We start from the raw sequence: 131,180 nt of genomic DNA on the forward strand, positions 1-131,180 counted from the left end.
ACCTCAGGCAGACCCCTTCCCTTCCCAGGCCATGGTGTCCTCGTCCCCAAAGTTGTCCTCCGTCCCTGAGGCCGGTCCTAAATGTGGTGGTGGATTTTCTGCTGCCGTTTGACCGGAATAGCTCACAGCTGCACGTCTATATTGGCAGCTTCCACCAAGCCGGTTATTTATACCCCTTCCCAAATGGGAGTATAAGGAAATGTGTTAGCAATTTTGACTTTATTTCATAAAACACAGGATGAGGCCAAATGGGAGTCGATTTTCGACTGAGCATGGGTTACAGATCTAGAAAATCTAGTTCACTTTCAGTTGCAAATTTCATTTAGAAAAAAATTCTTGTTTTGTAAAAAGAAGCTGCATGTTGACAAATTCCTTTCCCTTGCCCTCCAGAGGAATTTCTGTGCTTAAGTCACTGTACCACCTGTCGAGGTGGGGAGGGGGCTCACGTCCCACCCGCCCAGACACCCGGCCCCAGAGCCCACCCCAGCAGGCGGAACCCCGGCCCAGGTCCACGGCACAGGCCACACCAGCTGGCTGCCTGCCCGGCTGCAGACGCCCACCTTAGCCCCAGCCAGCTGCCCCAGAGCTACGCTGGCCTGGCGCACGTCGGGACAGCGGAATGTGGTGGTCTTGGGGGCCCCCCGCAGTTGAAAAAGCTACCTCCGTCCTTGACCTGGCCACCAAGCAGCTTCGGGGAATGCTCCCTTGCCCCACCCAGCATATCCTTCTGTTATGGGTTTAATTGTGTCCCCCTAAAATATGTGTTGGGACCCTAGCCCCTAAACAGGTGGATAAGGGAGCCTTGATAGCACAATTGTTAAGTACTCAGCTGCTAACCGAAGGGTCAGAGGTTTTAGCCCACCAGCCGCTCTGCAGAGAAAAGACCTGTCGATTTGCTCTTGTAAAGAGTACAGCCCAGGAAACCTGCTGTCACATGGGGTCGTTGGAGTCGGGATCCACTCCAGGGCACCTGCCAGCAACAACACATGTGTGTGACCCCATTTGAGAATAGGGGTCTCCTTGTTATGTTAATGAGGTCACATCAGTGTGGATTTCGTCTTCAGCCGATCACTTTCACGATATACAAAGAGCAGATTAGGGCGGAGAAGCAAGCAGAGATGGGGGAAGACAGGTGCCACGCCAAACCGCGAGAAGATCACCAAGGAACGAGCTGAAAAGAGGCAAGGACCTTCCCCTAGAGCTGACAGAGACAGCCTCTTCCTAGAGCCGGGGCCCTGAATTCAGACTTCCAGCCTCTTAAACTGCGAGAAGATAAATTTCTGATTGTCAAAGTCACCCACTCGCGGTATTTCTGTCACAGCGGCGCTGGATAACTAAGACACCCCCCAGTGCCAAGTGCCCAGGCTCTGCATTTGAGTCACATTTGGCATCATTTAGAGGTTCCAGGAGACACGTGCACACAGGTATCACTCCCCTCCTGCCGCCCCACTCACCAGACACTCCTCCTATCCTGCCAGGCCCCTCAGCTGGTCACTTGAAGCCTGGCCCTAATCCCCTTCCAGATGGGACCCTGCCACACCCGCCCACCCCTGGCCAGCCCAGGACTCCTGTGCCTGCACTGACCCAGCCCTGCCCTTCACTGGGACAAACGACCTCCTGTCCTCACTACCCTGTGGTCACTCCTCTAGCGTCACCTCCTCAAGCCCTCCATTGGCGTCCTGTGCCCAACAACACCCTGGTCACTCTGCAGCCCCTTCCCCAGCATGTCCCTTCATGGAATTGCCCCCGCGTGTGTCATCTGTACCTCACTGTCCATCCATCCCACTGGAAAGCCAGCTCCACCAGAGCAGAGGTGTCCACGCTGGTACCTGCTTCATACAGAGCCCACAAGGAGAACCACGCAGGGCCGGCACAGCACCAGGGAGGACTCCAAATCCAGGAGGACTTCCTGGAGATGGTGACTCCCAAAGGGACCTGAAAGTATGAACAGATGATCACAGAACCTCCCAGGACTCAGGTTCCCCTAGTAACAAGGGTCCTTACTCAGAGGCCTGCCAGGGTCAAGGCCTGGGGCACACTGGCAGGACCACCCTCCCCACTGTGCAGATGAAAACCTGAGGGGAGGGGAAGGGGCACAAAGGGACTTGCCCAGAGCCATGGAGGCCCCCAGGTACAGATGGGCTCTGCCCCCCACCCTTGCACCATGCAGGCTCTGCCAGGAGACCCCACCTGCAGCTCCAGCCTCTCTGCCCTCAGCCGCATAACAGGCGTGAGCGTGTGCATGTGTGTGCGTGTAAGTGTGTGTGTGCCCACATGTATGTGTCTGGGCATCTGTGTACATGGGTGTGTGGATGTGCACATGTGTACATATGTGTGCATTGTGTGTGTACATTTGTGCACATGGGTGTGTGGGTATGGACATATGTGAACACGTGTGTTCATTGCGTGTGCCAACAAGTATGCGTCTGAGTGACCATTTGTGCACATGGATGTGTGAGTGTGTATGCATGTGCATGTACATGTGTGCCAATGTGCATGTGTCTGAGCATACACTTGTGCACGAGTGTGCAAGTGTGAGCATGTGTGTGCATTGTGTGTGCCCACATGCATGTATCCGAGTGTACATTTGTGCACAGGGGTGTGCATGTGGTGCCCGAAGGTGAGCTCTCTGCCAACGGACAGGAGAGATAAGAGGGACTTGGAATGTAACAGAAAAAACGCTGAGGAGTATAACTGACTGCACACTTGTGTGTCCGGCGCAGGTCGATGCTGACAGCCTATCTCCAGGTGTCCTAACCACTTCCTGATGAGCGGTGGTGGACTTGCAGAGTACTCCCGGACCCCCCCTCGACTGACCAGCCCCATGGCCTCCCCGGTCCTAGGGGAGCAACGAAGGGGACATGGAGGACTGACACACGGGCCTTGCTACTGACGAAGCCTCAGGCGCTGCCCTGCAGCCCCTCTCCCACCCCTCACTCGTTGAGGCAGTCTCTTTCCCCGGGTGGGCTGAACTAGATGGTCGGGCTTTGCCCCCACCCACCAGGATGCAAAGAAAATCCTCGCAGCAGTGGAAACATTTCTTGTGGGCGTCTGGGCCCCCCCTTACTGCACCAGCCGGTCAGTTCCCGTAACTGGTGACAGGGCTGACCTCCTCCAGCCTGCCTGCCCCTGGGAGCCCTGGAGGCTGAAGTTGAATACTGAAGGTGGTCAGGTGATCACGTTAGGCCAGCCCTGCTGCTAGGTGGCTGGGACCCCAGGCCCTCCTGCCTGTTCCAGGGTGACCCGCCCCCAGGGCAGAGTGTGTGGGTGACATGATACAGGCACCTGCCCAGGCCTTGTGAGCACCTCTCCCCAGGCCTCACCACCCCAGGGTGGTCCCCATCATCACCCCTTCACCTGAGAGGAAGGACCACACAAGGCACCATGGCAGAGTCCACCCCCAGACCCGGACCACCAAGCCCTTGGCTGGCCCCCCCCCGTTCACTCCAGGGAGGACCCCCATGCTGGATTAAGACCAAGGTTCCCCAATGGCCACGGCACACACCTGAGCAAGCTAAGCCTCATCTGAGCCCCACTCCAGTCTGCAAAACAGGAGTCCAGGGGGTGCCTGGACTCCTAATTTTTACTACCTTGGCCCCTCAAGTACCCCTGGGGTGATGGCAGAGGTGAGTGTGTTTCAGCCAAGGGCCACACATGGCACTTTTTCTCGGTCTGGAGCCTTTTTAGGTCTCTCCCACCCAGCAAGGAGGACTTGTTTGTGATCCACCCTCCTCTCGTACAGAATGTGGTGGGTCCTGGGGTCTTCCTCTCCTTCTCGTTCCTCAAGATGTCTGCTGCCAGTTCACCCACAAGCCTAGCTGTGGCTAGAAAACTGCATGACTCAGCAGTCCTGACTGATAATCACACACACACACACACAAATCCCATCCACAAAAGTGGCGCAGAGAACGGATGCCGTGATGGACCCACATTAACAGTGGGAACAAACGAGACACCCGCTGAGGTTCATGAATGAGCTCTGGGCCTCCCCGCAGACCCTGCTTGGCCCAGCAGTTGATTGCCCACTTGGAGTTGGGGCCACCCCTTGGGTCACCACCCCAGAGCATCCTTGGCCAAGAGAGTCTGCTACGGGGACGGTCAACAGTTGGGAGGCACCACATCCTCAGCAAGTAATTCATTTATCTTTTTTTCCCATATAAGTTGATTTTGTGGAATGCATAAAATTACAGAGCAGGTCAGATCCCAGGATGAAGTGGGGGAGTTCGTGGAGGAGATGCCAGCTCCCCACACCACGGCTGCCATCTGTCTCAGTAAGGTCTGGTGGACGTGGTTGGGGCCCAGGGAGGACAGCCGGGACCTTGGGCAGAGCACGGGCAGGAGAGCCAGGCCCCAGCAGCCCCCACCTGTGCCAGATCCCTGAGTGATGACACCGTCATGCTGAGCAGTGGGGGTGGGAGCCTCAGCCGGGAGCCTGTCAGCCGCCTGCCAGCACTGGAGATCCAGGGACCCTGGGGCTCCCCTCCAGTGGCCTATTTGGCCTGGGCTGGGTCAGGCTTTTGTCTTGGGCCTGGGCTGGAAGGCTGGCAATCCTGTGGGGGGCGAGAGGAGAAAGAGAGAGAGAGAGAGAAAGCATAGAGTCCATCCATAAGCGTAGCCTCATCGTCAGACTAATGAGAAGTCGTCAATACACACACGGGCAAGTTAGAAATGCAAGGCTTCTCCCAACATCTGCCCTCCTGTCTTCAAAATTGTAGCTAGTAAAAATTGTAGCTAGTAATCAGCAGAAAATTTTGACTTCAAAAAACAAGAGTAATGAGACAGCTAATGGTTTCCAAACTAATTACAAATACGGCCATAATTGAAAAGACAACCCCATAAAAATGATAACTTGGCTCCCAAGCTCTGGAAAGAAGGAGCAACCAGTGAGGCGGCTGTGGACGTTGGCCCACCCCTCCGTCTCTGGGCCGGGCAGCTAAGCCCCCTTCCCATTCTTACCTGTCCTGCCCCAGCCAGCCCACTCGGGTGGTTGGATAAGGGGAGGTTTTGTTACACTTATCATTTTTTAAGCTGTTTCTTTAACAGCTTTGTTGTTGTTAGGTGCCGTCGAGTCGGTTCCGAATCGTAGCAACCCTATGCACAACAGAACGAAACACTGCCCGGTCCTGCGCCATCCTTACAATCATTGTTATGCTTGAGTCCATTGTTGCAGCCACTGTGTCAGCCCACCTCACTGAGGGTCTTCCCCTTTTTCGCTGACCCTGTACTCTGCCAAGCATGATGTCCTTCTCCAGGCACTGATCCCTCCTGACAACGTGTCCAAAGTATGTAAGACACAGTCTCGCCATCCTTGCTTCTAAGGAACATTCTGGTTGTACTTCTCCCAAGACAGTCCATGGTATATTCAATATTCTTCACCAACACCACAGTTCAAAGGCGTCAGCTCTTCTTCGGTCTTCCTTATTCATTGTCCAGCTTTCACATGCATATGATGTGATTAAAAACAACATGGCTTGGGTCAGGCGCATCTTAGTCTTTGAGGTGACATCTTTGCTCTTCAGCACTTTAAGGAGATCTAATTGGGTAATGATGTTGAGCACCCTTTCATGGGCTTACTGGAAACATCTTCTTTGGAGAAATTATACATCAAACATTACCACTTTGCACTAAATATTCTTTGATATTAATGAAACGTTTAAAATCTATTCATTAAAAAATGTTAGGATGGTTTTACAGGTAAGTTTCATCAACCCACTGAGCAACTGATATTGTCCACCTCAGGTAAACTATTCCAAGGAATAAAACTAAAAAGTGTTAATATCATCTGGATACACAACTCACATAGAAAGCCCTACGCCAATCACAATTATGAACGTAAGTACAAACCCCCCAAGTAAAACATAGCAAACCAAATCCAGCAACAAAGTTTGGAAATCAAACATTATAACAAACTAAAGTATATCAAAAATATGCCTTTGAAAAAGAAAAAAAGGTTAATGACTGGCAATAGAGCTGTAATGATAGCTGATTTGTGAAAACTAGTTTCATATAATTTTGTGATGAAGAGGTCCCACTATGCTAACACTAATTTGAAATCGGATTGTTGTATTTGGAAGGAAATATACTAACATGGTCATCTCTGGGTGGTGGACTGGTAGGTAATTTTTTTCTTGCACTTTTCAAAATTTTCCTTTCATGAATATGTATTTCATATATAGCATTTGTTGTTAATTCCTTTGAGTCATTATGTAGCATTAGGAAAGCAGTATTGTCCAGTCATCTAGTGCTGCCATAACAGAAATACCACAAGTTGATGGCTTTAACAAAGAGAAATTTATTCTCTCGCAGTCTAGTAGGTTACAAGTCCAAATTCAGGGTGTCAGCTCCAGGGGAAGGCTTTCTCTCTCTGTCGGCTCCGGAGGAAGGTCCTTGTCCTCAATCTTCCCCTGGTCGAGGACCTTCTCAGGCGCAGGGACCGCATGTCTAAAGGACACACCCTGCTCCTGGTGCTGCTTTCTTGGTGGTATGAGGTCCCCAATTCTCTGCTTGCTTCCCTTTCCTTTTATCTCTTGAGAAATAAAAGCTGGTGCAGGCCACACCCCAGAGAAACTCCCTTTACATTGGATCAGGGATGAGACCTGGGTAAGGGTGGTGTTACAATCCCACCCTAATCCTCTTTAACATAAAATTACAATCACAAAATGGAGGACAACCACAGAATACTGGGAAACATGGCTTAACCAAGTTGATACACACATTTTGGGGGGGACATAATTCAAGCCATGACAAGTATTAATGAAAATTAAATATACATATGCCTTTGAATGCCCACTCATGATTTTTAAAAATACCAAAGTAAGACTAAAAGGGAATCTCCATTATGTGATAAAGAGGACCCAACAAAACTCCGCAGCTAACATCTTAATTAGCACTGGTGCTAATTAGCATAATTATCGTCACTAGCAGAGCTCCTTTTAAAGCCAGGCACAAGATAAGGAGGTACAGTTCTAGTCAGCTTTGTATTGAAAATCCTAGAAGGACAATGAGACGTGGAAAAAAATACACAATATGAGGATTGAAAAAGAAGAGTCACAGCTGTCGTTGTTTTCAGGTAAGATAATACCTAAAAGAGTCTCGACTGATAAACTCTCAGAGTGAGAAAGAGGTCAGCATACAAAAATCAATGGACTTCCTGTAGAGGAACAACCGTTACAAAAACGCAGTTTTTAAATACACCATTTTCAACAGCAAAAACAGATACAAATCTGGAAATAAGTTTAGCAAACAAGTCATGAGATATTTATGAAGAAAACGCTAAAACCTAATTGAATGACATAAAAGAAAACGTTAAGTAAACGGGACGATAAAATCACAAATGAGAGTTTTCAGTATCACAGAGATAATCAGTTCCCAAACTAATCTGAATTATAATGAAATTCCCAACAATATCAAAATGGGTTTTATTCTTTAAACTTTAGGACGAAAAAGCTAAAGAGAAAGAAAAAGGAGGAGGAAGAGGGGGAGAGAAGAGCGGAGTCCTCAAGGAGGTAAGCTCAAGCCTGGGCACTGCCGCACTGTTATCGTTGTTGTTGTTAGGTGCCACAGAGTCAGTTATGACACATAGCGACCCTGTGTACCACCGAATGAAACACTACCCAGCCCTGCACCATTCTCACAATTGTTGCTATGCTGGAGCCCATCGTTGCAGCCGCTGTGTCAGTCCATCTTGTTGAGGGTCTTCCTCTTTTTTGCTGGCCCTCTACCAATCGTGATGTCCCTCTCCAGGGACTGATCCCTCCTGATAGCATGTCCAAAATACATGAGATAAAGTCTCACCATGTTAGGAACAGCTAAGACTGGAGAGCACATAAATTTACTCCAGTAGATGAGTAGATAAATAAGCCCTGGCTCGTTCTTCTTATGCATCAGTTAAATGAATATACTAGAGACACATTTATTAACATGTTGTTGTTGTTAGGCGCCATCGAGTCTGTTCCAACTCATAGTGACTTTATGCACAACAGAATGAAACACTGCCCAGTCCTGCGCCATCCTTACAATCGTTGTTATGCTTGAGCTCATTGTCGCAGCCACTGTGTCAGTCAACCTTGTTGAGGGTCTTCTTCTTTTCCACTGACCCTGTACTCTGCCAAGCATGATGTCCTTCTCCAGGGACTCATCCCTCCTGACAACATGTCCGAAGTATGTAAGACGCAGTCTCATCATCCTTGCTTCTAAGGAACATTCTGGCCATACTTCTTCGAAAACAGGTTTGTTTGTTCTTTTGGCAGTCCACGGTATATTCAATATTCTTCGCCAACACCACAATTCAAAGGCGTCAACTCTTCTTCAGTCTTCCTTATTCATTGTCTAGCTTTCACGTGCATATGATGTGATTGAAAATACCATGGCTTGGGTCAGGTACACCTTAGTCTTCAGGGTGACATCTTTGCTCTTCAACACTTTGAAGAGGTCCTTTGCAGCAGATTTGCCCGATGCAATGCGTCTTTTGATTTCTTGATTGCTGCTTCCATGGCTGTTGATTGTGGATACAAGTAAAATGAAATCGTTGACAACTTCAATCTTTTCTCCATTTATCATGATGTTGATTATTGGTCCAGTTGTGAGGATTTTTGTTTTCTTTATGTTGAGGTGTAACCCATACTGAAGGCTGTGGTCTTTGATCCTCATTAGTAAGTACTTCAAGTCCTCTTCACTTTCAGCAAGCAAAGTTGTGTCATCTGCATAATGCAGGTTGTTAATGAGTCTTTCTCCAATCCTGATAGATGGTTCTTCTTCATATAGTCCAGTTTCTCAGATTATTTGCTCAGCATACAGATTGAATAAGTATGGTGAAAGGATACAACCCTGATGCACACCTTTCCTGATTTTAAACCATGCAGTATGCCTTCGTTCTGTTCGAATGACTGCCTCTTGATCCACGTACAGATTCCTCATGAGCACAATTAAGTGTTCCGAAATTCCCATTCTCCGCAATGTTATCTTTCCAGTAAATCTAAAATGATCTCAAATTAACCATTCAAAAATATAAACAAATGAATAAATTAAAAATTTTAATGACTTAAAAGTAAATTGCTTGGCTCTTTCTCCTCCCTTCCCTTTGTAAACAGTTCACTCTAAGACCGTTAGGTGGGACAGAGCAAGGAGTTGAGGCCTCAGAAGGGAGCAGAAGAGTCCACACGTGGTGAGGCCTGGCCAGAGGTGTCAGGGCCCGAGTGAGGGAGAAAAGTGCCCCCACAGATAGCAGGTTGGCAGGTGGGGTCACAGCTAAGGCAAGATGAGAAAGCGTCCATGATGGCAGCAATGAGAGATGGCAGCACATGGGGATTGATCCAATAAGTAAGTGGTTAAGGATAATGGCTGCCAGGTTTCTCCCAGTTGGAGAAAGGAGTTGTAATACAGAAAAGGCAAGATGAAAATGAACTCTGTGGTGTTGGTGAAGAATTTAAGTATACTGTGGACTGCCAGAAGAACAAAACAAATCAGTCTTAGAAGAAATACAACTGGAATGAATACTCCTTAGAAGCAAGGATGGTAAGACTTCATCTCACTTACTTTGGACACATCAGGAAAGACCAATCTCTAGAAAAGGACATCATGGCTGGTAAAGTGGAGGGTCGGCGAAGGCAAGGGAGACCTTCTGTAAGACGGATAGATACAGCAGGCATAATGGACTCAAACATACCAAAGATCATGCTGATGGCACATGGCTGGTCAGCGCCTTGCTCTTTTGTGCACGAGGGCTTGAAGACAGCTGCACCTTAGCCACATGGCTGAGTCCGAGCTCCACTTCTGGCTGTGGCCGTGGGCCAAGAGGAGGTGGGAGGATGCCAGGCGCTCAGGAGACACTTGATGAAAACCGTCCTGGGTAAGCTTCATGACCACTGTTGCTTATTTTCAAGGAGTTGCTGAGGTTGGAGAATAAATGTGGGAAAATCCTAGCAGCAGTGACTCCACGTCTACCTGCCGGGGTGAGGGGTCTGCCACATTCATTACCTGTCAGCTTGAAACGTTTCAGAATAAGAAACGGGAGAAAGGAGCAGCTGTTCCTTCACTGTGATGGTGGGGGGTGCGTTGGTGGGGAGTGCTTCCTGGTGCACTGAGGGGTTGTCTGTGGCTCCCAGGGCAGAAGATAGGCTGTACTCCATAAACTTCAGGTCCCCAAGATTCGCTAGTTCCCCCAGAATCTACAGGATCAAAGTCACCATGTCCCCCGCAGTGGGAAGCACGCTCACAGTGTGTGCTAAACTTGGGCTGCCCACATCCCTTGGCATCAAGTGTTAAGCCCCACAGGCCCTTGTGACTGGGCCTACAGACAAGTGGACAAGGAGCTGTCCTCATTTGTGGAGCCCACAGGGCTGGGAGGTGGTTGAGCCACGACATGACCCCAGCAGGGCACCAGAGCCCCCTCTTACCCCAGCCCTGGTGCCAATCCCAGGATCACGGTCAAAGGGGAGGATCCGTGAAACAACAGCCCAAAAGAAGGGATGTGAGGGGAGCCTTCACCTGCGGTAACAGCCTCAACTCCACGTGCCCCCCATGTAAGACCTGGCAGATCTTTGGCACCACTGCTGGCATCTCACCAGCCCTGCAGGCATGTGGGAGGGGGTGCCCAGGTGAGGGACCTAGCCCTGCCTTAGCGTAGCCTCTAGGCCCTGGGACGCCTGGGGGACCCTGTTGGGCTGGACTCTCTACAGAGCCGGACCCATCCTGCAGACCCCAGGCCACCTTCACTATTCTCCAGAGACAGCCCCCAGCAGAAGGGGTTTGCCTGCACCATAACCCGGCCTTCCTCATCCTGCAGCCGCGGATCCCCGAACTCCTGGCGGGGCCCAGCAGGCTCGGCCCCACCCCGCCCAGGGGTGCCCTGCTGCATTGGCCCAGCGGGGTGGGGGCTGGGGGGAATCTGTGGGCCCGCAGCTCCCTCATCTGCCTTCCCCGATTTAAAATCACACGCCTTTACATTTGGAGGTGAGGCCCTCGCGGAGCGGATGAAGCAGGAGAGGGCCCCCCCATCGCCCGCACCCCCAGCCTGAGCAGTAGCCTTCCTCCCCCCTTCGAGCTCCCCAAGCTGTTAATTAATGATGGGCTCCATGTCAGAATCTAAGGGCACGTCCTGATCCTGCCTAAAATCGTTCTTTAAACTTTCCCTACTGAATATTTCACGTTTTTTTTACGAAACTTTTACACAAAAATAAATCTCGGTCGGTGGTCAGCACAGCTGCTGGGTCTGCGGAAGCGGCACGGCGCGCTGCTGCCACCTGGTGGCCAATCGGGGCACGACGCCAGGCTGTTGAGGATGTGGGAACGAGGGCACAAAGCGAAACAGGGGTACGAGGTGGGGGGAATGGGGGTACGAAGGGGGAGGGACGGGGGGATGGGGGGACAAGGGACCAGCGAGTGTGGGGGAGGGAGGCAGGGGTACCAGGTGGGACGGAGGAGGGGAACGGATATGAGGCGGCGAGGGAAGAGGGCGACAGGGACACAAGGGACGAGGGGGACGGATATGAGAGGGGAACGATGGGCACGGGACAGGGTGTGACTCCCTCACCAGCACCCTGAGGCTGCAGAGGACTCCCTCCACCCGCCATCCCCACAAAGCTCTCCCCTCAGGCTGGGGTGGGGGCAGCACCCACGGGAACAGGACTGCCTCCCCCAGCACCGGGGGAGGAGGAGCCCTGTGCCCCCCGCAGAGCTGGGGGGAGTCCAGGCCTGGGCTGCTGGGAGGGTCCTTGAGCTACCAAAGGAAGGGCCACCAAACTCAGAGCAACAACACACACAGACACTCACACATCATGTACACACAGACACACATACACGCACACCTACCCACATACATACACACATGTACACAGACACACAGACACACACGTACACACAAACACACACACACGTACACACACACTTGCACACCCACACAGACACACATCATGTACACACACAGAAACACATGCACACACACACGTACACACACACACATATGTACACAGACACACATACACGCAGACCCACCCACATACATACACACATGTACACAGACATACACACCCACACAGAAACACACATCATGTACACACAGACACTCAGACTCAAACACTTGCACATATACACACATGTACACTCAGACACACACGTCATGTACACATGCACACCCACACACACCTACTGGGGCCTGAGCCCTGTTGCCCCCAGAAGCCCTCCCTGACTGGGGTTCCACAGTGCTGTCTCTTGGGCCCATTCCCCTCCTCCCGGCCCGAGGGGCAGGTGCCAGTAGAGCCGAGGCTGGGATGATCACCCCACACCACAAGGACCTAGCTGGGCACCCACTTGCTCAGACCCCAGCAAGGGAGGAAGACGGGGCTGCAGGCCCTCAGGCCAGGTGAGGCTCCAGGTGCAGACCGACACCCACCATGAGGAATCAGGCCCACAAAAGTCACCCCAATTTTCTTCTTTCGTTTATTTTCAGAACTGCGCCTTTACATAAAATCAAGAAGCTGAATGTCTTTTAAGATGTATTTTCTTACTTCTATTAATGAAAATCACTGACTATGACTGCGGTGAAGGAAATTCCCTGGGCGGAGCAGGGTCTGCCCTGAGAAAGTCACATGGAGGCGCAGGGCTCCAGCCTCATTTGGAAAAGACCAGGGTTTCTGGGCCCGCATTCACTGTCTGAGTCCAGCATGGGGTCTGCACAGAGTAGGTAGTTAATTCATGCCGGATGCAGAGTGCGGGGGCAAGGGCGGACTTGGAGGACCCAGGAGAGATGACCACAGTGCGGGGCCATGCGGCTTCAGAAGGGACTGTCCCTCAACACGGCCTGGGCCACCAGCTCAGAGATGGGTATGCAGAGGCCCCTGACTGCCCCCACCATGCTGGTCATTCGGTTGCCCATTTAATAAATGTGGATGGGGCTGAGCACCTGTGGGTGAGGCCATGCCCCTCTCGGCCGGTTCCAACAAGCCTGGCCCAATTCCCAGGGACTCAGTTTCCTTTGCGTGAGCCAGCTGGCCAGAGCAGTAGACGTCCACCCCGACTTCCCACAAGTACAAGACCTGACATGCTGTACCTGGGTCACCCCAGCTCTTGGGAGCTGGGAGCTGTGGCATGTGCCCAGCCCCAAGCAGCCCTGGCCAGGAGACTGTCCTCGGTGCCACCTGAACTGAGCTGGGAGGCAGGCCTGCTGACTGCGGCCAGATGGCCAACAGCCAGGAAGCAGTTCCCCTTCTCTCGTCCATCGTTCAATCGCTTGTCTGCCACTGGTGAGTTTCTGCCCCTGTTTAGAAACAGCAGGACAGAAATGGAAGTTACAGCCAAGCCCTCTCCCAGTGTCCCCCGCACCACACTTAGGTGTCCTACAGCCGAGTATACCCACCCTCCACCCACCCCACAGCCTCCTCATCACGTCCAGCAAGGCTCAATGCCGGTGCCTGCAGAACCTGCCATAGCCCCTCACCAGCAGCCACGTGTTGTTGTTGTCAGTTGACGTAAGTTGGCTCTTACGCACGGTGACCCCGTGTGCCACAGAAAAAAGGTTGCCTAGCCATCTTCACGGTCGTTGATTTGCTCGAGTTCGTTGTTGCAGCCACTATGTATTTGAGTGTCTTCCAACCTAGGGGGCTCATCTTCCAGCACTTTATCTATCAAATGGCTTGAATCGTGTCCAGAAAAAATACCTGACAACTTGGCTAGGTCACGATTCCCTTGTACGACTGTGTGGTTGTCTACCATTTTACCTTCTGGTGTGATTTCCCCGTGTGTTGTCAATCCTGTCACTAGGATGTAATGAGATGGATTAGTGACAGTTATATTGATGAGGTCTACAAGATTAGGTAGTGTTTTAAGCCAATCTCTTTTGAGATAGAAAAGAGAGAAGCGAGCAGAAAGACATGGGAACCTCATACCACCAAGAAAGCAGTGCCGGGAACGGCGCGTATCATTTGGACCTGAGGTTCCTGTGCTGAGATGCTCCCAGACCAAGGGAAGACTGATGCATCACAAGTACCTTCCTTCAGAGCCGACAGAGAGAGAACGCCTTCCCTTGGAGCTGGCGCCCTGAATTCAGACTTCTAGCCTACTGGACTGTGAGAGAATAAACTTCTCTTTGTTAGAGCCATCCACTTGCAGTATTTCTGTTATAGCAGTGCTAGATGACTAAGACAATATCAGACAATATTCTTTTTTGTTGTTGTTGTGCTTTAGATGAAGGTTTACAGAACAAACTAGCTTCTCATTAAACAGTTATTACACATACTGTTTTATGACATTGGTTAACAACCCCACGACATGTCAACACTCTCCTTCTCGACCTTGGGTTCAGTATTACCAGCTTTGCTGTCCCCTCCTGCCTTCTAGTCCTTGCCCCTGGGCTGGTGTGCCCTTTTAGTCTAATCTTTGGATGAAGAGTGAACCTCAGGAGTGACTTCATTACTGACCTAAAAGGGTGTCCAGGGGCCATACTCTCCGGGTTTCTCCAGTCTCTGGAGTAAGTCTGGTCTTTTTTTTGAGTTAGAATTTCAATCTACATTTTTCTCCAGCTCCGTCCAGGATCCTCTATTGTGATCCCTGTCAGAGCAGCCAGACAGTATTCTGTTGTGATCCATAAGGTTCTCACTGGCTGATTTTTGGGTGTAGATTGCCAGGCCTTTCTTCCTAATCTATCTGAGTCTGGAAGCTCCACTGAAACCTATCCACCACGGGTGACGCTGCTGGTGTGTGAAAGACGGGTGGCGGGGCCTGGCGTTAGCTCCCAGCATCACAGCGACACGCGAGCCACCACAGCGGGACAAACTGAAAGACAGGTGGCGGGGCCTGGCGTTAGCTCCCAGCATCACAACGACACGCGAGCCACCACAGCGGGACAAACTGAAAGACGGGTGGCGGGGCCTGGCGTTAGCTCCCAGCATCACAGCAACACGCGAGCCTCCACAGTGGGACAAACTGAAAGACGGGTGGCGGGGCCTGGTGTTAGCTCCCAGCATCACAGCAACACGCGAGCCACCACAGTGGGACAAACTGAAAGACGGGTGGCGGGGCCTGGTGTTAGCACCATTCAAGGGGACCCCCATCAGCCAAAGATTTGTAAAGTTGTGAGGAGCCCTCAGCCCCCAAAGACGGAGGGCCTCCAGGGGCAAGGGCCATGCCTTCCGTGGAAAGAGGGAGGAGCCCCTGACCTGGCCTGCAGATTCCCCCACCCCACCTCCCACAGACCCCACCATAGGACTCAGAGGACCCCCTGATGGCCCATGCCCTGAACAGGATTTGAGGAGCTTCCGCGCCCAGCAAGCCCCACTGAACAGTGAACACACAGAACCTCAACTTTGCAATTCTGGGTCCTTCCGAGTGCTTTTACAGAGCCCACCACCAGCACCCTGCGATCGGCAGGGGATAATGCAGAAAATACAGTGTATTTGAAGATTTCAATTTAAATTTTCAGTCAAGGAAAATTGAAACAGTTATTTATTTACCTGTGACTGCAGCCGGATTATTGAGAAATTTAGATAACGATTCGCGTACACAATTGTAAGTGCCCCGCTAATTGTGTTTTGATATATAAATGAGTCAGACACATTGGGAGAAAATCCCTCTTGGGCATTAACTTAGGGACAAGTGGGTTGCAAGTAACAGGTGGAGAAGCCGCAGGTGGGGCCCGCACTGCCTGTGAGGCTGCCTCCCAGGTGGGAGCGCACCTCTCGGGGCTGCACTTAACAGTGGATCGGGTGACAGATGTTGACCTGGAGAGGAGCAATGTCTCAGCCTGTCACCTGAGATTCAGTTTCTAAATATTACTGGGCTTTTTGATGCTGGATCCATTGTCGGGGTGGACTAACCAGTAAGCAAGGTCTGCACCAGCTTACAGCAAGCAAAAACCAAAAACCAAACCCATTGCCATGGAGCCAATTCCAGGTCATAGTGACCCTGTAGGACAGAGGGTTTCCCCACAGGGTTTCCAAAGAGCAGCTGGTGGATTCGAACTGCTGACTTTTTGCTTAGCAGGCGAATTCTTAACCACTGCGCCACCATAGTTCCAAACAAGGAAAACATGGGCTTAATTGTGTTTACTTACTTATCTATAGTGAACAATTTTACATGGGTTTCACCAGTCAATGATGTAAAACAAGCTAAAGTGTGCACTACAAATTAGAAAGTAAGCACAAGTAAGCCTGTTGTTGTTGTTAGGTGCCGTCAAGTTGGTTCCGACTCACAGCGACCCCATGCACAACGAAACACTGCCCAGTTCTGCGCCATCATCACAATCATTGTTATGCTTGAGCTCGCTGTCATAGCCACTGTGTCAATCCACCTCATTGAGGGTCTTCTTCTTTTCTGCTTACCCTGTACTTTGCCAAGCATGATGTTCTTCTCCAGGGAGTGATCCCTCCTGACAACATGTCCAAAGTATGTAAGACGCAGTCTCGCCATCCTTGCTTCTAAGGAGCATTCTGGTTGCACTTCCCTCAAGACAGATTTGTCCGTTCCTTTGGCAGTCCACGGTATATTCAATATTCTTCACCAACATTACAATTCAAAGGCGTCAATTCTTCTATGGTTTTCCTTATTCCAGCTTTCACATGCATATGATGCGATTGAAAATACCATGGCTTGGATTGGGCACACCTTAGTCTTCAAGGTGATGTCTTTGCTTTTCAATACTTTAAAGAGGTTCTTTGCAGCAGATTTACCCAATGCAGTGTGTCATTTGATTTCTTGACTGCTTCTTCCATGGCTGTTGATTGTGGAATCAAATCCTTGACAACTTCAATCTTTTCTCCATTTTTCATGGTGTTGCTTATTGGTCCAGTTGTGAGGAAATTGATCAAACATGCAATCAGGATGCATTGATAATTACTGGTGATTGGAATATGGACGTTGGAAACAAAGACGGATCGATAGTTGGAAAATATGGCAAGTAAGCCTATGCATACCTTACTTCTTGCATAATCTGTCCTTGGCATTGGAGGTTCTTCATCTTCACCTGTGAAGAAAACCCTGTTGTCTTCCTGCCTGGGTCTCAGGCAGATGGTGGTCAGGCAGCACTTTGCTCCAAGGGACTTTAAGGGGAAAGACATCAACATCCAGCCATCCACAGTTCCTTCAGCAGACTCTTGCCTGCAGCAGGGATGCCCAGCAGGGATGCTGGTCCACTGGTCAGTCACTGCAGAAGCCCAGCCATGGAGTTCATGTCATGTCAGGCGAAGGAGAGGGGAGGAATCAAGAGAGGCTGAAGGGAAGGAGAGCTCAGGGAGGATCCAAGACAGAGCCTGGGAGGAGCTCCTGAGGGTGGCCAGGCCCCCACTATTCCCAAAGATGGGCAGGTTCAGCTGGGAGGAAGCACACCAAGGACCTGGCTGCTCCGAGCTGTGTCCTACACTTCCCGGGGCCCCCAATTTCAGTCACTGACATGGCTTCTGGAGCCACTTGTTGAGCTGGGCTCAAAACTGCCCCAGAGCCTGGCCACCTACCTCCAGGGGCCTCTCAGGCATCTCCACTTAAGGGCTAAATGCAGCCCAAATCCAGCCCATCCAAAACCAGACACTTCACCTCCCAATCAGCAAAGAAGCTTCTGCCTCTCCACCGTGGATTACAGGCCTGGCACAGAGCAGCCATTCAACAAATGCTGGATAGATGGATAATGGATGGATAGATGGGAGGGTGGGTGGATGGATGGACGGGTGGATGGGTGAGTGGGTGGATGAATGGGTTGGTGGATGGATGGATGGGTGGTTGGGTGGATGGATGGATGGAGGGAGGGAGGGAGGGAGGGAGGGATGGATGGATGGAGGGAGGGATGGATGATGATGATGGATGGATGGATGGATGGATGGATGGATGGATGGATGGATGGATGGATGGATGGATGGATGGATGGATGGATGGATGGATGGATGGATGGATGGATGGATGGATGGATGGATGGATGGATGGATGGATGGATGGATGGATGGATGGATGGATGGATGGATGGATGGATGGATGGATGGATGGATGGATGGATGGATGGATGGATGGATGGATGGATGGATGGATGGATGGATGGATGGATGGATGGGTGGGTGGGTGGGTGGGTGGATAGATGGGTGGATGGGTGGCTGGGTGGGAGGAAAGATGGATGGATGGGCGGATGGATGGATGGATGGGAGGATGGATAGATGGGAGGATGGATAGATGGACAGACAGATGGACAGATTAGATGGATGGATGAGAAGATGGATGGATGATGGACAGATGGGGGAGATAAGTTCCCATCCATTCCTGCCACAATCAATCCACCTCAACCCTCCCAGGCCTCCATGCTCCAGCAAAGATATGCTTCTTGCTGTCTCCCTCTCCACACCCCACTGTGTGCATCCCTACACATCCAGTCCCTCAACAGTCCTGTGATTTAGGGCCTCTTCCAGTGGGAGACCTGGACTGAAGCCTGCATTCCAGACCCCGCAGGCTTCTGTCCTCCATGGGATTCCCGAAGCTTCTGCTGAGTAGTTCTCAAGACCCACATACTTCAGCAACCTCCATCTGGACCGCTCACCCCACCCATCAATGCGTGAGCCCTGCCCCTCACTCAGACTTGGCCCCTCCCTCTGAGAACCCTTGGGTGGAAGCCTGTCCTTGCGATTTACCTCCTTCCACTTGTTGTTTCAGCCCACAGCCCCTTGCCAGGCCCAGGGACTACCCAGCCCTCAAAGAACTCACAGCCTAGAGGAGCAACAGAACACAGCAGATGCTCCCCAGCATGTGGACCACACAGGGAGCTATGGAACACAAAGCAAAGCCCTTACTCAAGAGTGGGAGAGAGGAGGACTCAGGAAGACTGCTTGGAGGAGGCGCCATAACTGAGTCTTCAAAAATGAATGGGCTCCTTTCTGGAGCCAAGGAAGCTGGATAAACCCCCAAAACTATTGCTCCAAGATAATCTTTAAACCTGAAACCAAAAATATCCCCTGAAGTTTTCTTAAAGTAAATAATAGTCTAGCTTAACTAGTAAAAAATGTCTGCCTTGAGCATTATGCTCTTTTAAGAACTACAGACAGTCCCTGCATTACTAACGTCGGACTTACAGACAACTCATACTTAAGAGTGGACTGCCATAAACCCTATTATATTAAAAATTTGAGTTAAATACATACAGTGGTTCTTAATAACTAACTCACAAACTACTTTGTGATGCTCATGAAGACATTGTGTGGTTTGGAAGAGTATCTTAAGTGTTTTATATGCATAAACCAAAAAACCAAACCCATTGCTGTCAAGTGGATTCTGATTCATAGCGTCCCCATAAGACAGAGTAGAACTGCCCCATAGAGTTTCCAAGGGGTGCCTGGTGGATTCGAACTGCTGACCTTTTGGTTAGCAGCTGTAGCTCTTAACCACTACACTACCAGGGTTTCCTCTATATGCATAGAAAGGTAAAATATATACTATATACTAAGACACACATTTGACTAAGCTGATGCTAAATAAGAACAGTATGTACCTGTTCTGACTTACCTACAAATTCAACTTAAAGACAGAAACAGATCTCGTTCATACCTCGGGTACCCGCTGTATCTATATGGGATCAAAATGACAACAGCTACTTAAAAGATTAGATAAGGACCTTAGGAGTCAGTGAGTTTATGTTAAAGGGGGAGGAACAACTCAGGAAAGGAGGGGCTGCACAACTCAAAGAACGTAATCGACGTCCCTGAATTGTACGTGTGGAAATTGTTGGGGTGTGTTTTGCTGTGTATATTCTCAACAACAACAAAATAAATTAAAAAACGAACAAACTCTTGCCAGGCAGCAGGGGTGGACAGGGAGAGGAGGCAGGAAAAGCAGAAAGTTTCAAGGGGCAGGGAGAGGGCGATCTAGGGGGAAGGGAAGGGAGGTTCAGGCCAGGGTGCATGGGAGCCTGGGCTGTGGTGCTCAGACCCTCGGGAAGTACAGAGAGACCCTAGGGTGGCCCCACAGCCCCACCTCTGGTGCCATGCCCTGTGTAGCCCCCTTTCCTTGAGTGTCAGCAGGACCCATGATTGCTTCAACCAGAAGAAAACTGCAAAAGTGATGTTTTGTATATGAAGTACCTATGATTATGTCGTATGAGACTAGCACCCACCCTCCTGGGGTCCCTCTCTCCTTTGTAACTGTGTTGGGAACTCCATGTGACTAGGCACTGAGGGCTGCTGTCATGGATTAAATTTTGTCCCCCAAAAATATGAGTATCGATTTAGCTGGGCCATGATTCCCAGTATTGTGATTGTCCACCATTTTGTCATCTAATGTGAATTTCCTGTGTGTTGTAAATCCTATTTTTATGATGTTGATGAGGTGGGCTTAGCAACACTTATGTTAATGAGGCAGGACTCAATCTACAAGATTGGATTGTGTCTTGAGCCAATCTCTTTTGAGAAATAAAAGAGAGAAGTAAGAGAGACATGGGGATCTCATACCACCAAGAAACAAAAGCCAGGAGAATAGCACATCTTTTGGACCCAAGGTGCCTGCGCCAAGAAGCTCCTAGTCCAGGGGAGGATTGATGACAAGGACCTTACTCCAGAGCTGAGAGAGAGAAAGCCTTCCCCTGGAGCTGACGCCCTGAATTTGGACCTCTAGCCTACTAGACTGCTAGAGACTAAATTTCTCTTAGTTAAAGCCACCCACGTGTGGTATTTCTGTTACAGCAGCACTAGATGACTAAGACAGCTGCCAACAGCCAACTAAAAACTGAAGCCTTCATCCCACAACAGCAAGGAAGGGAGCTCCACCAACAACCCAAAGAAGCAGGAAATCAGACTCTGCCCCAGTTGAGCCCCCAGACGAGACCACAGCCCGCCTGACATCCTGACCACAGCCTGTGTGAGCCTTGAGCAGAGGACCCAGGTGGCTGACCCCTGACCATGGGAACCTCAAGGTGATAACCGGTGCTGTGTGGGCTGCCACATGGCTGGTGATTTTGTCACCCAGCAGGAGACAACTCACACAGCAGGTCTCAGGAGCCAGGGAGTTAACACGCCAAGCTCTTGGGGGCTTTCGGCTGAGTCTGAAGGACAGCATGGTGGTGAAGGCCAGGGCAGATGCCTGGGGGCGGGCCACCACACTCAGCACCCCCAGCCCCAAGCCTGGAGCCTGAGAAAGGGACCCCACGTTCCTGTCTGAGAGACCCCCTCATGGGAAGAAGGGAGGGATGGAAGTGGGCTGGGTAGTCTATGAGCAGAGCGATGGTGGGACAGGGGTCCTTTGAGGCCACTGACCACCCCCCTCAGCCCCGCCAGCCACCCAAAGTCTCCAGCTTCCAGCCCCCAGAGGAACTTTCTGTGGACAGTGAGTGTAAATGTGACATAAGACGCCATCAATAACGTGATTTAATTAGGAGATAATGACAATGAAATGGAGACTTCTGCTGTCTCAGGGTAATGGGTTCTGATGGTCTAAAGGGGCCCTGTAATAACTCTCCGCTCAGATATTAATGCTTCATAATGCCCATTGTTTTGGGAGAATTACCATATTTTTCAAATGTCTTCAAACTTTTATTTTCCGTCCATGGTCTCTGAGTTTCCCCTGGCCCATTGCTGATTAATTCCAGCTAAATCTGCCTTTTCTCATCAGAAGAAAGGATGATGCATTTTATTTTCAATTAACTCACAGGACTCGATCAAGAGCAAGCCCAGCTGAACCCCATCAGTCACAATCCAATTTCTCAAACTGCCAGGAGCAGGGAAGGGGGCTCTGAGTGGTCAGACCCTGACTGCAAGGTGGGCCAGAGGGAGGCAGGTGGGCACAGCTCCTCTCCTTGGGGGCTGCTGTGTGCAGGGGAGTTGGACAAAAGCCCCCATGCCCACTTCTAAGCCCAGATGACTGGTGCCTCAGATGTCTTGTGCCTCCTTCTCTCCACCCCCCAGCGCCCCTTCTCCCAGCTTAAGATGCAGGCTCTGCCCTCCCCACCCCACTCCCAGCAACTATATGGTGTCCACAGGTGCAGGGGCCTGGTCTGCGGGGGTCTCAGCCCCCCAGCAAGACCGGGAGTGGTCATAAGGGCCTGTTATGGGTTGAACTATGTCTCCCCACAAAGGTGTGTTCAAGTCCTAAGCACGGTACCTGTGAACGTGACCTGGCTAGCAAATTGGGTCGTTGAGATATTATTATCAGTTCACATAAGGTCACACTGGATGAGTTGAGTCCTAATCCCATCTGAGTGGCGTCCTACAAAAGAGAAGAGGCACAGAGAGACAACACACAGCCATCTGACTATGAAGGGAATACAGCCACAAGCCAAGGAGTGCCTGGAGCCACCAGAAGCTGGGAGAGACAAGGATCCCCCTAGAGGCTCTGAGGGAGAGTCGCCCCGTCAACACACATTCGGGGCTCCCAGCCTCCAGAACTGTGAGGGAGCACGTTTCTGTCCTGATGAGTTGCCCAGGTTGGAGTACTGTGTTAAACGGCATTCTCAGGGGACACATCCAAGGGCCAGGGGGTCTCTTGGCTCTCTACCCCATGTCCCAGGAAGGTATGGGCAGCCTACCTGCTGGAGTGTTGATACACCGGCCTGCTCTGTGATTCTCAGAGTGGGACTTGCCCGTTGGCCCCAATGGCTTCATGGACCCTTCGTGGTTTCAATGTGGTCACTGAGGGAAAGGTGGCCAGTCAGCCACTGAGAGAAAACCAGCCCGACTGGGGTCTTCAGTCCCCTAAACCCGGCTCTCCACCCAAACACCCGCAGCGGGCTTGGTGGGGTGATGGAGTTTGGAGTAAAGGGGGTCGTAGGCCCATCCAAGGCCCAGAGAAGCACCCAGGAGGGCAGCACAGAGGAGTTGTTTTCTGGCCCCTGCCCCTCACCACAAGGAGCGTCTCCTACGGGACGCCTCCTGGGTTTGATGGTTCCTCTTTGGAACAAACCTGGGTACAATCTGGAGGCTGTCACAAGGGAAATGCCGGTGTTCATGTGAGGATGGCCGGACTTTGCCCGCGGGAGAACAGATAAATGGACAGGCGGTGGGCGGCGCAGGTGGCAGCGCCTCCAGCACTGGCCCCAGGGGTCCTGCTCAGGGGAGGCCTCGCGGGATGGATGTGGGCGTCCCTACCTGTCCGCCAGGTTGCGGAGAAAAGTGAAGACACGCCTGGAGCCCCATGCCCGGCTCGCCTCCCCTGCGGCTCTGTGAGTGAGCACCTCCTGGGGCCCGGCGCCCCAGTCCGAAGGCCCACCGCCCCCAGTATCGGTCGGTGGGCGAGCTGTGGAAGAAGCTCTGGGCAGGTCTGATCAGTTATCAGAAACGTCCTCTGGCTCTGGGGCCCTCAGTGGGGAAGAGCGTCTCTCCGTTCCTCTCCTCGGATAACAAGCTCCAGAGAGACCAGCCACACAGTCCCACACACATGAGTAACCCACACAAGGAAGAGGGACTCGGGCCAGTGGCAGAGCCGCGACGAGGAGCCTGACCTGGAAAGGTGCAGCACATCTGTGTCCCCGCCCACAGCTCCGACTCCTCCCATCTGTGTCCCTGCCCACAGTTCTGACTCCTCCCACCTGAGCCTCCGCACACAGCTCTGATGTTAACCTCACAAAGTTCCTGCGCACCTCAGACGTTAGTGGAGGTGGTCCAAGGGACGATTCTGAGCACCCCTTCCGTTCCCTCCTCCTGGCCTCTCCCCTGACCTACTGCAGAGTTTCCCTCCCCCTCCTCCAGCACCCTCAACTCCTTCCTGGGCACCCCAGGCCCTCCTCCCTCCCTTGAGCTCTGACACCTCTTCCATCCACAAGTCTCCCTTGAAGGCAGGTCTGGCCTCTTTTGAGTCCAGCCTAGGTGTTCAGCCCCTCCTGGACTGCCCTCTCCAGATGTCCACGGGCTCCTCAGGCCCCACTTGTTCCATCCTGTGCTTTCCCCAGGCACCTCCATTTGCCCCACCTCAGGGAATGGCACACCACCCAGGACACCCTGGCAGGGCATCCACAGGGCCAAGGGCTGTGCCCACCTGCGACTTGCCACTCTTCTGAACCGTGCTACTACACCCTGAACCCTGGAGCCACTTGCCCAATGGCTCCTGATAGCTTCCAGGGCCTCCAGGTGTTTTGGGCTGTAGGTATGCACACCTGGACTTGAGGGCTGGCCACAGGGCATGTGGGGGGCCATGGTGGTACCTGGGACATTGGGGCTGGGGAATCCCCATGTGTGTACCAGTTCCAGAGCTGAGAGGCAGAGTGGGGGGAGCCGCAGCCCCCCTGGCACCAAGCCAGGGGGTCTGCCAGCATCTCAATGCCAACCCCTGGCTGAGCTCCTGCCTCAAAGACCCAGCTCCACACCTCCCCTCTCTGGGTCCCCACCCACCACACCTCCCCTCTCTGGGTCCCCCCCACCACCACACCTCCCCTCTCTGGGTCCCCCCCACCACCACGCCTCCCCTCTCTGGGTCCCCCCCCCCACCACACCTCCCCTCTCTGGGTCCCCACCACCACCACAGCTCTGGGCTCCCGGAGGCCTGGTGAATATTCATCAGAGTGAATGCAGGGAGCAGCCCAAACTGCCCAGCAGCCAGCAGAGCTTCATGAGACTCCAGGAGAGAGGAGCATCTGCTGGGTGTAAATTAGAACAAATCTGCGATTTCTCTGAGGACGCTCATCTGAAATAGGCAGCAGAAAGTATATCATACACTGTGATTTATGTGCAAAAGCTCGTCCTCATGTTTAATGTTGCTGTTAGGTGCCGTCGAGTCGATTCTGACTCATAGCGACCCTACCTACAACAGAACAAAACACTGCCCTATCATTCACCATAGCGACCCTACCTACAACAGAACAAAACACTGCCCTATCATCCACCATCCTCACAATCATTGTTATGCTTGAGCCCGTTGTTGCAGCCACTGTGTCAATCCATCTTGTTGAGGGTTTTCTTCTTTTTCCCTGACCCTCTACTTTACCAAGCATAATGTCCTTCTCCAGGGACTGATCTCTCCTGATAACATGTCCAAAGTATGTGAGATAAAGTCTCACCGTCCTCGATGCTAAGGAGCGTTCTGGCTGTACCTTTCCAAGACAGACTTGTTCGTCCTTCTGGCAGTCTATGGTATATTCAGTGTTCTTCACCAACACCATAGTTCAAAGGCGTCAATTCTTCTTCAGTTTTCCTCATTCATTGTCCGGCTTCCACATACATATGTTGTTGTTGTTAGGTGTGGTCGAGTCAGTTCCAACTCATAGTGACCATGTGCACAACAGAACGAAACACTGCCCGGTCCTGCGCCATCCTTACAATTGTTGTCATGCTTGAACCCATTGTTGCAGCCCTGTGGCAATCCATCTTGTTGAGGATTTTCCTCTTTTTAGCTGACCTTCTACTTTACAAGCATGATATCCTTCTCCAGGGACTGGTCCCTCCTGATAACTTATCCAAAGTATGTGAGATATAGTCTCACCATCCTTGCACCTAAGGGGCATGCATAGGAGGTGAATGAAAATATCATGGCTTGGCTCAGGCACACCTTAGTCCTCAAAGTGATATATCTTTGCTTTTTAACACATTAAAGAGGTCTTTTGCAGATTTGCCCAATGCACTACGTCATTTGATTTCTTGACCACTGCTTTACTTGGATTGTGGATCCAAGTAAAATGAAATCCTTGACAACATCGATCTTTTTTCCATTTATTGTAATGTTGCTTATTCGTCCAGTTGTGAGGATCTGGGTTTTCTTTATGTTGGAGCAATCCATACAGAAGGCTATAGTCTTAGACCTTCATCAGTAAGTGCTTCAAGTCTTCTTCGCTTTCAGTAAGCAAGATTGTGTCATCTGCATATTGCAGGTTATTCCTTCAATCCTGATGCCATGTTCTTCTTCATATAGTCCAGCTTCTCTGATTATTTGCTCAGCATACAGATTGAACAAATATGGTGAAACGATACAACCTTGACACACAATTTTCCTGACTTTAAACTATGCAGTATCCCCCTGTTCTGTTCAAACAACTCTTTCTTGGTCTATGTACAGGTTCCTCATGAGCACAATTAAGTGTTCTAGAATTCCCATTCTTCACAATGTTATACATAATTTGTTATGATCCACAAAGTAAACATTTTTCTGGTATTCTCTGCTTTCAGCCACGATTCATATGACATCAGCAGTGATATCCCTTGTTCCACATCCTCTTCTGAATCCGGTTTGAATTTCTGGCTGTTCCCTGTCGATGAACTGCTACAACCCTTTCTGAATGATCTTCAGCAAAATTTTACTTGCATGTGATATAAATGATATTGTTCAATAATTTCTACATTTCTTTGGAATGGGCACAAATATGGATCTCTTCCAGTCGGTTGGCCAGGTAGCTATCTTCCAAATTTCTTAGCATAGACGATAGAGTGCTTCCAGCATTCCATTTGCTTGTTGTTGTTGTTGTTAGGTGCCGTCAAGTTGGTTCTGACTCATACCGACCCTACGTACAACAGAACGAAACACTGCCCAGTCCTGCGCCATGCTCACAATCGTTGTTATGCTTGAGCCTGTTGTCGCAGCCACTGAGTCAATCCATCTCTTTGAGGGTCTTCCTCTTTTCTGCTGACTGTGTACTTTACCAAGCATGATGTCCTTCTCCAGGGACTGATCCCTCCTGACAACATGTCCAAAGTATATAAGAGGCAGCCTCGCCATCTGCCTTAGTCATTTAGTGCTGCTGTAATAGAAATATCACAAGCGGATGGATTTAACAAAGAGAAGTTTATTCTCTCACAGTCCAGTAGGCTAAAAGTCCAAATTCAGGGCGCTGGCTCCAGGGGAAGGCTTTCTCTCAGCTCTGGAGGAAGGTCCTTGTCATTAATCTTCCCTTGACCTGGGAACATCTCAGTGCAGGAACCTCAGGTCCAAAGGACACGCCCTGCTCCCGGCACTGCTTTCTTGGTGGTATGAGGTTCCCAACTCTCTGCTTGCTTCCCTTCCTTTTTATCTCTTCAGAGATAAAAGGTGGTGCAGGCCACACTCCATTGGATCAGGGAGGGGACCTGTGTAACGGTGGTGTTACAATCCCACCCTAATCCTCTCAACATAAAATTACAATCACAAAATGGAGGACAACCACAGAATACTGGGAATCATGGCCTAACCAAGTTAATACACACATTTTGGGGGGGACATAATTCAACCCATGACACCATTTTTGCTTCTAAAAAGCACTCTGGTTGTACTTCTTCCAAGACAGGTTTGTTTCTTCTTTTGGCATTCTATGGTATATTCAATATTCTTCTCCAACACCACAATTCAAAGGCGTCAATTTTTCTTCGGTCTTCCTTATTCATTGTCCAGCTTTCACATGCATATGATGCTATTGAAAATACCATGGCTTGGGTCAGGTGCACCTTAGTCTTCAAGGTGACATCCTTGCTCTTCAACGCTTTATAGAGGTCCTTTGCAGTAGGTTTTCCCAATGCAATGCATCTTTTGATTTCTTGACTGCTGTGTCCATGGGCATTGATTGTGGATCCAAGTAAAATGAAACTCTTGATAACTTCAATCTTTTCTTCGTTTATCATGATGTTGCTTATTGGTCCGGTAGTGAGGGTTTTTGTTTTCTTTATGTTGAGGTGTAACCCATACTGAAGGCTGTGGTATTTGATCTTCATCAGTAAGTGCTTTAAGTCCTCTTCACTTTCAGCAAGTAAAGTTGTGTCATCTGCATATCTCAGGTTGTTAATGAGTCTTTCTCCAATCCTGATGCCTTGTTCTTCTTCATCTCAATTGGTATTCATGTTTAATGCAGAATCATTAATATACCTCATGGGAGGCAAGCCCAGGTTTCTTCCCCAGGTGCCCAGGCTACCACCACAGGGAAGGTTGACCACAGTCCTGGGTGCTGATGGCCACACAGCAGCAGCATTTGCACTGGGGACTGGGCAGGTGGGAGTGGGCAGGGTGGGGGCAAGGGAGGCTCTGCAATCAGACTAGCCTGAGGGTCTCTTCTCAGCTGCAGCTGGGAAGGTAGACAACTGAATTTGCCAGCCCTGCTTCCAGAGCCCCTCACTCGGCTCCTTCCACACACATTCGTCAGAGTGGGAGCCCTCAAGGCCTCAGAGACACAAATATTAATATGCACATAAACACATAGGTATTCCACGACTATCATTTATCATCAAAAACCAAAGCAGTTGCTCTCAAGTCAGCCCCAACTCAGGGTGACCCCATGTGTGTAAGAGTAGAACTGCACTCCATAGGGTTTTCAATGGCTGATTTTTGGAAGTAGGCCTTTCTTCTGAGGTGCCTTTGAATGTACTCAAACAGCCAACCTTTCAGTTAGCAGCAGAGTGGGTTAACCGTTCGAATCACCTGGGGGACTCATTCGCCAAAACAATGACTTAAAATCATGAAATCCCATCCTTGGTTCGACACAGAACCCAACCACTGGTTTTACTGGCTTTTCCTGCTGCACAGGCACTTCCAGCCCATCCTGACCCTGGGGGCTGAGTTTGGGGTGCCACTGGTTTTTTTGGCTTTTCCTGCTGCACAGGCACCTCCAGCCCATCCTGACCCTGGGGGCTGAGTTTGGGGTGTGCCGTCAGCATCGACACCCAGACATGGTCTCAGGTGTCAGCCTTTTGACTGACTCCACACAGACCCAGGGACAGGTCATGAAGGAGGGAAGGAGGAGGAAGGGGTAGAGGGGGAGAGGGAGGTAAGAAAGGAGGAAGGGTGAGAAAGAGGGAGGAGGGAGAACAGGAGCATGGGACAGGAGGACAGGACATAGCTTCCACCACGCAGACCAATCCCTTACCCCTAGGGGCTGTGATTTGTCTCTCTGTCCACACCTAGACCAGCATGAAGGCACGTAAGCCTTTGTCTTCTCTAGACCAGGCTAGCTCCCCCTCCATAGGGGGTCCCAATAGATGAGACGGTGCCACCAAGACGTTTGCTGTCCCCACCAAAGGCCCCCCTGTGGCCTGGCCTAGCTGCCTCTGGACAAAGCTGGAACCAGGACCCTCCCGCGTCCCACCATCAAGCCTCAGAGCCAGGTCAACCAAGCTCCATTCACCCTTGCTCAGCTCCCACACAAACTCCATCTTCCTCTCTCCACAAACACGCTTGAGACAAGGAAGCTGGGCTCAAAGGGGTCCTGGGGCTCAGTGCTGACCATCAGACCAACCCTGGTTCAGAGGACACTCCGTCAGGCCGGCATTTCAGGAAATTCCACTTAAAGTGTCTTCTTGTCCACTTTCTACATGGCTGTGCCACCTTGTCCCAAAGTGGTGTTGCTCTAGCTGAGGATGAAACGCAGGCCTCACCTTATACCCCCACCCCACAATGGAGCAGGGGTCCCTTCAGAGACCTGGTTCCTGGGAGTCCACAGACTCCTCCCAGGAACCCAGCCTCCCAGAATTGCTGAGTCTGTCCAGATCCTCAGGCCTGCAGGAAGCCACTCGCTCCCACGACAGGGTGTGTACCTCCCCACCCCACCCCCAAGCTGCCTGGAGGAAGAGACCTGGCTGGGTACTGGGGGGAGGGGCTAGGAACACCACAGTTGGCTATGGACTCCTTAACACACACACACACACACACACACCATCACACTGAAATGTGTGAAGGGACTGCAGTATGAGCTTCTCGTTTTAGGCAAAATGTGGTTCCCGCAAAACCAGAGGCAATCTGTCCGCACCCGAGTTCCTGGGGTGTCGCTTTCAGGAACGTGTCCCCATCCTGTGTGGTCCAGTCTCCAGCAGTCTGCTGACCACCATCCCGTCCCCTCCCTTCCCACTCCCTGTAACTAACAAGCCGAAACCTAAAGTCAAATCAGGATGAAACCCGCCCTCCCCAACCCCCAACTTCCTTAAATAATTAGGCCTGTTGTTGTTGTTGTTAGGTGCCATTGAGTCGGTTCTGACGCATAGCAACCCTATGCACAACAGAACAAAACACTGCCAGGTCCTGAGCCATCCTTACAATCATTGTTATGCTTCAGCTCACTGTTGCAGCCACTGTGTCAATCCACCTCATTGAGGGTCTTCCTCTTTTCCGCTGACCCTGTACTCTGCCAAGTATGATGTCCTTCTCCAGGGACTGATTCCTCCTGACAACATGTCCAAAGTATGTAAGATGCAGTGTCACCATCCTTGCTTCTAAGGAGCATTCTGGTTGTACTTCTTCCAAAGACAGATTTGTTCTTTCTTTTGGCAGTCCATGGTATATTCAATATTCTTCGCCAACACCACGATTCAAAGGTGTCAATTTTTCTTTGGTCTTCCTTATTCATTGTGCAATTTTCACATGCATATGATGCGATTGAAGATACCATGGCTTGGTTCAGGCGCACCTTAGTCTTCAGGGTGACTTCTTTGCTCTTCGACACTTTGAAGAGGTCTTTTGCAGCAGATTTACCCAATGCGATGCGTCTTTTGATTTCTTGACTGCTGCTTTCATGGCTGTTGATTGTGGATTCAAGTAAAATGAAATCCTTGACAACTTCAATCTTTTCTCCGTTTATCACGATGTTGCTCATTGGTCCAGTTGTGAGGATTTTTGTTTTCGCTATGATGAGGTGCAATCCATACTGAGGGCCGTGGTCTTTGATCTTCATTAGTAAGTGCTTCAAGTCCTTCTCACTTTCAGCAAGCAAGGTTGTGTCATCTGCATAACGCAGGTTGTTTGTGAGTCTTCCTCCAATGCTGATGCCACGTTCTTCTTCATATAGTCCAGCTTCTTGGATTATTTCCTCAGCAAAGAGATTGAATAGGTATGGTGAAAGAATACAACCCTGACACACACCTTTCCTGACTTTAACCCAATCAATATCCCCTTGTTCTGTCTGAACAACTGCCTCTTGACCTATGTAAAGGTTCCTCATGAGCACAATTAAGTGCTCTGGGATTCCCATTTTTCTCAATGTTATCGATAATTTGTTATGATCCACACAGTCGAATGCCTTTGCATAGTCAATAAAACACAGGTAAACATCCTTCTGGTATTCTCTGCTTTCAGCCAGGATCCATCTGACATCAGCAATGATATCCCTGGTTCCATGTCCTCTTCTGAAATCGGCCTGAATTTCTGGCAGCTCCCTGTCGATATATTGCTACAGCCATTTTTGAATGATCTTCAGCAAAATTTTGCTTGCATGTGATATTAATGATATTGTTCCATAATTTTTACATTCAGTTGGATCACCTTTCTTGGGAATAGGCATAAATATGGATCTCTTCCAGTCAGTTGGCCAGGAAGCTGTCTTCCATATTTCTTGGCATAGATGAGTGAGCACCTCCAGCGCTACATCTGTTTGTTGAAACATCTCAATTGATATTCTATCAATTCCTGGAGCCTTGTTTTTTGCCAATGCCTTCAGAGCAGCTTGGACTTCTTCCTTCAGTACCATCGCTTCCTGATCATATGCTACCTCTTGAAATGGTTGAACATCGACTCGTTCTTTTTTGTATAATGACTCTGTGCATTCCCTCCATCTTCTTCTGATGCTTCCTGCATCATTTAATCTTTTCCCCATAGAATCCTTCACTATTCCAACTCGAGGCTTGAATTTTTTCTTCAGTTCTTTCAGCTTGAGAAATGCCGAGTGTGTTCTTCCCTTTTGGTTTTCCATCTCCAGCTCTTTGCACGTGTCATTATAATACTTTATTTTGTCTTCTTGAGCCGCCCTTTGAAATCTTTTGTTCTGTTCTTTTACTTCATCAATTCTTCCTTTTGTTTTAGCTGCTCTAAGTTTGAGAGCAAGTTTCAGTGTCTCCTCTGACGTTCATCTTGGTCTTTTCTTTCTTTCCTGTCTTTTCAGTGACCTCTTGCTTTCTTCATAGATGATGTCCTTCCACAACTTGTCTGGTATTCGGTCACTTGTGTTCAGTGCGTCAAATCTATTCTTCAGATGGTCTCTAAATTCAGGTGGGATATACTCAAGGTCATATTTAGGCCTACTCAAGCTTTACCGAAACCCGAGTTTAACTGAAGGGAGCACAACCTGGACCATGGAGTCGGCCATCCACAGGCCCGCGGCGTGTCTGAGGTTTGACCAGTGCCCCATTTCTGACGACCTATGGCAGAAACTATGGCGTCTGCCCCTCTCCAGTCTCCCTCACCAGCGAGAATGATGGGGAAACACAAGGGTAGTAGGCTGCCTGGCTCAGACCCCACCACCGTGGGAGTAGCCAGGACAGCCGGCTTCCTTTGTGGACTCAACATAATTACCCCCCTCAACTCGGAAGGTAAAGCAGAGAAAGGAGATCGGTGCCTTGTAGATCCCATTTGGCATGACGGAGCTCTCACACACCTGACGCTGACTGCTGGCCAGTTGCCAGGCCCTCCCACATATGGCCCCTTCTGGAATGGGGTGGCAGAGTGCAGGGAGCCCAACACCCACTTAGAGGCCGCCCTCCCCGCCCTTCCATCCCTGCCCCCATCCAACCAGGCCTCATCCTGCCTCTTCCTGCCTCTGCCACTCCCATCCTACCCAGTCCCTGCCCAGCCCCAAATCACGCAGCCGGCCCCCCTCGCATTCTCATTCCCCACCCCTTTTCCTCCCGATCCCTGATCCTGTGGAGATGTAAGCCCTTTCCCACCTTGTGCACAGGGTCTGCGTGGTCTGGAGGGCTCACCTGTCCTGAGAGGAGGTGGGCAGGACTTGAGGGCTGTGGTCTCAGGGGTGATCGACAGGCCAGGCTTGGTCTCCTGGCAGGCGGTGATTAACTGGGGGGCCCGGGGCAGAGACTGGGAGACTGTAGTCCAGGCCTTGTGGGGATGGAGGAGGGGGCAGCACCCCCACGGGGGCTCAGGCGTGGAGACGAATGAGCTGGGGACAGGTGGTGGAGGGTGGGGGTCACGGCCGGGGCCCCTGGAGGACACCTCAGAGGATGCTTGGGTTGGTGGACACGGAAAGACCCTCAGCCGTCCAGGGGGCCTGGAGGGCTAAGCCGAGGCACGACTGGAGACCTGAGGGAGGGGCCTCAGGTAGGTGGGCCAGGACCTTGGCTCCAGCCAAGGAGTAGGGACTGCAGAGGGGTGGAAACCCGGATTGGATCCTAGCCTCCACACTGGAAGCAGCCTGAGGCTCGGAGACTCCTCCCAAAGACTTTGAGGCCTGCAAGGGTCCTTAAGAAATGGGAGAGGAGGGCAGATTTGGGTGGGAACTCTCCCTGGGGCTGACAGACGTGCCCTGCTCCTGGCCTGCCTGACCCATCAACTACCCTGTTCCCTCCTGCGTCTAGGGTCCAGGAGTCCTCTGCTCGACCCACTCTGTCACTCACGCTCCCAGTTCGGCAGTAGCCCTGCTCTGAGTCCCCTATTTTCTGTCTTTGCAGCCCCAGGACCCTTCCCAGCTGGCAGAGAATTTACCAGACCAAAGGAATGGGCACTGCAGAGGCAGAGCCAAGGCCAGGGGACTGGGCATACTGGGGCAGCTTCCCACAAGACACAGGGCCCGGCAAAGCTGATACCAACACTTCGCAGACAAGTCCATCACGCAGAACCAAGGAGGCCCTCCAGCCTCTGTCCCCCTCCTCACTGCAGCCCTCCTTGACCCACCTGACTGGCTCCAACCCTTGGGGTTAACAGGAGCTGAACCCAGGCGAGTCAAGGAGAATAGAAGCTGGAGGAAGGCCAGGCTGGGCTCCGACTCCTGATGACTTGAGGTGGGACGAGGAGGTCCTGGGCATAGTCGCCCTGGACCACTGAGGGCCAAAGAGGAGGGTGTGGGTCAGCTGTAGCAGGAGGGATTTGAGACTCAGTCTGCGGGCAAGGGCCTCTCCCCCCGTGCTGATGAGGCTGCCACTGTAGCTGCCGCTGCACCTCAAACCCTGCGAGACAGTGAAAACACCATTCCTGGTCCATCCCACCAACTGGACCAGCAGGCTTGACCCCAGACCCAGAGCCCAGCCAGGCCACCTGCAGACCCTCCAGTTGCCTGCACTCCCGCACCACCCACCCCTCCAGCAGACCAGGCCAAGCTCAGACCAAGTGGTATGCGAGAGTTAGGGGGTGGAGCACCTCCAGAGACCAGTCTCTGGCAGGCTACAGGTGGAGGGAGCTCTGGCCTCCTGGATGTACACCTCAGAGACCACGAGGGAGTGTCCTCTGTGTGTGTTGGCCCCTGACCACCGATCCTGGGCCTGCCCATGGGCTTAAACCTGCCCTATTTCAGTCTGAAGACTTGGGAAGCCAGGTGCCCAGGACAGGACTGAACAAATGGGAAATGAATGAGTGAGATGCCTGAGAAGACAGATCTGTCTCACGTCCATCCACTCGTCATCTTAGGTGCCTCTCTGGGCCATTCTTGCGGTTATATTTATAACATGCGCACACATACACACACATGCACACCATATGCACTCACCCTCATTTGCACAAGCACACGTGCACACTGGCATGTCCACATACAGGCACACTCACAGAGACACACATGTACACACACGTGCTCAGGTGTGGGGCACATGCCCATACAGGCACTTGTGCGAACACTTGCAGGCATCTGTGGGCATGCAATGCATACTCACAGGCACATGTGCACACTCACATGCATTCACCCATATATATGTGCACACTCACTGGCACGCACATGCACACGCTCCCACATGCACTCACGCATGCAAGCACATGTAAGGACACTCACTAGCACACATGCTTACACACTCCCACATGCACTTGTACATGCATGTACACTCACATGCACACTTACAGGTACACATGTGGACACCCACATGCACTCAGATGTGTGCACAAACATGCACACTCATAGGGGCACGTGCACACACTCCCACATCCACTCACACATGTATGCACACTCGTGGGTATACTGTGCTCACATATTCATGCACATATATGCACACTCAGGCACATGTATGCACACACTCCCACATGTACTCACACATATCACACACGTGCACATTTATATGCACACATGTGCATACTCCCACATATACTTACACATGTATGCACACTCACAGGCACATGGGTGCACAAATTTGTGCACACATATACATACTCAGGCACACATGCACACACTCCCACATACACTCACGTGCACACATCTGCATGCTCATACATACATGCACACACATGTGCACACTCGCCAGCACACATGCGCATGCTCCCACATATACTCTCTGTCATGGATTGAATTGTGTCCCCCAAAAAATATATATCAACTTGGTTAGGGCGTGATTCCCAGTACTGTGTGGTTGTCCTCCATTTTGTGATTGTAATTTTATGTTGAGAGGATTAGGGTAGGATTGGAACACCACCCTTACTCAGGTCACCTCCCTGATTCAAGGTAAAGAGAGCTTCCCTGAGGTGTGGACTACACCACCTTTTCTCTCTCAAGAGATAAAAGGAAAGGGAAGCAAGCAGAGAGTTGGGGACCTCATACCACCAAGAAAGCAGCACCAGGAGCAGAGCGCGTCCTTTGGACCTGGGGTCCCTGTGCCTGAGAAGCTCCTCGACCAGGGGAAGGTTGAGGACAAGGACCTTCTTCCAGAGCCGACAAAGACAGAAAGCCTCCCCCAGAGCTGATGTCTTGAATTGGGACTTTTAGCCTACTTTATTGTAAAGAAATAAATTTATCTTTGTTAAAGCCATCAACTTGTGGTATTTCTGTTATGGCAGCACTAGATGACTAAGACATTCACACATGTGAGCACACATACCCTTACTCACAGGTACACGTGTGCACACTTCCACATGTACTCACATGTACACTCACAAGCATATGGGTATGCACATTTGTGCACACATATACGCACTCAGGCACACATGCACACACTCCCACATGCACATCCACACAGTCACACATACATGCACACACATGTGCACACTCACCAGCACACATGCACACACTCCCACATATACTCACATGTGAGCACACATATGCACACTCGCAGGCACATGTGCACACCCCACATGTACTCACACATGCACACACTCCCACATTATTGCACATGCATGCACGCTCACAGACACACATGTGCACACATGCACACACATCTTAGAGCCCAAGTGGCTTGGGCTCCTACATAGCCCTAGGCTTGACCCCTCTTCATGATTAAGCTCCACGTGTTTGTCCACACGGCTGGTCAACACCAGCAAGCTGAAGCAATCTCTGAGCTCAGGGCTTCCTGTTCAGGTTAGTGAGATCGCTCTGCCTCCGTGTCCATCTCCTCTTCTTTCTGGAAGCCATAGCCCTCAGCCCTGGGCCCAGCACAACCCCTTTGAGGTGCTGGAGTGTGGTCCACACAGTCCAGGGCCTGCAGCAGTGTTGGGGCACACATTCTCAGGAATGTACAGTTAGGTAGACAGTAAATAGCGGTGGGTCTCACAGAGCCAGAAGGCAGACTAGGGGCCTCTCCTCCTCTCAGCCCCTCGTCCTCTTGGCCCTGGGCCTAGCCAGGAGCCTCTGGTCTTTTTGCAAGCTCTCCCCCAAGTCAGCAGAGTACATCCAAGGTCAGCCCTGGCCACCTTGACAAAACCCAGCTTGTGCCTGGGTGCTAGAGCCACAGATGGCGTCTTGGAGCCCTGATGAATTTTTAATTTTCAATATCTTGGCATCTATCACTTTTTAAGATCAGATAAAATAACCCCTCCAGAATACCAAAACATTTATTTTTAAATACCAGTCTCATGGGTGAGGTGGCGGGGACTACAATAACCTGACTTGTGCCCACTCTCACGCCCACTCGCAGCCTCGTAACTCAGCAGTAATCGTGTTATGACCGCAGCGCCAACTGAGCTTGTTTTATGGAAACGATATGCTTTTAAAGTGAGCTGCTGGGTTACAAATAGCTCAGGCAGGAGCCCAGTCAGGGGCAGCACAAGGCAACAGAGCCCTGGAGCCTCCATGGAGAAGTGCCCTCTGGATTGGAGTGGGGGCTCCCTGCAGGGTGGTGCCAGCACCCCTCCACCTGGCATATGCGTGGCCATGTGGGCATTGCCCTCTTCTTCAGAATGTGTCTGCCAGCTGTGGGTGTCCGGTCCTCAGAGAACCTCAGCCCACAGGCATGGCAGCTTGACATGGGACCCCAGGCTGCAACCCTGCTCCCCAGCCTCATTGCCGGGGGTGGAGAGAATCCTCCTGCGGCCTCGTGGGTCCTTGGAACACACCCTCCACGTGGCCAGGGGCCTCCCTGCTGCCTCCTTCCTCTGGGCTTGATCCTTATCAGGCCTGCCGGGACCCCCAAGAGTCTGTGTTTCTGTGCATATTCCACTTGGGGTCTCTTGCGACCCGTCCATTCATCCACTGAGCGCCCGACTGAGCTCCCCAACAGGTCGCCCCTGTGGGCAGGTCCCCTGGGGCTTCAGTGGTGAACAAACACAGCTGCTGCCCCCAGGAGCTCCTCTCCCTGGAAGAGGATGGTGAGACAGGTGTCAACAGGAGACGGGTGCCGGGCCACCGTGAGTGCTAGGAGAGGGAGCAAAGCAGCTCAGGGCAACGGCAGCTGCTTTAGATCGCAGGGCCACTCTGGGTGGCGACCTTATGGCATGAATGTGGAGGGACAAGCACTGGACACAGGCACCTCTGGATGGTCCACAACCTCCACACCCCGTAGACACTCCTATGGTGCTGCTCTCCAGCACTGGTTCCTTCTGGGGGTCAGCTCGTGACCCTGGGGCAGCTGAGGAGGGAGCCAGCCCACCGACACTCACGGGTACTGAGCAGGGCCTGCTTTGTGGGTGCATCTGCCTGGTTGGTTCACAGAGGAGTCCCGAGAGGAGCAGCTGACGCCCTGGTGCTCCAGCTAATATCGACTGCTAGAACTCAGGAGGCTTCCTGGGGGATGCGGGTCCAGCACTGCTCATCTCTCTCTCTGCTCTGCATCTCTCTCTGTCTCTCCCTCTGACATGAGTGCAGGTCCCCTGGATTCGTCTCTGGAAGGATCTTCCAGTGTGTTGACCGCGAAGCTGCAGCCCCAGGTGTTCAAACACCCAGCTGCTGGGAAGGTATTTTGCTGCCATGGCTGGGGCACTCAACGGCTGGCTTTAGTAAGGGAGATCACCTGGGTGGGCCTGACACCATCAGTTGAAAGACTGTGGAGCAGAGTGAGGCCTTTCTAAAGAAGAATTTCCGCCCGAGCTTCAGTCATGCCGAGAGCGTCCTACTGCCCTTCCCAAAGCCTGCCCTCTGGATTCTGGATGTGCCCAGCAGCCCATGGTTGCGTGAGCTTACCCTAGAGATAAAGCTTGCCCCATGACCCAGCTTTACCCTCTGCTGCTACTTAACCCTCCTCCCCTATCTTACACTGAGCCCCTACCTTAATTTCTCACCCTACCTAACCCTCCGCCCCACCTTACCCTCCACCCCTACCTTACTCTCAGCCCCGACCTCACCCTGTGCCCCTACCTTACCCAGTTCCCCTACCTTACCCTGTGCCCCTACCTTACCTTGTGCCCTGAATTTACACTCCGCCCCAACTTACCCTCCGCCCTGACCTTACCCACCACCCTGACTTTACCCTGTGTTCCTACCTTACCCACTGTCTGTCCCTACCTTATGCTCCGCCCCTGCCTTACCCTCTACCCATACCTTACCGAGCCCCTACCTTAACCTCTGCCCTGACTTTACCCTAGGCCCTACCTTACCCTCTGCCCCAACCTTACCCTCTACCCCTACCTTATCCTCCACCCCTACCTTACCCTAAACCCCTACTTTACCCTCCATTCCTACCTTACCCTGAACCCCTACCTTACCCTCTAACCCGACCTTACCCTCCACCCCTATCATACCCTGAGTCCCTACTTTACCCTCCGCCCCTACCTTACTCTTTGCCCCTACTTAGCCTCCCACCCCTACCTTACCCTCCACCCCCACATTACCCTCCCCCCCAAGCTTACCCTCACCCTGACCTTACCCTGTACCCCTACCTTACCTTCCATCCCTACCTTACTTTCCGCCCCTACCTTACCCTCCACCCCTGCCTTACCTAAAGCCCCTACTTTACCCTCCTCCCTGACCTTACCTTCCGCCCTGACCTTACCCTATGCCCCTACCTTACCCTGTGCCCCTACCTTACCCTCCGCCCCTACATTACCCTCCACCCCATCTTACCCTAAGCCCCAACCTTACCTTCTGCCCTGATTTTATGCTCTGCCCCTACCTTACCCTCCACCCCTACCTTACCCTCCACCCCATCTCACCCTCTTCCCAGAGCTTATGCTCTGCCCCTACCTTACCCTCTGCCCTGACCTTACCCTGTGCCCCTACCTTACCCTCTGCCCCTACATTACCCTCCACCCCTATCTTACCCTGAGCCCCAACCTTATCTTCTGCTCTGATTTTATGCTCTGCCCCTACCTTACCTTCCACCCCGACCTTACTCTCCACCCCTACCTTACCCTCCATCCCTACCTCACCCTCTTCCCAGAGCTTACACTCTGCCCCTACCTTACCCTCTGCCTTGATCTTACCCTGTGCCCCTACCTTACCCTCCGCCCCTACCTTCCTCTGAGCCCCTACCTTAACCTCTGCCCCTACATTATCCTCCACCCTGACCTTACCCTCCGCCCCTACCTTACCCTCTGCCCCCAACTTACCTCCCCCACTACCTTACCTGGAGCCCCTATCTTACCCTCCACCCCCACCTTACCCTCTGCCCAGACCTTGCCCTGTGCCCCAAACTTACCCTCCACCCCTCCCTTACCCTCTGCCCATCCCTTACTCTCTGCCCCTACCTTACCCTGAGCCCCTACCTTACCCTCTAACCTGACCTTACCCTCCACTCCTACCTTACCCTGAGTCCCTACTTTACCCTCCGCCCCTACCTTACCCTCCCACCCTACCTTACCTTCCGCTTCACCTTACCCTCTGCCCCAGCTTACCCTGAGCCCCTGCCTTACCCTGTGCCACCTGCCAGCACTGTTTCTCTTCTCTCTAAAATTTCCCACCCTGTGTTTGAGTCTGCCTTTGGTCCTTGGGTCAGCATAGCCATTCCCCTGCCTGCGGTCCACACCTCCTACAGTAGCACCCAAACATCTCAGTGCCATTGTGGCGAGGCACAGGGGTCACAGGGCCTGAAGGACATGTCGAGGCTGAGGATTCACGGCTCCAGCTGAGCAAGGTGCAACATTCACCCCAGGATCTACTTTCAGGAGCAGGGGCTCCTCCACCCCACTCTGCAAGAGTGAAGGCCAAGGAGGCTGTCTCCAGAGCTTCTGCAGGACGCAGGAAGCAAAGGAAGGGAAGCAGAGGCACCACCGGCTGGGGGTCAGGGGTAGACTGTTCTGCTCAGGTCTCAGCTGCACTGCACTGCGTGTCCTGGCTGATGGAGGGGTGGGAGGAGGCCTGGGATTCGCCGTGCCCCCTCTCCCCAGAGGTCTGTGGTGTGCAGGGGATGGACAGCCAAGTCAACTCATCACGAAGGCGGACACTGGGAGGTGGGTGGGGATTAAGAAAGGTTCTGGTTTCTGGGGCAAGAGAGAAAGGCGCACCTTCTGCTCCCTCCTCACCCCAGAAAAGCAGGGACACAGCACATCCCTGATCCCCAGTGCCCACCTGCTCTGTGCTCACTGCGCGGAGAGTGCAGTTGTGGGTGAGGGCGGAACCCCAAAAGGGCACGTCCTGAGGGAAGGAGAAGGTGCCCTGGCAAGGCTACAGCTGTGGGAGGGGGAGAGGGTACCCTGAGAGGGAGCACCCAGGAGGACATTGCCAGTCCCAGGCTTTACCCGATGCCTTTGCTGCACAGAACCCTGTGCCCGCCCCCAGAATTCGGGAGGTGCAGTACCACAAGATCAGAGCCAGGCCTGGGGGCGGGGTGTGGAGCGCAGCCCAAGGGGCCACGGCCAGGGCTGCAGGGGCACTCCTCTACAGCCATCTACGCAGGCTTTCAGAATAAAAGCCTCCCCATTTATCTGCCTGTGAGGCCAGAGCCAATTCTGCTCCTTCACGCTGCGGGAACCGTGCCCAGTGTGGAGGGGCTCAGGGGGTGGGACCGCAGGGACTCAGATGGGCAGATTCCTGCGTCAGCAGGGCCGTGCTGCCCTCTGGTGATTGTGAGCCACTCTCCGACTGAGGGAGACTAACCCTGCATCTGCGGGGCCAGGGGAGCCATGGCTCTGTGAACGTGGGGGGCTGGGGCTCCCCAAGGCCAAGGACTCTGGCCTCTTCCCTGCACTCCTGGCCACCTGCCCTCAAGCACTATTTTAAATGCAGCTTTAAAGGAATAAAGGCGAAAAGCCAGCTCCCAGCAGGAGCTTAGTTCACCTGACAGAATGAATGTAAGAATGTACATCCTACCCAGCCTCAGAGCACAAAGCTGGACATCTTTCCGGAGGATGAGCTGCCCAAGCCCAGGCTTCTGGCTCCAGCTTCCGTGGGTGCTCTATTGGCCTCCTCCTGGACTCTGTGGGGTCTGACTACCCCTCACCCCGTGCTCTGAAGCTGCCCCCTCAACCTAAGCCACCCTGGTGGTCCTCCAGGTCCACACCCCTAGTCCCCAAAAACAATCCCAGGAGTACCAGGATGCCTGGAAACACCACACACACACATACACACATGACCCAGAGCTGCAGCCTGGACCCCAGGTGCTCAGGAGGCCCCAAGCAACAGGTGTCCCCACCTTAAACAAACTGCACATGATAGGAATCCAGACTGTTCATAAATGCCTCAAATAATCAGAAAAGTGCGCCAAGTTTATGAAGAGGCAGTGCCCAGCATGGATGAGACCCAGGAATCCAGGAGCATGGGCCCAACTCTCTAGCCATGTGGGAAATGTGTTGAAGGAAAATAAGAAAACAAGGAGGCAGAGCCAACATGGTGCCCTAGACAGATGCATCATGCCATCCTTCTGCAGCAAAGACCTGAAAAACTAAGTAAAACAGATACAAACATCAATCCTGGAACGCTAACCAGTCAGTCCCTGGAGAAGGAATCATGCTTGGTAGAGAGTCAGCGAAAAAGAGGAAGACCTTCAACGAGATGGATTAACACAGTGGCTGCAACAATGGGCTCAAGCGTAACGATTCTGGGGATGGTACAGGACCGGGCAGTGTTTCATTCTGTTGTACACAGGGTCGCTATGAGTCAGAACCAACTCGACAGAACCTAACACAACAATAAGCATCAAATGAAGGGATAAAGAAATAGATCAAACACCAAATGGAAGAAGAAACTAAAGGAAAACAGAAAGCAAGGAGAGATATGGAGTGGAGGTCCCCTGCCAACTAACATGGCACAGTGTTGCCATCTTCAAGCACAGCCGTCAATGATCCTGGACTGAGAGTATGGGAAGGCAACTTCACAGAGCTCCCAACAAAAGACAGAGCACCCAGTAGCCAGGAATGCACGCTTTCCCACCCCTCACCCTTCTGCCCCATACGCCACTTCCACCCCTCCCAGCGGGCCGCACTGAGGCACCTTGGCTGGAGAGCTACCAGCCTGCCAACAGCTCCGGCCTGCCCCACCTCCAGCTGCTGCTCTGGCCACGGCATGCTTTTCTGTTTTTCTCTCTCCCACCTAGCCCCACACACCACCTCTACCCCTTCCCACTGGGCCACGCCATGCTGCCTTGGCTAGAGAGACACAGGCCCACCACAAGCAAGGGTCTGCCCCGTCCCTATTTGACGGCTCCTTTCTTTTTCCTTTTTCTACTTCCTCTTTCTCCCTCCCACCTAGCCCTGTAAGACACTTCTACCCCTCCCCACCAATCCTCACCACGCCCTTATGAATAGAGAGGTCCCAGTGCTGCCACCCTGGGTCCCACCCACACCCACCCACACCACCTGCCCCACCCACCAGCACGATTTTCCATTTTTCATTTTATTTCTATCTTTCCCTCCCGCCTAGCTCCATAAGCCACATCCTCCCTTCCTACTGGGCCATGCTGAACCACTGCAGCTAGAGAGCCACCAGCCTGCCACTTTCTACCTCCCACCTAGACTGATACACCACATCCCCTCTCTTCGTTCAGGTCCCCAGGTCCTCCCTGGCCCCACCCACTGGCTACCCCCTCCTTTTTTTTCTTTCTCTTTTCTTTGTTCCCCCCACATAGACCCATACCCAACACCTCCTTCCCTCTGGCCCTCTCTGTGCTGCCATGGCTAGACCATCACTGGCTCGGGCCCAGCCACCGCACCAGGCCCACACTACCCCTCCCCTCTCATCACTCAACCAGCTGCAGAAAGGAGGGAAGAGAGACCATACCACTCCTCATCTGACACCCCTGCCTATCTGGCAAGGGGCTGTGAATGCTCCCACACCACTGGACCGACATCTGGAGGAAGACAGCACCCACCCAGTCCGTCCTCAGTCACCTCACCAAACCAGTGTACAGCGAAGCAGGCTCACCCTGCATGGTGCTGCCCTGCCCATCCAGACAAGATAGTGAGAGCTATCGTGCTCACAGATGAGTAAGCGGCAAAGCACGCATGGCCCACCCGCCCTGATATATCAAAACAAAGAAGCAGGATGAAACAAATGAACATACAATCCATGAATAAAGAAAATAATACCTTAATGTCTCAGAGACAGTAAACAATATCAAAAAATATTAAATAAGCAGGACAAGATGGCTTCATCAAGTGACCAAAATAATCAGATGATCTTACAGTAGAATAAAAGGCAGTAGAACAACTTGATATGGAATTCAAAACACTAATATTTAGGGCTCTTGAAGATATTAGAATGACATCAAGGATATCATACATGAAGAAAGCAAAAGATCATTAAAAAGACAGGAAAGAAAGGGAAAAAAAGGATGTCAAAAGAGACTCTGAAACTTGCTCTTGAGCGTAGAGTAGCTAAAGCAAAAGGAAAAAATAACGAAGTAAAAGAGCTGAACAGATTTCAAAGGGTAGCTCCAGAAGACAAAGTATTACAGTGAAATGTGTAAAGACCTGGAGATAGGAAACCAAAAGGAAAGAACACACTCAGCATTTCTCAAGCTGAAAGAACCGCAGAAAAAATGATGTCCCGAGCTGCAATATTCCACAGGGACCAGTCTTAGAGGACATCATGCTTGGTAGAGCAGAGGGTCAGTGAAAAACAGGCGTTGGAGCTGACTCGACAGCACATAGCAACGGGGGAAATATTGAACAACACAGGAAGCATCAAAAGATAGAAGGAATACACAGAGTCACTGTACCAGAAAGAATTGGTCAACGTTCAACCATTCCATGAGGTAGCATATGATCAAGAACCGATGGTACCGAAGGAAGAAGTCCAAACTGTACTGAAGGGAGTGGTGGAAAACGAGGCTCCAGGAATTAATGGAATACCAATTGAGATGTTTCAATAAATGGATGCAATGCTGGAGGTGCTCACTTGTCTATGTCAAGACATTAGGCAGACAGCTTTCTGGCCAATTGGCTGGAAGAGATCCATATTTAAGCCCATTCCGAAAAAAGGTATTCCAACAGAATGCGGAAATTATCCAACAATATGATTAATACCACACTCAAGTAGAATTTTGCTGACGATCATTCAAAAGTGGTTGCAGTAGTTTATCGAGAGGGAACTGCCAGAAATTCAAGCCAGATTCAGAAGAGGATGCAGAACAAGGGATATCGTTGCTGATGTTAGTGGATCTTGGCTGAAAACAAAGAACACCAGAAGGATGTTTACCTGTGTTTTATTGACTATGCTAAGACATTTGACTGTGTGGATCCTAACAAATTATGGATAATATACTGGAAAGAATGGGGATTCCAGAAAACCTAATTGTGCTCATGAGGAATCTGTACATGGATCAAGAGGCAGTATTTTAAACAAAACAACAGGATACTACCCGGTTTAAAGTCAGAAAAGGTGTGCATCAAGGCTGTATCCTTTCACCATACTTATTCGACCTGCATGCTGAGCAAATAATCTGAAAGCTGGACTACAGGAGGAACGTGGCATCAGGATTGGAGGAAGACTCATTAACAACCTGCGTTACACAGATGACACAACCTTGCTTGCTGAAAGTGAAGAGGACTTGAAGCACTTACTGATGAAGATCAAAGACCACAGCCTTCAGTGTGGATTACACTTCAACATAAAGAAAACGAAAATCCTCACAACTGGACCAATAAGCAACATCACAATAAACAGAAAAAAATGTTGAAGTTGTCAAGGTTTCGTTTTACTTGGATCCACAACACCCACGGGAGCAGCAGTCAAGAGTATGGCCTCATTTTGACTGACGATACTGAGCTTTTCCATCGTCTCTTTCCACAGATGTAGTCGATTTGATTCCTGTATATCCCATCTGGTGAGGCCCATGTGTAGAGTCACCCGTTTATATAGTTGTAAAAAGGTTATTTGCAATGAAGTCCTTGGTCTTGCAAAATTCTATCACTCCTCTTCTGAATCCAGTTTGAACTTCTGTCAGTTCCCTGTCTAGCCCTGACACCCCAAAGACCTTCTGCCATCCCCCAGCCCTGGCACCCAGCAGCCTCACCCCCACCCCCAGCACCTCCCACAAAGTGAGGTAGCAGAAGGCAGTCAGCTCCAGCTTCCGCCAGGTGAGACCAGATGCTTAACTGTCTCATGCTGCCCTGGATCCTTTACAGCAAACCCCTCACCTGATGGTCAGGTAGGAAAGAAAAACTTTATCGGCCCCTCAAGGGGTGCCCAGGGACTCTGAGAGAAGGGCCTGGCACCCACACTCATGTGCTGGCTGTCAGGGCTCAGGTTCAGGTGTCACTGGCTCTGGGTGGTAAGTTGACCCCAGCTCCCCATGGCCCCGCACAGCCCAGCACTCTCATCCACGGTGGGAGCAGCATCCATCCCCTCTGACCACCCACAGAGGAATCCCCCCAGATTCACATCTCAGCCTGGAAAGGAAGCCATCCCATGCTGCCCCAAAAGGCTTTTCAAGGTGCAGTGTCTGAGGTCAGGGTCCTCCTGGGCCAGGTCCTCACCAGTCCTCTCACCCTGCACTGATCCAGGTTCTTGGCCACCAGGAATGGACCTCGGCAGATAGAAAGCATCTGCCAGACACACGACAGAACCATCGCAGGAGGACTTTATTGTCAGGTTTCTATGGAGATGTTATAAACAACGGAGACTTAAAAATATGATTAGGTTAAAATAAAGATATGAGTAGGTTAAAACAGCAGCAGTCAAGATATCCAAAGACACACTGCACTGGGCAAATCTGCAAATGACCTCTTCAAAGTGTTGAAAAGCAAAGATGTCACCTTGAAGGTGCACCTGACTCGAGCCATGGTCTTTTCAACTGCATCACATGCATGTGAAAGCTGAACTAATAAGGAAGACGGAAGAAGAACTGACTCCTTTGAATTATGGTGTTGATGAATAATATTGAATATACCATGGACTGCCAAAAGAACGAATAAGTCTGTCTTAAAAGAAGTGCAACCAGAATGCTTCTTAGAAATAAGGATGGCGAGACTGCATCTTACATACTTTGGACATGTTGTCAGGAGTGATCAGTCCCTGGAGAAGGACATCATGTTTGGCGAAGTACAGGGTCAGCGGAAAAGAGGAAGACCCTTGACGAGGTGGACTGACACAGTGGCTGCAACGAGCTCAAGCGTAACAACGATTGTAAGGATGGCTCAGGACCGGGCAGTGTTTCGTTCTGTTGCGCAAAGGGTTGCTGTGGGTCGGAACTGACTTGACCGCACCGCACCTAACAACAACAAAATAATCATGTCACTCAAGCCAATGTTACTGAACAAATCTCTGCCTTCAGAGAGAGCCACTGGCGAAGAGTGGATGTGGCCCTGCCCCACCCTCCTGCCCCCTAACCTTGCATTTAGAGATAGAGTTATGAATAAAATGGCCACGACCATCCAAATCTTGACTTTTTATTTTTTAATATAAAAAACGCATTTTGGAAACCCACCCTACTTTCCCCCTACCATAATGCTTTAACCTTTTAAAAATAAAAATAAAGTACTAATTCTATATACATCACATGTACCATACAAAAATGTATCCAAAGTTTCTATTGCTACCAAAGTGTTCTAAATTAAAACAAGTTACAGAAAGCCCCTCATTGTAAACAAAAGATTACAAGTTACAAAAATCAAAGTACACACGAGCCATCCAGTCATTATACGAGGACTACCACGTTTCTCCCAAAGCAAGTTGGATCTTTATGTGCCGGTATAAAAATGCTTATCAATATACTTTTGTAAATTTATTTTCATTATAAAGCAAATGAATACAATTTCTACAATAAATAGCCTGCTGGGAGGCCCTGGTGGTCGGGACGAAGGGCCGGATAGGAAGGGCTGCTGGGGACGGGACGGAGGGTCGGACGGGGAGGGCCGCGGGGCATGCTGCCCGGAGCACCGCCTGGGCAGCAGCAAAGTGTTTTTGGTGATTTGCGAGTGATGTGCTCTTTCCACAAAGTACCATTCAAAATAATGTCATTTTCTTTCTTAAAATACACATTTGTCATTGTAAATTTACATCCATCTTATTAAATAAGTGGTACTCTGTGTGAAGAGTATGATTTACAAAATTATTCAACATTCAAAAGTCTTTAAAAAAAAGCTACAGATCAAAGGAGGTGGCGGAAGCAGCACCGTCAGGCATGAAGGCGACTCGGCTCACCGGGCCTTCGTGGAGGCGCCCATGCTGGCCGCGCTCTGCAACGGGGCAGTTTCTGTAGAAAACTGGAACTAACCTCCCCCTCCCCGAGGAAAAGAATTAAAGAACTATGACTAGAAATCAGAATAAGTTAAGTTTTAAACAATATACAGATATGTACAGCTTATGAACACTATGGACAGGTGCCAGGTGGCGGGGTCAGTGGGGGCCAGCCTGGTCCGGTGGGCGGCAGCCTGAGGCCATCTGCAGGAGGTCGGGTGTGGAGAAAGCACTCAGTCTATGTCGCTGAGGTCGCTGACTGGCTCCCCATGGACACGGCTCAGGTGGTTCATGGCGCGGTCAAAGGCAATGCGCACGGCTTTCCGGATGCTGGAGTTCCTACCCTCCATCATCTTCAGCTTGTCAATGGTTTCATCAATCCCAAGGGGAACCATCTTGGACTTGGGGAGCCACTGCCTTTTAAAAAAAGAGAGATGGGAAAATAAATATCATTTGCATATTCTACTTCAACATGCTTCCTGTGACAACCACACGCACACCTCCAAGCCCTTCTCGGTTGAAAAGAGGCCCAGCCCAGCCCTGAAGCTCAGTTACCAGGGGTCGGCGCCACGCGGCAAGGGCCAGGAGCCACGTGGTGAGGGCCAAGCCAAGGCAGGAAAAGTAAGAGCAGGCTGCCTGTAAGAAAGCCCCTGGTGCCAGCGGCACCTTGCTACAGCCAGGAGCTAGGACCCAGGTCCAGGGTCAGGGTCTGCCCTCAGGGTGGGGGTGGTCCCCCCGGGGCCTGACCACCCTTGCAAAGCATAGCCAGGTGGGGCATGAAGACCCAGTCATTGCCATGACGGCCACCTCTCTGACATGCCCCTGTCCCCCAGTGCCAGCTGTGCCCTGAAAGCCAGTGTGCAGCAGGCTCAGCAGACCACCCTCCACTCCCTTCTCCTAGTGGCCACGGTACCACACCAGGAGCTCCTGCTTTCATGGAGCTCACGGTGCTGATGGGGACAGATGATAACCACGCAAAGCACGTGCAAACATGCACACATACACGTGCACCACACTCACATGTGAGCAGGTACAGTCACATAAGCACACGTGCTCATGCACACATGCACCCACACCCGCGTGTGCTCACACACGAACACGTGCTCTTAGTTATCTAATGATACTCCAACAGAAACGACATACAGGGAAATCACACCAGGTGACAAAATGGTGGACAATCACATAATACTGGCAATCACGGCCTAGCCAAATTGACACATATTTTTGGGGGACATAATTCAATCCATGACATTCCACCCTTTGGCCCCAAAATTCATGTCCTTAGCACATGTAAAACACATCTACCCCATCATATCATAGCAAAAGCCTTAAATCAACTCCAAGTCCAAAACCCAAAAACTCTTCCTCATCTGTGAAATCTGGAATACAAGTTATCTGCTTCCAAAGTACAATGGTGGGACAGGCACAAGCCAGACATTTCCATTACAAATGGGAGAAACTGGAGTTAAAGAAGGGATAACAGGCACCAAGCAAGTTAGCAGAACACATTACATTAGCCCTCGAGTCGTGAGAATAATTTTCTCTTCTCTGAGACAGTTTATATACAATGGCCCTGCCCTCCAGACTCTAGGTATTGGCTACACTCTCCAGGTTCTGAGTGGAGGCCCCTCAGCCCTGGGCTTCAGCTTCACCTTCTAGGCCCAATGGGACAGACTCTGCTCCCTCTGCTTTAGGCGCACCATTCTCCTAGTCCATCTGAGTGGTGATTCCACCCTTAGAAACACCAGAGGCCATGGCTCCACCCTTTGAGACCCCAGAGGCCATGGCCATACCTTTGAGACTGAGGCAGCTCGGATTCCTGTGTTCCTTGTCTCTTCAGCTTGATTCCTGGTTCCCTGGCCTCTCAGCCCCACATCTGCCCTGCTGGGGCAAGTGTTCCAAAACTCTGTAGCTCTACCAATTGGTGCCTGGAGGCACCTCACTCTGCCAGTAAACCTCTGCCAGAAGGCCCTCGGCTCTCTCGCTCCATGGGTCAGCACCAGCGCTGTCTTGCACCAGTCTCCTGGTTCTGCTGCTGCTGGTTCTCTGCTGCTGCTTCTCAAGGTCTGTGCTGTCTCCAGTGTCTCAGCTCTCCTCTTTCCTTCTGAGTCCTCTATCCATTCAGTGTCAAAACCACTTCCACACCTTAGGTATCTGTTAGAACATCAACCCACTCACGGCACCAGATTCTTAGTCGTCTCGTGCTGCTCTAACAGAAACTCCATAAATGGATGGCTTTAACAAAGAGAAACTTATTCTCTCACAGTGTAGTAGGCTAGAAGTCCAAATTCAGGGCATCAGCTCCAGGGGAAAGCTTTCTTTCTTGTCGGCTCTGGAGGAAGGTCCTTATCCTCAATCTTCCCCTGGTCTCGGAGCTTTGCAGCTCAGGAACCTCTGGTCTGAAGGGCTCACTCTGCTCCTAGTACTGCTTTGTTAGTGGTGCGAGGTCCCACGTCTCCCTGCTCGCTTCTCTCCTTTATATCTCAAAAGAGATTGTCTCAAGACACAATCCAGCCTTGAAGACTGAGTCCTTCCTCGTTAACATGACTGCTACTAATCCATCTCATCAACATCATGGAAACAGGATTTACAACACACAGAAAAATCACATCAGATAAAATGGCAATCATACAATACTCGGAACGACAGCCTAGCCAAATTGATACACGTTTTTTCAGGGACACAATTCAATCCATCACATGCAATCACACACATATTCTCACACAATGACACACACATGCTCACATGTGTACACACACGTACACACTCACGTGCACATGGTCTCACACACATGCAGGCACACATTCTCACATGCATGCACTCTCACAAAAATGTACACTCACACATGCACGCACTTTTGCATAAATGTACTCATACACATTCATGCACTCACATAAATGTACATGCTCTGGCACACGTACTCTCATGTGTATGTACACATTCTCACATATGCTCTCGTGTGTACATGCTCTCATGCACACGTGTGTATACGACCTCATACACATGCAGGCACACACATGTACACATTCTCACACACATGCTCAAGGGTACACGCTCACACACATGCACTCACGTGTACACTCACACACATACACTCCATGTGTGTACATGCTCTCATACACACGCACACGCTGAGCACTGAACCAGACGTGGGGTGTATCAGGGAGGCAGAGCTGGGTCCAGTGCATAGGAGACCGACAGGAGGATCTGAGCCCAGCTGGGCCAAGGCAGCCACGCTCGCCACCTCCTGAGCTGGGGCTGGCTCAACCTGGACGTGGGCAGAGGTCGCCGCCCTTGGCCCTGACTTGGTAACAGCTACAAAGTAGGCACACAGTGGCAGGTCAAGGTCAGGAACAGAAGGCTGGGGGGATGGATCATCTAGAACAGCTCTGCGGGTAACCAGGAGCCCTGGCAGGTGGTCAGCATGCGTCTGCACACCCTCTACTGGCTCACTCACCACCCCGAGATGCGGCTGGGACAGGCGCAGATGGGGCTGACAGCAGCCGGGCGGAGAGGCCTGAGCCCCTCACTATTTGACCATGGCAGACAGGGGCCCAGCCCCTCACCATTCAGCCAGGATGGACCAGGGTCCCAGACCCACACCACTTGGCCAGGGCTGATGGGGAGCCAAGTCATTGCACATGCAGCCCGGGTGAGTTCTGGAAGAGCCTTTAAGCCCCCATAAAGTCATGTGGACACAAGCAGCCTCTGGCACACCTCATCAAACAGCTCATACTCAGACTTGTATGTGGTGGGGTGGGCTTTGTCAGAAAAGTTGTCACAGAAGGTCATCAAAGAGGGCCACGTGGGCTCAGACCTCTTCTCCTGAGTAGAGCGTAAACAGAAACACAGGCCCCCCGTTCAGGGGTGTCTTAGGTTTGCCAGAATGTGGTATATCGGTGCTCCCCAATGCTCTGGGCAAGGACAGACTGGGGCAGGCTGTGCCATGAGCACGGGTGGGAGAGGTGAGGAAGACAAGGACAGGCTGGAGCAGGCTGTGCCGTGAGCACGGGTGGGAGAGGAGGTGAGGAAGACAAGGACAGGCTGGGGCAGGCTGTGCCATGAGCACGGGTGGGAGAAGAGATGAGGAAGGCAAGGACAGGCTAGGGCAGGCTGTGCCGTGAGCATGGGTGGAAGAAGAGGCAAGGAAGGCAAGGACAGACTGGGGCAGGCTATGCCATGAGCACAGACAGGAGAGGAGGTGAGGAAGACAAGGACAGGCTGGGGAGGCCTGTGCCGTGAGCACGGGTGGGAGAAGAGGTGAGGAAGACAAGGATAGGCTGGAGCAGTCTGTGCCGTGAGCATGGGTGGGAGAAGAGGTGAGGAAGACAAGGACAGGCTGGGGCAGGCTGTGCCATGAGCACAGACAGGAGAGGAGGTGAGGAAGACAAGGATAGGCTGGAGCAGGCTGTGCCGTGAGCATGGGTGGGAGAGGAGGTTAGGAAGGCAAGGATAGGCAGGGGTAGGCTGTGCCATGAGCATGGGTGGGAGAGGAGGTGAGGAAGACGTGCACTTAGCGGGGACACCACAGCAGTCGGGTTAAGAGGTGGGGAAGGGAGTAGCAGGTGCAGAGGCCAGAGGTGGGAGTATGCCGGGACAGGTACACGGGGCAGTGGGAGGGAGGTAAGGCAGAGCGCTGGGCCCTAGAGCCCACCTAGGCCCCACAGGTACCATTAGGGACATGAAGCACACAGGTAAGAAACCAAGAAAAGAAACAGGACCAGGCCATCAGGGCTTGGGGAGAAACGAGGGCTGATGCTGGCCCTTGGAGTCGTGTCCAGCTGTCTAGCGGGGCCAGGCAGGGCCCTCCTCTTGCCCGGCTCCAGCAGAACCCACCCACCTTGGAAGAGGGTCATGCAGACGTGGAGCGCCTAAGGTGGATATTACTCCTCATGGAGGAGCCACACACATCACTGCTCACATTCTACATGTGCGTTTAACAACCACACAACCAAGGGACCCAAGTCCAACACCTGAGACTCCTTCCCACATGGCTACCTGTCTCTACGTACCAACTTCTCTTGTTATCAAAAAACAGCACCAAAAACAGCTTCTCGTCGGACTTGGTCTGCATGTGCTCCCCAATCTTCAGCACATCCAGCGGCGGGGCTGGGATGGTGACACCATTATGGTGGCCAGGCACACGGGGCATCTTGGGGTCAATGATCTGTGGGGAGGGAACACACTCGGTCACTGACACCCCCACTCAGAGATCCTGTTCCACAAAGAAGCACGTGACAGGCACTGCCACAGTGGCCACGGTGCCCGCACGCCAGGGGATGTGGGGATGCCAGGCAGAACAGAGGTCGGGAAGGTGCCGTCTGCACCCACACAGCACATGTGCCAACATCGTGATCACAGACTCGCTTGGCAATGCCCTTGCCCTCAAGGACACCCAGCGCTGGTGGGTTTATGAAGGTGAAACTTGGACACGGCCCTGAAGACCCCAGACATCTTGCCACTGATGAGGGCTGTGTGCCTGCCACACTGTGTTCAATCTCTTCCCGACCCTCCCCCAAACACCACCAGTGGGCATGGTCCCTGCGGCAGCACTGGACAAAAAAACAGGATGCCACCCATGCACAGCAGTGGGGACGGCTCCAGGCTGCTGGGACCCTGGCCTGCGGACGCAGCAGCTACAATCCTCTCTCCCTGGGAGCAGCATCATCTCAGTGGCTCACCATCCCCAAGGGCTCCGAGCTGGGAGTGGGCACCAAACCCAACCCATCCATCGTCGTTGCCTGTGCAGTCCCCTGCTCCCCACAGGCGGGCACGTCCTTCACCACCCACCCCAGCACACCAGCAGGAGACGAGAGGCTGGACGGGGCCCCAGGAGGTCTTCTGTCATGATGTTGGGCACGGCCTCACCCCACAACCCCTCTGCATGCTTACCAGTGCAGGGTACGAGGGGTAGCCACTGCACTTGGCCCACACCACTTTCAGGGGCTCGAGCACGGAGGCTGCAGCGTCGGTGGAAATCCACATGTTGTTCTGACCGACTTCTGGAGAAGGAAGAGCATGGAGACAGTCAGTACGCAGGCTGTGCCTCACAGGCCCCCATTCAAAGACAGAGGTGCTGCCCGTCTCCACCCACAGATCCCGCCCATCCCCTCCCACAAGACAGCCTGACGCAGCACCTAGGGGATGTGGTGGAGGCCCTGCAGAGATTTCAGAGCCCAGCATCCTCCCCCGCCAGACTCAGCAAAGGGAAGTGCTGACCCCTCCCAGCAGATGCTGACCAACAGGTGGGGCTGCAGGTGCAACCTGACCAGGCCTTTCTCAAGGAGGGTGGCTGTGGCTCGTACCATCCCGAGTACCCCGACTTACACCCCAGCACACAAGGCACTCCCACCAACACACGAGGGCACAATGGAAACCCCGGTGGGAAGAAGCACAGCCTCTGGCCCTCCACTCCCCTGGTGGTCCCAGGTTTGTGGGAGAACCTTGTACAGCTGGCTCTGCTCCTGACCACTGCCTTCTGGACCTGCCCCCACGAAGACCCTCCAGGCCTGCAAGCATGCCCCAGGGTCCAAGCCCCCCTACTACTCCTGCAACACTAGTCCCCCCTGGGGTCCCCATCCCCACAACTAGCATCAGCAGGTGCCCACCGACGACGACTCACCCGCGGCAATGCGCGCTGCCTTGGCGTAGTTGCCATTCTCAATGCAGGAGATCAGCTCGCTGCGGTCCTCCAGGGTGTGCCTGCGCACCAGGGCCGGCTTGCCACGGCCACACTTGGGTGTGCTGAAACTGCAGGGCAACAGCAGTGGCTCAGGGCCACTTTTCACACCACTGTTCCCCCAAGGGGCGTGCCCTTGCGCCAAGCTGTGTCCTGGCGGAGGGCAACCCCTTGGCTGCTCAGACTCAGAGGTGGAGGCCCTCCCTTGCACTGGGAACCAAGAGGGTCTGGGGGGCCTAGAGGGTAGGTACACAGCCCAGATGTACTTCCGGAGTCACAACAGTGCCACCTGCAGGCTGAGAGGCAAGACTCGGGGAGGAAAAGAATGGAACTTAGATTCTGAAAGTGTCCCTCTTCTCCACTGTCTGGGTCCCATTTCTGGGCAGGATGTGCACACCTGCATCCCTCGGCCCTGTTTAGGGGCTGAGAGGGAGCCAAAGGCCCCTCATTTTGGAACTGCCGTGAGGATGCCAGGGCAGGACGCACACTGCAGGCAGCTGGGTAGGTGGCCGAGCAGCTGACCCTGGCCCCTCCACCCCAGAGCTTCCCCCATCCCCGGCTCACCTCACATCGCAGAGCAGGCTGTTGCTGGAGGAGATGCTAGACTCAGAGGCACAGCGACGCCGGGGAGCAGCTTTCCTTCCCTGGGCGCTGCCCAGCTCCTGCTCGCCCCGCGTACCCCCAAAGCCATTGGTGAGACCTGGAACAGGAACAGATGTGCGGCTTAGCAGAGGGGCTGCAGGCCTGCCCCACACCCCCACTTTGCCCCAGCTGTCTCTCAAGGGCCCGGCACGGGCAGGCAGCAGCATGGAACTTCTCCCCATGCCCAGCCCAGCCCCGCCTGGAGCACTCACAGAGTGGGATACATAAGTAAATAGGTGCAGTATGTGTACCAAATGCAAATCAAAGCATTTGGAGATTAAGTAGACAAAAGCAGTAAAATGTCACAGGTCGAAAGCATGCAGGAAGCTCAGTCCTGACCGAGGACGCCACAGCACACCAAAGCCCAGGCGCGGAGCCTCAGGGCATGGGGAGAAACAGCACACATCCATTTGAGCCCTCGAGAGGCACTCGGGAAACCGCCTGAGGACCAGACGCCATCCGTATGCCCTGTGGGCAGGCCTGAGCCCCCAGCCTAGCAGCTGCGGACGTATGGGAGATGCCCAGCTACTCCCCAACCTGCCCTTGCAGCCAAAACCACTGGCCTCCAGGTTCTCGACAGCTGAGCCGATGACGCGCTTCACGGGGCTGAGCTCCAGGCTGAGGCTTGTCCTCCAGCCTCTGCCCATGTTCCCCGGGAAACCCCTCAGCCTGAGTTGGAACAGGTAAAGACAGGTGCAGAGACCCGCCCCCAACGGTGACGATGCAGCCCGTTCACGCCCAGATCCACTACCAGCCAGGCTCTCAGAGTCCGACAGCTGGGTGCTGTGGATCTGACTTTCTCCACAAAAGAACCTCATCGCCCAGCCTACCCTGGCCTTTAAAAGATTAGAATACCAGTTTCCAAAGGAAATGTGTAAATCTGTAAATATGGCATTTCTTCAGAAGTTTTTTGTAGCAGGTGGCAGGATTTCAGGCTTTTTTTCACCCACTGTTTTACATTTCATGCACTTTCTCCAATGTCCAGGAATTGCTTTTGAAACAAGGAAGGTGAGCAAGCCCTGTGGGTGCCAGTCCATCTCCACAAGAAGCTGGCGGTACCACACCCCTGGACAGACAGACCCCACAGCGTCCGGAGCTGCCCCACGGCGCAGATTCCTGCCCGACCTGCCTTACCACTGGCTGTGAGGGAAACCCATGTTTTATAATCAAACCCCACACATGGGTTTGTGAGCAGCCACTGCAGTCGATCAGGGTGTGACACTGTTTAGAATTAGGGTGACTGTAGAAACTTGACAGTGGCTGAAATGTCACAGTTTCCTGAGTCCTCTAAACATAAAAGAACTGAACCCCCTTCTCTAGCCACTAAGACGCGGTGGGGGAGGGGGGAGTCCTGGAGGGGATGGAGAGCACACCAGCACCCTGGAACCCCACAGCAGAGACCCCCACACTGACCTGAGACAGCCCACCCAGCTTAGATGGACAAACAGGCCAGGGCTTCAGGCTCTGTGGTCTGGACACAGGGACCCCTCTGAGCACTGCCACACAGGCCTTACCAGGGGCCCTTGGTCATGTCAGGAGGCTAGATGCCAGCGCAGGGGCTGCCACGCAGCACCACCTCTCCCATGAAGGCCACGTCTGCTACTGCCTGACAGGACTGCTCCCCTACCTGGTCTGCGACCACCCAACGGCTTCCCCCATCTGGTCTGGGGCCCCCCCCTTCCATTCTGCTGCCCCCTGACAGGGCTAGCCCCTCCACCTGGTCTGCCACCACCCAATGCACACCCCTACCTGGTCTGCCTCTACCCTACAGGCCCCCCCATACCTGGTGTGGTGAAATGAGTTCCTTTATGTGGTCTTCTGCCCTGGTTCTTTAGAAAAACATCTTGAGAGTTTTTCCCCTAGGCCCTGAGGAGTGGCCTTTGCCCAAGTTTTCTACCCCAAAGGGTTTGTTACATTTCCTGGGTAAACTGTAAACAACTTTCTTTGATACTTTTTGCCTGGTACTGGGCTGCTGCCTGCCCTGTGACTGGTCTATTTTACGCACCATACAAGGATAGGTCAATATACTACAGGATATGAAAATGAAGTGGTCCACCAAGGGGATTGGTCAGGTCATGATCCTGCAGGGAGGGCCACGCCTTGAAATTGACAAGGAGTTTGCATATAGGTACAGCCAACCCCACAGCAATTTCAGTAAGAAACAGAAAAGGCAAAAGAGGCAAGAAGAGAGAAGCAGCTGGAGATGAGAAACCTCCTAAGAGAGCTGTAACACAGGTCAAAGGCTGTAACACTGAAGACAGCAAGAGGCCTGGAAGGGACCCTGCAGCAGAGTCGGTGGTAACGGCAGGGAATGCAGCTAAGAGTGCTGAACAAACTGCTACGCTGCCTATGAGCTGGGTCAGTTAGCAGTGCAGGGGCCGAAGGCAGAGTCTGTCCTGAGGTGCTGAGAGAAGCCTGTCCTGAGGGGGCCGAGAGGGGTCTGTCCTGAGGGGGATGATAGGGGCCTGTCCTGAGGGGGATGAGAGGGGCCTGTCCTGAGGGGGATGAGAGGGGCCTGTCCTGAGGGGGATGAGAGGGGCCTGTCCTGAGGGGGATGAGAGGGGCCTGTCCTGAGGGGGATGAGAGGGGCCTGTCCTGAGGGGGATGAGAGGGGCCTGTCCTGAGGGGGATGAGAGGGGCCTGTCCTGAGGGGGATGAGAGGGGCCTGTCCTGAGGGGGATGATAGGCGCCTGTCCTGAGGGGGATGAGAGGGGCCTGTCCTGAGGGGGCCGAGAGCAGCCTGTCCTCAGGGGCTGAGGCGAGCCTGTCCTGAGGGGGCCGAGAGGAGCCTGTCCTGAGGGGGCTGAGAGGAGCCTGTCCTCAGGGACCTGAGAGGAGGCCTGTATGGCCCAGAGGGGCCACACACAGCAGAGAGAAAATCCAGCTTGTTTCCATGGTTGAGAGGAGCTAAGAGCTGTCCTGCACTCAAGAAGGGAGGGATATGCTCTCCACCCTGGGGGGGGACCTTCCAGACTTTGCCTACATGCACTTGCTCCTGATCCAAGTTGCAGCCTGTACCATAATACATCACTCATCAGTAAGTATGGTCTGTGAGTTCTGTGTGGCCATTGCAATGAATTATCAAACCAGAAGGGAGGTACAGCGTACTGTGGAAGTGAAGGCTGGTGTCAGAATTGGTAAAAATGTTGGACAGTGAAGGTATACCTGGCCTCTGCCTCACAGGGATCTGTCTTGGGCTGATCCTGGTTCTTATCACTAAGGAATCTAGACGAGTTCTGACGCTACTACTACTGCAACACACCTGGCCTGCCCGAAGGTCGCTAAGCAGAGGAACTCACGGCCTGACACCTGGCTCAAATCGAGATGATAAGGACAGTCAGCCGGCAGGGACAGCATGAAACCGCAGTAGCAGCACACCCACAAGCATGCAAAGGCGCAGTGCAGTGACTGGACTGAGGCATGAAGCACTGACCAGGAGCCTGCCCAACAGTGCAGCCTCGCGGGCACGCCTAGCCCCTGCTGTACTGACTTCGACCCCTGGCAGGTCAGGTGTGGAGGCCGTTCTGGAAAAGCCTGGAGCACTTCACCACAACAGGCACCTGGGAAGGACCTCATCAGGGTGTCAGTGGCCACATCTCCCAAGGGGTGGGGTCCACGAACAACCCATGGCCCAGAATCTGCACACGGTGGCAGCTGGCTGGGCAAAGAGAACAGAAGGATAGCATCCCACCCTGGACAAAAGCTCACCCAACAGGATCACACCAACGTAGCTAAGTGTATCAGATGGCACCCAAGGGGAGCTCAGACACAATGAGACAAGCGGAGCAAGCACACGGGTGACGTGAGGATGATGGCCATTTATAGCCACCTCCATGCCATGCTCTGAGCACACTGTTACACCCCCATGTGGACACCAGGCGCTCCAAAGAGACAGCCAAGGGGAAAATCAAAGTGCACGGGGCCTGACTCGCAATCCTGAGAAGCACAAGAACACACTCCTGGTCCGCGATCCTGAGAGGTACAAGGACGCTCCTGCCCCACAGTCCTGAGAGGTACAAGGAAGCTAGATCCTGAAAGGTACAAGGACGCTCCTCACCCACAGTCCTGAGAGATACAAGGATGCTCCTGACCCGTGATCCTGAGACATACAAGGACACCAGATCCTGAGAGGTACAAGGATGCTCCTGAATCACAATCCTGAGAGATACAAGGACCCTCCTGACTTAAATCCTGAGAGATACAAGGGAAGCTCCTGACCCGCGATCCTGAGACATATAAGGACGCTAGATCCTGAGAAGTACAAAGACACTCCTGATCCACAACCCTGAGAGATACAAGGACGCTTTTGACCCATGATCCTGAGAAATACAAGGATGCTCCTGACCTCGATCCTAAGAAATACAAGGAAGCTCCTGAAACACAATCCTGAGAGGTACAAGAACCCTCCTGACCTCAATCCTGAGACATACAAGGACGCTCCCGACCCACGATCCTGAGAGATACAAGGATGCGCCTGACCCGTGACCCTAAGACGTACAAGGATGCTCGATCCTGAGAGGTACAAGGACGCACCTGACCTGTGATCCTGACAGATACAAGGAGGCTCCTGACCCGTGATCCTGAGAGGTACAAGGAAACTCAATCCTGAGAGATAAAAGCCCTGACCGGCGACCCTGAGCAGTACAAGGACGCTCAATCCTGAGAGATACAAGTCCTGAGAGGTACGAGGACGCTCCTGACCTGCGATCCTGAGATAGGAGAACACACTCCTGACCTCGATCCTGAGAAGCACAAGAACACACTCCTGATACGCGCTCCTGAAAGGTACAAGGATACTCCTGAACCCCTACTCTGAGAGATACATTACAGGAGACGCCGCATCCCAAGTGACAAGTTACCTATCCATGAAATTTCTCATCTTTCACCACAGATTTTACAACACTGATCAGGGGTCAAGCCCTGACGGGGGTAGAGCTGGCCAAAGCCAAGTGTCCAGAGAGGGTGGCGGAAGCAGTGATGTCACAGGGCCTCTGCCAGGGTCTCCAGTGGGATACAGCTCCAGCCTACTGCTTGGTGGGCTGCTGGACAGAGCCAGGGCCACAGGCAGTGCACAGGTCACCAGTGGCGTGTGACGGGGATCTGCCCGCGCATCTCCCCAATCTAGACAAAGCAGAGCCCTCAGGGGCTTCCATGAGGCAGTGGGGCACTGGATACCCAAGTCCTATCGCCCCCACAGGAGATGGGCAGCTTGCATCACACCCAAATCTACTGTCAAGAGCCAAATCTGTGGATCCCCACCTCCCTCCAACCAACCATTCGGCGTTGTCCATGGCACTCCCGGTATGGGGAGCCTCCCCCTCCTTCATCAGGGCTGTCGACAGCATCTGGTGCGTGGTAAGTCCCCAGGGCCTCCTGAGACATCCAAGCTTTCAGAGAAAGCTTCCCAAACGCAAAGATCATTGTGCTCCACATACCAAGCTTGCCAGGCCCCATGGCAGCCTCTGGACACTGCCCATGATGAGGCCAGGCACAGGGGGTGGCGACCGTTGCTACAGCCGTGCAGTGGGCCGAGCCGTGCCCACCCTGCCTGGGGCTGTGTGCACACACGCCACGTTGGGAAACCAGGGGCTACCTCCCCCCCAAGGGTTGGCACCTGTGTCCCCACAGCTCCACCGGCTCACTCTCCACATGGCCACACTCACTGGTCCATTAAACAATATGCTGCTCACGATGGTGGGGCTCCCACCCTGTGTCCCAACAACAGCCCAGTGACCAGGGCCACACACAACACCAGGTCACTGATGGGGCTGCAGGAGCTGCAGTGGCTGGAACATGGCGCAGGCACCTCCAGGATGCAACCAGACGCAGCAGCAGGCACACACATGCTCAGCAGGCAGGCCAGGACAGCCAGGGGCAGCGCAGTCCTAAGAGTGAGGGGCACCACCATGGGGGTGCTGTGGTGTGGGCGCCAACTGGCAGTTGTGGTGCAGGCACACGTCATTTCCAGGTGGTGATTATGTTCTGCTTATACTTTAAATTTTGCTACTGGCAACAGGAGTGCATTTTTGTGTTTCTCAACCTCTCACTGAAAACAAAAGCACAGCAAGTGAGAAGACCTCAGCAACCAGCCATCCTTGCGGAGAACAGCGCTGAAAAGGGCCAAGGTGCAAGAACGTCATTGCTGAGTGGAACGCCTGGATCTCTCTTCTATGACTTGTCATTTTGCCACAGCACTGGTGGAAGACAGTGAGTGTTGCTCAACAATCCCCTGGGGATTATCAGACGGAAACAAAGGGAAGGGAGATAAGAGAGAAGGGAACCCCCAAGGAAAACTGAAACAGAAAGAGGCTGGGTACCGCAGGGGAAGTGCCACGTGTGCCACGTTCCTGATGGGTGCTACGGGCTGCAGGCCTTTCAGATACACAGGGCCCGCTCCCTTCTCCAGCACAGGCATGGCCCCAACTCAGGGCAGGGCCACAAAAGGTAAGCATGCCAGCAGCACATTCCAGAATCTGTCCAGTTAAGCTCTAGAGTGTCCCTGAATAACATATGAACAGAGCGTTTCCTTTGCTCACTCAGGACCGTCAACAGGGAGGAAGCTGGAAGGCGCAGGGTGCCAATTCAGCCTGAGCCACCGCACCACAGGATGGCTGGATGGTGCCAGCAGCCTCCTCTGGGATGGCACCTGTGCTCAGAAGACGCTGTACTGACGGCTCCAACATGACCCACACAATTACACTGGCACACAAAGGCATCCCTGTGTTCCATGATAGGATGGCAGACAAAATAATTACGATCCAAAGTGTTAACTATCCAGCATATGAGTAGTTAGAATGAAGCCTGGGCGGCAGCAAAAGGTCATGTAGTCTGAGCACAAGGACCTGCAGACCAGCGCCTTCCACGGGCCTCTGCAGACACAACTCACGCGCTAACTTCTCTCTCGCTCACCCCCCAATGGCCATCATCTCGTGCACGGCTAGCATCACATAACAGGGATCTCAAAGGAGGTAAGTAAAGTAAAATTATTGGTAGACTGTCCATCACTGGAATAAATCTGTAATCACAGACAGGTGAAGTTATGAGCATCCAGTGTAGGCTCTGAGAGTACGGTGTCCACACAGCATGGGTCACAGGGGTTGAATCCTCCTGGGCTTGTGGTTCCTCCCTGAGCCAGGCCTCCACCTTTGTCACGCACACAGCAGGCAAAGGTGCCAACAGGAGCCATCTCAGAAGGAAGGGCTCCTTTTCCACTCTCTCAGGAATCCTGCTGAGTGGTAAGGCAAGCATGCCCCTGAAGCCCAGACACACAGGTGAATCCAGGGAGTCAGAAGGTTCCAACATTGCATGTCCTCGATCACAGAAGCCGCGATTGGAGCAAGAGGTCCCAGGCGAGCAGAGGCACAAGGTAAGGGGCGTGTGCACCAGGCAGACCTGGGCAAGGGGTCGCTGCAAGCAGACGTCGGCAGGCCAACTTGGGGCAGCTGGTCTAGGCCACGCCACCGACACTCACTCGCTCTTGGGAGTGCTTAGGGCCTCCTCGTGTGTCCACTGATTCTACTGCCACTCTGGAACAAGAAAGCAGAGACCTGCATTCAGTCAGGACCGGGGCACACATCCTCCAGAATGCTCACGACCGGCACGGTTGCTTGAGGTCCGCATCACGTGTTTACTCTCACCATCATGGCAACGTGCCAAGACACTCCAAACACGGAAAATGGAACCAGGGAGGGCATGGTGTTTTCTACACAGGGCTTTGATGAGCGAGTCCAAGAAGCCCGAAAGCAAGTCACCAGGCTGGTCAAACAAATGCTGTGGCCGAATGTCACCTGCTGCAAGCTGGGTGGGGTGGGGGCACCAGTGGAAGCTGCTGGAGCACACCCTGCCGTGAGACCACCCCCACATGGCGAGACTGCCCCAGCATGGCAAGAGCACCCCCACACGACTGGTGCAGCTGGTCCTGAGAGCCGTGTGCTAAGTGTGACGTAGGGGAGAAAATGCCTCAGAGTCTCACTGGGTGCTCTCCCTTGAGGACATCACGGCCAGAGGCACTCATCGGCCAGTGTCCAGAATGGCAGCTCCCATTTAACCACCACCAAGAAATAAACCCAACTGTCCACACACACTCTGACCCAACTTACTATAGTAACTATTACAACTTCCCAAAGAGCTTAAAAAACCAAGTCAAAAAGTCATTTCACATCTGGCAAAGAAAGGCCAAAGTGTAGTTAAAAGCAACTTCAAAAACACTAAACCAGCAGCTGTGGATTCGACCCCATGGGTGTCAGAGTAGAGCTGCGCTCCACGAGATTTTCAACGGCTGGTTTCTTGGAAGCAGACTGTCAGGCCCTTCTTCCAAAGTGCCCGGTGTAAAGACCCCACAAAGTCTTTGTCTCTCCCCACGGATGCTTCAGGCCAGATGCAGGGAGAAATGCACAGGCACCAGCCCCAAGGCATCAGCGCAGGCAGAGGGCTCGCCACCAACAAGCCCCCCTTTTGGCCCCGATCCCGCAGGGCTGGAAGGCTGGACCTCCACTTCTTCCCAGTAAATTGCCCCAAGAAGTCACCCAACACCAACGCAGCCAGGAAGAAAACACGCTTCTCTCCTTGAGGCACAAGAGACAGACAGAACACACCAAACACAAACCCAGCTTGGATTCACCACAAGTTACAGAGACACTCTCAGAGGGAGGCATGAGACGTCTAATCCCAGTGCCACCGCCCATGCTCAGGTATCTCCATTTCTTCCTTTTGGAAACCTTTGCACTTCACAGGTCACAGAACACTCCTCAGCTGTAAACAGAGGGTCTAGAATCGGTGCTAGTGTCCCGAAACACCACCGCCATTCCCTTGAGGAGGCTTGTTAGGTTCAGGAAACAAAGGTGAGCCACGCAGCTCTCGAGTGGCCATCTCCAGTGTTCTCTCAGCAGAGGATACCCTCTCATCGCTCGCACGCTGACAGAGCCATACGTGGTAAGCGAACACAGCGCACTTTTACGTGAGCGCGCAAACAAGCCCTTCTCCCTGAGGAGCCGCCTGGAAGATCTGCTGTCTTGGGGAGGGTGGCCCGAGCAGCTGTGGGGCAGGGTGCTGAGGGCAGGCCTCGGCCCAGTAGAGACGGCTGGCAATGCAGCCACACGTGGCAGTGCCACACATTCGGTACAGGCAGACACAGCTTCCTACACGCGCCACCACGCAATCATACTGCTCGTCAGAAATGCACGAATGACCGATCTCACTCTCCAGTGTCTCTTGGTATGAAAAAACAGAGAGGGGAAAGGGAGGGCGAAAGGAACAAGAAAGAGCAAAGCCGCCCACACCTGGCTCCAGAGCCCTGCCTCTACCTCCACCCACCTGGCCAAGTCCCACAGACCCTGGGCCCCACACTCGCGATGGCTTCAGCCTTGCTGAGACCAACCACTTGGAGCTTTTGAAAAACTCTGCGTAATAAATGGCAGAAACAAAAGTCAGCACCCAAAAGGTGTTTTTACCCTAAGCAAACATGTCTCCGTGGCGTGCCATCACCGCGTGCGCCCCCCCACCCCACGCAGCCCCATGTGACCATTACCTGTGTCCAGGCGCTTTCCTGGGGACTCCTCTTCCGCCTCGGAGTCTCCACATGTGCTCCGCGACCTTTTCCTTGGCTGCAGAAGAGTCTCCAACCTCGGAAGGACTACAGACAAAAAGGTTTTGGTCCCTAGCTGAGGAGAAGTTGGCTGGGTCTCAGTGTTCTTGGCAGACTTTGGGGGGCTTACACTTTTCGATTTGCAGAAGAGAACAGAGGTGCGTCTGTTCACATCGCTGGAAGGCTCCGCCAGCGCGGGGGCGGCCGGCACAGCGCCTCCGCTGGCGGGAGAGGGCGCCGCAGGGTGTCCGTGCGCCAGGGCGCTCTGAGTGCAAGTGCTATGTGACTCATTACCAAAAGTGACTCGTTTGAATAGTTTACTCTGCTCGGGGTTGAGTTCTACTGGTTTGAGGGTTGGTGGTTCTGAATTAGTCTCCGAGTTTGAAGGAAGAGGTAATGCATCTGATGGTTCAAGTTTAGGGGGAGATTTATCTCCTGAAAAAATTATAAATAAAGTGATTTTGAAAACTGATAACGATAAAGTCTGTTATAAAAGTACTACAAATGTGACGTCCATGAAAACACTAGTCAATTAAGGAAACAAGCATCACACATCACTGTTCTACGGCGGCCCAGGACCCAGCAGGGCCAAGAGGCCCTGGTGCCCAATTTCGGAGAGCTCCGTGTGCCTGGCGCCGTAGGTCCTAACACCCCCGTGTACACATTTCTCTGAAAAACCTGTGAGAGATCACCCCACTTATGCCAATATTAAACACGTCATTCGAGTTCCAGACCACTTCTAGAGTCAACACTTACCTTACTTTGAGGAAGAAAAGACGTTTCACACAACTAAGGGGCCCTTTACGCTATTATTTCCAGATAGTTCTACACTGGGCCGGGAGGCCAGCAAACAAGAGGGAATAGATCCCTACATCTGATTCTGACCATCGTTCTCTAATTCAATGCCAAAAATAAATGTAACTGGTTACAAATAATTCCCACGAAAAACTCCATTTCTCAAAATGTATAAGCATCTACGCGGCAGTCGCTGATCAAGATTACCCAGGAACGTTTTCATGTAATAGCTCTGCTTTTTTCTTAATTTGACTTTAAAGATAAAAACACAATCACTGGAAGATTTTAACAACTTTTGAAATTATTTAAAAAGATTTTAATCTTTTTAAAAAGGCTTTTAGAAAGAAACGATATAAAATGCGCAATTTGTGAAGCTCCACAGGAGCAACTCTTTATTTAGTGCTCACCCCTAGGAGGCTGGCGTGCTCTGTTCTAGGGGATGGAGGGAGGGGAGGAAACGTGCCTGGCAAGCCAACGGCACGTGGCAATGGCACATGGCGATGCCATGCTGGGAGGAAACGTGCCTAGCAGGCCGTTGGCACGTGGCGATGGCACATGGCGATGCCATGCTGGGAGGAAATGTGCCTAGCAGGCCATTGGCACGTGGCGATGCCATGCTGGGACAGCCCTGAGGTTTCTTTCGGAACTCTGGTTTGGGCTGCAGGAAATATCACGTAAAGCAAGAACAAGAACTGTCTAGACGATTCTACGTATTCTACGTCATCGCTAGATATAGTTCGTGTTTTAACGTACAAACTTTCCAAAAGCCACTTGAAACGTACGTACTTAATATGTACAAACCACAAAACCAAACCCATTGCCATTGAATTGATGTGGACTCATAGCAACCCTCTAGGACAGAGTAGAACTGCCCCCACAGGGCTTCCAAGGCTGTAATCTTTACGGAAATCAGAAGCAGCTGGTGGGTTTAAACCACTGACCTTTCAGTTAGCAGCCCAGTGCTTAACCACTACACCACCGGGGCTCCCACGTAATACGCATATATATCTTAAATTCAAAAAGTCACTTTGAAAATGGAAAGTGACACTGCTTCTAAGCTTCACTTATACCCTCACCCACTCAATTAACTCAGAGCAAATGCTTAGAGAATAGCACAGAAGAAAGCCTTGAGCCACCAGCAGCTGACTGGGCAGTGGGACGGCAGGAGAGAGCCACTGCCCTCGAAGAGCCTCGAGCCACCAGCTGCCTTCCTGTGAGTAAGACTCCAAGCTTGTCACAGTGTGGTACCACTGACTCAAATACGAGGGGAATGCTTCCTCGAAAAAAGCTTTGTAGAAGTAGTTTTCAGATCAGGGATGCCCAGGACCGAAAGCACGGGGGCAGAAGCGTGGCCGTGGAGAATCCAGACCTCAGGGGCACCCCACACTGCATGACATCACTGCCTGGCCTAAGAACGTGTGTCTCACAGCATATGGGGCACTGGCAGGTGGAGACCAGGTGCCTGAGGACTAGGAACAAATGCACTGAGAGCCGACCACTCACTGGCATGGGGCTGAGCAGACACGGGGCCTCAGTGCCCATCTCCCGCATCTCGTGCCAGGCAGGCTCATGCATGCCCATTTTTCCTGCCCTCAGCCCCCCTTCCAGGCCCACACTGGTCTCTCTGACCAGCTACCAAGGTGCCATCGCGAGCCCTCAGCCTCCCGGGGGGCAAGGCCATGGTCCACCCATCCTGGCCTCATCAGGTCAGCAGGGTGAGGCCTCCGTGGGCTCCAACCTCAGCCCTCTCTTCTCCTTGCTCCCTGGCCCTCCAGGGTCTTACATTCCAGCCCAGAGCTCCCAGCCTCACTGAGGGTCCCTTACTCCCACCTCCCACTTCATTCAACATGGCTTCTGGGAAGAATCCCAGACACCCCACTGCCCTGTCTGCACCCAACCTCTTGGCAGCCAGGCCTTTAACCCCAAAACAGGCTGCTTGGGCTCAACCTTCAGAGCCAGTCAAAACACTGGGCCCACCCACTCCTCCCCTGGGCCACAGTGTCCTCACCCTGGCACTCCCCCTACGGTCTGCTCCCCATTCCTGCTCTCTCTCCAGATGCCTGGGCACTGCCCGCTGTGGTCAGCTCCCCAATCCTGCTCTCTATTCAGACACCCAGGCACTGCCCCTCTGTGGTCAGTGGAGGGATACACGCATGGCAGTGTCAGTGGGAGACAGCAGAGGCTGACTCAGCCACCGACCGGCAATGAGCCCACCCACCCAGCATGGGGTCCCTCTGTGCTCTACATCCTTATCCACAGAAGGAAGGAGACAACACGCCTGCGCCTCTACCGGCCAATCACGCCCCTGCTGGCTCCCACAAGACCCCCAGGATTGCCCATCACACCTGCAGGAAGGGCTGGCCCGGCTCACCCACCCCTCAGCCAGCCAGGGGGAGCTCTGCTTTCGAAAACACTTTTATAAGCTCGAGAGCTATCGACAATCATGTTATTATTAACTACATGTGGAAAACTGTAAAATAAATTTTATGAGACCTGAACATAAAGGAGTCTCAAAATTTGTAAATTTAAAAATCTTTCATTATCCTGCAATTTCCTCCATCAGAACTTATCACCCACAGAAGAGCACCCAGTTTCCACGAGGTGGTTACACCCAGCAGGAACCTGGTCTGACCAGGCTACTCTGAGGACCGACATGAAACAGCTTTGGGAAACCACAGTATGGCCTATCTGGAGCCATCTAACCTGGGGCCAGACTCCCTGAGCCTGGTCCTCGTTTGGGGAACCTCCACGTACGTGGAGAGGTGACACTCACAGGCTGGCACCACACCGGTGGCAGATCTGAGGCAGCACTGTCCCCTTCCTGCCATGTTCCCGCACACCCTGCCCGTCACTGCACGGAGCTGGTGGGGCTCGGGCTGCACTGAGCGACTCAGGCCCAGTCACAGAGACTGGCTCGGACGTTCACGAGGGCCACCAGCCATGGTGGATCAAACGCTGCTCAGTCGCTCTCACCCCAACAACATTTCCTTCCTCAGGATTCTGATTCCCGATGCATCAACTGAAACCCAGCTCTCCATAAAAAAAGATTACAAATCTGAGTTCCTAATTATTCCCACAAGGCTTATCAAACTTACTTTGCCAACTGCAGTATCAAATTCCAATTGTAACTGAGCCCTCACCCAGCCTGTGCTCACAATCACAGTCACCACGAGAAGCGCTACCTGACAAAACAACTCGACCTGAAGCCCTAAGCAGCCAGCACGCAAGGCAGCAACGAAGTCTGCAGTGCTGACGCTGGCAGGCCTGACCCACACCCACGGCCCCCACTACAGAGACAGCTGCCCTAAAAGTGAGCTCCAGGATACATGAAGAGGACCCCTGCCCCTGTTGAGACCCCAGGGTCCTGACCTCCAGGTACCCTCTCCCAAGGGAGGCTCCCCCACGGCATCTCTAAGTCACTCAGGAACACCTCCTTCCACCTCCTCCTTTTTCCTTCCAGATGCTCTCGTAAATATCACTAAATCACAATTAAGTGAGACTGCATATTTGACATTAGGGAATTACTACTTTTTTTTAGGTGTACTGTTAATATTGGGCTCCTTAGAAGCAAAGTGGCGAGACTACGTCTCACATACTTTCAACATGTTAGCAGGAAGGATCGGTCTGTAGAGAAGGACATCATGCTTGGTGAAGTAGAGGGTCAGTGAAAGAGGGGAAGACCCTCAATGAGATGGACTGACACGGTGGCTCCAAGAATGGGTTCAAGCATAGCAACAACTGTGAGGATGGCGCCGGACCGGGCAGTGTTTTTGTTCTGTTGCGCCTAAGTTTGCTATGTGTCAGAACTGACTCAACGGCACCTAACAACAACAGCAACTTTGCAGTCATGTTTAAGAAGAAAGCAGCCTTATCTTTTAGAAGTACACCATGAGGCACTCTGTTAAGTACCTGATGCCTGGTTTTTGTCCCATGAGAAGCTCACAACACGACTGAAAGCCAAGCATGCATGCTCTGCCCTGCCCTGCAGCTTCCCTTTCTTCCTCAGCAGCTCCGAGTCCCACAGCGCCCGGCTTTTCAGAGGCAAGCGCAGACCTGCCGCCTCACCTCAATGGCACTTTCGGGCTGCTTTCTGCTCTTCATCCACCTCTCCATCAGCTATCAGGAGGTGGCCCTGTTCCTGTCAGCCACTGTTAAGAGCAGCGTCACGTCCAACCTCAGCTCACATCTCACTCTGTGCTTCCTTGTCACACAGCTGGCACCATGGCCACAAGGTTGCTTCCCTCTGGCGCCTGGAGGGGAGGGACTGCCTCGCTGCTCTGCCCTGGGGAGGGGCCGTGCCTGGACAGACACCTACACAGAGAGGCCCCTGATGACAGCAACTGGCCTGCCCACAACATTCCAGCTCACTCTTGTTGGGGCCAAAGGACTAGCCGACTAGCCGGGCCTATGGCAGAGGAGATGCTGTGCAGACAGGGGCGTGAGGAGAGGCCACTCCTGGGGTGGAGCCACGTGATGGCACCGTCCCGGGGACCCACCAGGGCACTCAGAGGCCACCGACTGTTGGGTGAGCAGGTCCTGGCTGGGCTAGCCGCCAAAGGCTCCTATGACTCGGGGCTCCTCAGAAAACCACAGGGCCCGACACGCGCAGCAGACATCACCTGCTGGCAAGACCAGGCGACAGACGTCTCCTATGAAGAATGAAGTCCTTCCCCTACGATATGGACCTACTGTAGTTCCTAGCACCCAAGAGAAGTTCTGGTGTGCAGACGGTGATGACAGTAGCCTAGATGAAGGCAGCATGAGGCTGAAACAAAAACTACATAAGGTGAGTGAGGAAAACGGCAGATCGAAACTCTCCTTTTCTTAAGAGAAAAACTCGAGGTTCCAGTTCTGGTTTCTGCCAGTTGCCTGGTGCAACAGCCAACAAAAAGCACAATGGGAACGGCTGTACGAGATTCAGAGGACACGGCCGCCAACTGGGCGGTTGCGGCTCCCCCACAGCACACGGCCATTCCAGGGCCGACGTGGGCCAGGCTGTGTTGTACTTGTTGACAGAGACGTCCCGCAACAGAGCGAAGTTAAAAAAGGGGGTAAACTACATGAGAATTGTGTGTGTGCGTCTTTAATGTCTGTGGTATTTTCACTTGGAGACGCAGGGGGAAAAAGAAGATTATAAACCAAACTGCTAACAGCTGTGGTAGGAGGGGTCTTATTCTACTTTACACTTTTGTGTAAAAAAGTTTTTGAATAAAAATTCTGTATTGACTCTAAAATTAAAAGCAAACAGAGCAAAACAGCATGGAAATAGTTTTCTACCAACTTCTACATGCTCAAACAACTTAGTCTTGAATTTTCCCCAAAGCCTCACATCACAACCAAATATAAGGTTGAGGAACGGGAGTCCCAAGAGGGTGCACTCAAACAATGACTTGTTTAAAACCAGCCGCTGCCATGCCCAACGCTGCACGTGTACAGGTTTCACTTGTTTTTCTATCGAGTAGACAAGCCCTTCTACTATCCTGACTTCCCATCAATGAAAGAATGCTTCCCTGATGCCTGCCTGCCTGCCTGCCTGCCAAAGACAGGTCGTTACCTATCTAGTGGGACATGCGAGGCATGGGAGGACTGCGCGCTGCCGTGTGTAGACACTGCGCAGTGGACGCCACGTGTGGATGAGCACCGGGCACTCGGCTTCCCCTAACCTGAGCCTGGGAAACAATCGACCTCTCAACCTCTCAAGCCCAGAGAGGAAGTCACTTGACATAAAACGCTGCATTTGACAATCCAGTGCTTAACCCTTTCAAGACCCTAGTACGTTCTCCTTTAGAATTTTTTTTTGATACTATGTGTTTTCAGTAACAGAAGGCATGCTCAATCAAGGAGCCATTCTGAATTTATGCCATGAAATGAGGATTTTGATACACATTTTGTGGGGTGCATATGTCCCCAAAAGTTTAAGTTTATACATATTATTTTTTGGGAAACATATGTCCCCCGAAACATTAAAGGTCTCATACATAAATGGTGCCTTCCATTTGGTTACACTGGGCACCTCTGGTTTTCCAAATATGACCTCCTAAAAAAGAAAAAATCCAAACCTACCAGGGCTCCCTAACTACTATATGCTTAGGATTATCTAGCTGTACAAACACCAAAAGTGTGACCCTACTGCAGGTCCTGAACACACTGCCTCACACCTCAGCCTCCTACCTCAGTGAATTTCCTCCAAAGAATGTCTTTCATTTTCTACCGTTACACAGCCCCCATGGAGGGCAGCAAATGCTTTTAGTGGGCAAAGTAGCCCCCAAAGAAACCTGAGAGCCCCAGAATGTTTGTGGGCAGTTTCTGTCCCAAGAAGCATTAAAGTGTTAATTACATGGTTCTTCCTCAATTTAGTAAATACCAAAAAAATTACTCTTATCATACAACTCTCGCTTCGTTAACCCTGAGTTTCGCCTTACTGTTCAACACTGTAGGATCTAAATCGGTCTCTCTAGTTTCCCAGGCCCTTGTTGAGGACAAACGATCCCATGCCCGGAGCCTAGTGAACCCCGGAACGCCACCCTGCAGCACAGGCGGCCATGCACACCATCTCTAAAGGGTCGGCGTCAGGCCAGCGGGACCAGCGCTCCACGCTGAGTGCCCTGCGCGGCCAGCGGCACTGCTCGGCTTACCTGCATCCCCCGCCTCCTGCTCCAATGGAGCCCCGTCCTCTTCGAAGCTTCCAATACCTGACTCCGCGGGCCGCGGGGGCTGGCTAGGCTGCTGACTCAGCTTGTTCCGCAGAAGAGCAATTTCCTTTTTTAGCAATTTTGCTCGTTTACTTCTCGACCCACTGGACTTCATCGAGCAGGTCAGGTCCAGTTTGTCCAACAGTTCCCTTAGCTGGTCCTCCAGGGCCATGTGCACACGGTTGGCCGGGTTCAGTAACCTGTCCACTGAAGCCAAACAAGACGCTGACATTACCCCTCAGCTCTAGGTGCCACCCTTCTACACAGAGAAAACGTCATCAGTCCAGCCACTGCCTCGAAGCTTTCGCCCAAGCCTGCCAGCATGGTGGCTGTGACAGGGAGAGAAGTCTCATCTGTAGGGACTGTGGTGCCTCTCTGGGCCTGTGGGCACTGCCACGAGGGGACCCTCTCCAGCTCAGGGCACGCAGCCTCCAGCCCCCACCTACAGAGTGCCCCCAACAGCCCTCTGAGACACCTCCAGGACACGACCCTCTGAGGGGCTCCACTGTCCCACATGAGGACATACAACACAGACCTCTGGGTGGGCGCACAGAGCCCACGACCCCCACCCACAGACCGGCTAGACTGGCTCTGCACATGGGAAGGGTCCAGGAGTACATCCTGAGGGACCACGTCTGACCCGAAGGTATCACGCTGAGATCACCGTGCAGTCTGGTGCACGGTTCAACGTCAGATGTGCTTACTACAAAAATCCACAAACTTCAACCTCCACAACCACCACCATTTATAAAGCACAAGTTACTTTGTACAAGTATATGGTTAAGAACAAATCACTCTCAAGATATCTCAGATAAACTGGGAACACGAGACGGTGTGAAAGATGAAAACTGGTTAGATGCTGCTCAGAAACAGGTGCGCACCTTCCTTCAGAAATGTTTGTTAGGAGCATCAGTACAAGGTGATGAAAATGCTGAAAACGCCCCCGACTTGTGTCTACAGCATCACTTCTCACGGCAGCTACGCAAGGAGCGGGGCCTGAGGACGAGGCTGTGTGGAGGGGGCAGCTAGGCTGAGCGAAACAGCAGTGCTTGGCTCAGGAATCCCCCCGCAAGACTCCACTGACTGGCAGTGGAGAGGCTACTGCCATGTCATGCTTGGTCAACACCCATGGCACAAGGGCCACCACAGCAGGCTCCAGGCCAAGTGGTCCAGGGAGGTGAAGCACCCAAGCTTTCCACCAAGAGGGAGCAGGCATGAAAGCTGCATCCCTCAGAACAGCGGCACTCACCCCTGCTCCATGTGAACGTGGCCCTCACACCCCACACTCAGAGGGACACTGTGAATGTGGACCCCACAACCCGCATACAGCAGGGCAGTCCAGCCTCGCGTGAACGTGGACTTCACACCCCACACGCGGCAGTGGGGCTGGGCCTCACATGAACATGGACTTCACACCCCACAAGCAGCAGGGCAGCTGGGCCTCACATGAACATGGACTTCACACCCTGCATGCAGAGGGGTGGCCTGGCCCCATGTGGACATGGATGTGGACTTTACACCCTAGCACACAGGCAGGGCAGCCGGCTCCTAAAGATCAGGTTTCCATGGGTACGCAGATCCGTGAACAGACCACGACAGGGTGTGTCTGGTGGGCCTTGAAAGACCACGTCACCACCACGGGGATCCTAGCAGAGGGAGGAGTCCAGGAGGGCTGGGGACCCCCAGGTCCTTTCTCACTCAAGGACACAGTTCACACAGCTCTCTGCATCTGTGCAGGCAACATGCCAAGGGCATCACACCAAAGGCAGTGCCAACAGCCCTCTGTGCTGCTGAATCTAGGGCTTGGCTGACTGCCCTCCTTACTGGAAGGCCCCTTAGCACAAGTCCCTGCAAGGCCGTCTCTAGTCTGTAACCCCAGAACCAGCTGCGTAACACTCACCACTCTCCACTGTGTCCTAAGGGAGCCCCAAGGGGCCTGATGCAGCAGAGCTGTGTCTGCAGGAGCTGCCTGTGTGTGGAGCTGTGCAAGCAGGACCTGCGTGCGCAGAGCTGAGTGTGTTCAGATACGTGTGCAAAAACTGCGTGTGCGTGGGAGCTGCATGTTCAGAAATACGTGTGCAGGAACTGCGTGTGCAGGAGCTGGGTGCCCGGGAGCTGCGTGTGCAGGGGCTGCATGTGCAGGGGCTACATGTGTAGGAGCTGCGTGCCCAGGAGCTGCGTGCGCAGGAACTGCGTGTGCACGGGAGCTGCGTGTGCAGGAGCTGCGTGTGCAGGAGCTGCGTATGCAGGAACTGCATGTGTGGAGCTGGGTGCGTGGGAGCCACGTGTGCGGGAGCCCACGGCAGAACGCAAACACACGGCAAGGCAATGGGGAGTAGCACAAGCAGTGTCTGGTCACATGGCGAGATGGTAACACTGGACGCGCTGGCTTAAACAAGACACGCCACTGGACTAAACCAAAAGCAGTTTCCTGAATAAACTGAACGCTTTGAAGGCCTGGGTAGCAGGGGTGGGGCTTTGGGAACCATGGTTTCAAGGGACGTCTAGATCAACTGGCATAATAAAATCTATTAAGAAAACATTCTGCATCCCACTGTGGAGAGTGGCATCTGGGGTCTTAAACACTAGCAAGCAGCTATCTAAGATGCATCAATTGGTCTCAACCCACCTGGAGCAAAAGAAAATGAAGAACACCAAAGACACAAGGTAATTATAACCCAAGAGACAGAAAGGGCCACATAAACCAGACATCAGCCTGAGACCAGATGAACTAGATGGTGTCTGCCTACAACTGATAACTGCCCTGACAGGGAACACAACAAAGAACCCCTGAGGGAGCAGGAGAGCAGTGGGATGCAGACCTCAAATTCTCTTAAAAAGACCAGACTTAATGGTCTGACTGAAACTAGAAGGACCCCGGAGGTCCTGGTCCCCAGACCTTCTGTTAGCCCAAGACAGGAACCATTCCCAATGCCAAATCTTCAGACAGGGATTGGACTGGACTATAGGATAGAAAATGATACTGGTGAGGAGTGAGCTTCTTGGTTCAAGTAGACACATGAGACTATGTGGGCAGCTCCTGCCTGGAGGGGAGACAGGAGGGCAGAGGGGGTCAGAAGCTGGCTGAATGAACATGGGGATACAGGGTGGAGAGAAGGAGTGTGCTGTCTCATTAGGGGCAGAACAACTAGGAGTATACAGCAAGATGTATATAAATTTTTGTATGAGAGACTGACTTGATTTGTAAACTTTCACTTAAAGCACAATAAAAACTAAAAAATAAAAAAACAAGACGTGCCTTTAGAACTACCTCCCCCTTCTCACGTCTTAAAGAAGGTGACCTGGAAAGTTTAAGTCACAGGTGTGGTTCGCACTCTAGTTCTACCAGATGATGCCAACACAGAACTGACAGCATAGACACCAGGTCCAGGCTGTGGGAGTGGCCCAGGAGCCACTGGCCTAAGTCCAGCCCTCCCTCAGCCCACTGCTTACCATCCTCCCAGGAGAAGGGCCGCGGGGGCACCGCTGGGGGCCGCTCGGGTAGGTGCATCCCGGTGGCCTCCTCGAAGCCAACGCTCTCCACGTGGCGCCGCGTCTGCCGCAGAACCACGCCTCCCTGATCGCGCAGCCTCACTGCGGCTCTATAAAATACGGTGTCCTTGGCATTGTACTTCATGCAGTTATCTACAATGAGATTAAAATCCTCCTCAAACTCAGTGAGGGTTCTATACCCTTGAGCTTCTAACCGTTTCCTCATTGTGGCAAAGTCCATGGGGTGCGTGATGTGATCCAAGTAATCTGGCACCTAGTTTTAGAGAGAAAAATAACAATTTACAAACCAAGAAAAGAACCTTATTGCTTCTACATAACCAATGAGCCCATCATAATTAACAACCCATGTGCATGCACACGTATCATGCATGTACACACAAGCACATGTACACAACGCACACACATGCACACAGTACACAGCACACATTCACATGGCACACAAGCAGCAGTACTCAGACCAGGTGCGCTGCTCCCAGGGGGCCCCCTTGACTCGTGATCTTAACTGAGCATGGTGCTGGGGGTTGGTCTGCTCAGACACCCACCAACCGCTAAGAGGTCTTTTCTAAGTAGGAGCTTTTACCTACTTCACTCCCACAACTTCGCAATGAAATGTACCTACGGGTAAGGGTACATCCATCTAGTGGAACGTTTACGAGCTTATGGAGCAACTTGCCCAGACCCACACCCGGGAAGGGCCCCGTGGGCCTGCACCACACGCACCTCCTTCAGACTCACGGGCTGCGCGAATATCCGCGCGGGGTCCTTCTCCTGTAGCTGGTCCAGCACCGAGCGCAGCAGCACTGTGAACGGGGTCAGCCGCAGCTCCATGGCCCTCTGCTCCACCTTCACCTGGGCACGGCACATGCGGCATCAACCTCTGCAGCTGCCCAGGGGCATCAGAGCCATGTGCAGCTCCAGCCCTTGGCACTGTTACACGTGCCACAGCCAAGGAGGGCATCATTTAAACACTGCACACACTTGTCTCGGCCATATGGAGGTACAGCCTCCTGCAGGGCGCAGACGCACTAACCCCACTCCAATCCTGAGGAAACTGAGGCACAGCACACCGTGGCTTGGGCTCCTGTGCCCCAGCACCACACCCACCACATGCCCCGATCAGGTGGCCTGACATGTGGGACCCTACCCTGCTACCTCGCCCGCCTGCCCCCAGGCCCCACCCCGTGCAAGGCGGGCGGTCACCAAGCCTCCCCAGGAGGGGCTGCGAGGCTCACGCGGGGCAGACACCGGGGCAGACACGTCTGAGGGGCAGCTCACCTGCTCGCGCTTCAGCTTCTCGCGCTTGCGCATGAGCTCGATGAGCAGGCGCGCCCGCTCCAGGTCATGCCGTAGCCGCTGCCAGTACTTGAGCTTCTCCTTCGCAGCTTTCATCTCTTCATCGTTTTCTCTCTGAGAAAGTCAACCAGAAGCTTCCATCGGGGGTCTGCATGGGACTCAGGCCCCTCCTGGACGAGACCCTGGTGGGCAGGGGGAGCCAGGCTACCAGACAGCACACAGGGTCCAGGCAGCGCGCCCTGGAGAAGACAGCCGCACAGCATCTGGAGACCGGCCAGAGCTCGACCAAGTTGCCGACCGCAGGTGGCCTCAAAGAAACTCCACCGGAGAGGGGGATACAGCGAGAGTGTGACAGTGTCAGTGCTGGGACAGCAGGGACGTGGGGCCTGCACCCCATGAGCTGTAAATTAGACATGCCCCACCTCACCCATGCCCACCTGCTTGGAGGCCTGGGCACCCCAAAGCCTCCAGGCACTCTTGAGATGCCAGCACTGAGGTGAATGCACAAAAGTCAACAACACGCCCACACCAAGCCCCTCTGTCGACCTGTCCTCCTTGCACATCTGTACCTCCACCTGTGCCACAGTGGGAGCTGGGGGGGACGCTGGCACTGGCCCAGCCCCTCGTGTCAGCAGCTCTGCCCCAAACACTTCCCGTTCCGTCCCGATGCCGCCTCTGCAGCCACACGCTGAGCACCGGCTCCAGAGACCCGCAGCGCCAGAGATGTGGCCAGCGTACCAGCCTCCTGGATACATGTCCGTTACGAGCACTGTGGACTCTATCTCTACATCCCACTCGTGTCTGGGACCCCGCACCCATTTCAACACTACACGGTTAGGATCGAAGCACCTGCACGTCTCTGGGGGACAGAAGGACACAAGCACGTGAAGGAGGAGCTGTCCCCCTCAGCCCTCCTCCCTCAGCTCTGCTGCAGGAGGACCTTCCTGAAACACGGAGCTATACCCTCACGAGCCTGCCAGTAATAACACGTACACGCACTCACAGCAGACATATGTACACGTGCGCACACACATACACATGCACACATATGCACATGCACTCATGAATACATACATAGCACATACAACACACGCATATGCACATACATAAGTACACATGAATGCACACACCATCCACAGCACACATGCACTCATATGCGTGAACACGTGCATGCATACATGCACACAGCACACATACAAATCATATACATGCACACTCCTACACACATACGCACACGCACACTCCTACACACCTATGCACACTCCTACACACGTACACACGCACGCGCACGCACACTCCTACACACGTACACACACGCACACTCCTACATACGTACACGCGCACGCACTCCTACACACGTACACACGCACGCGCACGCACACTCCTATACACATACACACGCATGCACGCTCATGTACACACACACGCCCCCACCCCTACCTGCCCCAGGTGAGCCACTTGTCATCAGTTTCTAGAACACCCTCCTCCAGGCCCCGATCTTCTTCTGGACTGCCCCACCACTCAGCACACCACCTGTCCAACAAGACGGTGCTAAAACTGTGAACCCCACCCAAGCAGTGTCCCACCCCCACAGGGCGTGGGCTCCCTCTCTGTGCCCAGCGCTTCCCACCCATACAGTCCCTACCCATCATGAGAAGACCCTCCTGATGGTGAGGGTGGCACAGTCCAAAGCCCACATGCTAGGATGTGCATACAGCACTGCAGGGTCTGCAGGCCTCGTGGCCAAGTCACTGACCAGGGCGGCACTGGGGGATGGGCAGCAAGGCAGGCACCTGCAGGCTGAGGGGCTCCAGGGCAGCACCAGGGGGACAGACAGCGAGGTGGGAGCCTGCGGGCTGAGGGGCTCCAGGGCAGCACCAGGGGGACAGACAGCGAGGTGGGAGCCTGCGGGCTGAGGGGCTCCAGGGCAGCACCAGGGGGACAGACAGCGAGGTGGGAGCCTGCGGGCTGAGGGGCTCCAGGGCGGCACCAGGGGGACAGACAGCGAGGTGGGAGCCTGCGGGCTGAGGGGCTCCAGGGCGGCACCAGGGGGACAGACAGCGAGGTGGGAGCCTACGGGGTGAGGGGCTCCAGGGCGGCACCAGGGGGACAGACAGCGAGGTGGGAGCCTGCGGGCTGAGGGGCTCCAGGGCGGCACCAGGGGGACAGACAGCGAGGTGGGAGCCTGCGGGCTGAGGGGCTCCAGGGCGGCACCAGGGGGACAGACAGCGAGGTGGGAGCCTGCGGGCTGAGGGGCTCCAGGGCGGCACCAGGGGGACAGACAGCGAGGTGGGAGCCTGCGGGCTGAGGGGCTCCAGGGCGGCACCAGGGGGACAGACAGCGAGGTGGGAGCCTGCGGGCTGGGGGGCTCCAGGGCGGCACCAGGGGGACAGACAGCGAGGTGGGAGCCTGCGGGCTGAGGGGCTCCAGGGCGGCACCAGGGGGACAGACAGCGAGGTGGGAGCCTGCGGGGTGAGGTGCTCCAGGGCAGCACCAGGGGGACAGACAGCAAGGTGGGAAGCCTGCAGGCTGAGGGGCTCCAGAGCAGCGAGGCGGGAGCCTGTGGGCTGCAGGGCTCTGGGGCAGCAGGGTGGTCTAGCCAGGTGTAGCATGGGCACAGTCCCCAGGAAGGCCCAGCCTCCAGGTCCCCAGAGCACGGACCCTGACCTTCCTTTAGCATGATTTATAATTCCTTGCCACAGATACAGGGTTATTAGAAACATCATCCATATAAACAAAGTCAGCAAATAAATAAAAAGTGGATTGACAAGCCCAAATTCCCCCTAGAGTACATGTGAAAATCACCCGGCCTACTGGTTTGAAGTGGATACTTCTGAACACATCGATCCAAAGGTACGTGTGAAGTGGAGGGAGCTGGGAATTGCTGACAAGCCCTTTCATCCTGTCTGTGATGCTCAGCAACGCAGCCAGGACCAGAGCCCACTCAGGTCCCCGAGGGCCAGCGTGGGGCCCACCCTGCACCTCCACACCTCATCTGCTTAAAAGTATCCATGTGCCCTCGCTCTGCTCTCCCATAGCCCTTCCTAGGAAAACCAGCTCTGGAAACTCCGGGAAGTAGAATGGAGTAGAAGTCATTTCTAGTGTCAAAACCAAAGAAAATTAGACCACATGTGAAACCATGCTGACCTCGGTCTGAAATGGTGACCACTGCAGAAGAGGGCACACACAGGGACAAAGCAAAGTAGGCCGCCAATGCCACTCCCCAAGAGAAAAGCCTGGCCACGCCCACTCACCTGGGGGACAGACAAGCTCTGGGACAGGGCAGGAAGAGCCAAACTCACCCACTCTGGTCAGGTTGGAAAGCCCACACCAGGCATGCCTGCACAGACACTCCCAGGGGCCCCCAAAATCAGGACACACAGGGGTGCCCCATCTCTTTACAGGCTCCCAGACAGCCACGTCTGGGCAGCCAGCCCGCCAGCCCTGGAATGGGGGCGGGGGTCCTGGGGCCTGGGACTCCTGCTGCTGAATCCAGTACTCCCAAAGGAGGTGGAGGGCTGGCGCTCTCCTCAGGGACACAGAAGAGCAGCAGCGACAAGCAGGTGATAGGCGCCAACTGGTGTGCCTCTGAGAAGAGCCCCACCTGTGGCTGGGGTGCTCACGGACAGGGGGGCGGCCAGGGTGACCTGAGGCTGGGGCACTCACAGGGATGGCGACCAGGGTGACATGAGGCTGGGGATGCTGCAGGCGGGGAGATCAGGGTGACCTGAGGCTAGGTGGGGGTGCTCATGGTGGGGGGGAGGTGGGAACCAGGGTGACCTGAGCCTAGGAGTGCTCACGGGGGGAAACAGGGTGACCTGAGGCTGGGGATGCCCATGGGTTGGGGAGGAGGACCAGGGCAACCTGAGGCTGGGGGCGCTCGTGGCGGGGGGGCAAGGACCAGGGCGACCTGAGGCTGGGGGTGCTCACAGGGAGGGGTAGGAACCAGGGTGACCTGAGCCTGGGGGTGCTCACGGGGGCGGGGGGATGGGAACCAGGGTGACCTGAGGCTGGGGGTGCTCGAGAGGGAGAAGCACAAGGACTGGGCGGAGGGGGCACAAGGACCAGGTGACTAATGCGAAAGATGGTTGTGAGCACCAGGAAGGCCTGCCTGTGCTGCACATGGTTTATAAACGGCTGACCAGTCCCATCAAACCAACACGGTAGCATATATGGTCCCTGCAGGGTGGGGGAGCTGCTCCCTGATGGGGGCAGTAGGCGTGCAAGGTGGAGAGGCTGGTGTGAGAAAACACCGCTGCCCCACCTGCCACGGCACGTCAACCTCACCACAGGAGACATCTCAGGGCATCTGATGCATGCAAACCTCTCCGGCTCCATGGCTCTAACTCTCTCCTGAGACTCCACACCTGCCTGTCTGCACCCTTCACAGCTTCACTGTGAAACCCACACGACAGCTGCAGCGGCATGAGCACCTCCACGCGGCCCAGCACATAGCAGGGTCCCAGGTCACCGAGTGCAAACTCGCCTCCCTCCTAACACCCACTGGCTGAACCCCCTGCCCCAAGGGGGGAGAACCATGTAACATGCACGGAAAGCATGTCTTTACCCAGCATAGTGCAGGGGTGGTGAGCAGTCAGGCAGCCTGGCTCAGCATCCAGCCGACTCCATGCAGGATGCCTGGGGCCTCCCACAACCGCCTATGCCCCGGGCGCAGTCCTCTCCCCACTCCTGCTCTCCCTGTGTCCTCCTCTAGACCCCGCCACCCTCAGCCAGCACACAGAGCTACACTGACCGGCCTGGCTCCCACTGTTCCACCGACCCACCACCCAGCCCCCCACACTTGGGCCCATCACGGTCACCGTGCCCCCCCGACACCCCCACAATCCGCCAACACCACTGCAGGCGGCACATCAGCATCCCCAGCATCCTCCACTCGAGGCCCCTGATGTTTGCAGAGTGACCGAAACTGCAGAGTCGCCAGCAGACCCGAAGGGAGACTGCCCCACAGCCTGACAGCCAGGACATGCAGGCCAAGACCAGGACCGCCCAGTGGGGGTCTGAGGGTGTCCACTGGGGCCGGGGCCAGCACTCAGCAGCCTAGGTCAATGGCCACCCATGGGCAACCACGCACCAGGACAGGCAGGAGGGGTGCAGGGACCAGGTGTGTGAGAGCGTACCTGCTGTGTGCTCCGCTGGGACTGCAGGCTGGACTGTAGCCTCCGCAGCAAGGGCGCGCCGTTCCTCGACAGCCTCTTGAGCAGCCAGTAGCTGTGGGCTCGCTCGACAAACTGCTTCTTCCGCTGAATGGCCACCTGATTCGCAATCTTATTTAACCTACAACACGGAGAAACTCACAGTTTAGCTTTGAAGCACTACACCCAAGTGTTCCATCCTGGAAACCAGTGACAGCAGTGCTGCCCTCAATAAAGCCACGATGTTTATAATTTATCTTCATTCCTTCGCAACAATATGCGTAATCTCCGTGGCCCCAGGTCCCTGGTCACAGTCTCAAACGGGACGGAGGTCGCAGCCACTCTTAGCTCGCTGAAGCCTCATCAGTTAAGCCCCCAAACGGGACACGAGGCTGAGCAAAGTTTCATCCGGTTTCCTTTCCGACGTGCTGTGTACAGGCACACGGCGACCTAGCCAGCGTCTGGGAAGCCTGGCTGCTGTCACGTGGAAGCATTCCTGGCGTCACTGCTCACTGCCTTGGGGGGTAGGAAGGGCCAAGGGGTGCCAACCCCCCAGTCACCCTGGGAGTAAGAGCTGTGGGCCAGGGTTGGCAGTACATCAGCTTCTGCTCATGAAAACAGCATCGCCGCCTCCTGGGACTACAGTGCCAAGAGGTGAAAATCCTCACAGGAGGGAAGGCAGCAACCTGAGGCCCTGAGGCTGCACACCCTTGAGGCTGGCCGGGGGCGTCCAGCCCCGTCACCACGCTGCTGCTGAACCAGAAGTGGCTCGCCAGCTGGCCTCACGAGGCCGCCCAGAGAGACGCCTCTACCGCGAGGAGACCAGAAGTTCAGCAGAACACAAAATACAAGGCCTTCTCCTCAGAGTGTGCTTAAATGCAAGACTTCAGGTCAGAAACTAAGGAATTTCAGACAAAAACTTCAAAAGAAAGCAAATCACAGGTTTTACAAGCTAATCGGCAGCCAAGCCGTCCAGTGGGGCGGCCACCTCTGCAACATCCACACCTGCCACGTCTGACACGACAGCCTCAGCCCCTCCAGGCACCACTGACCACGTGCAGCAGCCCCAGGCCGAGCTCTGCAGATGTGTCCCTGTCACTGCGCCTGGGCATGGACACTGCCCGTGGGGCTCCAAGACCCACAGCCCTGTGCACAATGACATCCAGCGCCACCCTTTCTGGCAAGCTGCGCTGCAGAGACCGTGGCTGACTAAGGCACAGACCCTACGGCAGCTCCATGCCTGATGCTAAAGTGGCCACCCGATCCAGACCCACAAGGACAAGCCCACGTGCAGCCCCAGGAGGAGGCAGGGGAACACACAGCAACTCCCCTGCAGCTGCCACTCGGATAAGCAGGGAGCCGGACCCGCCTCTGTCTGCAGAGCAGGTGCCACACGCCCTGAGCGCCTGGTGGGCTGTAGGTTCTGGGGTTTTCTGGTGTTCTGTGTACGCTGTTAACTAAAGCATCGTTACACATAAAGCACGCGAGCCCTGCAGTGTCCGGCTCAGGAGAGTCACACAGTGACACACGTATCACTTATGCACTGAGGCTCGTTCAGCCACCAGATGAGGTTCCAACATGCTTATAAGGCAAGGTTCTCAATGTCATAAACTAAACCACCACCTTCTCCAGAGGCACAGCCTTGAAAGAGCAAACAATCACAGGCTGTGGGGTTTGGCATCCTCACCGCACCTTCAGTCTCCTCCCTGTGCTCGTGCGCGGTGTGTTCAGAAGCACACCACAGGGGCTGCGGCAAAGACTCCACCACCTCCGAGGAGCAGTGAGGTCACCACATTTCTCACTCCTCTTCAATCACCTCATCTTCAAAAACTGGAACCCATAAATTAGTCGTGTGTGTGTTCCACAGGTTTTAAAAGACTTTTTGCCCAAAAAGGGACCAAGTTCTGATGCCTGCTACCACACGGATGACCCCTGAACACACGGTGCTCAGTGAGAAAGCCAGACACAAAAGGCCATGAAGTGTGTGATTCCATTTCTGTGAAGTACCCAGAGTGGCCAAAGCCATAGAGGAAGCAGACTGGCAGCTGCCAGGGGCTGGAGGAGATGGGAGCAGGGAGTCAGTCGCTGTGGATACGGGGCTTCCTTCTGGGATAATGAAAGAGCTTCGGAACCAGACAGAGGCAGTGAACAGACTAAACGCTACTGAACTGTTCACTTTAGGATGATTAATTTTACCTCATGTGAACTTCATCTAATTAAAAAGTTTTGAAAAATGGTTAATGGTTAACTTCATGATGTGAATTTTATCTCAATTTTTAGAAAGCACAATAATCTGAGTAAATTAAATATTTAAAAAGTCCCATCAACAGATGAATGGGCAAACAAAACATGGTACGTACATCCTGTCACGGACTGAATTGTGTCCCCCAAAAAATGTGTGTGTCAGCTTGGTTAGGGTGTGATTCCCAGTATTGTGTGGTTGTCCTCCACTTTGTGATTGTAATTTTATGTTGAGAGGATTAGGGTGGGATTGTAACACCACCCTGATCCAAGGTAACGGGAGTTTCCCTGGGGTGTGGCCTGCACCACCTTTTATCTCTCAAAAGATAAAGGGAAAGGGAAGCAAGCAGAGAGTTGGGGACCTCATACTACCAAGAAAGCAGCACCAGGAGCAGAGCGCGTCCTTTGGACATGGGGGTCCCTGCACCTGATAAGCTCCTTGACCAGGGGATGATTGAGGACAATGACCTTCCTCCAGAGACGACAAAGAGAGAAAGCCTTCCCCTGGAGCTGACGCCCTGAATTTGGACTTTTAGCCTACTTTCCCGTAAGGAAATAAATTGAATTTTTCTTTGTTAAAGCCATCCACTTGTGGTATTTCCATTAAAGCAGCACTAGATGACTAAGACACATACTATGGGAGATTATCCAACCATAAAGAGAAATGAAGTCCTATACAGGCTACGACATGGATGAACTCGGAAAACATCACGTTGAGCGAAAATTGTTGTTATGTGCCACTGAGTCGGTTACTACTCGTAGCGATCCTATGTGCAACAGAACGAAACACTGCTCGGTCCTGCGCCACCCTCACAATCCTTGTGCTTAAATCCATTGTTGTAGCCACTGTGTGAATCCATCCCACTGACAGTCTTCCACTTTTTCACTGACCCTCTACTTTACCAAGCATGATGTCCTTCTCCAGGGACTAGTCCCTCCCAATAATATGTCTGAAGTACCTGAGACAAAGTCTCGCCATCCTCACTTCTAAGGAGCATTCTGGCTGTACTTCTTCCAAAACATAGATTTGTTCAGTCTTCTGGTAGTCTGTGGCATTAGTTGCAAAAGGGAAAATACTGCATGATCTCAGTTATATGAAATAAACAAATACACAGAAACCAAACTGGGCTGTGATTCTCAGTGGTTTGGCAGACACTAGCCTGGATGTGCTTCCATAATGTAACATAATGTAATCGCCCTCCACTTTGTGATCTGATGTGAGCAGCCAAGCAGTTTGAAAGGTGAATTTCCCCGGGGGTGGGGACTGCCTCCAGAAAATAAACAGATGTTCTGCTAAAGCTCGCTCGCTCTCAATCCCGCGCCCTCTTGTCACCTGACTTCTGGTTCCGGGGACGTAAGCCTGCAGAAGTCCCCGGACTGCCACCCAGCCCCCACAACTTTGTGAACCACCTCTCTCACGTAAATCTCTCTCTGTGGTCACGTACACGTTTTTCTGGCTTTGCTCCTCTAAAGAACCCAGACTAGGACACAAATATTAGTGGTTACCAGAGGTGGGCGGGGGAGAGGGGGAGTTTCCGCTTAGGGGACATTAAGCTTATCTCGATGGTGGCAAAATAATTTGAAAACGGATAGTGAGAATGGCTGCACAGCTTGAAGGATGTAATCAGCATCACTGAATTAAATACACATAGAAACTGGTGAATCGGTGCTTTATTGTGTTTATTTCACCACAATAAAAAAATTCATACAAGTTTTTAAGAAACTATTTCAAGAAACAACTATGTAATGGTTACACAACGTGATTAATTTAACTGATATCACTAAAATGTACACCTGAAAAATGCTGGCTTGGCAAATGTGTTCTATTTTTATAACAAGTAACTACAGATGTAGGAATACACGGGCTACTGTGCACACACGTGTTCCAGCTCTGGCCACTGAGAGTGCCTAGAAGCAATGACACCCCAGCAGCAATGAGCACCCCAGAACCCAGATCTGGGTGTCTAAGACCCTTCTCCTATAAAAGAAGTTCCTTGGAGAAGTGGTGGACTCCAGGGCTGAGGCAGGGAACATTCTCAATGAGTCTGGAGTGTCTCGTAGTACCACAATGTAAGTAAGGGCTCAAGAAAGAAACGGGGCAGGGGGGCACATCAAAGGGCTCAGAAGCCAACTGAAGGAGCTCCCAAAGGCCAAAGCTGGAACAATGTGATCAATAAAACAGGTAACACGGTACTGGATTAGAATCCAAAGTATAAATAAATACCCATGAGTCACCGGCACACATAAATGCCTGAAGAAATTAACAAGTGAGTGAGAAAATATATACCTCCCGTAGAAAATTCCACACGATTTACGTAGAGACTCCCCACTCCAAGTGTGCGCTACACACAGTGACGTTCCTCCGAAGAGGACAGAATGGGAAGGGGTAAAGAGCGACTTCACAGCAGAGAACCTGACAAACATACCTCAGCCAGGTGATCAAAGTGAACCTCATGGTGATGAGTCATGTTCAGGGCAGGCACCCTTGATGTGATGTTATGAGAAGCGCATTCCACCTCTATGGCCCTCCTTCCCAAAACTGATGGCCTAACCATGAGAAAAACATACCGAATCCCAAAATACCTATTGTAGGACAGACATACTACAAAACCCCTGAGCAACACTCCTCCACATGGTCTGATCATCAAAAGCAGGCAAAGTCTGGGGACTTGTCGCAGCCCAGGGGAGCCTAAGAAGGCATGATGACTAATGTGACGTGGCATCCTGGCAGGACCCTGGGACAGGACTGAGGTAAAAGCCAGTGAAATCCCAACAGCGTGGCACTTCATGACAGCAACAGCAGGTGGTGTGACAAGCACCACGGTGCACATGGGGTCACCGACGGACGCTGGGCGGCAGGAGGGACTCCCTGTACCCTCCACCACTTTCCTGTGAGTCTGAAACTACTCTAACATTAAGTTTGTGTTTTAAAACTGGTGATCCGTGGCACAACTAAGAGAACAGTCAATGTCTGTCAGTTCACTTGATGGCAAGTATGACTAACACCCCCAACCCCTGGTGATTCCCAAGGAAGCCCATGCCAAGGGGCTCATGACCAGCCTTCCCCTCAACATGGGGCTGCCCCAGTGGCCACTTCTTGCTACAGCCACTGATCCAGCCCCCCGCCCCCCCCACCCCCCACCAACCTGCCAGAACCCTGCTGGGTGCTGAGGGGACCCAGGCTCCCTCTCCTGAAGACACAGCACCAAGCAGCTAAGGAGGGTAGGGCAGGGAGCCCTTGGGCCTAGGCGAGCCTGGGGGCCCCCAGGGGTGAGTGGGAGGCATGTTGCTGTGCACATGGCCATGCGGCTACTTAGCTATTTCACACTAATAAACAGCTTCCTCCCAAGGCTCTGCAGGCCGCCGTCGTTGTCATGTTACCGTCTGACAGGCCAAGCAGCCCATGTCCACCACCTCCTCACACCGAGCCTTCCTGCAGCAGAGGACAGCCTACAACGCAGTCAACCTCACCACAAAGGACTGCAGGCCTGGCACCCCACACTCGAGAGAAACTGCAGCATCAGAGCCCTCTGTACGAGGCACCCCCATCCACACAGGCACCCGGCCTGACAGGCCGCCCAGTCCTGAGAGCCATGAAGAGCAGGAGTCCACTGTCCACCTGTCCCTGTGTGACACTGTCCCGCTGTGACTGTGGGGATGTCGGGAGGCTACTTTCAAGAAGCACAAGGAGAGCAACAACAACCAAAATATATGTGTGGTTACACATGTATGTAAGCATGCACACGTGTGTATAAGTATGAATACGTGGGTACACTACGTGCACAGAGGTATCTATATGCGTATGTGCACACATGTACTCGTGTACATATATATTCACACATATTATAATAAAGCACACAGGGGGCACAAATACTTCTTAGACATAACCAAACACCTGGCAGGACTGGTTTACTGGGTTTCAAAGCTTAGGGCCATAGCCTCCTGGGACAATTAAATGGCATAATAAAGTTCATAAAGTGTATGTTCCTACACCCGAAAGAGGTGAGCAGTATCTTGGGTGTTAAAAGGTTGGCAACAGCCACCTTAGATACAAGTATTGATCTCTATTCATCTGAAGCAGAAGGGAAAAAAAAAGAAACCAAAGACTCAGAGAAGAAACTAGTCTACAGGCCTAACGGTCTACACGAACCACGGCCTCATCCATCCTGAGACCAGAAGAACTAGGAGGTGCCCAGCTACCACTACCGACCATTGTGATTAGGAACCCAATAGATGGATCCTGAAAGAATGGAAGAAAAACGTAGAACAGAACTCAATTCTTAAAATGTCCAGACTTACTGGACTGGCCAAGACTGGGGAACTCCCGAAACTATTGCCCTGAGCTACTACCCTTGAAACCCTGAAATGAAACTATTCCCAGAGGTCACCTTTCAGCGAAACAAGAGACTGGCTCATAAAATAAAGAATATCACCTGTGAGTACCGTGGTCCTTTAAAAGATCTTCTATATGAGACCAAATGGTCGATATTTACTATAAAGCAAATATGAAAAGGTAAAGGGGCAGGAAAACTAGATTACTGGAAATGGAACAACCAGAATAGAAATAATGAGAATGTTGACACACTGTGAAAAATGTAACCAATGTCACTGAATGATTTGTGCAGAAATTGCTAAATGGAAACCGAATTTGCTAGGTAAACTTTCACTGAAAACAATTTTATTTTTTAAAAAAGCACAAGGCAGCCAAGGGAGTAAGTGAAAAGAATCCACACCCATGAAACTGCAGAGCACCAAAGACAAAACCAGGGAGATAATCAGGGTGCATCCTCCTAGCAGTAACTCTCGTCCATGGAAACGTTAACTTGCCCCGTTCTAACAGTGAGTAACGCCTGTCCATGGAAATGCTCACTCACTGTTTTTAAAGCCCCTGTTACGAGACACAGTTCCAATAAAATGTCACTTACAGTTAAGAATTTTCAAACTGCACCTCTGTCTGGACGGAGCACAAGCTGGTTATTGTAACAATAACCCAACTGGGAAGAAAGCCTCAATACTGACAGCCCAGTGAGAATGAAGGCATGTTTTCCGTCCTAATTAACAGAAACGCTGAGCTGCAGAGAAGCCTGAGAGCCCAGAAGCAAGCCAGAGTCGGACCCGAGTCTAGGGGCCAGGCAGTGGGAAGTCTGTGGAGAAACAACCTCCGTGAAGGTGTGCTCTGTGCAGGATGCTGCTAAGCCACCAGATGAGTGACGTGTCTTTTATTTTAAAGCATGCGCACTTCCAAAATGCCAGAAATTATACCCTTCAGCTATTTAAACTTGGGAAGAAAAGTGTTAGATTTCAACTCAAAAACACAGGAGGCTCTGCACTGTTTTTCAAATTATTTTGGGGGGTCATTTTTTTGTGTGTGAACACCAGAGTTTGGTGAGCATGGGGCTGGCAGAGCGCAGATGAGCATGGACCAGCAGCTCACTGCTGGGCCACAACACCTGTCCTCATGCTGACCCCAGAGTTAGGAAGACAGGCGTTCCGCAGAAAAACAAAAATGGAAAGCTTCAAACCAGGAGACTCCAAATAAGAGAGGCAAAAAAAAAAGCATACATTTTAGAAACACAGAAATGGACCCGAGGATGGCAGAGGTAGTGTAACGGGGAGCAGCGATGGGTAAGGATGCCCGTCACCGTGACCAGCAGCTGAAGGAACCCTCACATCCCAAGGGGGAGGGGAGAATTAAAGGACAAGTTAGAGCAAACACTGGTGAAAAGACCACCAGAAATGAGGGTGGCTACCAAAGTCTGACCACCATCTACCTGTTCCTCGTATTTCCCAAGGAGGCGAAAGACATTCAGATTTTGTTACCCGCACACGTTAACACAGAAACCACTGAAAGTATTAAAAAGGAGAGGTAACTTCCACATAAGGGGGAGGAAAAGTGAGTCCTGCCAAAAAAGTATTTTTAAAAAAAGTGGAATCAATACATAAAAATTTTTCAAAAAATCACAGAAATAAATCCAAATATATCAGCAATCGAATATAAGTTAACGCACTGAACTCCTTTGTTAGAAGACGCCGTCAGATTAGCTTTAAAAATAAAATCCGGTTTTAAAAGTCTGCACCAAAGCTGGAAGCAGAAGGGGACCCGCGGTACTTGCCAATACAGTGAGGACTGGGGCAGGTCAGCTGAAGCCAGCAGCGGGGAGACAATATCCTTACGGGGTTGAGGCTACTGCCCAAAGATTGAAGGAATCCACCAAAGCCAAGTTTGTATCGCCACCTAACAAAGACCTTGAAAATATCAAAACCAAAGGCTCATAGAACTACAAGAGCCATTTAACCTACAACTCCAATGAAACCCGCCACTCAGAAAACCAACCAAGGATACAGGAACCGTGAGTGTGAGGTGTAAGCTTTACCCAGAGGGCTCACACAGAACCTCGGAACCAGAAGTAGACCATTTCACACACTGACAATCGGCTAGGCCTCGATATCCCAGCAAACGTCGAAGAGTGGGCCTCACCTGACCACAGCCCCCACCACAAAACAATGCTAGAAAACAACAGTTCAGGCAAATAAACTAGAAGAATGCACTTCAGCATTGCTCTGGGTAAAAGCCGAAAATACCTTGTAAATAAGGAAATGCTAAGTAACCACTACACCACCAAAGCTCCATAAAAAATTAAAAAAATCTTTGCCATCCAGTCCTTTCTGCCTCACAGCAAACCTACTGGAGAGAGCAGAACTGCCCCACTGGGTTCCCAAGGAGCAGCTGGAAGATTCAAACTACTGACCTTCTGGTTAGGAGCCGGGCTCTTAACCACTAGGCCACCAGTGCTCCTTGGATCCACAGAGCTAAGCAATCCTGGAAACACAGCAGGTCAGGACAGGGTGTCAGGACAGGGTGTCAGGATGGGGTCAGGACAGGAGGAGGAGCAGCAGAGCAGCCCCAGGGGAACCCCTTCCTGCTGGAAAGGGGAGCGTGGCCCCCCATGTGTGCACCTGGCCAGGGAGGGTGGGGAACTCTACAGAGTAAAAGGCAATAAGGAGCAAAAGATACTGAGGAATTAACCACGCTGAATTTAGAACACTGATTTCTTAAAAGACACAAGACTAGGGCAAGACATGCGCATATCCACAAAGGAGGTGTCCAAACACAAGCAGAGAAAGAACAATGGTTATTAGTGGTTACCTGGGGCAGGAGGGAGAGGGAGAGGGGATCATTCTGACAGGTACTGTGTTTATGTCCGAGGGTAGTGGTTACACCACCTGATTGATGTTAATAGCTGCTATCACTAAGCTGTACACCAGAAAAAGGGCAAAATGGCAAATGTTGTATTTACATATAACTCTACCACAGCAGCAGCAACCAAAAAAAAGGAAGGCACACTTGCTGATGTCACTTAGGTGCAACCAAACACCTCATGGGATTAGTGCAAAGCTTTAGGGCCATGGCTTCCTGGGACTGTCTAGTCAACTGGCCTGAAATCGTTTTCAAAGTTTCTTTTCTATCCCCAATCTCAGTGAGTAATGCCTGGGCTCTTAAAAGGTTGCCCAGTGGCCATCCAGGATATAACAATTGGCCCCTATTTGCCTGGAGCAGCAGAGGAAGAAGGAGACCCAGGAATCGGAGGAGGAACTGGACCACGCCACAGGTCTAATGCCTCTATGTACTACTGCCTCCTTTGCCATGGGACCAGAAGAACTGGATGGCATCCAGCTACCATTACTGAATGTTTTGATCAAGGACTCAATACCTGTACCCTGATCGATGGGGGGAGGGGGGGAAGGGGGACAGATTTTCAAATTTCCATTACTGAACCCACTGAGACTGAAGGAACAGCCAAATATACTGCCCTGAGAAAATCTTCAAACTCTCAACCAAATCTACCCCCTGAAGTCATCTGTAAACTAAAGTTTACTTAAATTAGTAAAAAAGTGTTCACACTGAGCACTGCAGCCTATTAAAGAATTATCCATACGAGATCAAATTAATAACTCTAAAGCACAGGGGAGTAGTAGTAAATACAAGTTGAAGTGGCCCTGGTGGTGCACTGGTTAAGCACTCAGCTGCTAACCGAAATGTCGGCAGTTCGAACCCACCAGCCACTCCGAGGGAGAAAGATGTGGCAGTCTGCTTCTGTAAAATTGTAGCCTTGGAAACCCCACGGGGCAGTTCTACTCTGTCACATGGGGTCGCTATCAGTTTGCATCGACTTGACAGCAACAAAATTTTTTTTTAGGTGAATGGTGGTAAAACAATTTGGTTACAGAGAGCAAGAATGGTGACACAATGTGAAGAATGTAACCAGTGTCACTGAACCGCACATGTAGAAATTTTTAACTAGTGTCACTGAACTGCACATGTAGAAATTGTTGCAACCGGTGTCACTGAACTGCACATGCGGAAATTGTCACAACCGGTGTCACTGAACTGCACACGTGGAAATCGTCACAACTGGTGTCACTGAACTGCACACGTGGAAATCGTCACAACCGGTGTCACTGAACTGCACACGTGGAAATCGTCGCAACCGATGTCACTGAACTGCACACGCGGAAATTGTCACAACCGGTGTCACTGAACTGCACACACAGAAATTGCTGAATGGGTATATGAGCTGCTGCGTAAACTTACACCAAAAATAAAATAAAAACCAAACAGACATATGCACACCCATGTTTATTGCAGCTCTGTTTACAATAGCAAAAACCTGGAAGCAACCAAGGTGTCCACCAATGAATGAATGGGTAAATAAATTGTAGTATATTCACACAATGGAATACTACGCATCGATAAAGAACAGTGACGAATCTGTGAAACATTTCATAAGATGGAGGAACCTGGAAGGCATTATGCTGAGCGAAATTAATCAGAGGCAAAAGGCAAATATTGTATAAGACCACTATTATAAAAAAAATACTATTATAAGATCTTGAGAAATAGTATAAACTGAGAAGAATGCATACTTTTGTGGTTACGGGGGGGGAGGGAGGGAGGGAGGGAGAGGGTTTTTATTGATTAATTAGTAGATAAGAACTGCTTTAGGTGAAGGGAAGGACAACACTCAATACATGGAATGTCAGCTCAATTGGACTGGACCAAAAGCAAAGAAGTTTCCGGGATAAAATGAATGCTTCAAAGGTCAGCGGAGCAAGGGTGGCGGTTTGGGGACCATGGTTTAAGGGGACTTCTAAGTCAATTGGCAAAATAATTCTATTATGAAAACATTCTGCATCCCACTTTGAAATGTGGCGTCTGGGGTCTTAAATGCTAACAAGCGGCCATCTAAGATGCATCAATTGGTCTCGACCCACCTGGAGCAAAGGAGAATGAAGAACACCAAGGTCACACGACAACTAAGAGCCCAAGAGACAGAAAGGGCCACATGAACCAGAGACCTACATCATCCTGAGACCAGAAGAACTAGTTGGTGCCCGGCCACAATCGATGACTGCCCTGACAGGGAGCACAACAGAGAACCCCTGAGGGAGCAGGAGATCAGTGGGATGCAGACCGCAAATTCTCATAAAAAGACCAGACTTAATGGTCTGACTGTGACTAGAGGAATCCCGGCGGTCATGGTCCCCAAACCTTCTGTTGGCCCAGGACAGGAACCATCCCCAAAGACAACTCATCAGACATGAAAGGGACTGGACAGTGAGTAGGAGAGAGATGCTGATGAAGAGTGAGCTAATTATACCAGGTGGACACTTGAGACTGTGTTGGCATCTCCTGTCTGGAGGGGGGATGGGAGGATAGAGAGAGTTGGAAGCTGGCAAAATTGTCACGAAAGGAGAGACTGGAAGGGCTGACTCATTAGGGGGAGAGCAAGTGGGAGTACGGAGTAAGATGTATATAAACTTATATGTGACAGACTGACTTGATTTGTAAACGTTCACTTGAAGCTCAATAAAAGTTAATAAAAATAAAATAAAATAAAAACCACAGTCAAAGGACCTCAAAAATTAAACACTTTTGTACATCAAATGACTTTATCAACAAAGGGAAGAGACAACTTACAGACTGGGAGAACATCTTCAGGGACCATGTATCAGATAAGGGCCTAATATCTAAAACATAAAGCTTTTACAACTTAACGAGAAAATGACCAACAACCCAATCAAAAAATTGGGCAAGGGACACAAGAAAACCCCAAAGGTTCTACAAGAAAGCTATTAAAACCAATGAATGAATTCAGCAAAACGGCAGGGTACAAAGTCAACACATAAAAGTCAGTCAGGTTTCTATACATCAGCAATGAATAAGCTAAAAAGGAAATTAAGAAAACATTATCATTTACAATAGTTATCTAAAAGAATAAAGCGCCAAGGAATAAATTTAACCAAGAATGTGAAAGATCTGTACACTATAAACTATAAAACATTTCCGTAACAAATTGAAGCAGACCTAAATAAATGGAAGGGCGTTGCATGTTCATGAATTGGAAGGATTAATATAGTTAAGATGTCAATACCACCCAAAGCGATCTATAAACTCAACGCAAACCCCATCAAAATTCCAGCCTTCTCTGCACAAACGGAAAAGCCAATCCTCAAATTTATATGGAAGGGCAAAGGATCTTGAATAGCTAAAATAATCCTGTATGAGAACAATAGGAGGGCTCACATTTCCTGATTTAAAAACATACTACAAAGTGACAGTAATTAAAACAGCTTGGTACTGATATAATAATACACATACAGACCAATGGAACAGAACTCAAAGTCCAGAAATAAATCCATACATCCATCGTCAGCTGATTTTTGACGAGGGGGCCAAGTCCATCCAACTGGGGAAGGAAGGGGCTCTTCAACGAACAGTGCTGGGAAAACTGGATTTCCACATTTAAAAGAATGAATCAGGATTCATTCCTCACACTATACACAGAAACCAATTCCAAATGAACCAAAGACCTAAATGTGAAAACTAAGACCATAAAATTCTAAGAGTAAATGTAGGGATAAGGCTGTGGGACTTAGTGTTTAACAGTAGATTATCAGGTATGATAACAAAAGCTGGATGGAGCAGCACAAGACAAAACAGATAGATGGGGCCTCACAAAAATTAAATGCTTTTAAACATCAAAAGACTATCAACAAAGTGACAAACAACCTACAGGTTGTGAGACTTTCAGTAACTGTATGTGAGACTGTTGTTTGTTGTACAACAGAAAGAAACACTACCCATCCTGCACCATCCTCACAACCCTTGTTATGCTTGAGCTCACCGTTGCAGCCACTGTGCTTATCCATCTCATAGTGGGTCCTCCTCTTTTCTGCTGACCCTCTACTTTACCAAGCACGATGACCCTCTCCAGGGACCGATCCCTCCTGATAACAAGTTCGAAATATGTGAGACCAAGTCTCGCCATTCTTGCTTTTAATGCGCATTCTGGCTGTACTTCTTCCAAGACAGATTTGTTCGTTCTTCTGGCAGTCCATGGCATATTCAATATTCTTCATCAACACCAAAATTCAAAGGCATCAATTCTTCAGTCTTCCTTATTATTCATCGTCCAGCTTTCACATGCATATGAGGAGACTGAAAACACCACGGCGTAGGTCAGGGGCACCTTAGTCCTCAAAGTGACATCTTTGCTTCTGAACACCTTAAAGAGGTCTTTTGCAGCAGATTTGCCCAAAGCACTATGTCATTTGATTTCCTGACAGCTGTTTCCATGGCCACTGATTGTGGATCCAAGTAAAATGAAATTCTTGACAACTTCAATCTTTTCTCCGTTTATCATGATGTTGCTCATTGGTTCAGTTGTGCGGATTTTCGTTTTCTTTGTTGAGGTGCAATCCATACTGAAGGCCGTGGTCTTTGATCTCCATCAGTAAGTTCTTCAAGTCCTCTTCACTTGCAGCAAGCAAGGTTTTATCATCTACGTGTCGCACGCTGTTAATGAGTCTTCCTCCAATCCTGATGCCCCGTTCTTCTTCATATAGTCCAACTTCTCGGATTATTTGCTCAGCATGCAGACTGAATAGGTATGGTGAAAAAATACAACCCTGACGCACACCTTTCCTGACTTTAACCCAATCGGTATCCCCTTGTTCTGTCCGAACAACTTCCTCTTGACCTATGTACAGGTTCCTCATGAGCACAATTAAGTGTTCTGGAATTCCCATTCTTCTCGATGTTGTCCATAGTTTGTTACGATCCACACAGTCAAATGCCTTTGCATAGTCAATAAAACACAGGTAAACATCCTCCTGGTATTCTCTGCTCTCAGCCAGGATCCCTCTGACATCAGCAGTGATATCCCTGGTTCCACGTCCTCTTCTGAAACTGGCCTGAGTTTCTGGCAGCTCCCTGTCAGTGTACTGCTGCAGCCGCTTTTGAATCATCTTCAGCAGAATTTTACTTGCGTGTGACATTAATGATATTGGGTTAGGCATCTACCTGAATCTCTTCCAGTCAGCTGGCCAGGTAGCTAGCTGTCTTCCAAATTTCTTGGCATAAACGAGAGAGCACCTCCAGTGCTGCATCTGTTTGTTGAAACATCTCAGTTGGTATTCCATCAATTCCTAGAGCCTTGTTTTTCAGCAATGCCTTCAGAGAAGCTTGGACTTCTTCCTTCAGGACCATCGGTTCCTGATCATATGCCACCTCCTGAAATGGTCGAACGTCGGTCAGTTCTTTTTGATACAATCACTGTGTATTCCTTCCACCTTCTTTTGACGCTTTCGCCATCGTTTGATGTTTTCCTTGTAGAATCCTTCAATATGGCAATTCAAGGCTTGAGTTTTTTCTTCAGCTCTTTCAGCATGAGAAATGCTGAGCGTGTTCTTCCCTTTTGGTTTTCTATCTCCACGTCTTTGTGCATTTCATTATAACACTCTGTCTTATCGAACAGCCCTTTGAAATCTGTTCAGCCGTTTCACTTCGTCATTTCTTTCTTCCGTTTTAGCTACTCTGTGTTCAAGGGCAACTATATCAGATAAGGGCTTAATATCCAAAATACATACAAAACTTCTTACCACTTACAAAAGGCAAACAACCCGATCAAAAAATGGGCAAAGGGCTTAAACAGTTTACCAAAGAGGACATTCAAATGGCCAATAAGCACAGGAAAAGATGCTCAACATTATTAGCCATTTGTTATGTTGTTAGTTGCTGTGCCATCAATTCTGACTCACAGCACGTGTGCAGAGCAGAAGCACTCCATAGGGATTTGTGACCTTCCAAAACCATACAGCCAGGCCTGTCTTCCAAGGCACCTCTGGGTAGGTTCAAACTGCCAACCTTTTGGCCAGCTGAGCACTTAACCATTTACCCCACCCAGGGGCTCCCATTAGCCATTCCAAAAAACAAAACAAACCAACAAACCAAAAAAAGTTGCCATCAAGTTGATTCCAACTCAGTAATTCCAGAGGGCACAGAACTGCCCCATAGGAATTCCAAGGCTGGGGTCTTTGGGGTTAATCTTTACCAGAATGAAGTATCACCTCACCCCCACTGCAACAGCATGATTAAGAGAACGGAAAACAAGAAGTGTTGAGAAACCGGAACCGCCGTCCACTGCAAGTGGGAATGTAAAATGACGCAGCTGCTATGGACGATGGTTTGGCAGCTCCTCCAAAAGTTTAACACAGAACTACCACAGGACCCGGCAATTCCACTCCTAGGCACAGGGCCAGAAGTGAAGGCAGGGACTCCAACAGAAACCTGTGCGCCAATGTTCAATGCGGCGCTTTTCATACCAACCAAACTACGGAAACAACTGAAGTGTCCAATGACGGATGAATGGATAAACAAAACGTGGTCTAGACACATAATGGAGTACCACTCAGCCATAAAGAAAAATGAAGTTCTGACGCATGCCACCACACAAATGAGCCTTGAAAACATCACGCTGAGTCAAAAAAGTCAGCGGCAAAAGGGCAAATACTGTATGATGTCACCTACATGAAACAAGCAAATATACAGAAACCAAAGATGATTAATGGTTACCAAGGGTAGGAGGGAGGGGGAAGGGGGAGCTTTTGTTTAGGAGGCATTGGGTTAGTGTTAATGGTGGTGGAGTGATCTGGAAAAGGACAGTGATCAATTGAGGCATGATGTGAAAATGTAACCAAGGTCACTGAATTGTAAACATGGAAGTTATTGTATCGACAAATGTTTTGATGTGTATATTTTCACCAATTTAAAAAAAAAAAACCAAAGCAGTTAAACACAGATTTGCCATATGACCCAGTAATTCCACTCCTACATATATGCTCAGAAGCATAAAAATGGCTAAAAACTGTCCATTTAAAAAAAAAAAAAAGATTTACAATATTAACAAAATAAGTTACCTAAAAATAAATCCAATAAGAAATGTGCAAGATTTTTATGGGGAAATAATGACATTTTCTGAAGAATGAGAGTAGTTCCACATGAACAGTGAGGTGGGCCATGTTCAAGTCAAGCATGTGAAAAGGTCAAAGCCTCTAAGGAATACCAAGGTCAGGCTGACGCAGCCAAAGTCCGTAAGATGTGTCTCGGAACTTCAAACGCCAACTGCACGCCATACGGGAGTCCCCAGCTGGCGCCAACAGTGAAGTGCTCAACTACTAGCCAAAGAGTCAGTGGTTCAAACCCACTCAGAGGCACCTCGGAAGAAAAGCCCAACTGAAGACCTGCATCTGGAAGGTCACAGCCTTGAAAACCCTAAAGAGCAGGCCTACGCTGCACACATGTGGTTGCCATGAGTCAAGAGTTGATTTGATGGAACCCGTCATGGATTGAACTGTGTCCCCCAAAGATATCTGTCAACTTGGCTAGTCCATGACTCCCAGTATTGTGTAACTGTCCACCATTTTGTCATCTGATGTGATTTTCCTCTGTGTTGTAAATCCTGCCTCTATGATGTTAATGGGGCAGAGTTAGAGGCAGTTATGTTAATGAGGAAGGACTCAATCTACAAGATTAGGTTGTGCCTTAAACCCATCTCTTCTGAGATATGGAAACCCTGGTGTCATAGTGGTTAAGTGCTACGGCTGCTCATCAAAGGGTCGGCAGTCTGAATCCGCCAGGCGTCCCTTGGAAACTCTGTGGGGCAGTTCTACTCTGTCCTATAGGGTCGCTATGAGTCGACCTGACGGCACTGGGTTTGGTTTTTTGGTTCTTCTGAGATATAAAAGGTAGAAGGGAGCAGAGAGACAGGGGGACCTCATACCACCGAGAAAGTAGTGCCAGGAGAACAGCATGTCCTTTGGACCCAGGGCCCCTGAGCTGAGAAGCTCCTAGTCCAAGTGAAGACTGATGATAAGGACCTTACTCCAGAGCTGACAGAGAGAGAAAGCCTTCCCCTGGAGCTGATGCCCTGAATTTGGACTTCTAGCCCCCTAGACTGTGAGAGAATAAACTCCTCTTTGTAACGCCATCCACGTGTGGTATTTCTGTTATAACAGCGCTAGATGACTAAGACAGGAGCTAACCCCACAACCACATCTGCAGCATACATCCAGAGCTAAGGAGCGAGGACGACCAAGATGATTCTGAAGAACAGAGGACTGAGCATCAAGCCCCCGTGTGGTTCTGACGCAGGGGACAAGCGGGTCGAGGGCACAGACCCACCACGCGAGGAAGCCCATGTCAGCGCTGGCCCTGCAGACCAGCAGGCAAAGCAAGGCTGCCATACAAGTGACCTGTGATGACACACTGTGTAGTGGAAAGACAGACTTACTCCCACCACCCTGGAATCAACTCCCAGAGGACAAGACTGCAGGAAAAGAGAGACAAAGGCCTTGTGGCTCGGGTAGGGACCGAGTCTGAAAACCAGACACAGGCACACTCTACTGAGGAGACTGATCCATCTGGCCCCTTAAAACTAAGAAACGTCAGCTCATGGAGACACTGTAAAATCGTGGCTGCCTTTGAGAACCTTGTCTGTTAGATACATATTATATACACTGATACATGTACAAATAAAACAGTACTGGGATTCGCTTCAAAACAATTGGAAGCAAAGTGGCAACCATTATCTGTATTTTTACAACAACCAAAAAGAAACCACCAGAGGAAGGAAAGATGCTGTGCTACTGGCCAGACGGGAGAACTGTTGAAGCCGGGCCAGAGAACATGTAGTTCTCTCCATCCTGAATATCTACCTTAAACACATCTCAAAGACAAACAGCAGAGTCGTGCAAACCCATCACACACAGAGAGAGCCCCCACGAAGCAGGGGACGAGGACCCTCAGGAACTAGGTCACACTGGGTACTTCTGCAGTGGAGGGCATCACACTACACGGCCTCCCTGACCCCGCACAGGGTCTCCAATAGCTCAAAGGAAAGCAGTTTGTGGTGATGCCCGTCCAGCAGAAAGGGCCAGCGGACTGAGAACTCCACTGAGGATGAACAAGAGCCGCAGAGATGGCACCAAAAGTAATGCTGATAGAGCAAGGCAAGCTGTCAAATGACACATACGGCATGATGGCACTGTGTAGAGATGTCTGAATCCATAAGCCCGTACCAAATTACGTGGGTGCGTGCGTGTCTGTGGATGAGAGGATACGCACAAATGCTTGACCAATGGCTGCCCCGGCTGGGGTCCCAAACATGACCCCTACTGTTGACTTAATATTGTTTCTCTAAAATACTTGTTACATTTGATAACTCTGAGTGTTGTCAGTCTTGTTTTCTCCTCCATTTTTACTGTTACAGAGTATTTACTCCAGCAATGAGCCACACTGTGCTGCTCCAGGCCTCAGTTCTGGGCAGCAGGGTATCAGACACACTCACACCTTCTTTCTGCAATGTGTTTCTGTGCCACCTGAATCTTCAACGGGTGTGACTCGCTTCTGCAGCCCCCACGTCAGCCAGTCAAACAAGGTCTTCGCCCTCATGGATATTCTCTGTGCTCCTGACTTTGACAAGAATTTGTAAACCTGTGAAGATACTTCCAAGTAAACAACTGAGATGAAAGCCGGCGCTGTCCCTCTCAGGTGCCCATGCCCCAATCCATGCTCCCCAGTGGAGTGATTCCGGCATCATCCCAGGTCCGGCCTGAACACACACACGAAAACTAGTGCTGTCCATGCTCTGGCCCAGTTTACACAGAAACTGGAGTGGCAGAAAGTGTGGAAATAACCTGCTGCCAGCGTTAAAAAAACTTCAAACGGATTTTCAACCTGACTTCCACCGAACCTAACAGGTCTGAGCTCTGCAGCTTCGGGAAAAGATTTGGGCCAGGGTAGGTATCCTGGCGCCTCGCGGGAGCAGCAAGGGCGTGTCACCTACACTGAACTGTGGGGAGCAGCGTGGGTGTGACATCACCTGGAAAGTGATGCTCACGAAGGGGCCGACAGGGCAGGGAGACCCAGGCGGAGCCCCAGGAGGGGCATGCCTGAGGGGACCAGGTGCCAGGGTGCCGTAACGGACGGGAGGTGTGGGCCCAGGTGTGAACGGAGGATGCGGCTGGAAGCACTGCACTCAGGACACACATTTTCACTCGATAAACACGTGAACCCTCTAAGATTCAGCAGGATCTCCAGAAGAGCACGCTGGAGGCTTGCAGCACCCAGTCTTCTCAGCACTGTTTGGATTCACTTCAACTCTTCCAATCAAAACACGTCTGCTCACCAGCGGCCCTCGACTCCACCACGCCAGAGCACATCCCTGCCGGCTGCAGGCTTGGAGACAGGAGAGAGACTCCAGCTCCTTTACCTGGCACCCTTCAGCCGGGGTCAGGGCAGACACAGGTACCAGGACCCAGCTGGATTCAGACGGCAGTCGGCAGAAACAGCCAGGAACCAGGGACGAGAAGCAGAGCCTGTAAGACACCGCTCAGGAGGCTCACACGGCGCTTCTTCACACGAGATCGCAGGGGCCACTGAAGGGTTCGGTCAGGACCTGGTCCTCGGCCTGGGGAGCAGAAAGCTGTAGAGCGCTCTCCATGCTTCCAAAAGCAAACACTGCAGCCGCTCTGTCATTTAACGTGCGTTTTACAACCTCCAGTATGACTCTTTGGTTTGTTTTCTTAAAGTTTCTTTTCAGAACAGCTGCTATTTTGGGATTGTGCATGCTGTTCCCATTAGAGAGCCTCTGGGAGGTCTGCACCCGAGCCCACAGGTTGACCCCGAAACTCCACCTGTGGACCGGCACATCGAGGCACACCCGACCCGCCTCTGCAAGGGCTCCACTGCGGGGCTTCTCCTGTCGCCCCAGCCCGTGGCAGGCGGAGGCTTTTATAAAATATGCTAAGAAGCAATGACCAGAAAAAAGGCAGCACACCCAAGCCCTAACCTGCTATTGCTATTACATTCAACAACAAGCACAAAATCACTCCTCCCAGCTGCTATAAAGGCTCCTTCCTGGGCGCTGGCTCCACTTAGCACCTTATCTGGAGGCTGGACTAAGAGGGTGCCAGCAGCACCCCCTGCAGGCCACACTGGGAGTAGCAGCACCCTGAGGAAACAGCTTGGACAGAGTCCCTCCCTGGTAACTCACCCAAGTAACAAACTGAGGACCTGCCTGTCTGCACTGAACAATTCACACACCAGCGGGCCCGAGGCTGCGGTCAGATCAAGCCAGGTGAGGACCGCGCGACCACTCAGTTCATCAGACCACTCCTGTGCCACGACGACAAGCACTACCAAACTGCAGAGAAAGAGGAAGTTACCAGCTTTAATGCTTTTAGAAGCGCAGTCTGTCACACCAAGGGAAGCAGGCGGCTCCGGCTCGAGGGAAGTCCCTTGTCTGTTCCTCCTCTTCCGCTGCATTCCCTCCACGTGCCCCCTCCGCTCCCCCATGAAGCCACAGGAAGTGGATAAGCAAGCAGAGAACAGACCCAACGAGAAGAGCGGCCGAGGGAGAAAGAGGCAACGCTCCAACAGAAGACGTAACCGCACAAACCAAATTCTCAGGCGTTCTGGGGACTGGCGGGTCTTCTCTGGTTTTTGGTAGGAAAAGCAAGAAAGGAATTTTCTCTCCTCTTGAGACTGTTTTTCCATGTAGCCTGTTGCCGCTGAGTTGATTCCAACTCATGGAGACCCTACAGGACAGAGCAGAACTGCCCCACAGGGTTTCCAAGGAGCACGTGGTGGATTCACACCGCCAACCTGTTCGTTAGCACTCGTAGCTCTTAACCACTATGCCACCGGGTTTCTTTTTTTTCCCATATATTCCCCTATTTTAATATGATGTTTCTATGTTGGGAAAAACTACTTCTCTACCCAGGAGTAAGTGATGCAGGGAAGACACGGAACCACACAAGCACTACGCCGAGACAGTGGGACGACCGCTCAGGAGTAAGTCAACCTCTCCAGCTGCCGCCAAGCTGAAGACAGGTGCTTACCACGAAAGAGAGGCGCCAAGAGGGTAGCCAGTCCCCCACCCAGGGCGGCACAGCACTCGTGTTGGGGGAAGTGAGGAGTGGTGCTCAGTGTGGGGCTGCACCTGACCAGGTGGGAAGTCTGGGGGGCAAGGGCCACAAACAAACCCGCAACACCGCCCACCTACTGCCCACCAGACTGACCAGAACAGGACTTCCTGGCACTGACGAGAGAGAGAGAGAGAGATGGGGGGGTGCTGACTTGGCAGCAAGAGCCACAGAATGTCCACATCTCCATTCCAGGGCCTGTTACTTAGGGAGATAAAAACATCTTTGTGGTTTAAAATGCTAAATATTAAAAAAAAAATTACACATACCATCTTCTCTCATTAAGAACAGACTATAATCTTGGGATGCGTTTATCTCAGTTACTTTCTGCTTTTACCCAAAACCTTAATTTTTTTTTTTTTTTTTTTAAGGAAACCCTTGTGGTGTACTGGTTAAGAGCTTGGCTGTTAACCAAAAGGCCGGCAGTTCAAGTCCACCCGGCGCTCCTTGGGAGCCCTGTGGGGCAGCTCTACTCTGTCCCGTAGGGTCGCTGTGAGTGGGAATCAACTCGACGGCAATGGGTTTTCTATTTATACTCAGGTGATAAAGAATCTAGGGCCCCGGCAACACAAACGAGCACACACGTATGCACACACATGTACGTACACATGTACGTGGACATACACATGTACATGGACATACCCCACAAAGCCCTATTACAGCAGATTTTGTTCACTTTGCAGGAGAAAGGAAGACCCCTTTCCTAAGATCTCCAAGTGGGTCCCACATCCCTTTGCCATTATGACTGGCCTGCTCCCCAGCTTGCCGCTGTACTTTGTGTTGTAAGAGAAGCTTTACAAGGGTGCGAACTTTTCAAGTCTCACAACTGTGCCAGCCTTAAACACGCACCTCCAAGCAGAGGGATACCACCCCAACCGCACACTCTGCAGCACAAGGTTAGCACCTCCCTCCATCCTAAAAAGACCAGACACAACAAGGCAGGCTGAGGACCCAGCTCTAGGACAACACAGCGGCTCCAGGCCTCAGCTCAAGCTGTGCACCCAGGCTGTGCTGAAGCCAGCTGCTCTGTATCCTCCAGTCCCTCCCAACAACCCCCGGGGGGTTCAACGGCCATGCTACCAACAGAATTTCAGGAAACCAACCCAGACCTCGAGGTCTGTAGCCAGGAACCAGTGTCCAGGTGCATTTGAGTCTACTCGAAACTAAAGGATAGCTTATTCCTAAGCTAGAAACGGAAAAAACTGAACACAGGCCAGACTATACCTTTAATACGCAGCTTAGGTAATCACTTGCTTTGAAAATTCAGGTCCAAAGCACAAGTGTTCTTCTCAATCACTCATGGTCATCTTAGACCCTTGAATCCCAAACTTTCCAATCGCAAATGCTTTTTCCTGCTGACCATCGGCCCCACCTAAGACGGCCAGTTCCCTCATCCCAACGCTTGACATTCAACAAGTCGAAGGAGTATCTAACAGGAGGAAACACCAGGAGCGGATGGAAATACATGTGTTTCACAGGACAGGTAAGGCCCACCCAGCCTCTGCCCAGCTCCTGCCTCCCCCTTACCTAGAGCAGGTGAGCAGACGATGCAGCCAGAGAAGGCAGCCCTTTAGACGTCAAAGTTTTTGTCTCACTTTTGTTGATTTCAGGAAGGTGGAAACATTTGGGCCTTTTAACAGGAACTTGTGATGGACACAAATCGTACCCTTTTGTGACCCGTATTTAGAAATTCAAGTGAACGGCCTTTAAAGGGTCAGCCGGACCAATCTGCAACGGAGTCCGCCACGGTGTGGACGGCGTTCTCTGGAGGAAAGGGACTGCGAACATTTTATTCACTTTGCTGTGTGAATTTACTGATTCTTTAACGAGTGTGTACTGTTGTGTAAAAAATTCACCTGGAGAAAAGTCAGGTAGATTAACGAACATTTACAGACATCATCTTAAACTTTTAATTCTTAAACTGAGCAAGCGCTCACTGTTCCTCTCAGGACGGATCCCGCGTTCTACGTACAGGTACCACTACGCTGCTTGACACAATTTGTGACATTTTAAAACCAAACCATGTTGCTGAATCACAATTTGTTGGTAAACACCAATTATCCTCAATCACAAATATACAAGAAAACAACATAAAAAGCTAACATCTGATACGTTGAAGACAATTTTTATGCTTTAATAATACAGTACAATGGGTCACTTTTATCCGGCCTCTTTCATCATGGTCTTGTAACTCCCACCAAATGACTGCGTAGGACTATGCAAATGAGGCGCTTGTGGCCCACCAAGGGGACTGGACAGCTTGCTAATAACGCAAATAAACTGCGGGGCAACCTCGTGGGGGTGGGATCATATAAATAAGGTGCATGGAACCCTGACGAGGGGGTCGGTCAGTTTTACCATTCCATGAGGCTTAAAGGGAGGCATGGAGAGAAAGAAGGGGAGCTGTAACACAGAAGACGGCGAGAGACAGCACGGCAATAGCGAGACTGACAGCGGCGTGAGATGGCAGAGGTGGGCCTTGCTGACCCACGGAGCTAGGAGCTGCGCAACACTTACCAGAACAGGGCAGAGGCGGGGCAGAGAGGCCGGCTGAGAAGAAGCTGTCTTGATGAAGAACTGGATCCTGAGTTGTCTGACCCTGAGCTGTATCCTAATGACTCTCTAATAAACTACTTAAATTAAGTTCGGGTCATAAATTCGCGGCAGCGAATTAGAACTCAAAGACTAGAGGGAAAGTGCTGAGGGCAAGGGGAGTAGTTCATATCAAAGATAATGGAGTAGGACAGCAGCTTGGAAAAACTGGGCATTTAGGACATCTCTGTCTCACAAGAGCCAGCTTTGTGCTGATCTTTATAAAAAAAAAATTATTTACACAGTTGGCATCAGAAGCGGGATTTATTGCAACAGTTCCACAGAAGCCTAAGACTTTGAAAGGGAAGAACCGAGGGTGTGGGAAGTGAAACTTTGAGTTCTTTTAGATGATTACTTTGGTGGTTGTTACCGTTATACTGCAGCTGAGGGGAGAAAAGCCTCATCTGGAGCTGCTTGGGGCAAAAGTCAGGCTGATGAAAGGAGATGACTGATAGGGGGCCAGAGTCTTCTGCTTCCACACAGCCAGAGGTCCAAATCCATATGCATATGAATGGGAAGACAGTCAGGGTGTAGAAAAGACAAAATGGGAGTGCTTTCAAAAGGATTATGTCTTTCTTTGAATGTACTATGGATATTGAATGTTTCTTCTACCTACTGTTGTGGAACAGACCTAAAAGCTCACTAGAAATGAATATTGAGTATCACAGATTACAGGGAGAGTGCGTAATGCCACCTTCAGCCAACACCTGACTGTCCCTCTGCATGCAGTAGCCCTGTGTAGAGAGGACTAGGGGCTTAGGGAGAAAACCCGAGGCCCACACAGAATCTATCCAGTCAGGAAATCTGCATCTGAGAACGCATACAGACCTACCCAGAATTGCTGACAGGGGGAGAAATTTCCATTTGAAGAAAGGACCTGTGGAAAAAAGATGACTGCTTTGCTTTTTTAATTCTGAGCAAACAGTTTGTCTTTGGGTGCACTGAGGCAGGAGAAGTCAGTACCTATCAGAAGAACCCCGTTCTAGGACTGGATGTTAAGGGGGCCAGCGAGAAGACAGCATGGCATGCCAGCTTGTGTTGACGACCTGGGTCCACCCCACGAGTGGAAGTAGGGAAGGCGCAGCAACAAAGAGATGGGCTGAGCTGGGACACGTTCCACTGGCACCCATTCACCTAGCCCATAGCTAGGGATAAGAAAGAGAAAGGGCTGACTGGTCTGAAGGGCCAGGAGGTGTGTGTACCCAATGACCTAGGCCACAGGGCCTAGGAATGAACTGACCAGAACCCAACCAAATGAAGAGAAAGATGTTTGACACCCTGAGCTGGTATAACACCCTGCTGCCACGGAGTCGATTCTGACTCATAGCGACCCTACAGAATAGAGCAGAACTGCCCTACAGGGTTTCTAAGGAGCAGCTGGTGGATTCAAACTGCTCACCTTCTGTTACATAAACAGCTGAACCCTTAAGCACTGTGCCTAGACAGCTTGCTCTGGACTGGACTTGGCTCACAGATGCGGATGCTCAAAGCTCTGACTGGCACAGAAGATTCTTCAGACCACGGAACTTGCTTCTCTCCTCAGAGCAAGCACTGGTTTGACAAGGACGGGCAATTTAAACACTGGCTATCTAGGATGGAAGGAGATAAAGGCACACAGTAGCCGGCTACATGCTTTCGTGGGTACACTTACACTCCAAGTGAGGGGATAAGGGAAGATCCGTACAGATCTGAAGAAGAGAGGATGGGGGAGATGCTGACAGGATTACACCACTCAGCTGGGAGCGCTGACTGACTGTTAACAGGCTTAACTGACTGCAGCAACTGTGACTGTAGAAGCCGGAAGTGTGAACCTGTGGCCTAACAGGGAGGCACTGCTGGACCCAAGTACAGAGGCCAAACCTAAAGCCCCCTGAAGGTTTGCTGTGCTGATACCTCGTGAGACTCCAAGTAAGGGAATAATCTTCTCTGAATTAAATTTTATCAGAGGCCAGAAAGGGCGAAGACAACTTTTGGAGATCCTGACCAGATCAGATGGATACTCGCAACAGGCCTTAAAAGCTGGTACCTAAGTAATCTCACCTGAGGACTCTGCCCTACTGAAGACTAACTGTTGACGACTGTTCTGGATTGGTAAAATGTTGGGAGGCAGAAGCTATCGCCCACGTATGAAAGAACTACGGCTAGAAAAACTGGGGGACTGAATGCAATGTTACAGATTGCTTTTTTTTTTTTTTTTCTCGCCATGGTCTTGTAACTGCCACCAAATAACTTGGCAGGATTATGCAAATGAGGTTCTTGTGGCCATCCATGTGGATTGGACAGCTTGCTAATAATGTAAATAAGATGCACAGCACCCTTGTGGGAGTGAAACCATGCAAATGAGGTGTATGGAACCCTAACAAAGGAACTGGTCACTTCTGCCATCCTGCTAGGCTTAAAATGAACCATCCCAGACATGGACGGGGGAGGGGGAGGGGGAATACTACCACTAAGAAGAGGAGACAGGAGCAGAACACATCCTTTGGACCTGGGGTCTCTGTGCTGAGAACCTCCTACACCTAGAGGACAGGGAGACATGTAACACCAGGATGGCAAAGGCTGGTGAGAAGCAGCAACAGCAGAACCAGGAAACCAGCATGACACAGCTGATGGGCTTCCTGACCCACAGAGCCAAGGCAGTTACAGTGAGTGTGCCGACCCACGGAGCGAGGGCTGAGCACCTTCAGGCCGAGACTTGCTGGCAGACTGGGGTGCCTGCAGGCACTTACTGATGGAGCTAGACAGCTCTGTAACACTCGCCCGAGCAGGGCAGAGGCCGGGCCGAGGCGCCCAGGACCAGAAGAGAGTCCCGCCTGCAGGTACGGCTGAGAAGAGACTGTCCTGACCGAAGAACTGTATCCTGAGTGTCCCTGATCCTGACTTATAACCTGTTACTTCCCTAATAAACCCTGAATGGTCTGTGAACTCTACGTGGCCACTGCAGTAAGTTATCAAACCCAGGAACGAGTACAGGGTGCTGGGGGAGGGACGGTGGGCATCAGAACGGCTAAAAAGGCTGGAGGGTGGAGGTATGTCTGACCACTGCCTCACAGCCATCAGCCTTGGGCTATTGATTTTTACAAACAATAAAAAGTCTGTCACTTCCTCAGTGTGTAAATGAACACCAGTTAATCACTTCTGAGTGACAGCGCAAGCCAGGCAACCACACACACCACATGCAGCGTCTTGTCTTCAGCTGTACCTCATCTCCAGGCCCTCCCTCCTCACCCGCCATCTTTACACCCCTCACCCCGTACATGGTACTCCTCTCTCAAAGCTGGGGGTGGGGCTAAGTGAGCACCAAAAGAGCAGGCTCATCTCACAGGATGGCTGCTCTCCTGCAGGACAAGGCACGCTGAAGAGACTGGTGTTCTACCACCCAGTCACTTACCTCAAGCTCTAACAAGATGAAGGGCGTTTTAAAGATAACTGAATGAAAAGAGCAGGGCAGTGATGGGACCAACAGGTCTGGAAGAGGAAGAGAAGTGAGGCGTGGACGCAGACAGAGCAGGGTCAACAGCGGCCCCTGGAGTCAAGAGTGAGGCTGACAGGAGTGGACGTGGGCTGAGCAAGGTGGGCTGCCTGCAGCAGGTACCAGCGAGGCCTTGGGACTCCCAGTACTCCACAAGACGGGAAGGCGGGGTCAAGGAGCCCTTATACACATCTGCATTTGCACTTCTAAAAGGAACCAGGGGAAGAACAAGGAAAGACTCCAACAGAATAGAAATAGGGCCACCACCCGCTTCCCTGCGGTGTCCACCCACGGCCACGTGTCCAACCAGGCCCAGATTACTAAAAACAAATACTAAAAGGTTCCCAAACCGTGGCAGAGGCAGAGCACAGCATTTTATTGCGTCAAAGCAGCCACAAGACTGGCTGGCCGGACAGGTCAGTATGTCGTCACTGCGAGGCGGCACCGGGCTCACCCAGCAGGGCAGCCACAGTCCGGCATGCTATACACTTTCAGGACATCTGTGGTCCTGACATAGTGGCACTGCGTCTGGGGGGCATCAGGAAGCTCCATGAGCAGAGGCACCCTGACACGCAACACAGCTCCCTCGTGGAAGCCCACATGCACCTCTCCTGGCACCCCATCCTAAACTCACTCCTGGCCCAGCAGTGTGATGCACTTACCTCTGAGGGGGGATATAGGGAGCACACACAGTCGGCATGACTGTGCAAGGCTCCGCTGGTGTCTTCTTGGCCTTCTTTGCCTTCTTCCTGACCTTGGACGAGGACCTTACTGTCTTGATGGAGCTCTCTTTGCGGCAGATGCCATTTTTCATCTCAACATCTCCATAAATGTTCAGAGGCCTCCGGGTGCAGCCCGGCGGCGTGTGGACGTCACAGTATGCAGTCTTTCTGACCGAGAAGGTGGTGGCCCCGCCCGTCAGCTCCTTCACGGGCTCCATCTTCATGTACAGGCCAGCCTTCTGGGCACACGTCACATGGAATGCTGTGTAGCAGTTGGCTTTGTGGCACTGGATGCAGGCTCCGACACCCTTCTGCTTGCAGAGGTAGCAGGTGAGCTTCCATCGGGCGGGCGGGATGTTCCGCACGCCGTCAATGGGCTCGATGAAAACCGTGTTGGCGAACCCGACCTCGGGAATCCACAGGGCGCACACCACATGGCCCCAGCGGTCGTCGTCCGTCTTCTTGAAGGCACCTCCCTTGTTGGGGCACAGCACGCAGTCGGCAGGCCGGGCGCGGGACTGCAGGCAGTGCCTGCAGAGCCACTGGCCCTCGGGGATGTAGGGCACTCCGTAGCACTCCTGGTGCACGGCCAGGTTGCACAGGTCGCAGAAGAGGATCACATTGCTGTTCTGACACTCGCCGTCCATGCAGATGCAGCACACGGCGTCCTCGTCGATGAAGGACTGCTGCTCGCCCTGCTTCTGGTTCTCACAGTACGACTCCTTCTCGAAGCGGTCCATCAGAAACTCAAACATGTTCTGCGACACCACCGAGACACAGTCCCCCTTGCGCTTCTCGTTGATGATATCCAGCCAGGCGTAGTCCTCCTCGTCCATGTCGTACTCCACCTCATTGTCCAGCTCCTCGGCCGACTTCTCAATGAACTTGTAGTAGACGGGCGGCCGCCGGGGCGCCGACGGGGGGCTGTACTCCACGATCCGCACCCTGGGCTCGGGGAGCGCGCTGGCCGAGGCTGCCGTGCCATGGGCGCTGGGGGGGGCTTCGTTTTTCTTCTTCGCCCTGTTGTTTTTGTGGCGCTTAGTTCTCAGACAAACGGGCGGCCTCTCGCTGTTCTCCTTATTGCTGTTGCACTCGTTCATCTCCTGGGCAGTGAGGTCGTCTTCCAGGATGACCTCCAGGGGGTCGAAGATGCCAATCCTGTGCAGACGGCCCTCAATCTCGATCTCCACCATCCTCTGCGCTTGGGCGTAGGTCAGCGTCTCTCTTGTCGGGGAGTGTTTAACACCGCATGGGGAGGAAGGGTGCCTGGCTGCAGGTCCTCGATGGCATCGTCCTTTCCTCCTCATTTGGTAATGATTACCTAGACACAAAGTCAGAGTTAAAGTCAGTCCCACACACGGTGACAGCACACCTGAGGAAACCGAGGCACGCTGGGCAGGGCTCAGTGACCGACTCAGGGCCAGGCCAGGGTGACATCCACATCTGAACCATCTCTGAATCACCCACCCCAGGATGTGTGCCCGTATTTCCACACCCTCCTATGGCCGGTCCTCACCAGGCCTCAGTGTCCCCCCAGGGCAAGAACTGACGACAGTGCCAGGAGGAGAGGTGGCAGCAGAGTGGCCCTGGTGTTCCCGGTGAACCACCCCAGGCAGCATGGCTCTGTGAGAGGCACCTGCAGGCACATACCCTCCTTTCTAGACCCAGTCACAGGTGACCGAGATGACAGCAGGCCCTCAGAGCATGAATTCCCATGACCAGCCCACTACTCCTCCATGTCGCTGTAAGCCATGAGGCCACGGGCCACGTCAGAGTCCAAGAGGGAAACCCTGTGTGCTACGGGGAGACCATCTTCACCCTGGGAGGATACAGCTCAGCTTCTAGGGGCCACAGCAGTGGGACCACTGGGTGGTCTCTCAGCCCCAGGATTTAACGCTAAGCTGGGCTGTGTCCTCTTCCCTGGTTTTCAAGGAAAGGCCACAGGTGTGTGACATACATCTCTGCCCCTTCCTGACATGGTGAGAAACAGCAGTTCCGCAGAGCTCAGCTTTGGTCCGGACTGGCTCCCCACCTGCTGCAGAGCCCCCACCATGCAGCCACCCATGCCACAAGGCTGGTGGCTGGCCCAGGTGCCTGAACAGGTAACCGTAGAGATTTATGAGAATTTGCTCTTCTCAGACACGGACGAAATCAGTGAGCGCGCCCCATCCCTTCACTGTCTGAATATTGCCTGTTTCTAGGGCTTCCTTGATAAAGATGCCTCCTAACTCTGGACCCACGTGCCGAGCAGGGTGTCACCTTGGGGTACGTGCTGGGCGCCAACGAGAAGACCACTCGGACTTCTCCCTGGGAACATTTTATTTACAGGAAGCAAAATAATTTTAAGAGATCAGCTCATTGATACTCCGTACAGAACCCAGGGCCTGGCTGCTGTGCCTGGCTGGCTACGTCGAGGTGGCGAGGGGCACCTTGGGAGCCAGAATCCACAGCCTCCCACTGACTCAAGCTGACTGCACTTCCTAGGTCCCAAAAAGAAATCCCAGCAGATCCTGAGCACACTGTTTAAGACAGGCCCTTCAGATGATGGTTTTCTTATTCTTTGGTCGACAAGAAACCCACCTCTAATACTGAGACGACACAGGAATTTCTATGAATGGCAAACACCATAGTCAGCCAACCCCAATTTGCCCGCAATTGAGGGGCCCCCCAGTGCCCCTCAATCCTGGATCTCCTCTGGGCCGTCAGCAGAGCCCCCTCTACCAGCACGCACGCCCATAGGTACAGCCAGAGGAGCCCACCAGCCAGCAGGAGCCCAAATGCCTCCCAAGTGGAGCTAGGCACAGCCCCAGGATGTCAGCACCACAGCCTTCAAGGAGGGGACCCTAACGCACCCAGGGATAGCTTCACAGTGTCATTACTGAGGTGGGGCAGGAGCAACAGTTGGTTACTCGCCAGATTAAAAACAAAGGTATAATTTTCTCCTCTCCAGCAAAGCACCAACAAACTCCAACTATAATAAGCCCTTCAACATCTAAACCCTCCCAAATGGGTACTGAAACCCTTTATCTGACCACATTCTACACGAAGAATTTAACCTAACACTTAATGGTGACAGCAGCTCTGTAATTTGGAAGCATAACTGTGACCAGGGAAAAAGGCATTTAGCAGCAGGGTCCAGCTCAGGACGACACAAGGCCTCACTGTCCCATCATTTCCCTGAGCCACAGGTCTGTCTCTGGCCCTCAGCTCCCTCCATACTCTGTACAGGGACAAGCACTGCAGGAGAAGGGGATCAGCAAGGACAGTATCAGCAAGGACAGTAACTGTGTGTGCATGTGTCTTGGGAAATAATTTTGCTAAATCCATCCTGCAGAGCCACGAAGGACAGGAAACGCCAGACTGGTATCAGCTCACATTGCTCAAATTAGTTTTATTCCCTGCCTGGCTCTGGACAGGTCATTTAAATCCCCCTAGCCACTGCCTGCTCTGCTATAAAGTGGGAATGGGAAGAACAGACACCTTATCGAGCTGTGTGAAGAATAAATGGGTTCATACAGAGCACTAAGAACAGTGCCTGGCAGCACAGGTGCTGCTGTTATTAGGTGCCATCCAGTCAGTTCTGACTCCTAGCGACCCAACGTATGACAGAACGAAACACTGCCTCGTCCTGGACAATCCTCACAATCGTTGCTGTGTTTGACACCATCGTTGCAGCCACTGTGTCAATCCATCTTGAGTCTTCCTCTTTTTCGCTGACCCTCTACTTTACCAAGCATGGTGTCCTTCTCCAGGGACTGGTCCCTGGTGATAACATGTCCTGAGTTTGTGAGACAAACTCTCGCCATCCTCACTTCTAAGGAGCACTCTGGGTACCAAGCCAGATAAATATATAGTACCAGGATTTCATAAACTATATTTTAAGCAGTGACAAGCCCTTAAAAATAGACCCAAGCAGGAGCAAACTTTTTGGGGTGCTGGGAATGCTCTTGATGGGAGTGGTGGTTTCCTGGATGTACACACACTTGTCAAAACTCAACTGTGTACTACTAAGAGATATACGTAAGTTATACCTCCACAAAGTTACTTCTTCGAGAGAGGCCCGGGAAAGCCAGGATGCCGATTCACTTCCAGGTGCTGAGTGACAATGCTACCCAGTGCTTCATCCCGAGTCCCAAATCTGCAGGAATGGCTGACTGATAGCCACTTGCTCCTGAGACCATCTCTACACCCAACTTATCGAGCCCAGCAAATGTTGCACAGCATGGGACTGAGAAAATCCGCAGAGGTTTGCCAACGTTTCTTGTTAAGAAATCTTCAAAGCACGTCCCTGTTAACAGGGAGTTTCCTGTCTTGGCAAAACAGAGTTTTACATAATGCAACCAGCACGTCAAAGAGATATGCATGCAACCGACGGGGAGCACAATGAGATTCTCTCCTGGCCGTAATTAGAACGTGACCGTGGGTGCAGGCTCTGGGTGCAGGCTCCGGGCCGAGGCTTTCGGCGCTGACCACTGGCAGGGCCGGGCCCACTCCTCCTCCCGGGTCCCGGCCCTCTCCTTCTCCCGGGGCCCGGCCCACTCCTCCTCCCAGGGCCCGGCCCACTCCTCCTCCCGGGGCCCGGCCTGCAGAGCCTCTCCTCCCCGGGCCGGGGCCGGAAAAGGCGCCGACCTCCCGAGCCCACGGCCCCCCAGGCTCCCGCCGCCAGCAGCGGCCTCAGCGGCAGCGTCCGACCCGCCATCGCGGCCCCCGGCGGGACCGGGCAGCGAACGCGGCGGCGGGCAGGGCCGAGCCGGGCCGCCGCGGCCGGACGCCCGGGGCCTGCGCCGTCCCCCGGCCTCCCCGTCGCCTCCCCGGCCGCCCGGCCCCGCTGACAGCGCCGCCCGGCCGCCCCCGCCCGCCCCGGCCCTGCCCGCGGACAATGCGCCGCCAAACATGGCGTCCGCACAACAAGCCCACGAGAGGCCGCGGCCGAGGGCGGCGGCGGGGCCGGCGGCCCGCGAGGCGGGGGGCGGCGTCCGGCCCGGACCCCGGCCACTCACCTTCGGGGCGCCGCGACCGCGGGAGCCCGGCGGGCGGGCGGGCGGGCGGGCGGGCGGCGCGGGGAGCCGGCGCGGCCGAGGCGGCGCTAATGGCGCCCGCGGCTCCTCCGCCAACGGCCGCGCAGGCCCGGCCCCGCCGCCGCTCCTGGGCGCGGGCTCCTCTCGGCGGCGGCGGCGGCGGCTCCGGGCCCGGCGGGGCGGCCGCGGGCTCAGGCAGCGGCTCGGGGCCGGCTCGGGGCCGGCTCGGGGAGGCCGCTCGCGGAGGAGGCCCGGCCGGGGCGGCGGCGGCGCGGGGCGCGGGGCGCGGGGCGCGGGGCTGCTCGGACGCCCGGGCCGGGCCACTCGCTCGCTCCCCAGCGAAGCAAACAATGCGGCGAGCGCTCCGCCCGGCGCGCTGCGTGCAGACGCGCCCCGCCCGCCGCCGCCCCGCCCCGGCCGCCCCGCCGCCGCCACCGCCATGACGCGCGGCCCGGGCTCGAGGCGGGAGGCTGCCGGCGGGGCAGAGGGGCCTGGCTGGGAGCTTACGGGGATTGAGGGGCCTGAAGGGGCCGAGGCGAGGGGGCTAGGGAGGGGGAAACTGAGGCGGCGCCCACGGAGGCAAGGGGGGCCTCGGGGGGGGCTTACCGGGACTGGGGGGCCTGAGGGGACGCTGGGAAGGGACACCGGCAGGGCTGAGGGGAGCCTTAGTGGGGCTTACCGGGATTGGGGGACCTGAGGGGGCTGGGGAGGGGGGGACTGAAGGGACGCCGCTGGGGTGGGCTGGCTTGAGAGGGGGCCCTGAGTGGGGGCTTACCAGGGTGGAGGGGACCTGGGGGGGCACCGGAAGTGGTAGCTGGACCGGGGTGGGGACCCCGAACGGGGAGTGAGGAGAACCTGAGGAGGGGCAGACCTAAGTGGGTGCCATTGGGAGGAGCCTGGACCGGCTGGGGGGACCTGAGGGGGTGGAGAGAGGGGGCAGCTGCATGGAGGAGGGAGACCTGAAGTGGGGCCAAACTGGGGTGGGGGCGCTGGTGGGGGACTGAGGAGAACCAGGGAAGGGGGTTATTGAGAGGAACCTGAGGGGTTGCCAAGTGGGGTGAGAGCTGAGGAAGGGGGATTACCTAAGGGGGTGATGAGTCCGGGGTGGGGACCCCTGTCAGAGAAATGAGAACTGAGGGAAGGGGGCCTGGGCAGGGAGTGGAGAGCACCAGCAAGGGGAGTAACCACAGGGGAGTGACTGGGTGGGGGCTGTGCCGGGTAGGTGTGGGAACCTGAGGGAGAGCCAGATGTGGGGTGCTGGTTGGGGCAATGAGGGAGACGGAGGGCTGGACCAGGGAAGAGGGTGCCAGGTGAAGGTGGGGGAGTGGGGAGCTAAAGATTCCCAGGCTGGAGGAGGAGGACCAAAAGAGGGCCCCTGAGGGGAGATAGAGGAAGCCCCCGCTTTTCTTTTAACTGTTATGTACCCAATATGGGACTAATTAGGTCCTGAACACCTTACCTAGGATCAGTAAAACAGCCAGATACCATATTAAGATTCTCCAGAAAACAGCCCTTGGGGCAGGAGTTGAGAGCGGAGTCCTACTCTCCCAACTGGCTGCTATTTAAAATCCAATGAGGGCATGACAGTTTTCATCCTGAGATTAAGTCCCAAAATGTTTTGAGACATGAGGGAAACCTAGTGGTTCCTTGGTTTCCTGGGAAGATTCCCAGTTAGTCCCGTAGGGGTGAAGGAGCTCCTGGCTGTGTGGAGAGCCCAGCCTGTGGCAGCGGGGAAGAAGAGGGCCTACCCTGCCCCAGGACAGGCTGCCTTACTCCACGTGGACAGGCAGGGCAGGGTCCACCACAAGGGCCTCCATCCAATGCCTTATTGGGAGTAGGAAGGCCCTGTCCACCAAGTGTCCCAGGTAGGGCCAAAGTGCCACAGGCCTACTGGCCAGTAAATGGACTTTACTGTGCTCAGTTTATGGGTTGGGAAGTGAAGGCTTGGAGATTGGGTCAGGACAGCAGCCAAAGTCACCCTGTGGTCAGCCTTAAACAGGGTCTCACCTCAAAGCTGGTTCCTACACCAGACCCAGGAGCCACACACCAGCAGGAGCTGCAGAATTCGCCTCCACTCTACAGATGTGTGTCTGTCAGAGTCCACATGTGCCAGGGCAGCCACCAGTGGAAGATAGCCGAACGGGGCCCACACCCTCATCTCCTCCAGGTGCCTTTGTTCACCTTGGCCAAACCAGGTACAAACCAACAAGCTGGACGATGTGCAGAGAGCAAAACTCAGACTGTCATGTGGAGGAGAAGATGAAAAGACACGCGTGGAGTCCTTTTCCACAGAACAGGAGAGAGTCGTGGGGACAGTAACTTCTCAACAAACAGCCAAAGTGATGGCCAGGAGGGGTGAAGGAAAAGACGCACATAGAGGCATGTCAGTGTGACGCTCTGGACTTCCAAGAACAAAGAGAATAGCTCCAAGTACAATGGCCAGTATCAGGAAACAGCAAATAACAAGTGTTGGAGAGGATGTGCAGAAACGAGCTCTTTCGTCCACTGCTGGTGGGATTTTAAAATGGTGCAGCCTCTGTGGGAAACAGTTTGGTGGGTCCCCGAAAAGGTAAGCGTAGAATTACCACGTGACACAGCAATTCGACCCCTGGTATACGCTCAAAAGACTTGAAGGCAGCAACTCAAACGGATTATTTGTACACCGACATTCACTACAGCATCATTCACAATAGCCAAAACTTGGGAACAGTTCAGCTGTCCCTTGTCAGATGAATATATAAACATAGTGTGATAGGAGTGTACAATGGAGCCATAGAAAGGAGTGAAATTTTAATACGTGCTACAACTTGGGTGAACCTTGAAAACATGTCAAGTGAAATGAGCCAGATCCAAAGGACAAATACGTGATCCCAGTTATGTGAAATATACAGAATAGGCTGATGCCTAGAGACAGAAGTGGTGACCAGGGGTTGGAAGGAGGGGGGAATGGGGAGTTACTGCTTTGTGGGTAGAGTTTCTCTCTGGGGTGATGAAAGGTTTTGGAAACAGAGTGATGGCAGTCGCACAACATTTTGAATATAGTTAACGCCATTGAATTGAACACTTAAAAATGATTAGGTGGCAAATTTTATGTTATATACATCTTGCCACAATAAAATTTTTTAATTTAAAAAAGAATAGCTCAAAAACTTCCAGAGGGTTCAGTGCAGTGAATTGCTTTTATATGATCCTTTTAGCCATGGTCTTGTAACTTCTGCGAAATGATTGAGTGAAACCAAACCCATTGCCGTCAAGTTGATTCCAAGTCATAGCAACCCTATAGGATAGAGTAGAACTGCCCCCAAGAGTTGCCAAGGAGCACCTGGTGGATCCAAACTGCCAACCTTTGGGTTAGCAGCCGAACGCTTAACCAGTACACCACCAGGGTTTCCAAATGATACGTAAATAAGGCATGTAAAATGCTTGCCGGGATTGGCTGCAACAATGAGCTCAAGCATAACAACGATTGTAAGGATGGCGCAGGACCGGGCAGTGTTCCATTCTGTTGTGCATAGGGCTGCTATGAGTTGGAACCGACTCGACGGCACCTAACAACATCCCACCAAGGGGATAGTGCAGTTTTGCTGTCCCACTAGGTTTATAAAAAGCAAATCCCAGAGACTGAGGGGAGACCTCACAGTCATCAAGAAGAGCCAGAAGCAAAGCGTGTCCTCTGGACTCAGGGTTCCTGCACTGAGAGCCTCCTAGAACCAGGAGACAGAGCTGTGACACCGCACACAGCAGCAGCGTGAGATAGCAAGAGAGAGCACAGCAGCAGCATCGCAGGATCAGCAGATGGCTGCAGAGGACTTGCTGAGCAAGAGAGCTGAGCGCCTTCAGGCATGAGGCTTCCTGGCGGGACGGGGTGCCCCTGGGCCCTTAAAGGCGAGCTAAAGAGCTGTAAGACTTGCCCAGCAGCAGAGGCCTGCCTAGGCAAGGTGGAGAAGCTGTCCTGATGGACGAGTTGTACCCTGAGTTGTCCCTGTTACTGCCGTATTGATTCTGAACCCGGAGTTGTAACTGAATTTTTGAACTCTGCAGAGAAGTGAGAGTGCCATGGGCAGGAAGGATGGTGTCAGAGTTGGTAAAAAGGGTTGGTAAAAAGGGTTCCTCGTGGGAATCAGCCTTGGGCTGATGGTGATTCTCTCTCCTCCTCCTGAAGTTAGACAAGGTCTGACGCTGCCACTTTACAGAGGGAAAGGATCTTCTTTAGAGTTATTAAGACTGAAACCACAAAACAGCAATTCTGAAAATTCTGAAGTTGAACCTGGAATCCCGTATGTACTGAAACTAGCATTCAAGTGAGACAGCAAGATAAAGGGTGTCTTCACAGACCTGCAGACATCAGCATTTACCCCCCACCATGTCTCTAAAAACTTGCTAAAGCACATACTCTAGGGAAACGAAAAGTGAACCCAAGAGTAAGACATGGATGCCAGCAAAGGAACCAGTTCTGACTGTTAAAATTCCAGGAAGAAATTCCCAGACAAACTCAGCACAGCATGGGGCGAGGGAGGCATGGAGGGGCCTGAAAGTCCACTAAGCTTGTATTATTTGGATAAAGGATTTTAGAATCGATAGAAAAAATAGTTTAAAATGTATATGTCTTGGTCATCTAGTGCTGCCATAACAGAAATACCATAAGTGGATGGCTTTAACAAAGAGAAATTTATTTTCTCACAGTCTAGTAGTTTTTTTTTTTAGTAGGTTACAAGTCCAAATTCAGGGCAGTGGCTCCAGGGGAAGGCTTTCTCTCTCTGTTGGCTCTGGAGGAAGGTCTTTCTCATCAGTCTTCCCCTGGACAAGGAGCTTTTCTGAGCAGGAACTCCAGGTAAAATATGTGCTTGCGCTTGCACCTGGGTGCTTCTTTATTGGTGTTATGAGGTCCGCCAACTCTTCGCTTGCTTCCCTTTCCTTTTATCTCTTGAGAGATAAATGGTGGTGCAGGCCACACCCCAGGGAAGCTCCCTTTACTTTGGATCAGGGATATGACCTGGGTAAGAGTAGTGTTACAATCCCACCCTAATCCTCACAATATGAAATTACAAATCACAAAATGGAGGACAACCGTACAATACTGGGAATCATGGCCTAACCAAGTTGATACACACATTTTTGGGGGGACTAATTCAATCCATGACAGTGTACCAGAAAGTTTCTACTAGAAAAATGGAAATTGGATTTATAACTTTCAAGCCATTAACTGAGGAAAAAGTGACACGAAGGAAAATTTACCAAACCAGCTGCTATCAAGTCGATTCCGACTCATAGCAACCCTATAGGGCAGAGTAGAACTGCCCCATAGAGTTTCCAAGGAGCGCCTGGTGGATTCAAACTGCTGACCTTTTGGTTAGCAGCTGTAGCACTTAACCACTACACCACCAGGGTTTCCAGGAAATTGACAGATTCAGCAAAAAGCAGGAAGGAGAAAACAAAAAAAGCATGGTAAATAAGGAATGTAATATGAGATGACAAGAATAAGTTCAAACATGAGCAATCACAAAATGTGATTGAATTAACCTCATCTTTTAAAAGGCAGAGACTCTCAGGTATAGATATTGTCAAGTGCCATTTACAAGAGGTACAACTAAAAAATGACACAGATTGAAAGTAAAAGGATGAAAAGTATATATCATACAACTTTGTTCCTCAAAAATCACCGTAAAGAGACTAAAGAACTAAAAACTAGAACATATTTGTAATACATGTATTTTGCAAAAGATTATTGTTGTTAGGTGCTGCTGAGTTGGTTCCAACTCGCAACAACCCTATACACAACAGAATGAAGCACTGCCAGGTTCCACACCACCCTCATAATCATTGCTATGTTTGAGCCCATTGTTACAGCCACTGTGTCAGTCCATCTCATTGAAGGTCTTCTTCCTTTTCACTGACCCTCTACCAAGCATGATGTCCTTCTACAGGGACAGTTCCCTCCTGATAACATGTCCAAAGTACGTGAGACAAAGTCTTGTCATCCTTGCTTCTAAGGAGTACTCTGGCTCTATTTCTTCCAAGACAGATTTGTTCGTTCTTTTGGCAGTCCATTGGTATATTCGATACTCTTCACCAACACCATAATTCAAAGGTGTCAACTCTTCTTTGATCATTCTTAGTCATTATACAGCATTTATATGCACATGAGGCGATTGAAAACGCCTTGGTTTGGGTCATGCACACCTTAGTTTTTAAAGTGACATCTTTGCTTTTTAACACTTTAAAGCAGATTTGTCCAATGCAATGGTCTTTTGGTTTCTTGACTGCTGCTTCCATGGGCATTAATTGTGGATCCAAGTAAAATGAAATGCTTGACAACATCCATTTATCATGATGTTGCTTATTGGTCTAGTTGTGACGATTTTCGTTTTCTTTATGTTAAGGTGTAATCTATACCAAAGGCTGTGGTCTTCGATCTTCTGAGTGTTTCAAGTCCTCTTCCCTTTCAGCAAGCAAGGTGGTGACATATACATAACGCAGGTTTTTAATGAGTTTTGGAAGACAACTACCTGGCCAACCAACCGGAAGAGATCCATATTTGTGAAATTTTTTAACAATGTCATTAATATCACACTCAAGTAAAATTTTACTGAAGATGATTCAAAAGTGGTTGCAGCAGTACATCAACTGGGAACTCCAGAAATTCAAGCTGGATTCAGGATAATGAGAAATATCATTGCTGATGTCAGATGGATCTTGGATGAAAGCAGCGAATACCAGAAAGATGTTTACCTGTGTTTTATTGACTATGCAAAGGCATTCAGCTGTGTGGATCATAACAAATTATGAATAACGTTTCGAAGAATGGAAATTCCAGAATACTTGATTGTACTCATACGGAACCTGTCCATAGACCAAGAGGCAGTCATTCAAACAGAACAAGGGGATACTGCCTGGTTTAAAGTTAGGAAAGGTATGTATCAAGGTTGTATCCTTTCACCATACTTATTCAATCTGTATGCTGAGCAAATAATACAAAAACCTGGACTACATGAAGAATGTGGCATACAAAGGATTAGTAACCAGAATATATAAAGGTACTTTTCAAATCCATTAGAAAGGAGCCAACAACCCAATAGAATAATAGACAAAACCCATAATCAGGCTCCTCACCAAGAAGAAAATAGAAATGACCAATAACCTCACTAGTAATTTTGGAAATGCAAACTAAAACCACACCAAATAGGCACAGATGTTAAAGTCTGTCAATACCCGGCGTGGGCAAGAAGGTGGAGCAACTGAAAACCAAATGCAGAATGTAAACTACTACAAATACCTTGGCAAATAATACGGCATCATCCAGTGAACTTGAGTATATAAGTTATCTATCGCTGCCTAACAAACCACTCCCAAAACTTTGTAGCTCGAAATAACACTTCTTTTCCTCACAAATCTGCAATTTGGGTGAGCAAAGCTCAGCAGGCATGCAGGATCAGCAGGAGCATGGGGCTAGAGGAGCCACTTCCAAGATGGCACTCGGAGGGCTGGCAAGCTGCTTCTGGCTGTGGACTGAGGGCCTCAGTTCTCTTCCACGTGGGCCTCTTCACATGCAAATTGGGAGCTTTCTTATGGGATTGTGGCCAGGTTTAAAGAGCAAGAGTTCCAAGAGAACCAAATGGGACTTGTATTATCTTTTATTTCCTAGCCTCAAGCTAAGTAGCATCATTCCTCCTGTAATCACAAGCGTGTCCAGATTCAAGAAGTACGTGGAATATAGACCCCACCTCTCATCAAGAGAGTGTCAAAGTCACATTTTAAAAGGAGCATGTAGCATGGCAGAAGTTATGGCCACTTGGAGGCAACACAAGCTGCCACAATGAACAACCCACTCCCAGCTGTAGACTCAAGCCACTCTGTGTTCCTAGGTACAGTCCACTCCGAGGGGTTTAGCCTGAGACACTTGCACATGCTTATCAGGAGACCTGTGCATAAATGTTCAAGGCAGCGTTATTTTTAATAGCAAAAATGCTGGGGGAAAAACTGAATGGCCATCAACGTAAAATGAGTAAATAAATTGAGGTATATCCGTACAAGGGAATACCACGGCCAGGAGTCACATAGCTGAATGTCAGACACATAATGTCGAATGGAAGAGGTACATCACAGACGGCTATATAACATGTCATTCTTCTTACACTCAGCAGAGAGAGCTAGGAAGTATGCATAAGTATGTACACACACACACACATCTCTGGCTGTTTCTGTATCTATTAAGAAACTTTGAGTTCATTCTGATACCTGCAGTTCCATCCCAACACCTGAGGGTTCATTCTATCCTTCTCCCTTTCCATATTTATAACTGTCTTCTCCAACAGAGAGAAACCTCTCTAAATATTCACTAGTTGCTCCATATCCCCTGTGTGTAACCAATCTCTGGGCTATACTGGCCAGAAGCGTGGCCCCCTAAAGACATCAACCACCACCATTAGATGCACCAGCCAAAAGCTTAGCCCTGGGCACATCACTGCTACCCCTCCCCCCCTACACACGCACACACACACACACTGTCTTAGTTATCTAGTGCTGCTATAACAGAGATACCACAAGTATTTCAAAGAGAAATTTATTCTGTCACAGTCTAGTAGGCTAGAAGTCCAAATTCAGGGTGTCAGATCCAGGGGAAGGCTTTCTCTCTGTCAGCTCTGGAGGAAGTTCTTTCTCATCAATCTTCCTCTGGACTAGGAGCTTCACCCAGGAATCCCGGGTCCAAAGGATGCACTCTGCTCCAGGTGCTTCTTTCTTGGTGATATGAGGTACCCAACGCTCTGCTTGCTTCCCTTTCATCTCTTGAGAGATAAAAGGTGGTGTAGGCCACCCCCCCAGGGAAACTCCCTTTACACTGGATCAGAGATGTAACCTTAGTAAGGGTGTTACAATCCCACCCTAATCCTCTTTAGCGTAAAATTACAATCACAAAATGGAGGACAACCACACAATACTGGGAATCATGGCCTTGCCAAATTGATACACACATTTTGGGGGGAACATAATTCAATCTGTCTCACACACACGCGCGCGCACACACACGCGCGTGCACACACCTTTCAATCTGCCAGCTAAAAGCTTGACCCCAAGAAAGGACAAGGAGAAAGGCATTGGTGCTATTTTATAAAGCTCTGTTTTTTGGCAGTAATGAAGTCTATATCCCCTTTCCTGTCTTCTTGATCTGTCTTAACTTTTAGTGCAGTATGCTTTTGCACATTGAAACGAAGCTTTCTTTAAATGGTATTTTTCTCACTAGCCCCTCAGAAATCAGAAAAAATATTTTGTACTGACTCTTTTACTGCCAGTCTATTTATTTCCTTAGGTTCAATGAAAACCAGCCCTCCTTTTTGCTAGGATATAATTAGAAAAATTGATTGTGCAACGAAGGCCTTTTGTGGGTGACATATTTGAGAACAGATCACAGGTGATTCGGCACGACACCCCCACCATTAAGCAACAAGGGCTGTGGTGTGCCTGTGGAGCCAAAGCTCACGCAGTCCTCAGACCCACGCTGGTCTGGTACCTGTTCTGTGGCACATAAGGTCTCAGCTTTACAAGTAATAAGGACGACACCTCCCGGCAGGCCAGGAACCATAGCAGACTTCGGGGTCCCCAAAGTGTTTTCAGTCGCCTCCTATGCAGGTGAAAGCTGGACGATGAATAAGGAAGATCGAAGAAGAATTGACCCCTTTGAATTGTGGTATTAGCAAAGAATATTGACTATACCATGGACTACCAAAAGAACAAACAAATCTGTCTTGGAAGAAGTACAACCAGAATGCTCCTTAGAAGCAAGGATGGCGAGACTACATCTCACATACTTTGGACACGTTATCAGGAGGGGCCAGTCCCTGGAGAAGGACATCATGATTGGTAAAGTAGAGGGTCAGTGAAAAAGAGGAAGACCCTCAATGAGATGGATTGACACAGTGCCTGCAAGAATGGGCTTAAGCATAACAAGTATTGTGAGGATGGCACAGGACCAGGCAGTGTTTTGTTTTGTTGTACATGGGGTAGCTATGAGTCAGAACTGACTCAGTGGCACCTAACAACCACAACAACAAGGAGATAGAAATGCCTACATTACAGGTACTGCAGGCAAACCTCAGGGAGATTGGTTTGATTGACTTTCCTAGCCTTGGAATAGAAAAACAAAAAACAAACAAAAAACATCTCGGGCATAATGAAGGCTCTGAAAATATAATCCTACCCTCCTTACGACAACATCTTCAGACAGAAGTTGATTTTCCAGCCCTAGTCATTGTGTAACACCACATGGCTTAGATTTGCTGACCCAACAACAAGGAGGCTCATATATGTTAATTAACATTCTTGCTACGCTTGTGTAGATGAATCAGGTCAGATCACAATAAGACCAGCTTACTGTGGCAAGAATAATCTTCAGATATGATCACAAGTGGGGGCTGATAAGAAAAATTATTGAAAACTTGTAAATAGGCAAAAAGATGGCTGTGTGTCCTTTTGGTGACATTCTGAGTGTGGGTTAGCAGGCCTACCAAGGGGGTTTTCTGACTCAGCAAGGGTAGACTTTAACTTGTAGAAACCAAATGGCTAAAATGATTCTCGTCTGATAGCAATGCAAATGAGTTTTGCCCACTACTGAGTGATATAAATTATTTCTGTCTCATAGACAATATTACAATTAGAAAAGGTTATAGTTTTATAGCCCTGTAGAACATTACCCAGCAAGCTTATTCAAGCAAGGTTTCTTTCAGCCAATGCTTAGACTTCCCTCTCTCCAGTGTTTTGAACCAGCCTCACCATCATGCTGGTTTTTTCATTAATAACTTAAATAAACCTGATATATGTTCACTTTGCGGTTTTACAATCCATTTTATAAGTTTTTTAAAAATTATGCTTTGACTGCTCCTGTATCCAGACGCCTCCTCAGCTGATACCTCCAGTTCCAATCAAACACCAAGGGTTCATTCTATCCTTTCTCCCTTTCGCTATTTATGTATTCATAACTCTTCCCATGCAAAAGCTGAGAAGACAGAAGAAGAACAGACATACTTGAATAACGGTGTTGGCAAAGAATATCGAACATACCGTGGACTGCCAGAAGAATGAACAAATCTGCCTTGGAAGAAGTACAGCCAGAATGCTCCTTAGAAGCAAGGATGGCGAGGCTACATCTCATTTGCTTTGGACATGTTACCAGGAGGGACCAGTCCCTGGAGAAGGACATCATGCTTCAAAAAGTAGAGGGTCAGCAAAACAGAGGAAGACCCTCGACGAGATGGACTGATACAGTGGCTGCAACAATGGGCTCTAACATAGCAATGATTGTGAGGATGGCGCAGGACTGGCCAGCATTTTGTTCTGTTGTACACAGGGTAGCTATGAGTTGGAGCTGACTGGACAGCACCTAACAACAGCAACTCTCTTCCCCAACCTCCAACCTCTAGGCATTCGCTTAATTGCTCAATCCCTCCAGTGTGTAACCAATCTCTGGGCTATACTGGCCAGAAGCTTAGCCCCAGACACCCGAACACATCAACCACCACCTTCACCATTAGATGTACCAGTCGAAATCTTGGCTAATAGTAAGTATAATAAACCAAAAAACAAAACAAAACCCCTTGCCGTCGAGTCAATTCCGACTCATAGTGAGGCTATAAGACAAAGTAGAACCGCACCATATGGTTTCCAAGGCACCCCTGGCAGGTTCAAACTGTTTAACGTGCCTGGTACTCAGTGCCTGGTGTTCCTCCACAAACTTCCCCTTTATGGTCTTCTCCTCTCAGTTGGTGGGATCTCCATGCTTCCTGAGATAGAGGCCTTTCCTCACCACTCACAGCTGATCTGTCAGCAAATCCTGTTGGTTCCCCTCTTCAGAATGTGTCCAGAATCAGCCCTGTACCACCACCTCTTCTGTTACCACCTGAGGACCAGGCACCACCATCTCTCACCTGGATTTCAGCATCCTGACTAGTCTCTGCTTTCACTTTTGCCCCTCTATATTTTGTTCTCTACATAGCAGCCGGAGTGATGCTGCCACTCCTCTGCTTAGAACATTCCAGTGTCTCCCCATCTCCCTCAGAATGAAAGTCCTTACACTGTCGATAAGATCCTTCATGATCTGCACCCCACTGTTACTGCATCTTAGATCCCATCTCCTTCCTCTCTCCCCTCCACTGCTCCAGCCCCACTGCCATCCAACAAGCTGGGTCAGGCCACATCTCAGGGCCTTTGCACTCACTGTTTCTCTCCCAGTTTTCACCCACATGACCTCTTGGCTTGCTCCCTCGACTCATTCGTGTCTCAACAAATGGAAACCCCTCGGTGAATCCTTCCTCAACCAGACGCCCACCCAGATTCTCTCCATGTCTCCTCCCAGGTGAATTTGTCTCCGTAATACTTATCACCATACGCCATTCTACACAGACCTGTCATTGTTGTTTTTGTTGCTGTCGTTGGTTGCCACAGAGTCGATTCCTGCTCGTGAGGACCCCGTGTGTAACGAGTAGAACTGCTCCACAGGATTTTCAAGGCTATGACCTTTTGAAAGCATATTGCCCGGCCTATCTTTTGAGCGCTTAGCCATTTGCACCACTCAGGGTCTGCATATACCTAGTTGCTTATTTAGATGATATTTTATCTCCCTCGCTAGCATATACACTCTGTGGGGCAGAGATTTTTTCCGTTTTATTTTTTTTTATTGCTGTATATCCCCATGGCATAGAACACAATAGTTAACAAATATCCATTGAATGAGAAAATGAACTTTTTTTTTTTAATTGCGGTGTAAAATACACATACAAGAACATTTGCCAGCACAACTTATATATTTACAATTCAATGACATTGATTATATTTTTCATGCTTTTTTTACCATGATTATCTCTATCCTTCCCCAAACTATTCCATCACCATAAACATAAACTCAGTGCCCCCAAACAAAAACTCCCCCTTTCTCTCTCCCTCCCATCCTTGTTAACCATTAATAATCTTTAGAACCCATTGCCATCGAGTCGAATTCCGGTTCATAGCAACACTGTAGGACAAGAGTAGAACTGCCCCATAGGATTTCCAAGGTTGTAATCTTTACGGAAGGAGACTGCCACATCTTTCTCCCTCGGAGTGGCTGGTGGGTTTGAATGGCCTATCTTTTGAATGGCAGCTGAGTGATTAATCACTGTGCCACCACGGCTCCTTAATAATCTTTGGTTTCTATATATTGGCTTATTTCATATAAGTGAGATAGATAAATAAAGGGGCTCTTAAAACCGATTTGAAAAGTATCAGTTAAATACAGCCCATTAACAATAGCAATAATAACAACAAAAGTATAAAATGTGCAGGAATAAATTTAATGAAGAAAGTATAGGACTTACATGAAGGAAACTGTGTAAGCTCACAAGATAACAAAGTCCTGGAAAATATTTAAAAGTGGAGAGAAGACTCAATATTGTAAAGATGTCAATTCCTTTCCAAATTAATCCATAAATTCAATGTAATTTGCAACCAAAACCTTACAGGGCTTTTTATGGAATGTGACTAATTCTAAAATTCTTCTGGAAGAGACAATGTGCAAAAATTACCAAAGCAATTAAAAAAAATTTAAATATCAAAACTTAATGTATGATGAAAGCTTTCGCAAATAGATAGTGGTAATGGCAGTACAACATGGTGAATATAATTAATGTCACTAAATTGTACACTAAAAATGGCTAGAATGGTAGACTTCTTGTATATATTCTATCACAATAAATGTTAAACTTACTATACATTGCTAGAATTACTAAAACAGAATGGCATTTAGAACTGGGATAGACAACTGGATCCGAGTAGAAACAGAGGAGAGAATCTAGAAACCAATATGTAATAGCAATATATATCTATTGTTGTTTTTAGTTGCCATTGAGTTGGCTTGGCTCATGGCAACCTTCTATATAATAGAACAAAATGTTGCCTGGTCTTTAGCCATCTCCATCGTCTTTGATATGTTTGAACCCATTGTTGAGGCTACTGTGTGAAACCATCTCATCGAGGGTTATCTCATTTTCGTTGACCAAACATGATGTCTTTTTCCAGCAATGGGTCTTTCCTGATGAATGTCCAAAGTAAGCAATGCGTATATGAAAAAGTTAGCATCCCAAATCAGTGGAGAAAGAAAGACCAATGGCAGTGTTGGGGCAAAGGCTATTTACCCAAGGAAAGTTATCCACAAAAATGAAATCTAACTAGTTTTCAGTTTAAGTTTTTCAAACAATATATTTGTAACAATGGCATGGCAGCAGCATTAGGCCTCCTTGTCTAACCTCACGAGGGGAGAGAGAGTCTTTCCCAGCATCAACAGCCCAAGGCTGATTCCCGTGACGCTAAGGTCAGGCATGCCTCCTGTCTTCAACCTTTTAGCAATTCTGACACCAGCTGTCTCTCTGCTGGGTTTGATAGTTCCTTGCAATGGCCATACAGAACTCACAGACGATATTGACAATTATGGGGTTTATTAACCATTTTGTTACTTTTTTTTTTTTTTAATGATGTCATGTTTTCAGTACTGGAATACATGCTTACTAGTTGAGTCTGTTTAAATTTTTGGTGCGATAACATGAATTTTGAGAAATATGATCTGGCAATGAAATCCGCCAATGAGGCAAGTGGCAGTTTGCTGCCACCGATCCATGCCTTGACCGCATGCCACTGAGAACTAGGTAGATAATTACTGCTGGCGCTGTTCTGTTATGTTACGTGGAGAACTTCTGGTTTTCCAAATATGACACAGAAAAACCAAAACAAACCCATCAGGGCTCCCTAACTATCACCCAGGAAAGCCATAATTATGCTTGTAAGCCTCCTCTCACAGAAATAAAAAGGCAAAAGTTTACAAAACTAACACATCAAGGAAGTATCACCTAATAGAATGCTCACCTTACACAACAATGAGGCTCCAACTCTGGTCTGCTAAGCTTCACGCATTTCAAAAGGATATCTACTGCTTATAAAATGGGAAAACTGGAAACCACTAAAGTGTTTGTGCATAGAATGGTTCCATATGACAGCAGCCCTAGGGTGTGAAACAACGATCTGTAGTAGTTCCAGACCCTGCTCTGCATATTTTACATATGTGAGCTCACATGGTCTTCCAACAACAATGTGAGGAGGAGACTGTATCACCCTTTTCAGACTAGGGCAGATCAGGGGCACAGTAATTCCCCGAAGTAGGAGCCCTGGTGGTCCAACAGTTAAGTGCTTGGCTGCTGACAGGAAGGTTGGTGGTTCGAACCCAACCCGTGGCTCTTCAGGAGAAAGACCTGGTGATCTGCTCTTGTAACGATTATAGCCTAGAAAATCTTAGGGGAAGTTCTCCTCTGTCACATACAGTCACTGTGCGTCAGAAACTGACGTTACAGCCACAACGACAACACACAGTAAATAGTGGCAGAATTGGGATCGATACCCTAGCAGACCGAGAGTTTTATTTGCTGATGGTAAACAATCTCATCTGTATTTTTAAAAAAGAACTTTCAAAATAAAACCACAGTACTGACATAAGACATACCTATAAATGAATGCAACCAAATAAAGAGTTATGGTCCGCTGATTTTTGATAACAGTGTCAAGACAATGTAATGATGAGAAAGAAGAGTCTTTTCAACAAATGGTGCTAGGACAACTGAACCTCCTCATGCAAAGGAATAAAGCTGAACCCTTTCCCTACACCATACACAAAACATTAACTCAAAATGGATCATAGACCTAAATGTAAGAGCTAAAATTATAAAGCTCTTAGAAGAAATCACAGGAGTAAATCTTGGCGATCTTTGGTTGGGCAAAGGTTTCTCAGACATGACACAAAAAACATGAGTCACTAAAGAAAACATATAAATTGGACTTTACCAAAATGAAAATTTTGCGCTACAAAGGATGCATCAAGAAGGTGGAAAGACAACCCACGGTATATGTGATGGTTAAGGTTGTGTGCCAACTTGGCTGGGCCATAATACGCATTGGTTTGGCAGTTATATATTGATGTAGTTTTGCAGTTATATAATGATGTAATTTAGCAGTAACAT

The 131,180-nt window shown here is 51.4% G+C and overlaps 2 protein-coding genes across 6 annotated transcripts; both read right to left on the minus strand.

Moving 5' to 3' along the window:
* Positions 1–46,697: 46,697 nt before the first annotated feature.
* Positions 46,698–115,176, minus strand: BRD1 (bromodomain containing 1). 4 transcript variants are annotated; one of them, XM_049884694.1, is made up of 13 exons: positions 115,138–115,176; positions 110,078–111,458; positions 81,770–81,926; positions 76,614–76,745; positions 76,059–76,187; positions 75,279–75,591; positions 71,769–72,032; positions 64,282–64,773; positions 54,678–54,813; positions 54,057–54,184; positions 53,327–53,436; positions 52,447–52,601; positions 46,698–47,851 (listed from the first exon to the last, which is right to left on the minus strand). In XM_049884694.1, exons 2-13 carry the CDS (start codon positions 111,442–111,444, stop codon positions 47,668–47,670), a joined length of 3,567 nt encoding a protein of 1,188 aa, XP_049740651.1. In that variant the 5' UTR covers positions 111,445–111,458; positions 115,138–115,176; the 3' UTR covers positions 46,698–47,667. The 4 variants fall into 4 exon arrangements, with proteins under 4 accessions (XP_049740651.1, XP_049740650.1, XP_049740653.1 ...); XM_049884693.1 differs by lacking the exon at positions 115,138–115,176 and adding an exon at positions 114,169–114,856; XM_049884696.1 differs by lacking the exon at positions 115,138–115,176 and having other exon boundaries at positions 46,699–47,851; positions 64,282–64,386; positions 110,078–114,856.
* On the minus strand, positions 78,241–81,383 carry LOC126076185 (homeobox protein ESX1-like). 2 transcript variants are annotated; one of them, XM_049884723.1, is made up of 3 exons: positions 79,033–81,383; positions 78,753–78,976; positions 78,241–78,696 (listed from the first exon to the last, which is right to left on the minus strand). In XM_049884723.1, exons 1-3 carry the CDS (start codon positions 79,355–79,357, stop codon positions 78,280–78,282), a joined length of 966 nt encoding a protein of 321 aa, XP_049740680.1. In that variant the 5' UTR covers positions 79,358–81,383; the 3' UTR covers positions 78,241–78,279. The 2 variants fall into 2 exon arrangements, with proteins under 2 accessions (XP_049740680.1, XP_049740681.1); XM_049884724.1 differs by having other exon boundaries at positions 78,753–81,383.
* Positions 115,177–131,180: the final 16,004 nt, after the last annotated feature.

This window comes from Elephas maximus, chromosome 4 (assembly GCF_024166365.1).
Source record: "Elephas maximus indicus isolate mEleMax1 chromosome 4, mEleMax1 primary haplotype, whole genome shotgun sequence".
Taxonomy (NCBI): domain Eukaryota; kingdom Metazoa; phylum Chordata; class Mammalia; order Proboscidea; family Elephantidae; genus Elephas; species Elephas maximus.

Coding starts and splice junctions, on each gene's coding strand:
- LOC126076185 (XM_049884723.1), bottom strand. CDS start 79,357: ATGATGTTTCTAATAACCCTGTATCTGTGGCAAGGAATTATAAATCAT. Junction 78,977..79,032: donor CTCAGCCCGCAGGCTCCCAC/CTCGCTGTCTGT, acceptor GCAGGCTCCCAC/CTCGCTGTCTGTCCCCCTGG. Junction 78,697..78,752: donor CTCAGCCCGCAGGCTCCCAC/CTCGCTGTCTGT, acceptor GTAGGCTCCCAC/CTCGCTGTCTGTCCCCCTGG.
- BRD1 (XM_049884694.1), bottom strand. CDS start 111,444: ATGAGGAGGAAAGGACGATGCCATCGAGGACCTGCAGCCAGGCACCCT. Junction 76,188..76,613: donor AGAAGCTGAAGCGCGAGCAG/GTGAGCTGCCCC, acceptor TGCCGTGCCCAG/GTGAAGGTGGAGCAGAGGGC. Junction 54,185..54,677: donor AGCCTGCTCTGCGATGTGAG/GTGAGCCGGGGA, acceptor GTTGCCCTGCAG/TTTCAGCACACCCAAGTGTG.